At 42.9% G+C, this 144179-nt stretch overlaps 1 protein-coding gene across 1 annotated transcript; it reads right to left on the bottom strand.

Moving 5' to 3' along the window:
* Positions 1 to 12532: 12532 nt before the first annotated feature.
* LOC124709092 (probable cytochrome P450 6a14) lies at positions 12533 to 101479 on the bottom strand. Its single transcript, XM_047240739.1, has 6 exons — positions 101144 to 101479; positions 84423 to 84767; positions 74368 to 74593; positions 60424 to 60645; positions 24035 to 24286; positions 12533 to 12717 (listed from the first exon to the last, which is right to left on the bottom strand). Exons 1-6 carry the CDS (start codon positions 101477 to 101479, stop codon positions 12533 to 12535), a joined length of 1566 nt encoding a protein of 521 aa, XP_047096695.1.
* Between the last annotated feature and the right edge of the window lie 42700 nt (positions 101480 to 144179).

The following is a 144179-nucleotide window of genomic DNA, read 5'->3' on the forward strand; positions in this document are numbered from 1 at the left end:
AATTTAGAAATATAATTAATGTTCAGCGACAAGAACTGAAAAGTTTGTGGTTTGCCGATGACGTGGTAATTCAGAGACACCTGTGGACTAGGAAGAGCGTCTAGTAGACGAGGTACTAGCAGAATTGAAGCTGTGAGGACGGGTCGTGAGTCGTGCTCAGTTGGTGGAGCACTTACCCGCGCAAGGAAAAAGTCCCGAATTCGAGTTTCGGTCCAGCACGCAGTTCTAACGTGCTGAGAAGTTTCAACACATAATGGAACCAGTGTCCTGAAAAGAATTTCTAAGATGAACTTCAATAAAATTAAAATAGGGGTTATGGAATGCAGTCGAATTACATGACGCGATGTTGACGGACTCATATTATGAAATGAGACACTAAAAATAGCAGACGAATGTAGTCTTCTATGGAAGTCAAACTTAGTCGCTAGGGAAATTTATGGTACAACTGCACGAAAGGCGGGATCAGTTAATAGGACCATGCTGAGGCATCAAAGAATTGTCAGTTTGATAATGGAAGTACGTATAGTGGTTAAAAATTGTAGAGGAACATTAAGGCGGCCGGCCGGGGTGGCCGAGCGGTTGTAAGCGCTACAGTCTGGAACCGCGCGACCGCTACGGTCGCAGTTTCGAATCCTTCCTCGGACATGGACGTGTGTGATGTCCTTAAGTTCGTTAGGTTTAAGCAGTTCTAAGTTCTAGGGGACTGATGACCTCAGAAGTTAACTCCCATAGTGCTCAGAGCCATTTGAACATTAAGGCTTGAATAGAGTAAGCAGCGTTAAATGGATATCGGTTGCGGTAGTTAATGGAAGGATGAAGAGTTTCGTACAGGGTAGGGCAGCATGGAGAACTGCGTCAAACCAGTCTTCTGACTGAAGACAACAACAAAAGCAAGAAGAGTCAGGACGATTTACACCTACTTTCTACTCCTTCCGATAGCGGCAACTTTCTTTGAATGCGGGTGAGTGAAATTTAATAAGAATGGGGAATAACTGTTCTGTTACAATATTAATGAAGTGTTGCTTGCGTCAGCCCTGTTGATTAAACATCTAGTCATAACGTTCATAAACGGCCTGAAATATTAGGAATCCTTGGAGAGAAGAAGACGATACATAATAAATCTTTGTTGGTGGAAGTGTAAAGATAAGCATTGACACTGACTTGCAGAAATATTCTCTTCCCTCCAACTTTGAACCCAGCTAAAGATCGTAATGCAATATAAGGATAACTGGAGCTCTAGGCATGAAAGCAATCATTTTCCTCTCTTTCTGACAGTCGAGTAGGAAAGTGCATGATGGGTTGCAAGTGTAGAGTTCCCTCACCACCTAATCGACAGTGAACTGCATTGTATCTGTGTAGACCAGATGAAGATAGAAACAGCTCCTGTGAGATAAACAATATGTGATGTACCAAGGTTGGAACTCAAATAGTGGAACTATACATTCACAACCGATACAAAAGAGTTACATGTCTGCACGTTTTACTGTCCTTCAAAGTAGTCACCAGCGTTGTGTAGAATCCGCTGCCAGCGATGTGGAAGGCTTAGTACAACGTTACCAGAGCCTGTTCTGTTGGTGGTGCGAATGGACAAGTCTACTGCCTGTCGAACCTCTGGAACAGTTCTGAAGCGAATGCCACGAAGTAGTTCCTTCATCTTCGGAATCAAATTAAAATCACGAGAACTTAAGTCCGGGGAGTACGGTGGATGGTATAGTATTTCCCAGTCCCATCGACCGAACAGAACAGTCACAGCTTGCGCGGTATGCGGCCGTGCATTGTCGTGCAAAATGATGGATGGGTTGCGCAGAAAGTGTCGCTGTTTCTTTCGCAAAGCTGGTCGAAGGTGATGGTCCAAAAACGAACAGTAATACTGTGCATTGACGGTCAGCTGTGGAGGAACATGATGCACTAAGATAACACCATCACAGTCGTACACGAGAATCACCATAAATTTCACCATACTGGGGCTCTGACACACTTTCGACTTTCTCGGCGACCCATAATACTTTGCGAAAGAAGCGGCGACACTTTCTGCGCAACCCGCCCATCATTTTGCACGACAATGCGCTGGCGCAAACAGCGCAAGCTGTGGCTGCTTTGTACCATCCACCATACTCCCCGGACTTAAGTCCTTGTGACTTTGATTCCGAAGATGAAGGAACTACTTCGAGGCATTCGCTTCAGAACTGTTCCAGAGATTCGACAGGCAGTGGACTGCTCCATTCGGACCTTCAACAGAACAGGCTCTGCTAACGGTATACGCCGCCTACCACATCGCTGGCAACGGGTTGTACACAACACAGTTGACTACTTTGAAGGACAGTAACAGGTGCAAAAATGTAACTCTTTTGTATCGGTTGTGAATAAATAGTTGCTACTATTTAAGTTCCAGCCCTCGTACAAACTACATTTATATGCACTGTCTGACAAAAAATAAACAATAAAAAACAAAAAAAATTGCGCACATAGGTGGGGAAGAAAACTGAATGAAACTTGAAACTTCCTGGCAGATTAAAACTGTGTGCCCGACCGAGACTCGAACTCAGGACCTTTGCCTTTTGCGGGCAAGTGCTCTACCATCTGAGCTACCGAAGCACGACTCACGCCCGGTCCTCACAGCTTTACTTCTGCCAGTACCTCGTCTCCTACCTTCCAAACTTTACAGAAGCTCTCCTGCGAACCTTGCAGAACTAGCACTCCTGAAAGAAAGGATATAGCGGAGACATGGCTTAGCCACAGCCTGGGGGATGTTCCCAGAATGAGATTTTCACTCTGCAGCGGAGTGTGCGCTGATATGAAACTTCCTGGCAGATTAAAACTGTGTGCCGGGCCGATACTCGAACTCGGGACCTTTGCCTTTCGCGAGCAAGTGCTCTACCATCTGAGCTACCGAAGCAGAGTGAAAACCTCATTCTGAATGAAACTTCATTGCAGTGATTACAAAATCACCTCAAATTTAGAAAGACCTCGACAGTATGAGCCCTCTTACCAGCAAGACGTTGTATCCTCTCTAGCCTGGATGCATGGAGTGATTCGTTTCGGATGGGTATCATAAAGCGTTTCATGTTCCACTGACACAAGCTGGAACACAACTTTTGTAACTCTTTCTTGATATCCTAGATACTGGCACTAGGACGGTATTGACGTAAGAGCTGGTGCAACACGCATTCCACTGGCGACAGATCTAGGGAGCTTGCTTGCCACGGCAGTACCACAACATTACACAGACAGTTCATACACACACGTGTCAAGTGTGGACAAGCATTGTCATGTTGGAACATACCACTACAGTACTCTTGCCCGGGACGTACCACATGGGTACTCAAGTTGTTCGTGACGTCAAATTTCCCTCAGACACTACCAGCCATGTCCTGAAGCCATACACAATAGATCCCCGCACCATAACGCCGGGGGTAGCACCGCGGACCCTCTCCGAAGCAATGGGAGGGTGGGACCTCTTCGGAGGTTGCCACCATACTCGCTGACGACGGCGATCCAGCGTGGCGCAGGGTGATCCTCGTTGAGCACAGTGCGCCAACGATGACCTGCAGTCCATGTTTCCCGGTGACGACACCACTCCAAACACAGCTAGCTGTGTTAACACCGCAACAGCAACCTACAAATGGGATGGTCATTCCTTTGTCCGGTTGCTGATACTCTTCAACCAATGGTGACACGGAGTGTTGTAGGGAGTTCGTTACTTGTTCCTAGATGGCAAGTGCAGATGTCGAGCATTTGCACTGTGCTTGGTGCACAATATGGTGATCCACGTACTGGGCAGATTTCACGGCGGGTATGCCAGCTCTCACGGTCCCAGGCAGTGGAACATCTGGCCACTCTCACACTCGGATGCCCCACAAACCTGGGCACTACACGAGTCGAACAGGCAGGCAAATGGAGACCCATAATGAGGCTTCTTTTAAAGTCTGGCATGCGCCGTTAACACTGCCTGACGTGAGTACGCAGCGTCCCCGTGTCGTTCGCAGCGACCAGTCAACATCTGATGCTGTTGACGCCTCTTTTATGTCCTACCAAGCCTCGTAACAACACTAAACACACACAACAATAATGAACTTCGGTGGCCGTTCTGCTTGTCACAGGGAACTGCTGCTCTAAACATTTACAAACCTGCCAGTAGTGTGTACGCGTATGAAATTACTTAGGCATATACAAAAGTCCTATGTCAGATCAACATTCCATAAAGTCTCGTGTATTTCAAAAATTAATAACTCGTTAACCACCTGGTCGATTTTCACGTACTACGTCTCATACAATAGCCAGAATGTGCATTCCATGTTAGAAAAAAACCTGATTTTAGCGCCAAATACTCTCTAAATAAATAAAATTGGTAGCATTATGCTAAATGAGACTAACATGCCTTCCATTATATGTATCTATTTCTACGTGTTTTTAATTATTTCATAACAAATTTTCACGTCATAGGTACCACACTGATAGAAACTGTTAATATGATTTGAACTAGTTTAGCCGGAGTAATTCTGAGGACAGCATTCTGAATTTGCGAAAATTTTACCCTGGATTAATCTGTTGCGTGTATGACTGCTATATGATAAATATGGTTTTGGAAATTTGCAACGAAAGAACGTTCTTAAAAGGTGGCCATCTTGCCTCAGTGTTAACTCGATGTCTGGACGTCGTACAGGGCGGCTGGATGTTGGCATATGAAAAATTTAATCGCCTTGTAAAGGTGTCGGAATTTTCAGAGTTCAGTTCCGGGACTTAGAATAATTTCATGCGACCGCGCTGTTGACCAGAAAATTTCTGAGAATAGTAAAAATAATGGTTCAAATGGCTCTAAACACTACGGGACTTAAGGTCATCTGAGGTCATCAGTTCCCTAGACTTATAACTAACCGAAGGACATCACACCTCCATTCCCGCCGCAGGATTCGAACCTGCGACCGCAGCAGCAGCGCGGTTCCGGACTGAAGCGCCTAGAACCGCTCGACCACAGCGGCCGGCTAAGAATAGTCTGCAACATGTGACATTTCGTTAAGAAACTGTGTGAAACTTTTAAGTTTTTGCGAGTCTGAGTCGGACTCTACTTTTTGTGGGCTCCGTTTATGAACTCAGAGTATTTTCTCGTCAGTTCGCTGGAGGGCTTTCAATATTTTGTGAGAACAGATATTGAACTTAAAAAGTTTTTGTGAGTATCCTCGAGAGGGACTAGAATTTTCCATAGTAAGCACAGAACTTCCGATTTTTTTCCAGTTTACCACAGCTGAACTTCTTCCTAAGTTAATGTGCTTTAACTTCGATTTTACGAACTCTACCTTGGTCGGAACATTAACATTGAAACCCAAATTGTCGATTTGTATTCAATTTGCAATAGTTAAATTGACTTACGTGTGGAAAGCAAACATTATTTAAATTACCATAATCATGCATACATTTTATTTAAATTTGTGTAGTCTGTAAGGCGAGTAATTTGGTAATCGGACGTGCTTGTGGTTATTCCATAGACACTAGAAAGTAACCAAATAGCTTTTATAAAAATCATCCACAATGGTAGCTCCCACGACTTGCCAGGACCTCAGTATTTATTTGATAGTGAGATTACCGGCAAGTGCGTAGCACAAGTTTTGCCCTCAAGTGAAACAATCAAGATTTAGCAAATCTGAACGAACTGCACCGATATCATTTTATGTCACTACATCTTCACTGGTTTCATCCCCAGGGCTTTTGGGTTATTTTTCAGGAGTATGTGTCTTTCATTATAAGTCCTGTTCACATGAATAACCCTAAACCAAAATTTATATTTGGGGCATGTAGGCACACTGTAACCTTCGAGCAACTCACGTAAATTGATACTTGAACAAGCACAACGCCTTCATAGTTTAGTCGGAGAAATAAAATAACAATAGTTCCAATTGCCCAGTTTCGATTCCTTTTTTGCAGCATGTAACATTTGGTTATCAGGCAAATGCAAAAAACTAAAACTTGCATCCCAGTTGTCCCAAACTTGAGGCCACTTGATTAACTACAGATCCACCTCGTATTTCACTGGTGACGTCTGGGCCACTCTGGGGGAATTTAGAACAAACTTTGGGTTAGAATATTGAACTACGAACCGATGTTAGAGGAATATGTTTATCTGCAATCCATGTACGTGAGAGGTCTGATTGGGTTGGCAGTATTAATGAATAACGACAAAAGGTTATATTTAGTAATATAACTGACATAAAGAAGATATTTACTGTTTTCTACAGTCTTAATACAATTCGTGGGCTTCACTGAAGGACAAACAGTGAAATATAAATATAGGTAAAAAAGCAATATCCACAATAAGAAACGCATTTAAGTCACTCGCAACTTGGTAAGATTTTTGTTCGAAAAGAACGAATTTCAACAATGTCCCTGTCTGATCTCATAAGTAGAGAATATATGAGAAAGAAAGATATATCCATATACTTCCATAATCGTTTGAATACGCAATAAATGGTTCCTAGTCAATTCTTGGTCGCTAAACTTTGAAAAGAGAAAACTACTTGTAGTTCAGAAGTTGTATCAGATATATGAGTATGTCTAAAATATTACGACAGGCAGATGCCAAGCTCTTAAGAATGTTAAATTGTTGGGGTTACATACCGATAACAGCAGCATACTAGAAAACCGCTGAAGCACCGAAAACATCTTTATTTGTAATGCGGAGGTTGTCAGATATAGCTGATACATTTAAAAAAAAAAAAAAATAAGTTGCACATCTCGCTTGCTTTCATTCCATAATGTCATACAGTATGATTTTGCCGGATAGTTCATCAAGTCAAGCTAAATTTTTCGTAGTCCAATCATGTGTCCAATCATGTGTAGTGTGAATTATTTGTGGTGTGAACTCAAGAACGTCTAGCAGAGGCCTGTTCAAGGAAATGTAGACACCTACTGGAGCTGTCAATATTTTTATTTGTTTGTGAAATTTTCATAAATAACACAATCTTTTTTCAAACCAGTAGCTCAAGTCTTAGAAAGAGTACTAAAAAACTAGACTCCGCCCGAACAGGCCATGAAGGCTCAACGGTATCAACCAACCACCTTGTCATCCTCAGCCCACAGGAGTCACTGAATGTGGATATGGACGGGCACGTGGTCAGCGGACGGCTTTCCCGACTGTATGTCAATTTACGAGACCAGAACCGCAACTTCTCAGCCAAGTAGCTCTTCAGTTTGTCTCACAAGGAATGAGAAACAGCACTAGAAACATGAACAATCTAAATGTAAATATAAAGTCACTTACTTGATCCTGATAAGTGACCATTATTTAGGAATGCACGATTTCAATGTCTTGTCGGCAGCCTTAAGAAGTTTAGTTAGTAATTAAGTAGGATTTAATTGATGAAGCCTAAAGGATTAACTGGCGGCAACTCATACACCACTGACGAATTATTCACTAGAACCAATTGATGTCAGCACTGTTAATAACGTTAAATAATGTAAATAATACGTAAAAACTGATTTCTGTACATCTTCTGTACCATAATGTAATAATGTATGGTTGTGCTGTAAACGGCTTTCCGTTTGATGATGTGCGGCTACTACTGCCTCTCAGTTTTAAATGTTTGAGACACGTTTTGTGTTACTTCGTAAATAACAATATATTTCAGATATTTAAGTGTATTGCACATACCTACCATTTCATTCCGGGTCTATGGAAGAAACGTTAACATCTCATCTTTTTGTAAATATATTTTACGTATTATTCTTTTACGTCATGTTCTACGTCCTTGAGGATCTCTTTATTTTTTAGTGAAATTTTCTCAAATAATACTTGTTTTTTCAAACCGACAGCACAAGTCCCAGAAATATCACAGGAGATAGGAATAATCTAAATGGAAACATAAAGTCACTTACTTAGTCCCGATAAGTGGCCGTCATTCAGGAATGCACAATTTTAATGTGCCACCGAACAAGGTGGCGCAGTGGTTAGCACACTGGACTCGCATTCGGGAGGACAACGGTTCAAACCCGCATCCGGCCATCCTGATTTAGGTTTTCCGTGTTTTCCTTAAATCGCTTCGGGCAACTTCCGGGATGGTTCCTTTGAAAGTGCACGGCCGACTTCCTTCCCCATATTTCCGACATCCGGTGGGACCAATGACCACGCTGTTTGGTCCCCTCTCCAAAATCAATCAATCTCTTCAGTATCAATCTATGAAACTAATTGAATAACTATCTTATTTTGCATCCATAATTGCGTAATCAACATCAGCGTTATAATTTTTAACGATTGTCTAAATAAAGTCCTTAAATATTGTTCACATTGTCTGATTTTCAAACTTAAACAATAACTCCATGTAGTTTTCTAAGAGCATAGCTATAACCACGGTTTTTTTAATAATTGGTGTCACTGTCGACTGTAAAACGTTCACTCCCCAGCGCCAGGTCACCAAGTAGAGAAGAATCGAAAGAAATATGATAAAGAAACAAAAAGAAACTGAAACTGTTTTATCTATCAAATATGAAAGGAACATACACAGCCTGTTTAAATTTATGATGGTGTAATTCACAATATCGTACCAGAAAGAAACGAAAAGTTATTCCAGACGCCATTTTCCCAAGGAAAACAGTTGCAAGAGGTTTCTGTTGGTAATCAGATGAATCCTGGAATTGAAAAATCCCTCCCAAATGTTCCCAGGTGCGAGTCACTTTCGACTCTCCAAGATTTTTTGCGATTTCATTGAGGTAAATAAAAGTTCTGCTTCCACCTGCCCTGCTCATACGGATGGGGATGAAATAATCACAGAAACGGACTAATAAAATAACTAAGCCTATAGTATGATTAAATAAATGAAGGGCTCCAGCAGTTTTTCAGAAGTCAAATGAATGAAATTACACGACACTCACAATCAGATATTTCTTTCTTCCTCTTTTTTGTTTCTTTGGTTCTTTCTGTCCTTGGTATGAGTTCTGTTTAGGCGATAAAAGTTTCCAACAGTCGTTAAGTACCGAAAGAAGTGAATTTTGAAAGCAGTGTTTCTTCTGAAAGTTTTTGCACTGACGCTATTATTGACAACAAAAGAAGAGAGATTGATGGTCACATAGCAGGAACAAAAAAAAAAAAAAGGTTCGCTTCTGGTACTGTAATTCTGTGAGAGAAGACAAAGTATCTGGAAGACGAACGACACTTATAAAGTCTGGATAAAAGAATGGTAACGTGAACATTATTAAAAATGGCTCTGAGCACTATGGGACTCAACTGCTGATGTCATTAGTCCCCTATAACTTAGAACTAGTTAAACCTAACTAACCTAAGGACATCACAAACATCCATGCCCGAGGCAGGATTCGAACCTGCGACCGTAGCGGTCTTGCGGTTCCAGACTGCAGCGCCTTTAACCGCACGGCCACTTCGGCCGGCCATTATTAAAAGAAAAAGGTAATGGAAAGTAGTTGAATTATGTAAGGCGATACTGAGGGTATCATTAGGGAATCAGACTCAAAAATCCATTGGCGAGATTTGCTCGTTGACCAGTGAAATATAAAATATAAGCTAGCAATAATTTTAAAAATTCTGAAAAAAGAGACCCATCGATTATGATGACTCTCATGAAGTTAAAAGTATATTAACAACGAATATAACTTTTTGTTACAGAATACGTTTTCTGAACGTGTTTGCTTGGTGTTAGACCAGACCTTGAATATGCCTTATATAAGTGGTGTCAAGAGGATGTTGGATGTCGTAGTGATGTACGGGCTAGCCTGAAGTAGAGAACTGCATCGAACCAATCGTCAATGTGAAGACTACAACAATATTTGTATGAGATTCAACACGTTGGCGTCATAACTGACAGACATGTAATACTGCATATCGCGGTTGCACTCACATTTAAATAACATTTGGTGGCCTCTACACATGAAAATACTCTTATCAGCCAAGAAAGGAACTGTCGTTTTGTCGGAACTGGTAGGAAAACGGCCGTCTACACATATTTTAATGGCACAGTATTTCAAAACGTACCCTACTAAACGTTAGGGACTGATAGCCACGCATTAGGTTCCAGTGTTTTAATCGATAGCATACCTGGAACTTACATTTTTCCATATCTGTATTTATTTTTCAGATCTTAATAAGGAGGTAAATCATCACCACGTCATTATCATCTCATCATCATCATCATCCAATGTTGAGTATCAGGATTCCTGCGACTACACGTACTGTTCAAATCGTCGACGATGTGGTGTTCCTAAATCTCTCCGGAGCTCTTTATGAGGCGACTTTCTCTCTGGAATCCTAAAACAACTGGTTCTTTCAGATCGACACGTTTGTACATCGTTTACAATCTAGCAAAAGAAGCACCCAATGTCGTACTTGGATCAATACCTAATTTTAATGTTTAGGACTAGCATACTATTTCTCTACTACTAACCGTAAACAATTTTGTTGTGACTGGCGGTTAACAGCTCGAAGAAACCATTCCGATGTATTCGCCGCCAGTCACAATCGGTGATGGCGCTAACAAATCTCTCCTCTGTCACATCATCTTTTTACTTTCTTCTTAAAACAACTAAATATTATTTATATTTCTGTCTCAAATTATTTGTCGTTTTAAAAAAGTTTTTATTCTATATCAAATGTTACAGATAAAAACAAAACAAATAAGTACAAAAGAGATGACGAACGCAAACTGTAGTATGTGCAATCTGTTTTAAAGTATCAGGTAACAGGTCTATAAACTTACAGTATATAAATAAATGTACCATTTCTTATATATAAATATCAACTTTTTTACATATTCATGTCTTGTTCTATCGCTTGAAGTAACCAAAGTTTTTATGTATTTGCGTCTTGTTCTGTCTCATAAAGTTACGCCGTTTTAGTAACGTAAGATCTCATCTCTGCTATTTTTGTTCTGGAATTATCACTTTGGCCATGAATTCAGAACTCACCAGTGTATATAAGAGCTGGTTCTGGTAAGACATTGTGAAATTGGAAATGTAGTTATTTCCTCATTTTTATGCAGATGTTCCTGTTCGACATTCCATTTCATTTGTTAAACGACGTTAACTTCTTGTGCGTGTATGTTTGGTTCAAAAATTACGAAAAATATCTTCTGAAATACATGTTGTAATGTTTTATTACTGGCTAAAACGATGTAGTCTTGAAGTATTTTTTTTTCTCAGCTACTGCTTGTTTTTCATTCCGAAACTCTCATATTGTACTCTGGAATAATAGTTTTAAGTTCCAATACGTGTTTTTGCAAATCATCTCCGCTTACAGTCTTTCGTGTCCGATCATATATAAGTAACAATGTTTGTAGCAGTGTGTTTTTACAATTTTAACATCAAGTTGTTTTCTTTCTTTATTTGTATGGATTACGAAGATCCATATAAATAATAAATAATGCTCCATTCTTCTCCAAGACTTCAATATTTTTATGTGTTTTGATTTGTATACGAAAGCGTCTCCGGCCGTTGTGGCCGAGCGGTTCTAGGCACTTCAGTCCGGAACCGCGCTGCTGCTACGGTCGCAGGTTCGAATCCTGCCTTGGGCATGGATGTGTGTTATGTCCTTAGGTTAGTTTGGTTCAAGTAGTCCTATGTCTAGAGGACTGATGACCTCAGATGTTAAGTCCCATAGTGCTCAGAGCCATTTGAACCATTTTTTGAACGAAAGCGTCGTTTACAATGTCAAAGTATGTAAAGACTGCTTTAGAGTTCCACAGTACGAGTAAAAGGCTCAAGTCTGAATGAAGCCACTGTAAGCAAATTTTTATTGGAGGAATTTAAAAACATGAATAATGAGAAATAAGGAATTTCCAAATGCTAATTTTCGTTGTGTTTCGTGAATTAAGTAAAAAAGTTTATCTTTCTGTAGAAGCTAATTGTAATTAGTATGCGTCTGAAACACTTAATAATTTACGTAGTTCGTAGACAGGAAGTAATCGCCTGTAACATACACTTCCTTCTTATTTTGCGTCTACGTTCACTACCATTTCCATAATGAATTATGACTGTGAAAAATGAGTTTCATGTAATGTTGGTCATAAATGACGAAAGCATGTATAGGTTATTTTTCTTGGTCGACAGAGTGGCTATTCTTGGAGTAACTGTAACATCAAAAGGAAGGGAAAATTAAATATTTACTTTGTTGGCCGTCTTCACAACTACGTATTTTGTTCATCGATGATTTCGAAACAATGCTATCATCTTCAACATTCAAGTTGCCTATCGAGGGAAGCAGATTCTAATGTCAACGAGACGGAATTTTGCTGCCTTAAGTCGCACGTAGCGCTGCAGTGAAGTGTGTTCCTCATGTTATTGACTCAGTTTTCAAAGACTGAACGAGGGAGGCACTTGCAACACAGTCAGATGAAGCAATGAGGTTGAAACTGCGAACTGCACCATCGACAAATCGGTGGGCAGACTGTGTTCTTATGTCTTCCGTTTCACACGTTAGTTACCAAAGACGTTAAGGTTCAAGGCTCGTAGGTGTTAATAAACAAGATTTTAGGCGTCATTGCTATGGGAAGTACAGATGAAGTTTGAGTCAGATCATACACTTCAAGTCCCCAAGTGTTCACCACTCGCCGTCATTTCGAGTCCTCGCGGAGATACGCACGTTGATGCCTCCGATGGATGACGTCACAGCTGACTTGGGATCCATCCGTAGCTTGACAGGAGTTTTGCTGGTGGCACTGAAGACGAACTTGGAGACCAGAGAAGCGATGCCCAGCTTAGCCTGCAGTAGGCCGAAACGCATACCTGTAGAGGGAAAACACGAGTTGTTGTATTCATCACGTGATTGCTGTGTAAGACAGGTTTTCCTACAACATATTAGAGTATATATGCCAGGTCATCTTTCTTGTTTGTATTAGTAGGGTAGCCTCCCAAGGACAATAAAGCTCTATGAGGCGATTCGATAAACTGTACACTTCACGAACCACCGGAGAGTGTTTGGCAGGGGGGTTCTTCTATAGTAAGGTTTCTACTCGTAGCACTGAGAAATGGAGAGCTGAGTGAATGGCTGCCTGAAAGCCTCTGCGCTGGCTGTCATTTTCCGAATTCTTTCGTGTGCTCGCGCTGAGGTATAGATATGTCCTTTGGGAACGGCTCCTCATGTTGTGCTGGACTTCCCTGAGATGTATTTGCTCTGCAAATTCATAATAGCAATTACGCACCCCACCCTGCGGTGTTTCGTGAGACTGGAGCAGTCTCACCTACTACGCCAGCAGACGCCAGCGATATAATAATCTTCTGATAGCTTGTGATACCCAGTTGTGCAACGAACTGGCGTGTTTTGTCAGCAGAGATAGCCGTCCACATTTCTGTTATCTCTCGGCTACCTACATTGGAATTTTAGGCGTTATCACAGTAAACATTGTGCGGAATAGTAAAAAATGGTTCAAATGGCTCTGAGCACTATGGGACTCAACCGCTGAGGTCATTAGTCCCCTAGAACTTAGAACTAGTTAAACCTAACTAACCTAAGGACATCACAAACATCCATGCCCGAGGCAGGATTCGAACCTGCGACCGTAGCGGACTTGCGGTTCCAGACTGCAGCGCCTTTAACCGCACGGCCACTTCGGCCGGCAGCGGAATAGTACCTCAACCTATAGACCTTTGAAGAGTTAATAAGAATAATGTAAAATTTATGATGTCTCCTGTTTTTGCTAATAGGAACCCGGAGAATACTAATCCAGAAACTTGAAATGGCTTGTGAAGTTTCACTCTGTCAGCTTGGAACTAGCGCTTCTACACTCCTGGAAATGGAAAAAAGAACACATTGACACCGCTGTGTCAGACCCACCATACTTGCTCCGGACACTGCGAGAGGGCTGTACAAGCAATGATCACACGCACGGCACAGCGGACACACCAGGAACCGCGGTGTTGGCCGTCGAATGGCGCTAGCTGCGCAGCATTTGTGCACCGCCGCCGTCAGTGTCAGCCAGTTTGCCGTGGCATACGGAGCTCCATAACAGTCTTTAACACTGGTAGCATGCCACGACAGCGTGGACGTGAACCGTATGTGCAGTTGACGGACTTTGAGCGAGGGCGTATAGTGGGCATGCGGGAGGCCGGGTGGACGTACCGCCGAATTGCTCAACACGTGGGGCGTGAGGTCTCCACAGTACATCGATGTTGTCGCCAATGGTCGGCGGAAGGTGCACGTGCCCGTCGACCTGGGACCGGACCGCAGCGACGCACGGATGCACGCCAAGACCGTAGGATCCTACGCAGTGCCGTAGGGGACCGCACCGCCACTTCCCAGCAAATTAGGGACACTGTTGCTCCTGGGGTATCGGCGAGGACCATTCGCAACCGTCTCCATGAAGCTGGGCTACGGTCCCGCACACCGTTAGGCCGTCTTCCGCTCACGCTCCAACATCGTGCAGCCCCCCTCCAGTGGTGTCGCGACAGGCGTAAATGGAGGGACGAATGGAGACGTGTCGTTTTCAGCGATGAGAGTCGCTTCTGCCTTGGTGCCAATGATGGTCGTATGCGTGTTTGGCTCCGTGCAGGTGAGCGCCACAATCAGGACTGCATACGACCGAGGCACACAGGGCCAACACCCGGCATCATGGTGTGGGGAGCGATCTCCTACACTGGCCGTACACCACTGGTGATCGTCGAGGGGACACTGAATAGTGCACGGTACATCCAAACCGTCATCGAACCCATCGTTCTACCATTCCTAGACCGGCAAGGGAACTTGCTGTTCCAACAGGACAATGCACGTCCGCATGTATCCCGTGCCACCCAACGTACTCTAGAAGGTGTAAGTCAACTACCCTGGCCAGCAAGATCTCCGGATCTGTCCCCCATTGAGCATGTTTGGGACTGGATGAAGCGTCGTCTCACGCGGTCTGCACGTCCAGCACGAACGCTGGTCCAACTGAGGCGCCAGGTGGAAATGGCATGGCAAGCCGTTCCACAGGACTACATCCAGCATCTCTACGATCGTCTCCATGGGAGAATAGCAGCCTGCATTGCTGCGAAAGGTGGATATACACTGTACTAGTGCCGACATTGTGCATGATCTGTTGCCTGTGTGTATGTGCCTGTGGTTCTGTCAGTGTGATCATGTGATGTATCTGACCCCAGGAATGTGTCAATAAAGTTTCCCCTTCCTGGGACAATGAATTGACGGTGTTCTTATTTCAATTTCCAGGAGTGTATGTATTGGCCAGCAGGGTGTGCGCAGTTTCGCAGAGCAGAAAACTACGTAGGGCTGTTCGGATCACTCGATGGGCGTGTAGTGCACAAAAGGAATCTCTTAGCAGCAAAATAACCTCTCTGCACTGATTCCGTCGTAAACCTTAGATTGATAAAAGGTGATACCGCCACTTGGGAAACGTTTGTCTGCAACAGAGCTACAAAAATATATAAAACCCACCACACACTGATGGAAACAACATAGTAGCAGAACTGATTTTATTATTTTACTTATTCATGACGCACGTGTCGCCTAATATAAGGAATCCTCAGACTGACCAGCATTGATTATAACTGTATTACAAAACGTCGATCGTAACTTTCATCTGGAAAGTTTACAAGTTTAGTATTTTTTTTAACTTGCCAGTAGGTAAAACACATTGTGCCAGTAGCAAGTATCTATTCTTCACGGTAAGTGGCGCTCCTACAAAGTTACGCAAGTGACATAGTTGTATGGTGGTTTTACTTTAATGGTTCAAATGGCTCTAAGCACTATGGGACTTAACAGTTGAGGTCATCATTCCCCTAGAACTTAGAACTACTTAAACCTAACTAACCTAAGGACATCACACACATCCATGCCCGAGGCAGGATTCGAACCTGCGACCGTAGCGGTCGCGCGGTTCCCGACTGAAGCGCCTAGAACCGCTCGGCCACACTGTTTTACTTTAATAGCTGTGTACCAAGGCCACTTATCGTGAGAAACGGACACTTGATGTAGGCACGATGTACCGCGGCGCTCAGTATAGTGTACCAGACCGAAGAACAGACACGTCCCCAGGTGGGAATCTCATTGACTGCAGTAGAACTGTCTTCAGTGGTGTTTGGAGCATCATGGACACGGTCCTCCAACCATATCAGGCTTTTGAAGATCTGACGCACCAATTGGACAGAATCTGCCATGTTATCACTCAGGTGGACATTCAACAACACTATTGCTCAATCCCGTGCCGAATAATTGAATAAGGGCCAGAGGTGGAATAGCGCGTTATTGAAGGTCAAGTTGTGAAGGTCTTTCCCTTGAATAAATCAGTTTTTTTTTTTTTAAATTGTAGTCTATTGTTTGTCTGTACACGTACGTCACATCTTCCGATTCCGTCCCATTCAGATAATTCCCTCAGGGGTAAATCGTTTTCCTTTCTAAAAAAATTTTTTATGTATTTATTTTTCGTTAGACTGTATTTTATGTATCTGTACGGCTAGTGTCATAAAAGTTAGTGTACGGCGGAAGTACTGCGCAAATGAATGCGTCTGTAGCTTGTTTCACACCACAGCCTATGACAGCATGTAAGCCCTTACTTACTTGTTTTCTGCCACGGCAATTGTAATGTTTGTAAGTTGTTATTGGATGCAACATACAGAACACCTGTTACGATTAACATATGTACTTATCGACGTTGATGACACACAGCTTGTTAATCGTAAGATACCAGTCAATGTCGATGTATGAAGACCTCTATGACCATCTCTAATTTACCAGTAAATAGTTGTCGGCCGTGCAGTCGGTTTTACGTCGTGTGAATCTATTCACAGCGTTAACACCCATTGTAGTTATAACATGAATGAGTGGACTACGTAGCAAAGTTTTAATAGATTGTCGGATAATTTGTGTTACTATACACAAATGCGAAGTATTCACATGTTTGTGATGTGTTGTTCGCTATGAATCACATCACTGTGTTGTGGCATACTTTTGTTCTCCATGTCCTATTCATGGGTTTGTCGTATGACGTTAATGATTTCATCTCTGGCATAACACGATGCTGTCAATCGTTTTATGCGAGTACGTCGTATTTCATTACGTGTGTGTCGTCGTTATCATTTACATCCGCTAAGAGATTCGTGCCGCGCGGGATTAGTCGATTAGTCGGCTCTCAGCCGTGGCAGCGTGCGCACGGCCCCACGCGCCGGCCAATGCTCCGCTGCCGGGGTTTGTTTACTTCCGCGTCGTAGCTTTAAGACCCATGTCCGTCCACCGTGAACAACATATTGAGCGCTTAAAACCGTGCGACTCTTAAAGGTTCCTTCCCAGCTGAACAAGCGCGACCACGTGCACATGAAGTTGAAACGTTCCTACGTGAAGAAGTTCGTTTAGATCCTAACCGCGTTTTCGGAATCCATTTTTCGATCAGGGGTAGTGTCGTTTATATTAAAATGACAAACACCGAGGTGTGTGAAGATGTTATTCGCCGACATGCCAATCGACTTAAGTTCAAATACTCTGATGGTCACGTCGGAGCTGTAACACTTGAACTCGCAGAGTACGGTCAACGCACGATTAGGGTGTTTGAACTACCTTTTGTCTCTGCTTTACAACCATAAGGTAACGTCTTCGGTTACGTAGAGGAAAAATGGCAAAACATCACGACCTACCATGTCCTTAATGGTGTGTGTCAGGTCAAAATTGAACTAAAAAACGTATACCATCATACCTGACAATTGGCGGGGTGCGAGCCATTGTCATATACGACGACCAACCCCGAACATGCGGGGGTTGTGGACAAGAAGGCCACCTCAGATCCGCCTGCATGCGACGCCGCCTGATTCAGTCGCCGGTCGGCGAGGAAGCGTCCCCAGCGGTGACCACTCAGATCCCTGTCACATATGCCAAGGTTGCCAAGGAAGGTAGCACCTCTACACAGGGTCTTCCTGCTCCGCTGACGTCGTCTGATCAGGTAGATGCAACCGCTACTGAGATTCCTTCTGAGGTGCCACAGACGCCAGATCCTGACCTGCCGCATCATCGCAGTACTGTGACTGAAAATGCTACTGAGATGGACATTGATCCGGGAGTGGTACCCACTTCTGCTTTCCTGCAGACTGTGGAACGTCCCCTTAGAAAAACTATACATGACTGTGCTTAAACTGACACACAATATTTTTAGCGCAACGCAATCTGACTTTCAATAATCCCTACAAAAGAATGGCCCTGACTAACATTATCCTATACGTTTCACAAATCACTTACCTCACAAAAATCTTCGTTACTCAAACTACTGCAATACAGCCAGCGCCACTACTGCCAGCTAAATAAAATATTAAAACTACTGAAGGCACTAACTACTGATAGGTACAGTTAGCAAAACAAAGATTTTGATAGAGAACAAACAATGTATTTACCTTAATATAGTTCATGACATCCAGTCTTACAAATGTACTGTCTCTGATGGACACACGTCCAGATCATCAGCTCTCAAAACGGCGCCATTTCTCTCCCCACACCCACCACTGCTGGCGGCTCACCTCCAACTGCGCAACGCTACGCGCTGTTAACATCCAGCTGCCCGACACTACAATGGCAGGCTCAAATGGCTCTGAGCACTATGGGACTCAACTGCTGAGGTCATTAGTCCCCTAGAACTTAGAACTAGTTAAACCGAACTAACCTAAGGACATCACAAACATCCATGCCCGAGGCAGGATTCGAACCTGCGACCGTAGCGGTCTTGCGGTTCCAGACTGCAGCGCCTTTAACCGCACGGCCACTTCGGCCGGCTACAATGGCAGACAACAATGCAAACTAGCCACAGACTGCACACAGCACAGCCAGTGATTTTCATACAGAGCGCTACGTGGCGGCGGCGTTACCAATATAAGATCCTTAACAGCCTACTTTCAACTGGTCCGGAGTCAGACGAAAGCCACCCGCAATCGGACTCTGAACGACATGTTCGAAAACAAGGAACCACACGAAAGAGAAAGAAACGTAGCCGTACACCCTCTGATGAATCCAATCTACGGATAGACACCAGAGATGCATACCCGAAGATGGACGACAAACCGCTCTTTGATGACCAAAAGTCGGATGCGAACGACCCGCCACAGGCGACCACTGGCAACGAACACCCCTCCTTACTGGCGCCGTCGCCCCCACAGGTCGACGTTGAAGAGAGCCTATCCGCTGAGCCGAAAACTACGTCTCCTCTCCACGTGGATGACGTCCACAGCCGATGGCCTACCGCAGTATCAATCTCCTGGGCAGACGACGTGGAGATCGAAGGGACTGGGGTGGACGGTGCTGATGATGGGGCGTCCCCATCGGTTGCGCCCGCACCCGCAAAATCCCCACAATAGCAGCCTCTTCAGCGGACCGGAAAGATCGACGACCCCTCGCTCCTGCAGAAGGAGCCCCACCTGTGCCGGTGGGACCTTCAACACCAGCATTATCGTGTCGCAACGATTAACCTCGCGACCATTCGTGCGCCCTACAAACTGGCGCTGCTCCGCGACATGATTTATGATGCAGACAAAGATATTACACTTTTTCAGCAAGTGCGTGCCGCCAATTTTTCACCACCACATGGCTTCACGGCGCATCTTTCTCCCGCTTCGGACACCGGTAGTGGTGTTGCCATCATCTTACGAGAAGGTCTTCCTGCCGAAGATGTTCTATACCTCCCCAACGGCAGAGGTATGGCCCTTACTCTCTTTGGTGTACGCATCGTCAACATTTATGCGCCGTCGGGCTCCAGCTACCGTCGTGAACGCAATGCCTTCTTCGCGAATGAAGTTATACCCCTTTTTATGGGACCACACGATGACTGGGCCATGGGTGGAAACTTCAACTGCACCCAGCGTCCTCAGGATCAATTGCCGCGTCACTCGCCATGTGCAGCTCTGGCAACAGTCGTCACGCGGCTACAATTTGTCGACACGTGGAGACATGTTCTCGGTGATCTTACGGGCTTTACGTACCACACTGCGCACTCCTCTAGCCGACTGGATCGCATCTACATCTCGCGATCCCTAATTCAACACACTCGACAGGCTGAAATCTGGCCTGTTGCTTTCTCAGATCATGCGGCTTACTTCTGTGATCTTGTCCTTACAAGACAGGCAGAGTGGCACGGACGTGGTTTATGGAAACTGAACACGGCACTTCTTAATTCACCTGACAGTCGACTTCTAATAGAAGACACTTGGATCACATGTAATAGACGCCGTCCCACGTATCCGTCTACCATATCCTGGTGGATCCAGTGTGCAAAACCCGCTCTTCGAAAAACTTTGATCCGGTATGGCAAAGATGTTGTCGCCTAGAGGAAGACCACTATGGACTTCTACTACAGGATCCTACGAGAATGCTCCACGATGCCACCCTCCCCAGAGCGCCATACAAGGATAAACCATGCTAAGGCCCAAATCTCCAATCTCATGCGAAGACATTTGGAAGGAGCGATAGTACGATCTCATACTGCTGATCGCATGCCTCATGAACATTCGTCGATGTACCATATCATCCAAGAACGCCAAAATCGACGCCGAAAATTGATTCACGTCCTAACAAACCAAGAAGGGCGTCGCTACGTCACCCAATCTGCAATAGGGAATGTGCTTCACGCCCGCTACCAACAGCTCTATGCCGCAATTCCACATTCCCCAGAGTTGATCGAGGACGTCTCACAGCTCAACTTCAGTGGTATCCCAGGAGATGCGGCGATTGACTTGATGTCAGAGGTGACTGATGATGAAGTCCGCGATACGATCCGGGCAGGAACCATCAATCGCTCCCCAGGACCCGACGGTCTTCTCCTCGAATTTTATCGCACCTTCCGTGATTTGTTAGAGTCCACATTCACCTCTATCTGTCGGGAACATATGTCTCCGGAAGTACCTGTGCCGGACGCTTTCATAAACCGCTTGGTGGCAGCAATATCAGTGATTATCGGCCCATCACCCTCCTTAACAGTGATATGAAAATCTTCACTCACCTTTTGGCAGCACGACTTGAAAAGGTTGCCCGATATGTTGTGTCGCCAGACCAAGCATCTTTGGGAGGGGATAATAATATTCGCACGGCTTTATGCCGCTACAGGGATATGATCGCCGTTACCCAGCCACAACGCCTCTCTGGGGCACTTGCGTCTTTGGACTTTAGTCAAGCTTTTGATAGGGTTGACCATTCGTTCGTTACGGCCGTTCTCCACCATATGGGTTTCCCAGTCGCCGTTATCACGGTAGTGATGCGCCTTCTGCGGGGTGCCTCATCCAGTGTTATGTACAACGGCAGACATACTCCTCCGATAAAAATAGGTCGATCCGTACGTCAAGGTTGCCCTCTATCAGCGATTTTGTACGCCTTTTGCTTGGAATCCTTGCTATGTGGACTAAGACAACGTTTGGTAGGGTTGTCCATAGATCGCTACCGATTCTGTTGCACGGCCTATGCTGACGATTTAGTCATCTGTTTACGTAATGCCGACGGTGTTCGAGTTGTTTTGATGTGGGTAGCGACTCATGGTGAGGCGTCGGGTAGCTCTTTAAACGTGCATAAGTCACAAGTCACGTTCATTGGCACGGGACTTCCCGTGGAGTGCGTTACACCTTTCACCACCGTTGATACCATTCGCTGTTTGGGAATAGATTTTTCATCTGATCTCCGGCGTTCAGCCACCATCAACTTCCGACGCCTCCTCTTAATGATCAGAGCAGGCCTTATGGACCATCGCCTTCGATCCCTAGATATTCTCCAACGAGCTCGATATGTCAATATATATATATATATATATATATATATATATATATATATATATATATATATATATATATATATCGCATCCAGAGTTCCCCATGTAGCACAAGTTCTAGCTTTCCCGCTTACTGTAGCACGTCGCGAGGTGGCAGCGATGGCATCTTTCGTCAGCTCTGGGCTGTTGTTCAAAGTTAACTATGTAACCCTTACTCTTGCCCGTGAACGAGGTGGGATAGGTCTGTTTCACGTGCCGGATAGAGCTCGCGCCCTATTTGTCAGCTCCCAGATGACGGTATGGACTCGTTGCCCAACGAGGCTCACTAGTCTCCTCCTGTCGGCATATACGCCGGTCTCACTGTCAGCCCCAGTGATGATCTCGGATGTTCCGGACCAGTTCCATTATGTAAGATACTTCTTTCTTGAACTCAATTATCTACGCCTCACCTTACCAAGACAGATTTTACTCAAGACAAAGGCAGTACACAATGTCCTCAAATTAGGTCGTCCACCTAACCCGATTGAACAAAAGTTCCCCCTGGTTGACTGGTGTCATGTACGGCGCGCGGTGTTCTCCTGTTACCTTGACACGAATGTTCAATCTGTCTGGTACCTAACTGTCAACGGTAAGCAAATCAATCAATCTCGACTTCATCGTCTCCACGTCGCCCAATCACCTCTATGTTCCATGTGTGGAGTGCCTGACAATGACGAACATAGGTTTGTTTGCGGACCGGCGACGGAGGTTTGGCAATTGATTCGTCGTATTATGGCTTTTCTAACGCGGGACATTCCGTATCGGGTAACTCCCCTTTCATTATTATTTCCGGAACGTGACTATTTTCCTCGGACAAAGACCAATGCTGTGAATTGGATTCGCGGACATGCCATTCAGTACCTATTTGGACAAACTATAGACTCTGTACTCGATTTTTGGACATACCTCAATGACCGTCATTGTGTCGTTGTCCGTCACCAAAAATACAGACACTTTTTCTCGAACTTCCTTGGGAGTGCTTTCCACGACCCGCCTCGCAGCTGGAAGTTGTTAAGCCAAGAGAGAAGAAGGTTTCGTGTTTGAACCAATGAACATTTCTGAACAACTGAACGGAACACATCAATTTCGAGAAGACGTGACTCAACATATTACCAGCGGGGCGCAGAAGGCCTCTGATCAATTACACAACAAAAATAAACAAAAAAATTTAAAATAAAATTCAGAAAAAGGAAGATTTTGTTTTGTTTGTAAGGATAGCCCTAACCTTGATTTCCCGTATTTCCCCTGGTATATAGGCAGCTCTCTGTGGTAGGCTTAGTCAGGAGCCAACGCCTGAAGTGGACCAGATTTTTTTGTTATAGAATGAAAAGTGGCGGTGGCAGTTAGGTTTTTTTTTTAGTTCCATTTTCCTAAGGGGCTTTAAAATAAGAGAGGTAAAAAAGGGGGAAAATTAAAAAAAAGAAAGGCAAAGGTAAAAAAAAGAAAAAAAAAACAATTACAAAAATAAAAATAAAACATAAAAGTGGTAATCGTTGTGCATTCTAAACGTATGGTCGCCGGTTCGCGTCCAACTGTATTTTTTTTTTACCACACTTTTAAAAAAAAGAAAAAAAAGCGATCTAAGGCGCTGCAGTCACGGACTGTGCGGCTGGTCCCGGCGGAGGTTCGAGTCCTCCCTCGGGCATGGGTGTGTGTGTTTGTCCTTAGGATAGTTTAGGTTAAGTAGTGTGTAAGCTTAGGGACTGATGACCTTAGCAGTTAAGTCCCATAAGATTTCACACACATTTCTTAAGAGATTCGTGACAGTTTAAGAATTTAATTTTACTGACGTATTATTTTAATTGATATACATGAACCTGATGGTGGTCAGGCGATCGAAACTGCTTTTTAAATAAAGAATTTTATCGGCAGCTCAGAACGGAAACATGAAATTTTTCGGAACAGAATACGTATAAAAATATACAGAGCTTGGTCTCAGCTGTGAGATCGGCAAATGTAACAGCTTTAATAAAACAATTGTCATTAAAATTCTCATACAGATGTGCTTGTGTTTTCAGTTATTTAAACTTATAGGCGTTGTCTAAACTGAGAAATATCGGTCGGGAATGGTACATTAGTTTAACTGCTTGCTATGTTTTGTCGTAATTTGTCCTGCCTTGCAGTTTCACTCTAGTACAATCCTTTAAGCTTCCAACACGTATAATATGATGATTAAAAATCTCCCTTGCCTTCATTTCTTTCCATAGCGTAACTGTTCACGTGGTAGTAGGATTTTTCAGGGGCTTTTGATGCGATGTTGGTGTCAAGTTTGTAAACTGTCCTCTTGGCAGTCAGTTACTGGAGAATTAAAACATTTTTACATCTGAAACCACGTGTGTCATGGATTCACTTACCTATGCAGATACGCGGTCCCTCTCCGAACGGCAGGTAAACAAAGTGGTGTCGTGACGCCTTGCCCTCTTCCGTAAAGCGCTCAGGGTCGAACTTTTCCGGGTCCGGGTAGTATTTGGGATCGTGGTGGATCGCGTAGACCGGTATTATGACCTTCACGGGGTTTTCTATCCTGACACTGGTGCCCGGTAGGTTGTAGGGCTCGGTGCAGGCTCTGCTGAAGTTAGCTACAGGCGGATACTTCCGAAGTGTCTCTGCAAACGAAAATGAGGAAGCATACAGCACTTGTAAATCTTCTTACAACCTACTCTACAAGTCACAGAAACAGTGGAAAAAGCTATACTGAAATGCGTTTACTGTCGTTTAAAGTATTTCTACCATGGCAATGTACAGTTCAAAGACACAGATTCATCATTAGGTCATAGGTTCTTATGCAAGTAGCTTCACTACTCAGTAAATACCCCAGAAAAGCATTTCTGCACATTTCGTCGATTTCTTATGTACCTGCATCAACATATATCAACCCCTAGATATTTAACATACACAGTTTTCAAGGCCTAAAGGATCAAAGAACATAAAAAATTGGAGCTGTCAAAAACAGCAGACGGATTTTCTTATAAAGTTGTCTCTTAAGTTGTTACGCAAGGACATTAATTACGATGTAAATGTCGTAGAAAACCTTATGTGCAAATGTTAATTTCTTTTTTACCTGACATTATCATTAAGTAACTCTTAGATATGCAACATTCACAGTGTCTAAAGTTTAAACCATTACGTTAAAAGATCGTAACAAATAACCGCTATTAAAAACAGTTAACAGCTTTTATTATTAAGTTTTCCTCCATGGGAAGAGAAGTGTGTCCAAAAATAGTAATTTTTTGTTGGTCTGAGCTTTTCAGAGCGAGCGTCAAGGGTACAATTGCCAGTTTCCACTTTTAATTTGTTAAAACGATCAAGTAATGGTCTAGTCTGGAAGTCATTTATATAACTCATACATTCATTTATTCAAGTTTTGTTAAGACAGCGAGCCCTTAGAGGTCTAAGCCGAGTCAAATAACATACTAAATGGCAGAAAAAGGTACTGAAACCCTTGTCTATGGTGTAGTAAAGAGATACGACCAGTGCTTATCTACATACATTGCCTTTCGCGGGAAAGTGTTTTGCTACTGAGCTACCCAAGCACGAATCACGCTGTGTCCTCACAGCTTTACTTCTGCCAGTGTCTCGTCTCCTACCTTCCAAACTTCACAGAACCTTTCTTTCAGGAGTGTTAGTTCTGTGTGGTTCGCGGGAGAGCTTCTGTAAAGTTTGGAAGGTAGGAGACGAGATACTGCAGAAGTAAAGCTGTGAGGACGGAGAGTTAGTCGTGCTTGGGTAGCTCAGTGGCAGAGCACTTGCACGCGAAAGGCAAAGGTCCCGAGTACGAGTCTCGGGGCGGCCCACAGTTTTAATCTGCCAGCAAGTTTCATATCAGCGCACACTCCGCTGTAGAGTGAAAATCTCATTCTAGAAAATCAACTACCTCGAGAAGAACCACTCTTCTACCTCTTACACTTTATCTTCTGCAGTTATTTAAAACGTACTAATGCATCTTGCACTAGTCTATTCCTCCTTCTGCTTCTATCTCCCCATCTTCTCCTCTTTCCTTTTTCTCTGTATCTCAGTCTCTCCTCACTCTGAGCTTTGTCCACCCCTCCCTCTCTCTGTCCATCTCCTTCCCCCTCTATCTATGTCCATCTCCTCTTTCTCAGTCTCTGTCTGTCCATCTCCTCCTCCCTCCCTCCTTCTCTCTCCACATAGACACTCTCACACACACCAATAGGAGGCTGGTGGCTCTTGCCCCTAGAGTATTTCTTTCCAGATTATACTCAACACGTGTATCAAATATGGTTGAAATCGTTCTAGGGGCTTTAGTTGAGGCTCTTACCCTTCACTTTATCCCGGTACACATAGGTCAAATACAAGTACATTTCACATATATTTAACAATTTCACAGTGTTTTTGCACGTATTTCACCCGCATTTCTAGCGAATTTCTCGACGTAGTTTCATCTTTACGCGGTTCAGTGTTCATGACGTAGTATATCCTGAACTGTTTGCTGTACAATGATATAATTTTGGGTGTACATCCATTGGTATACGTGGCTACTGTATGAGAAATGTGTTGTGAGTAGAAACAGTAGTAAATAAGTAATAAATTAAAACGTCATACATGATACGGCAATTTCTCACGCATCTCAGTGTTTATGGCAACATAATTCAAAAACTATGTCTTGTATAATCTTATATTACTGTAGGTACATGCAGCGGTATATGTGTATACCGTCTGAAAAAGTTGTTCCGAATAGAGTTAGTAGCAAAGAAGTAATAAATCTATAAGATTTGAAGGTTGCTGCAGTTTTTCAACGATCACGGTGTACTATGAGCCGAACAATGGTATAATTTTTCTGGTTCATTCACTGGTATATGTGATCACTGTCTGAGAAATATGCCGCCAATACACTTAGTAGTAAAGAAGTAATAATTCATAACGTCATGCTTCATACGGCAGCTTTCATGCAAGAATAGCGAAAATGTAGTAAACGATAACCTTTTTCCATGCATCATTTTGTGTGGTTTGTCAGCGATAAAAAGTTTCGCAAGTGTTTGAAATTATGTGTGAAGTTTGTTCCAAGTCATGAAGTATTCTCATTTTCAATACTGGATGAGAAATGTGTAGCTATTCGAGCGTCGTGGGGTACATTGCTTTTCCACCCCTACCCCAACCTCTCTGATATGTAGGTGGTTCTTACCTCACAGCCACAATTTCCAGACACTAAGTGATATTTATATCAATTTTGGTTGAAATCGATCCCGTAGTTTAGGAGGAGTGAGGAACGTACATACATACTGAGTACATATGTGCATACTTATAAAGGGTGTTCCGAAATTTACGCTACAAACTTCTAGTACCTGTATAGGGGAGTGAGTACATAGTATTTTCAACAGAAACTCATCTCCGGAAACGTACCGTTTCCGTTCTGCGACGGTTTCAATGCAGATGTGTAACGCGTCCACGTCTGTTGAGGGAAAGAGGAAAGCCTGAGTTGCTGGCCCTGGTATGCAGTAGGGCAGACAAGATGGCGTGTACCACGTCAGACAGTCACCCGATGTCACTTAACGTCTGTCCTGCTGCTGCAGAGATAGAGGAAGCTCTGCTGCCACGAGTTCTGGCCGCTGCGCTAGAAACTGAAGAGACGCCAGGTGGAATGGAGAGTGCGTGGCAGAACATGCTTCGTAGTAACAGTGTCTGTATCAACGTTGGCGCTCCCTACATTGAGCCCATGTTGCAATGCGTCTGTACTGTTCTGTACGTGTAGTATGCTGGGTTCTTTTTTTGTTTTGGAATATTGTAAACAGGTACTGTTTAAGTGTTAATACAAACAAATTTGCTCAAGTAATAAACCGATGTTTCGTTATGTTTCCGTTCGAATTGTTACCTAATATTTGCACTGCGTAAGGTCTAGATCAGTTCCTCAAACCAAAGTTGATGAGCTTAACATTTGAATTAAGAAAGTCAGAGAACGGAAAGTTTCAAGAAATTGAGTCCTGTTCAAAATATTATTTATTCACTCCCATATAGAAACTTCAACACCTAGTGCTTCAAGTCCTGGAAATTTGTATCGGGAATTTCCGAACATCTTTTGTACGTATATCCATATTGTGGATTTACAATCCCCTGTGCAGGTAAGCTATTACGAACAGCGCGGTGAATGCATTAACGTACCTAAGATAGACACAGAGCCCATACATACCACATTAGTACAAGTTTATATACCAACTAGCTCCGCAGAAGATGAAGAGATTTAAGAAATATGTGATGAAATAGAGGAAATTATTCAGCTAGTTGAAGGAGACGAAAATTTAATAGCGATGGGTACTGGAATTCGAAAGCAGGAAAAGAAAGAGAAGGAAAAAGAGTAGGTGAATATGACCTGGGCTAAAGGAATGAAATACGAAGCTTTCTGGTAGTATTTTCCACAGAGACTTAGGGAAACAGGGAGGTTCCAGACTGATTATACAGGGTGTTACAAAAAGTGAAACGTCCCCTTTTTAACAATTATACATGACTGTGCTTAAACTGACACACAATATTTTGTTAGCGCAACGCAATCTGACTTTCAAAATTCCCTACAAAAGAATGGCCCTGACTAACATTAAACTATATCTTTCACAAATCACTTACCTCACAAAAATCTTCGCTGCTCAAGCTACTGCAATACAGCGAGCGCCACTACTGCCAGCTAAATAGAAGATTCAAACTATGGAAAGCACTAACTACTGATAGAGATAGTTAGCAAATGAAAGATATTAATAGAGAACAAACAATGTATTTACCTTGATATCATCATATATAAATATAGCAGTTCATGACAAATTTCAAAACTCCGCCATCTCTTTCCCCACATCCACCACTGCTGGCGGCTCACCTCCAACTGCGCAACGCTACGCGCTGTTCACATCCAGCTGCCGCTGCCCAACACTACAATGGCAGACAACAATGCAAACTAGCCACAGACTGCACACAGCACAGCCAGTGATTTTCATACAGAGGTGGCGTTACCAATAAAAAAACCTAAACAGCCTACTTACATAGCCCCCATGCTCCCCACAAAAATTTTTACAAATTGGATTGGGCAGTGGCCAATACAGATTTGAAAAAAATTTTTCATAATTACAATAACAAAGAAATCAAATGCACACACTTATTGATACAATGTTGGTCAAAAGCTAAAATTTTCTCACAGTCCATAAAGACAGTCCTCATTATTCGTCACAGTAGAATTGCAGTGTTTTTCTCAAAGTCTGAGCAGTAAAAGAAAATGCACAAAGAAGTAGTGGATTTCCATGCAGTCTTGAAGAAGTAGTGTTGTCCTTCCAATGGAAAGACAGTGCTGACTCTTGACGTGCAGACAGGTAATGGGCCACAACAGAGCAAACCCACAGCAGAGTCATTCGACGTTTGGAATAATATTGGTAGGCAGGTCATCACAGAGTAGACCCACTGTAGTCTTGGTAGAGATTGTGGTATTGGTGGGCCACCAGAGGTGCAGACCTACTGTAGTCCTTGTAGAAATAATGGTATTGGTGGGCTGTCAAAGATGCAGACCTACTGTAGTCCTTGTAGAAATGGCCAGCAGCCATCTGTTGCGACTGTGCAGGTGCACAATCACCATCGAAGAGTCTTGCAGAGAATATAGCAAGTCCATAAACCTCCACTTGTGCACTCACAAAGTGTTTGGAATTGTCCTTAGAACCAGCAATGCTGTTATCCAGTCCCTTGCTGAATTATTAACACACGTGCAAACACTAACAGTCCCTACTTCTCACATATTGTCCATATACTATGACCAACAGAAACGTGTGCAGTGAAATGTAACTTAATTTGAAGAACTGGTGTCTGTACAATTATAAATTTACAACATGAAAATACAATTACAAAGGTACAAAATACATCATTAAAGAACATAACAATACAGATAACATTTGTAGTAACACAGGCTTTACATAAGAATAGAAATAGACATATACATCAGTGTTACAGGAATTATGACATGAGTACATACATAGAAGATCAGAATAACTTGCGAAACATCAACTTCACACATGAGCATTTAAACAGAATGAATAATGTCTAACATCTGTACAAAGTAAATAACATATTATTAATGCCAATTATATTTGAGGATAACAGTATTCCTCATCATAGTGAATGTAGCTTAATATTAAAAGAGGAAAAAATTCTATGAAACTACACAGAGACAGGAAGAAAACAAATACACAAGGGTACACAAACACATAGTGGGATAACACCAATAGGAAAGGACAGGGTTCGTTTTCAGTGTAACATTTGGTACTGCAGTCCAACCCAAAACTTCATATATCTTTCCTCTTATTTCATCCTTTGTTTCCACCAAAAAAATTCTATCTAAGCATGCTTTCTGTATTTATATGTTCACACATTTCTTACCTCAACATTTATTTCCAAGAAAATCCTACCTAAACCTGTTTTCTCAATGCATTTCTTCCAATTCATCGCAACTCATTCTCTTAGAGGCTACCCCCTCTTAAGCTAACTTAAATCTACTGAGCTCAGATGCTAAACTAAGGGACGAGGCAATGCAGCAGCACAAAATAAGTAACACAAACAGCAATGACCAAAAAATTGGAAAATTGCAAAGCAAGCTACAGTAAATCTAAATTACCAAGCAATGCAACATTACAACTAATATGAGCCAATGTGCAGCAACAAAAAAATAAATCTGGCTTAGCAGAGTAACACAAATTAAAGTTCAGTAACACTATGCCTGGCAAACAGCAGCTTATATCTAAACATGACATAGCTCAAGCAGAAAAAATATTACAGTAAAAACAACAATGCAGATAAGGGAAATGTATAATCATATCTTAATGTCTATGTAATTAAAGTGGTGCAACACAACAACTTATTGTAAAAGAAATATTACCATGTACTTGAAAAGAATATTATGTGTCCAGTTACTGTTACTAGTCTCTTCTTATTGTTCTTTCCTTTCCAAGTGCTCCTTTTTTGAAGAATGTGGATCACAAAATTATTATTTAATAGATCTGTTGACAGAAAGTGTTCACATTAGCAAATGCATTTAATTTTATTTTATGAAACCAATGCTGCAACACAGCTGGAAAACAGATGTCAAATGAAATAAGCAATTACGCAAACCAAAGCATAAAAACATCATTCAATAGCTATGTGGAATTTCGTAAGTCAGTAGCTCTCAACTCTCGTAGAAAGACACTTGTCATTATCAGGTTTGCAGATGTAAGAATATTTCCCATCAATTCATAAGCATTTCAGTAATTAGCACAAAGTACGAGTAATCATCATATGAAACGTCCCCTTTTTAACAATTATACATGACTGTGCTTAAACTGACACACAATATTTTGTTAGCGCAACGCAATCTGACTTTCAAAATTCCCTACAAAAGAATGGCCCTGACTAACATTAAACTATATCTTTCACAAATCACTTACCTCACAAAAATCTTCGCTGCTCAAGCTACTGCAATACAGCGAGCGCCCCTACTGCCAGCTAAATATGAGATTCAAACTATGGAAAGCACTAACTACTGATAGAGATAGTTAGCAAATGAAAGATATTAATAGAGAACAACAATGTATTTACCTTGATATCATCATATATAAATATAGCAGTTCATGACAAATTTCAAAACTCCGCCATCTCTCTCCCCACATCCACCACTGCTGGCGGCTCACCTCCAACTGCGCAACGCTACGTGCTGTTCACATCCAGCTGCCGCTGCCCAACACTACAATGGCAGACATCAATGCAAACTAGCCACAGACTGCACACAGCACAGCCAGTGATTTTCATACAGAGGTGGCGTTACCAATAAAAAAACCTAAACAGCCTACTTACAAAAGGTACGGCCAAACTCTCAGGAAACATTCCTCGCGCACAAATAAAGAAAAGATGTTATGTGGACATGTGTCCGGAAACGCTTAATTTCCATGTTAGAGCTCATTTTAGTTTCGTCAGTATGTACTGTACTTCCTCGATTCACCGCCAATTGGCCCAGTTGAAGGAAGGTAATGTTGACTTCATCAACACAGGTTTTCTGTGAACGTTTGGGCAGGCATTGTTGGTGATGTCTTGATTGGGCCCCATGTTCATCCACCTACGCTCAATGGAGCACGTTATCATGATTTCATACGGGATACTCTACCTGTGCTGCTAGAACATGTGCCTTTACAAGTACGACACAACATGTGGTTCATGCACGATGGAGCTCCTGCACATTTCAAAAAAATGGCTCTGAGCACTATGGGACTTAACATCTGTGGTCATCAGTCCCCTAGAACTTAGAACTACTGAAACCTAACTAACCTAAGGACATCACACACATCCATGCCCGAGGCAGGATTCGAACCTGCGACCGTAGCAGTCGCGCGGTTCCGGACTGAGCGCCTGAACCGCTAGACCACCGCGGCCGGCTCCACATTTCAGTCGAAGTGTTCGTACGCTTCTCAACAACAGATTCGGTGACCGATGGGTTGGTAGAGGCGGACCAATTCCATGGCCTCCACGCTCTCCTGACCTCAACCCTCTTGACTTTCATTTATTGGGGCATTTGAAAGCTCTCGTCTACGCAACCCCGGTACCAAATGTAGAGACTCTTCGTGATCGTATTGTGGACGGCTGTGATACAATACGCCATTCTCCAGGGCTGCATCAGCGCATCAGGGATTCCATGCGACGGAGGGTGGATCCAGGGCTGCATCAGCGCATCAGGGATTCCATGCGACGGAGGGTGGATGCATGTATCCTCGCTAACGGAGGACATTTTGAACATTTCCTGTAACAAAGTGTTTGAAGTCATGCTGGTACGTTTTGTTGCTGTGTGTTTCCACTCCATGATTAATGTGATTTGAAGAGAAGTAATAAAATGAGCTCTAACATGGAAAGTAAGCGTTTCCGGACACGTGTCCACATAACAAATTTTCTTTCTTTGTGTGCGAGGAGTGTTTCCTGAAAGTTTGGCCGTACCTTTTTGTAACACCCTGTATAATGGTAAGACAGATATTTTGGAACAGCTTTTAAACTGTGAAACATTTCAAGCCTCAGATGAGGACACTGACCACAATTTATTGGCATTGGACTGTAGATTAAACTAAACAAACTGCAGACACGTAAGAAATTTAGGTTATGGGGCCTGGATAGTGTGAAAGAAACGGAGGTTATTGTGAGTTTCAGAGGAAGGTGGGTAGCTTTGGGAGATGAAATAAAGAAAGCAAAAGAGAATTAAACAGGTACAAAGGCAAGGCTAAGTAGAAATCTGTGGATAACACAGAAGATACTGAATTTCATTCATGAAACGAGAGAATACAAAAGTTCAGCAAATGAAGCAGATGTAAGGGAATACAAACGTCTGAAAAATGAGACTGACAGGAAGTGCAAAACTGCTAACCAGGAATGGCTAAAGGACAAATCTAAGTGTTTAGAGGCATTTATCACTAGGGGAAAGACAGGTGCCACGCACAGGAAAATTAAAGTGCCTTTGAAGAGAAGAGAAGCAGATGTATGAATATCAAGCGTTTAGATGAAAAACCAATTCTGAGCAAAGAGGAAAGCTGAAAGTTGAAAGGGGAATGTATACAGAGAGTCTGTAAAATGAAGATGAACTTGAGGACAATATTATAGAAATGAAAGGGGACGCAGATGAAAATGAGGTGGGAAATACGATACTGCCAGAAGAATGTGGTAGACCACTGAGAGACCTAAGTCGAAACAAGGCCCTGGGGTAGACGATATCCTATCGGAATTACTAACAGCCTTGGGAGAGCCAGCCATGACAAAACTCTTCCATCTGGTGTGCAAGATAAATGAATCAGGCGAATTCCCGCACACTCCAAATAGAATGTAATAATTCCAGTTCCAAAGGAAGTAGGTGCTGACAGCTGTCAACATTACCGAACTATTAGCTTAATAAGTCATGGTTGCTAAATACTAACACAAATACTTTACCGAAGAACGGAAAACTGGTAGACGCCGACCTCGGATGAAATTAGTTTTGATTCGCGAGAAATATATGAAGACCCGAGCCCCTGGTAGCTGAGTGGTCAGCGCGACGGAATGTCATATCTAACGGTCCTGGTTCGATTCCCGGCTGGGTCGGAGATTTTCTCCGCTCAGGGATTGGGTGTTGTGTTGCCTTATTATCATCATTTCATCCTCATCGACACGCAACTCGCCGAAGTGGCGTCAACTCGAAAGACCTGCACCAGGCGAGCGGTCTACCCGACGGGAGGCCCTAGTCACACGGTATTAATTAAGAAATTAATTGATCTTAGAAGATAGGTTAAGGAAAGACAAATCTACGTTTATAGCATTTGTTGACCTAGAAAACGCTTTTGAAGCTCCTGACTGGAATACTCTCATTGAAATTGTGAATGTAATTGGGGGTATAATTGGTGAGAAAAGAAATTTGTGGCAGAACTTAACTACAAGAACGGATCGACTGACAATACAAATTCTGAGACATTAAAGCATCACCTATTTAGTACTCATCAAACCAGTCTTCGGACTGTTGACCTCAACAACAACAACAAACTATTGTCTACCAGAAAAATATAATAAATTTCCACATCAGACTTTAGGGCTCGATTCGGAATGTTAGTTAGCGAATCATAGACTACATTGAAATCTTTTTTTACTGTAACTCCACGATCGCTTGCAGCTGTCAAATTTGTGTGTTATTGGTACTATTGTGTAATTTCGGCCACTAAATGTTTGGAGGTACATTAGTAATAATTTATAATGCAGAATAATCTTATCTCCATCCGAATTTAAATATGCTAGGCTCTTGAACTGTCTGGTATATAACAAAACTCTTGCTTTGAGTACTCCGAGGGTGATATAATTTATGTTGTTAAAACTGCCAGCTAGCAAATGTTATTGTTACTACACTTCAGTTGGTCAAATTCACACAGTAAAATGTATTCAGAGTTATTGTACAATCATAGGTTGTGTAAGAGAAGGGCGGAGTTGATCAGCATTGTTTTTCAGCTTCTAAGTGCCGAATCAATGAAGGGTGTTAAAGTCATCTTAAGAAGAGGATTGAAAGTATTCAGGGGGTAAATAATAGCAGCGAGGTTTACAGAGGAAATTGCACCTCCGTAGGTTGTAAAGAAGACTCAGAAGTCCTGTTGAATGGAATGGGCAGCTTACTTAACACAGAATATTTACGAATAATTAACGAAACGAAGAATGTGATGAAGAATAGTAGTGTAAAGCACGCTACAGACATGCTTAACACCGCATACTTTGGAACGTCACAATACTGTAAAAGGTGGTGCAATAGACGTATTGCACATTCGCAATCCTCGGCATACGGTATGGACGCCCTAGGAGCAGAACACCTGCAGTTCGCTGACCCTTCCTTACCCCACAGCATCGCCGCCGCCTGCCGGTCAACGCGCTGACCGCTTACCGCAACCAGGACCACTTCGGCACGCGCAGTACGTGACTTCAGCACCAGACGCACCACCGCAGTGTGGACAAATACTGGCCGTTTGGCCAAGCAGATCATCAGAATCAGCAAGTCAGCAAGTATTGACCTCGGCTGTGAGGTCGCTACCGCTCCGCCGTCGTACTGAAAGGACCGCCGGCCAGAGGTTCCCGCCGCCTGATGGAACCAGGGTCGATACCGGGTTGATGTGTGGCTATTGTGATCAAACTGCCTAACGGGCGTGTGCTATGTATGCTGTTCAGTATCCTGGACGAAATAATCCAAGCGTCCGGACCGTTCGCCGGATAGTTACGTTATTTAAGGAAACAAGAAGTGTTCAGTCACACGTGAAACGCCAACCACGACCTGAAACAAATGATGATGCCCAAGCAGGTTTTTTAGCAGCTGTCGCGGCTAATCCGCACATCAGTAGCAGACAAATTGCGTGAGGATCGGGATTCTCAAAAACGTTGGTGATGTTAATACTACATCAACATCGATTCCACCCATACCATATTTCTATGCACCAGGAATTTCATGGCGACAACTTTGAAGGTCGTGTATAGTTCTGGGCACGGGAGAAATTACGGGACGATGACAGATTTTTTGCTCGCGTTCTATTTAGCGACGAAGCGTCATCCACTAACAGCGGTAACGTAAACCGGCATAATATGCACTATTGGGCAACGGAAAATCTACGATGGCTGCGACAAGTGGAACATTAGCGACCTAGGAGGGTTAATGTATAGTGCGTCATTATGGGAGGAAGGATAATTGGCCCCCATTTGATCGATGGCAATATAAATGGTGCAATGTATGCTGATTTACTACGTAATGTTCTACCGATGTTACTACAAGGTGTTTCACTGTATGACAGAATGGTGATGTACTTGCAACATGATGGATGTCCGTCGCATAGGCCGCGTGTGGTTGAAGCGGTACTGACAAGCATATTTCATGACAGGTGGATTGGTCGTCGAAGCACCATACCAAGGCCCGCACGTTCGCCGGATCTGACGTGCCCTGATTTCTTTCTGTGGGGAAAGTTGAAGGATATTTGCTATCGTGATCCACCGACAACGTCTGACAACATGCGTCAGCGCATTGTCAATGCATGTGCGAACCTTACGAAAGGCGAACTACTCGCTGTTGAGAGGAATGTCGTTACACGTATTGCCACATGCATTGAGGTTGACGGACATCATTTTGAGCATTTATTACATTATTGTGGTATTTACAGGTACACACGCTGTTACAGCACGCGTTCTCAGAAATGATAAGTTCATAAAGGTACATGTATGAAATTGGAACAACCAAAATAAAATGTTGAAACGTACCTACGTTCTTATTTTAATTTAAGAAACCTACCTGTTACCAACACTTCGTCTAAAATTGTGAGCCACAAGTTTGTGAATATTACAGCGCCATCTATCACAAAGCGATAAAAGTGGTCGAACTAAAATATTCATATTTCTTTACCTACTACATGAATATGTAATAAAAGATGGGGGTTCCTATTTAAAAAGACGCAGTTGATATCCGTTTGACCAATGGCAGCTCCATCTAGCGGACCAACCATAGCGCCATCTGGTTTCCCCCTTCAAGTTAGACAAGTTTCGTTCTTTGTAGTTTTTTCGTTTGACGCTAATTTCGTGAGATATTTGGTCCGGTCACGATCAATGGACCACCCTGTATATATAATTACGTGGGAGTTTTCCGCAGCGGTAGGACCTTCTCATGAAATTTCAGTCACTAACTTCCTCCTCAGAGTGTAAAAGTAGATTTTTGGCACCTTGCTACAAACGGAGAAATGATTATCATAATAAGATAAGAGAAATCAGAGCTCGCAAGGAAAGATTTAAGTGTTCGTTCAGGTGCCGGGGGGGGGGGGGGGGGGGGTGGTCCGAGGCCTCCCTTGGGCATGGGTGTGTGTGTGTGTTTGTCCTTAGGATAATTTAGGTGAAGTAGTGCGTAAGCTTAGGGACTGATGACCTTAACTGTTGAGTCCCATAAGATTTCAAACACATTTGAACACTTAGAAGTGTTCTTTTCTTCCGCGCAGTGTTCAAGAGTGCAACGGTAGAGAAATAGCTTAAAGATGGTTCACTGAACTCCATGCCAGGCACATTCTTGTGAACTGCAGAGTAATCATGTAGATGTAGATGAGGTGTAGATGTAGATGGTGGACTCCAAATTGCATTTGGTATACGGGCAATTTGTATGTGTGTAACAAACACCCCAATACTCATGGGATGCTTGTCGATTATCTGACACGTTTCCTGAAATTATCTTGCAGTTAATGTTTTTGTGCTGAAAAATGTGTTTAAATTTGTCACGAAAATTCCAGTCCACGCTATAGGTCTGTCTATTAGCAAAATGTTTATTTCGCACTGACATTCGTTATCTTCAGAAATTCGCTACCGATAATACAGTTTTTCCTCACGGAAAGTTACCGTTTGGTTCACTTCTTTGAACATAAACAGGTTATACATTCGTAGTCTGATAGACAAAGCTTTCAGAAATAGGTACGAACTTCGGCCAACGGATGGGACACGGCGTTGAATGTTATCCGCTCCTTTAGTTGCTACTTTCGACTTTAGTTGCCACTTGTGACTGAAATCACAGCCAGGGTCCATAGCAAAAACAAGGTTTACAGAAATAAGTACGACATTCAGCCAATAGATAGACAGGGAAATGAATGTTAAATGCTACTTGTGACTTCTAGTTGTGACTGAAGTCGGAGCCAGATACTGTGAAGCTGCTATTGTCATATCTGCGACTTCTGAGTCACTGCGATTTGTGACAGATACGCGATACCGCGTCCGCTCCTACGTGGGAATCGGCCACATGCCACTGGGGACTGTGTACAATCAATACCGACTCAAATGAAGGCATCGGCGCTTGTTCGTAACGTCACGTCAGCTAGGCACGGCAAAAGCCAGGTCTGTTGCAGGCATACTCATAATGGTGGTGTCTCCCTCTCTGACACAGGAAAATGTGAAACTATTGGCAGTAGTTGACCAACACACATTATTCTGAGAGATTTCTGCAATCAATTAATTGTGCAATTCATTACACTTCTTAACAAATAGTGTACTCTTGAACTTACATTTTCCACATGTTTTAAGGATTGACATACAAAAACAACTTCATGGTCCAGCAGCAACAGAATTCGTGATTCTTTACCTTATTTGTAAATCTGAGGAAGTTACTTTTGTACTGGGTTGCTTTTACAAGAAACTGTGAACATATTGGTGCTCTTCTTTAGGTATCTCGGTATTGGTGCTCTTATTTAGGTATCTTGGTTGACTATGGGGTGAGGAGCACTGAATGTTAATGAAATATCTTGCGATTGTACACGTTGGGGGAGGGGGTGGGGGACAGAAGAAGAGGCAAAGGAGAGATACTTGTTTTATCAAATAATTTTTTTTATCTTATACAGTTTATCCTTTCAGTTCGAAGAGGGGAATATTTATCTTTTCTAATGTGCGGCCTTGCTGTGCTGGTACTGCGAAGGGCTGAAAGCAAGGGGAAACTACAGCCGTAATTTTTCCCGAGGGCATGCAGCTTTACTGTATGATTACATGATGATGGCGTTCTCTTGGGTAAAATATTCCGGAGGTAAAATAGTCCCCCATTCGGATCTCCGGGCGGGGACTACTCAAGAGGATGTCGTTATCAGGAGAACGAAAACTGGCTTTCTACGGATCGGAGCGTGGAATGTCAGATCCCTTAATCGGGCAGGTAGGTTAGAAAATTTAAAAAGGGAAATGGATAGGTTGAAGTTAGATATAGTGGGAATTAGTGAAGTTCGGTGGCAGGAGGAACAAGACTTCTGGTCAGGTGACTACAGGGTTATAAACACAAAATCAAATAGGGGTAATGCAGGAGTAGGTTTAATAATGAATAGGAAAATAGGAATGCGGGTAAGCTACTACAAACAGCATAGTGAACGCATTATTGTGGCCAAGATAGATACGAAGCCCACACCTACTACAGTAGTACAAGTTTATATGCCAACTAGCTCTGCAGATGACGAAGATATTGAAAAAATGTATGATGAAATAAAAGAAATTATTCAGATTGTGAAGGGAGACGAAAATTTAATAGTCATGGGTGACTGGAATTCGAGTGTAGGAAAAGGGAGAGAAGGAAACATAGTAGGTGAATATGGATTGGGGGACAGAAATGAAAGAGGAAGCCGCCTGGTAGAATTTTGCACAGAGCACAACATAATCATAACTAACACTTGGTTTAAGAATCATAAAAGAAGGCTGTATACATGGAAGAACCCTGGAGATACTGAAAGGTATCAGATAGATTATATAATGGTAAGACAGAGATTTAGGAACCAGGTTTTAAATTGTAAGACATTTCCAGGGGCAGATGTGGACTCTGACCACAATCTATTGGTTATGACCTGTAGATTAAAACTGAAGAAACTGCAAAAAGGTGGGAATTTAAGGAGATGGGACCTGGATAAACTGAAAGAACCGGAGGTTGTACAGAGATTCAGGGAGAGCATAAGGGAGCAATTGACAGGAATGGGGGAAATAAATACAGTAGAAGAAGAATGGGTAGCTTTGAGGGATGAAGTAGTGAAGGCAGCAGAGGATCAAGTAGGTAAAAAGACGAGGGCTAGTAGAAATCCTTGGGTAACAGAAGAAATATTGAATTTAATTGATGAAAGGAGAAAATCTAAAAATGCAGTAAGTGAAACAGGCAAAAAGGAATACAAACGTCTCAAAAATGAGATCGACAGGAAGTGCAAAATGGCTAAGCAGGGATGGCTAGAGGACAAATGTAAGGATGTAGTGGCCTATCTCACTAGGGGTAAGATAGATACCGCCTACAGGAAAATTAAAGAGACCTTTGGAGATAAGAGAACGACTTGTATGAATATCAAGAGCTCAGATGGAAAACCAGTTCTAAGCAAAGAAGGGAAAGCAGAAAGGTGGAAGGAGTATATAGAGGGTCTATACAAGGGCGATGTACTTGAGGACAATATTATGGAAATGGAAGAGGATGTAGATGAAGATGAAATGGGAAATACGATACTGCGTGAAGAGTTTGACAGAGCACTGAAAGACCTGAGTCGAAACAAGGCCCCCGGAGTAGACAATATTCCATTGGAACTACTGACGGCCGTGGGAGAGCCAGTCCTGACAAAACTCTACCATCTGGTGAGCAAGATGTATGAAACAGGCGAAATACCCTCAGACTTCAAGAAGAATATAATAATTCCAATCCCAAAGAAAGCAGGTGTTGACAGATGTGAAAATTACCGAACTATCAGCTTAATAAGTCACAGCTGCAAAATACTAACACGAATTCTTTACAGACGAATGGAAAAACTAGTAGAAGCCAACCTCGGGGAAGATCAGTTTGGATTCCGTAGAAACACTGGAACACGTGAGGCAATACTTACCTTACGACTTATCTTAGAAGAAAGATTAAGGAAAGGCAAACCTACGTTTCTAGCATTTGTAAACTTAGAGAAAGCTTTTGACAATGTTGACTGGAATACTCTCTTTCAAATTCTAAAGGTGGCAGGGGTAAAATACAGGGAGCGAAAGGCTATTTACAATTTGTACAGAAACCAGATGGCAGTTATAAGAGTCGAGGGACATGAAAGGGAAGCAGTGGTTGGGAAGGGAGTAAGACAGGGTTGTAGCCTCTCCCCGATGTTGTTCAATCTGTATATTGAGCAAGCAGTAAAGGAAACAAAAGAAAAATCTGGAGTAGGTATTAAAATTCATGGAGAAGATATAAAAACTTTGAGGTTCGCCTATGACATTGTAATTCTGTCAGAGACAGCAAAGGACTTGGAAGAGCAGCTGAACGGAATGGACAGTGTCTTGAAAGGAGGATATAAGATGAACGTCAACAAAAGCAAAACAAGGATAATGGAATGTAGTCTAATTAAGTCGGGTGATGCTGCGGGAATTAGATTAGGAAATGAGGGACTTAAAGTAATGAAGGAGTTTTGCTATTTGGGGAGCAAAATAACTGATGATGGTCGAAGTAGAGAGGATATAAAAAGTAGACTGGCAATGGCAAGGAAAGCGTTTCTGAAGAAGAGAAATTTGTTAACATCCAGTATTGATTTAAGTGTCAGGAAGTCATTTCTGAAAGTATTCGTATGGAGTGTAGCCATGTATGGAAGTGAAACATGGACGATAAATAGTTTTGACAAGAAGAGAATAGAAGCTTTCGAAATGTGGCGCTACAGAGGAATGCTGAAGATTAGATGGGTAGATCACATAACTAATGAGGAAGTATTGAATAGGATTGGGGAGAAGAGACGTTTGTGGCACAACTTGACCAGAAGAAGGGATCGGTTGGTAGGACATGTTCTGAGGCATCAAGGGATCACCAATTTAGTATTGGAGGGCAGCGTGGAGGGTAAAAATCGTAGGGGGAGACCAAGAGATGAATACACTAAGCAGATTCAGAAGGATGTAGGTTGCAGTAGGTACTGGGAGATGAAAAAGCTTGCACAGGATAGAGTAGTATGGAGAGCTGCATCAAACCAGTCTCAGGACTGAAAACGACAACAACAACAACAACAATGTTCGTGTTTAAAAAAGTTTAAGCTCAACAGTATTTTCGATGTATGAAGCTATTTTGTTTCATGTTTAGAAATTCCTTTCGCTGCAAACGACTGCAATCTAATGACTGTCAATAGTTGGACATTCTCACAAGTAAATTAGTTCACATTTCCAGGGACGATGTCAAACGAAAATAAATAAATAAATAAATAAAAGAAACGAGCTACTTGTAAGGGGGTTGGGATACGTTTCGATAACAAAATGGATCAAGTAATTATAATTACTTGCATGTAAATTTTCCGAAGCTTGCAATGGGGCAAAGCATCTTTTCATATTGATCTACGTTTGTTTCGACAGGATTCAGTAATACAGAACTATGATCTTCATTTGTAGCCTTACGAGAGTAAGAAAATCTTTCATCTAAATAAAACTGCAGAATCCAAAACAATACCAAGCATTTTGTCCAAAAATAATAGATCTATAGTGATAAGCACGCCCAGGCGTTTCTGCCTGCAACAGACCTGGCGTTCGCCGTGCCTAGCTGACGTGACGTCACCAACAAGCGCCGAGGCCTTCCTTTGAGTCGGTGTTGGTACAACGCAACGTCGCACCGCGCTCGGGCCGCCCTGAGTGTAACAACCACTGCCGTGTCCACGGCAACGCGTCTCCAATGTCGCTCACCACGAAATCGACGCCCTACCACACACCACGTAACACGTGGAACGTAGCCACGGTTTCTCCTCCTGGCCCGGGCGTGCACCTGTAGCCGTTCTAAACTTGTTGTAACGGTAAAGAGTTCACACGCACAACGTCTGCCGATGTACAGCCACGTAGCACCTCAGAGTGTCTACTGTATCCCTGGCCAACCTATCGAATCCACAGCGCCCAGGTCACAGAGCCGAATACCATTCCGACAGCTGGAAGAATGGGACTCCCCCCCCCCCCCCCCCACTCCGTAGCGGTCATTGCAACACAACCCTCTACAGTACGCAGTGAACAAGATTACACATGACGATACCAGAACTACATTTTTTTTTTCAATAAGGCAGCTCTACCGATGTCAGTTATTGATACGGGAATCAGGAAGAAAAAAATGGTTCAAATGGCTCTGAGCACTATGGGACTTAACATCTGAGGTCATCAGTCCCCTAGAACTTAGAACTACTTCAACCTAACTAACCTAAGGACATCACACACATCCATGCCCGAGACAGGATTCGAATTAGGAAGAAGTTTCAGAAAGCATTCGTGTCCTCTGTAAGTGAGACGAGCATCATTGAGAATCTGGGAAAGAAGATGCTGGAAGCAGGTGAAATAAGGTGCTTCGAAAGAACTTTAAAAAACGTAATGTACACATAAAATAGAAAAATAAACGAGGGAAACTGTAATATCTCTTTATATTCCACTAATTATCCCTGCACAATTCTATGAGTGAATTACGTTTCTTACTTGACCATCTATATAGGCCCCTACTTGCAGAATCGATGCGAAAAGTAGTACAGTACTATTACTATTCGATGAGCGCATAATTACTCTTTGTAATAATCTCTCTGGTGTGTTGAGAGGACTTCTAGGATCTTCTCCGTGACGAATAGCCGCATTGAATAATTGTAATTTTGCTATCGAGATTACTGGAAGAAAGAGATTGAAAATATATTGTATGGTACTCAAGAAAATATGTACTGAGCATTTACATCAAAGGTGTGTAAGGAATTTAATTATATATGTATTCTCTAATTGGAAATTTGCACGGAGGTGTCGTTTCGTTGGTAATCAGAAGGGAACTTCCGATGAATTGGAAACGAACCTGCAATTATTAGATCCAAGAGCTCCATTATTTCATGGCATAATTAAACTCTATCAGAGCAAACTTTCCGCTTGATCTGAGGTTTCCCGACTGACTACGCAACGCAAGAAAACCAAGACGTTTTATTTACACAGGATTGCAGATCGCTTCGAATCATCGAGACTGCGGCACACGAAGAGTCATCGTCCGATTCTTATTAAACAAGTAAAGCTTAATTATAACCTTCTTTAGCGACTGTGACGACTGTGATAAGGCTGCTTATGAATGAGATCATTAATAAAATACTAATAACTAACTTTCCTCCTCACCAGCAACCAGTATAAACACAATATTAATTAAAATTATAGAAACAGAACAGATGATGACAGAAGTCTATGGAAGACACTTAAGATGGGACAGGTTACTGTGACTTGTACCCTAGCACCCTGGAAAAACTGTGGAAGGACGAGCGTATTCGTGGACATAACAGCTTATAGAGAATGTTACTTCTAGTAGTCAGACAGAGATAGTAAAGTCATCAGATTATCAAAACAAATTACAAAATGATTCAGACAAATGATCTGTATGTAAAGTGTGGTTCATCCTCATCCATAGTACAAGGACTTATCTAGATTTCGGTAACACAATAAATACGATATTGCAGTGACGGTGTTGTTTAAGAAGGACTATGCAACGATGTTTCGGACATACGTCTGTGCTTTTCTGAAGGAACATTGCGTCGTACTTCTCAACAACACAGTCACTGGAATATCGTATTTATCCGCCAATACCAGGCAGCGACCTTCAATTAAAATGTGTTCGCACTGTGTGGGAATTACATAATGTGTGTACGAGAGCAGATGGTGACGCATGAGCGACGACATATGGAAGCGTTGCTCTGGTCATGAGTCGTGCACCGATAGCCAAAGCGGTTAAGGCGACCTCTTGCGTAAAGCAGGAAATCTTAGTTCGAGTCCCGAATTTTCACCGTTGTCATTTCATAATACAGCTGATGGTTGTCCGTATTCGCAACTGCGAATACGTTTCGTGTATAACACGATAAAGCACCCAACTCTAATGATTATCCATGCAACTATATCTACATCTACATACATACTCCGCAATCCACCATACGGTGCGTGGCGGAGGGTACCTCGTACCACAACTAGCATCTTCTCTCCCTGTTCCACACCCAAACAGAGCGAGGGAAAAATGACTGCCTGTATGCCTCTGTACGAGCCCTAATCTCTCTTGTCTTATCTTTGTGGTCTTCCCGCGAAATGTAAGTTGGTGGCAGTAAAATTGTACTACAGTCAGCCTCAAATGCTACTTCTCTAAATTTCCTCAGTAGCGATTCACGAAAAGAACGCCTCCTTTCCTCTAGAGACTCCCACCAGAGTTCCTGAAGGATTTCCGTAACACTCGCGTGATGATCAAACCTACTAGTAACAAATCTAGCAGCCCGCCTCTCAATTCCTTCTATGTCCTCCCTCAATCCGACCTAATAGGGATCCCAAACGCTCGAGCACTACTCAAGAATAGGTCGTATTAATGTTTTATAAGCGGTCTCCTTTACAGATGAAGCACATGTTTCCAAAATTCTACCAATGAACCGAAGACGACTATCCGCCTTCCCCACAACTCCCATTACATGCTTGTCCCACTTCTTATCGCTCTGCAATGTTACGCCTAAATATTTAATCGACGTGACTGTGTCAAGTGCTACACTACTAATGGAGTATTCAAACATTACGGGATTCTTTTTCCTATTCATCTGCATTAATTTACATTTATCTATATTTAGAGTTAGCTACCATTCCTTACACCAATCACAAGTCCTGTCCAAGTCATCTTGTATCCTCCTACAGTCACTCAACGACGACACCTTCCCGTACACCACAGCATCGTCAGCAAACAGCCGCACATTGCTATCCACCCTATCCATCCACCCTATCCAAAAGATCATTTATGTAGATAGAAAACAACAGCGGACCTACCACACTTCCCTGGGGCACTGGAGACGATACCGTCACCTCCGATGAACACTCACCATCGAGGAAAACGTACTGGGTTCTGTTACTTAAGAAGTCTTCGAGCCACTCACATACTTGGGAACCAATCCCATACGCTCGTTCCTTACTTAGGAGTCTGCAGTGGGGCACCGAGTCAAACGCTTTCCCTAAGTCAAGGAATGTGGCATCCGTCTGATACCCTTCACCCATGGGTTCGCAAGATGTGTGGACCAAGAGCTAACAATTACTAACTACTTAAATTGGAACGACCACATAAATAATGTTGTAGTGACAGAGGACCAAAGACTGCGTGCTATTGGCACAACACTTAAAAAAAGCAACAGGTCTACTAAAGAGACTGCCTACACTTCCCTTGTCCGACTTCTGTAGTACTGCTGTGCGGTACGGGTATCCCTATCAGATAGTGTTGACGGGAGACATCGAAAAATTTCAAACAAGGCTCGTTTTTTGCTATCGCGAAATAGAAGGCACACTGTAAAGGATATCATACAGAGTCGGGGTGGCAACTATTATAACAAAGGGGTTTTTCGTTGTAGCAGGATCTCTTCACGACATTTCAGTCTCCTACCTTTCTAAGGCGAGTGCAAAAATATTTGTTTGGCGCTAATTTCAATACAGAGGAATGATCATCGTTATAAAGGAAGTGGAATTACAACTGACGCGGAATTGCCTAGCTGGTCGTTTTCTCCCCGAGCTGTTAGACCTTGAAACTATCGAGAAATAGTGAGAAAGTGGTTCAACGAAGTTTCTGCCAGCCATTTAAGTCGGAGTTACGGAGAAACATACAAATGTAAATGGAGAACAGCATCAAACTTGTGAAAGGACTAATTTAAAAGAAAGTGATCTCCTATCCGTCCACAGCATGTTCTTTTCAATCGTTTCCTCAACCGTCGAGCAATCACGCCGTTCATTTTTTTCGTAGCCCTGCGCCTGCTGTACGGACGTCTGAGTCACAGCTCTCGTACAAGATAAGTAATTTAAGTAGTAATAAACTGTTTTCAACACTTTAAACTAATTTATTACGTTAAGTATAGTGCTCTTCAAGCGTACCATTAAAGGTTTTTGTCTTACAAGGGGAGGCCGCCAATTGCGAAATTCAGATTCGATTCATACTGCGCATAATAAAAGCTCATGGCCAGAGATGTAATGTGGCAAAGCACCAAGATGTACTTCTCAGCCGTTGTCGAGAAAATCGACAGTTAAAATAAACCGTTGCGGTGAAATGCTCTCTACGATTAACGATTTTCTACAGTGTCGTGGCGCAGAGGTAAGCGCTCGGGTTCGTAATCCGAAGGTCGCCCGATCGAATCTCGCGCCATGCAACATTTTTTTATTATATATATATATATATATCCGACTTCTGTAGTACCGCTGCGCGGTACGGGTGTCCCTACCAGATAGTGTTGACGGCAGACATCGAAAAATTTCAAAATTTCAAACTATATATATTCAACATATATATATTCAACATCTGTCCTTCAAGTGTAACGAACGAGTAACGGAGTTTATATTTCATACCTGCCACAGCACATTTGTGTTCGTGGGGTTTCTATTCCAATATATATATATATATATATATATATATATATATATATATATATATATATATATATATATATATATATATACTATTAATGAATTGCTTATGCATGTTGGTGAAGGCTGATCGCTCTCCAATTGTACCTCCATTTTTCCGTTTGTTTAACTGGGTGTACCAAAGCTCTCACGCCCGCACTGATTTTCGACGATGTTATAACTTGCGCTAGGGACCGCATCTACCTTCTTTCGAAGTTAGCAGGCAACTACGCTGTTATGCGGCGGCTCGTTTCGGCCCATTCAGCATCTGTCCTTCAACTGTAACGAGCGAGTAACGGAGTTTATATTTCATACCTGCCACAGCACATTTGTGTTCGTGGGGTTTCTATTCTAATTCGAACGTTTGACTAATGCTATACGTATTCGGAATATCGTTTCTACGTCTTCCGTTAACTATTCGTGGTTAACATTATGAAGACAATTAATAACATTTGTGAAATACAACTTTGTTTGCGGAAAACATAATGATGTTCGAAGTTGCCAGTTTTTCCACGACAAACGACTCTCAACAACTTATTATATGCATAATTGTTGCAACTGATTGCCGGGAATTATATATATATGCAGCTTTACTGTATGATTAAATGATGATGGCGTCCTCTTGGGTAAAATATTCCGGAGGTAAAATAGTCCCCCATTCGGATCTCCGGGCGGGGACTACTCAAGAGGACGTCGTTATCAGGAGAAAGAAAACTGGCATTCTACGGATCGGAGCGTGGAATGTCAAATCACTTAATCGGGCAGGTAGGTTTGAAAATTTAAAAAGGGAAATGGATAGGTTAAAGTTAGATATAGTGGGAATTAGTGAAGTTCGGTGGCAGGAGGAACAAGACTTTTGGTCAGGTGATTGCAGGGTTATAAATACAAATTCAAATAGGGGTAATGCAGGAGTAGGTTTAATAATGAATAAAAAATAGGAATGCGGGTTAGCTACTACAAACAGCATAGTGAACGCATTATTGTGGCCAAGATAGACACAAAGCCCATGCCTACTACAGTAGTACAAGTTTATATGCCAACTAGCTCTGCAGATGATGAAGAAATTGATGAAATGTATGACGAGATAAAAGAAATTATTCAGGTAGTGAAGGGAGACGAAAATTTAATAGTCATGGGTGACTGGAATTCGTCAGTAGGAAAAGGGAGAGAAGGAAACATAGTAGGTAAATATGGATTGGGGGGGGGGGGGGAGAAATGAAAGAGGAAGCCGCCTTGTAGATTTTTGCACAGATCATAACTTAATCATAGCCAACACTTGGTTCAAGAATCATGAAAGAAGGTTGTATACCTGGAAGAATCCTGGAGATACTAAAAGGTATCAGATAGATTATATAATGGTAAGACAGAGATTTAGTAACCAGGTTTTAAATTGTAAGACATTTCCAGGGGCAGATGTGGATTCTGACCACAATCTATTGGTTATGAACTGCAGATTGAAACTGAAGAAACTGCAAAAAGGTGGGAATTTAAGGAGTCGGGACCTGGATAAACTGAAAGAACCAGAGGTTGTAAAGAGTGTCAGGGAGAGCATAGGGGAACAATTGACAGGAATGGGGGAAAGAAATACAGTAGAAGAAGAATGGGTAGCTCTGAGGGATGAAGTAGTGTAGGCAGCAGACGATCAAGTAGGTAAAAAGACGAGGGCTAATAGAAATCCTTGGGTAACAGAAGAAATATTGAATATAATTGATGAAAGGAGAAAATCTAAAAATGCAGTAAATGAAGCAGGCAAAAAGGAATACAAACGTCTCAAAAATGAGATCGACAGGAAGTGCAAAATGGCTAAGCAGGGATGGCTAGAGGACAAATGTAAGGATGTAGAGGCTTGTCTCACTAGGGTAAGATTGATACTGCCTACAGGAAAATTAAAGAGACCTTTGGAGAGAAGAGAACCACTTGTATGAATATCAAGAACTCAGATGGAATCCCAGTTCTAAGCAAAGAAGGGAAGGCAGAAAGGTGGAAGGAGTATATAGAGGGTTTACACAAGGCCGATGTGCTTGAGGACAATTTTATGGAAATGGAAGAGGATATAGATGAAGACGAAATGGGAGATAAGATACTGCGTGAAGAGTTTGACAGAGCACTGAAAGACCTGAGTCGAAACAAGGCCCCGGGAGTAGACAACATTCCATTAGAACTACTGATGGCCTTGGGAGAGCCAGTCATGACAAAACTCTACCATCTGGTGAGCAAGATGTATGAGACAGGCGTAATACCCTCAGACTTCAAGTAGAATATAATAACTCCAATCCCAAAGAAAGCAGGTGTTGACAGATGTGAAAATTACCGAACTATCAGTTGAATAAGTCACAGCTGCAAAATACTAACGCGAATTCTTTACAGACGAATGGAAAAACTGGTAGAAGCGGACCTCGGGGAAGATCAGTTTGGATTCCGCAGAAATGTTGGAACACGTGAGGCAGTACTAACCTTACGACTTACCTTAGAAGAAAGGTTAAGGAAAGGCAAACCTACGTTTCTAGCATTTGTAGACTTAGAGAAAGCTTTTGACAATGTTGACTGGAATACTCTCTTTCAAATTCTGAAGGTGGTAGGGGTAAAATACAGGGAGCGAAAGGCTATTTACAATTTGTACAGAAACCAGATGGCAGTTATAAGAGTCGAGGGGCATGAAAGGGAAGCAGTGGTTGGGAAAGGAGTGAGACAGCGTTGTAGCCTCTCCCCGATGTTATTCAATCTGTATATTGAGCAAGCAGTAAAGGAAGCAACAGAAAAATTCGGAGTAGGTATTAAAATTCATGGAGAAGCAGTAAAAACTTTGAGGTTCGCCGATGAGATTATAATTCTGTCAGAGACAGCAAAGGACTTGGAAGAGCAGTTGAACGGAATGGACAGTGTCTTGAAAGGAGGATATAAGATGAACATCAACAAAAGCAAAACGAGGATAATGGAATGTAGTCAAATTAAATCGGGTGATGATGAGGGGATTAGATTAGGAAATGAGACACTTAATGTAGTAAAGGAGTTTTGCTATTTAGGGAGTAAAATAACTGATGATGGTCGAAGTAGAGAGGATATAAAATGTTGACTGGCAATGGCAAGGAAATCGTTTCTGAAGAAGAGAAATTTGTTAACGTCGAGTATAGATTTAAGTGTCAGGAAGTCGTTTCTGAAAGTATTTGTATGGAGTGTAGCCATGTATGGAAGTGAAACATGGACGATAACTAGTTTGGACAAGAAGAGAATAGAAGCTTTTGAAATGTGGTGCTACAGAGGAATGCTGAAGATTAGATGGGTAGATCACATAACTAATGAGGAGGTGTTGAGTAGGATTAAGGAGAAGAGAAGTTTGTGGCACAACTTGACTAGAAGAAGGGATTGGTTGGTAGGACATGTTTTGAGGCATCAAGGGATCACAAATTTAGCATTGGAGGGCAGCGTGGAGGGTAAAAATCGTAGAGGGAGACCAAGAGATGAATACACTAAGCAGATTCAGAAGGATGTAGGTTGCAGTAGGTATTGGGAGATGAAGAAGCTTGCACAGGATAGAGTAGCATGGAGAGCTGCATCAAACTAGTCTCAGGACTGAAGACCACAACAACAACATATATATATATATATATATATATATATATATATATATATTTATTTATTTGTGTGTGTGTGTGTGTGTGTGTGTGTGTGTGTGTGTGAATATACACACATTTGAATTACAAAAAACAAATACAAAAAGAAGTAGCATGGCGCGAGATTCAATCCGGTGACCTTCGGATTTCGAACCGGAGCGCTTACCGCTGCGCCACGACGCTGTAGAAAAATATTAATCGTAGAGAGTATTTCACCGCAACGGTTTATTTTAACTGTCGATTTTCTTGACAACGGCTGAGAAGTGCATCTTGGTGCTTTGCCACATTACACCTCTGGCCATGAGCTTTTATTATGGGCAGTATGAATCGAATCTGAATTTCACAATTGGCGGCCTCCCCTTGTTAGTCGCTATTTTCACAGTAATCACGTAAAGTTCGTTTTGTTTACATATCGCGGCCAGGCCTTACTTTTGAGCTTTCAGATTAAACTTCATACCGCAATTTTAAGTGCATTTACTGATAGTTTAGAGTGCTAAATACGTTTGCTGCCCCTTTATATCTGTAGAGTATCGTCATCTCTTAAGTAATTTCCAGTAGAAAACATCTGAACCACTGTTTACATAGTCGCGAGTAGGCCTAATTTTTCGTACACGTATTTTCATTGTTTTCCGGTAACTTAATTGTCTTTCTGTCACTAAAATCGATTTGTACCATGTGTGTAAAGTGCCTGACGTGCCGTAGAATCGTTAGCTCCGGGGTCTAGTGTGATGGATGTAGTAACTTCTTTTATTGGGGCGATTGTAGTGGCGTTGGAATTGGGAAAATGAGTGAGACTCATCAGTGGTTGTGTAGGCTATGCAGTAGAGATAGAAAGATTGTGGAACAGGAGGGGAAAATTGCTGCCCTTCAGGCTGAGTTAGATGAGGCTAGGCGAGAACTGGGCAGGTTAAGGGGGGAGAAGGGTATACAGGGGTGGGAAGTGGCAACAGGCATAAGGAACAGACCAAGAAATTCTTCTGAAAGCTTTGTTATTAATGTACAAAATAGGTTTGACCTGTTGTTTCAGTCAGAAACTGATGAGCCTCTCACAGAAGAAGTGTAGACAAGCTTTCAGCAGCAAATTGAATAAGAATGTAGGGAAGTATGCAAAGACAAAGAAAGTCTCGTTGCTAGGTAGTTCGCATGCTATGGGTGTGGGCCAACTTCTGCAGGATGAATTAGGGTCAGAATACCAGGTCACATGGTTTTTCAAACCTAGTGCTGGACTGGGGCAGGTGACAGAGGATTTAGGTTCACTATGTAGAGGCTTTACTAAGGAAGATACCGTGGTTATTGTGGTTGGGCCGGGCAACAGTATTGACAGAGATCCGGGGTACAGCACAGAGTGTGACCTGGCAAAGATTGCGTCAACATCGAGTCATACCAGTGTTGGGTTTGTGTCGGTTCTGGAGCGCCACGACAGACCTCATTTGAGCTCTTCTGTCAGGAGAGTTAATTTGGAGTTGGAACGGCTACTTGGATCTGGTGCAGGGTCACACATTGGTGTGGTTCCTGTTGATTCACTCTGTAGGTGGGACTATACTAGACATGGCCTACACCTCAACAAGAAAGAGAAGGCTAAACTGGCTGGACTGATAGCAGGAAATTTAAGGGGGGAGGAACTACATCTCATGGTGGAAACTCTTTTTTAGTGTAAGATCAGTGTCCAGTGGGAAACTCAGCCAGCCAAATACTAAAGATGTTAAAAAAAGTTCAAGATACTCACAAAAGTAAAGTGAAAAATAATGTTAGTATATTTCATCAAAATATTGGGGGATTGAAGTATAAAATTGATGAGCTTCTGCTTAAAGATATAGAAACTGAGAATGTAATAAATGTACTATGCCTGTCTGAGCATCACATTGTCACTGATATGCAAAAGGTTAGCACCAATGGGTACAAATTAGCTGCACATGTAAGTAGAGATAATATAATGAGAGGAGGAGTTGCCATATATGTCAAAAGCTTCCACAGTGTAAGCAATTTATAAACTAAAAAATTTTGTGTAGAGCAACATATGGAAGCATGTACCACTGAACTTAAAGTAAATGATGGCACTTTCAAAATTGTAACTGTGTATAGGTCCCCATCAGGGAATTTCCAGCTATTTCTAGAAAACTTGGATGCTTTGTTGTGCTATCTGTCAGACAAGGGGGAGCAAATTATCATTTGTGGGGATTTCAATGTTGATTCCCTGAAAGAGTGTAATAGGAAGAATGACATTGTAGTATTACTCAGTTTCAGCTCTGTCACTGATTTTCCTACTCAGATAACAAAGAACAGCAGTACATTGATAGATAACTTTTTTATAGACCATGATAAGTTCAAGGACATAAATGCTTATCCTGTTGAGAGTGGTCTTTCAGATCATGGTGCACAGCTAGTTACAGTACATGACATAGCTCCATGCAGTATATCAAATCATACTTTCAAAGCAGTGTGTTCAATTAACAATATAAATATTGCAAACTTTAGGGAAAGCCTACAGCAGCTAGACTGGGATGAAGTGTATAAGGAACCCGATACAAACTTGAAATATAACTTATTTCACGATACATTTTTAAGGGTATTTGAAAACTGTTTTCCCAACATATAAAAAACCTTGGCTAACTAAAGGAATAAGAATGTTTTGCAACCGTAAAAAGTCCAGAAGCATGTGTATCATGTCTGAGATCAGTAACTCTACTAATAAAGCAATTTGGAATATTATTGAAAGGGAAACAGGGCAACCAAGAGCACAGGAAGACTTTAGTGCCATAACACTGAATGACAAGTGTACTAACAAACAATCATAAATTGAAAATATTTTCAATAATCATTTTTTAAATGTTGTGGAGAAAATAGGATCTAGGTCTTCACTAGAAGAGGCAAGGCTACTAATAGAAGAGGCCATACCTGTGCAGTTTGAAACAACTGTAATTCCACCAACCTCTCCCTCTGAAATCAGTAAAATAATAAACTCACTGAAAAGTAAAAGCTCTTACGGAATTGATGGCATCTCCAGCAAGGTACTTAAAGTTTGTTCGCCACAGATGAGTAGGATATTCAGCCACGTATGTAATAGTTCTTTGGAGCAGGGTGTTTTCCCCGGTAGACTGAAATATGCCATTGCATAAAAAGGGGGATACATTTTTGAGAATGTAATGTATTCAAGAGTAGCCTCCCATATTTGTAAAAATAAAGTACTAACAAAATGTCAGTTTGGTTTTCAGAAAGGCTTTTCATATTAAATGCTCTGAATAACCGGACATCACCCATTGGTATTTTTTGTGTTCTCTCAAAGGCCTTTGATTGTGTAAATCACGGAATTCTTTTGGATAATCTGCATCATTAAGATTTGAGGGGGGCAGTGCACAAATGGTTTAATTCATACTTAACTGGAAGAAAGCAGAAAGTTGAAATAAGTGGTTCATGTAATGTTAAAACAACAGCTGATTCCTCAAACTGGGGGGGGGGGGGGGGTATCAAGTACGGGGTCTCACAGTGTTCGGTCTAAGGTCCTTTACTGTTCTTGATATACATTAATGACTTACCATTCCACGTTGGTGAAGATGCAAAGTTAGTTCTTTTTGCTGATGATACAAGAATAGTAATAACATCCATAAACCAAGAACTAAGTGATGTACTTGTAAATGATGTTTTTCACAAAATTATTAAGTGGTTCTCAGCAATCGGACTCTCTTTAAATTTTGACAAAACACAGTATATACGGTTCTGTACAGTAAATGGCACAACTCCAGTAATAAATATAGACTTTGAACAGAAGTCTGTAGCTAAGGTAGAATTTTCAAAATTTTTAGGTGTGTCCATTGATGAGAGGTTAAACTGGAAGCAACACATTGATGGTCTGCTGAAACGTCTGAGTTCAGCTACATATGCTATTAGGGTTATTGCAAATTTTGGTGATAAGAATCTCAGTAAATTAGCTTACTATGCCTACCTTAATTCACTGCTTTTGTATGGCATCTTATTCTGGGGTAATTCATCGTTGAGTAGAAAAGTATTCATTGCTCAAAAACGTGTAATCAGAATAATTGCTGGAGCCCACCCACAGTCATCCTGCAGACATCTGTTTAAGGATCTAGGGATCCTCACAGTAACCTCACAGTATATATATTCACTTATGAAATTTGTTGTTAATAATCCAACCCAGTTCAAAAGTAATAGCAGTGTGCATAGCTATAACACCAGGAGAAAGGATGATCTTCACTATTCAGGGTTAAATATGACTTTGCCACAAAAGTCTTTGGTCACCTACCAAACAGCATCAAATGCCTGACAGATAGCCAACTAACATTTAAAAATAAATTAAAAGAATTTCTATATGACAACTCCTTCTACTCATTGGCTGAAGTTTTAGATCTAAATTAAGGGAAAAAAACCAACTTAAACATTAGTGTCATGCAATATTTTGTGTAATGTAATATCTTGTACAGACATCTTTTATTAACCTGACACGTTCCACATCATTACGAAGTGTCGTATTCATGATCTATGGAACAAGTATTAATCTAATCTAATCTAACGAGTGGACACGCGACGTAGTTTGCACACGTGTACATAATTGCTGTTTTCATATTACCAAGGTAAACATGTATGAACTAAATCACAGTTTACTTTTAGTTTAATCAAACAACGATAAAATAAACTAGCTTTGTATGAGATAAATCACTGTTTAACACTCGAGCGTGTGCGACTACGTATAAAGTGCGCCAATCACCTGGACCGATCCAGTGTTGTTTTACAATTGCGAGCGCGTACCCATTCATTCAGTATTGATTCCACTGACACAATGATAAGTTGTGCTTTCATACGGCCAAGTGCGCTGCAGTGAGCCATACAAATTATAAATACGGATGTACGTACGTACCCTGTGTGTATGTATGTATGTATGTATGTTCCACATTTCCTTCTAAACCACTAAAACGATCTGCGCGCATCTCGTGGTCGTGCGGTAGCCTTCTCGCTTCCCACGCCCGGGTTCCCGGGTTCGATTCCCGGCGGGGTCAGGGATTTTCTCTGCCTCGTGATGGCTGGGTGTTGTGTGATGTTCTTAGGTTAGTTAGGTCTAAGTAGTTCTAGGGGACTGATGACCATAGATGTTACGTCCCATAGTGCTCAGAGCCATTTGAACCATTTTTGAACTGAAACGATCTCAAGCAAATTTTGGACACATATCAGTTCAAGGCTGGAAGAAATCAATGCGAGGGTTAAGAGCCACCCAACTATCAAAGGAATGAAGGTGAAAAAGCAATGTAGCCCACGAAGCGAAAATACCTGTAACTTAGGCATCTACTATTTGAGAATGGGTGGAAAAAAATGTTCTAATGTGTGTGAAATCCTATGGGAATTAACTGCTAAGGTCATCAGTCTCTAAGCTTACACACTACTTAACCTAAATTATCCTAAGGACAAACATACACACACCCATGCGCGAGGGAGGTCTCGAACTTCCGCCGGGACCAGCGACACAGTCCATGACTACAGCGCCTTAAACCGCTCGGCTAATCCCGCGTGGCAGCATGGATGCACTTAGAGATTTACATCCAACTAAATTTACACTTAATTTCAAAATTTGCGAAACTTTTCTTGCTGATGACTCGCACAAAATGATGAAAGGAGGTCAGTTCATCGGTTTCTACATTTTAACTGTTCATGCAGTGAAACTTTCACATGAAGTATTACTTTTTATTTATTACTTCTTTACGATTAACTGTATTCGCGACACATTTTGGAGACAGTATTCACATATACCACTGAATCTATCAGAAAAATTATATCGTTGTACGACACTTGTTTCAGGAGATACAACTTTATAAACGCTTAATGCGTGAAAGACTACCGCATTATGCAAGACGTTTAAATTTATTACCTCGCTGCTACTAACTCTATTCTCAACACTTTTTGCCGACAGTGTCCACACTACTTGCTAATGTACCTACAAAAACATATCACACTGTACGACTCACATTTCAGGAGATATGACATCAAATCGTGAGATGCGAGAGAAAACTGCCACCTTGTGCATGACGTTTTAATTTATAACTTCTTTGCTGCTAAATCTATTCGCGAGACATTTCGCAGACAGCAGGCACGTATACCATTGGATGCGCCTGGAAAATTATACCTTTTTACAGCACATAGTTCGGGAGATACGATGTCAAGAACATTGAGCAGCGTGAAAATGAAACTGCAGGTCAAAATTCGCTAGGTATACGAGTGAAATATGTGCAGAAATACCCGTGTAATATGTTGAATATGTGTGAAATATAGTTGACATGTGCGTGTGCGAGCAACGCAATAGGTAAGAAGCTCATCCTAAGCCCCTGGAACGATTTAAATCAAATATGTTTCACATATTGGCTACGATCTGGAAGGAAATACTGCCGCAGTAAGAACCACCAGACTACTATTGGGGTGAGTGTGATAACGTGCAGAGAGAAGGGAGATCGAGGATGTGGACAGACACCAAGGGTGAAGGAGATGACAAGCACAGACAGGAGAAGGAGGAGGAGGAGGAGGAAGAGATGGGTGGAGATAGAGGAGGGAGAAATGTACAGAGAGAGGAGAGAGGGTGACACGGACAGAGGAAGGAAAAGGTTGGAGATGAACAGGGAGAGTTGGAGGAGGAGATAGAGAGAGAGGAAAAGAGTAGATGGGCTAATAGAAAATTGGAATAAAGAAATACCCGGACAACGTCGGCTCTCTCAGCTAGTATAGAATAACGAGATAGTGTGCAACCTTCGTATACAACGTACGCCACGTGCCCTGTCGTATTCCTTCACTTTTAAATCGTTACTTTTTAAGAGCAGCAAAATATAACATGTAACGAGCGGGTTCTTGTCACTGTATGCAGGACGAGATGAAAACTAACCGGTAACGGGTTCGGACATGTCCGAAAGAACAGACACTATTGATGACCTGCAGCCGTCTAGAACTAAATTAGAATTACATATTAATACCTTCAGCTGCTGACGGGCGTTGATATATATCAACGGGGACAGGTGAAAAAGTGTGCCCCGACCGGGACTCGTAAGCGGGATCTCCTGATTACATGGCAGACGCACTATTCAGCTGAGCCACCGAGGGCATAGAGGATAGTGCCATTGCTCGGACTATCTCGTGCACGCTTCCCGCGAGACCGACATTCTCATCTTACATGTGCACACACTACATTCGTAGTGTCCCTACCGAACTCACTCATTACTCGTGGACGACATTCTTACCAAGTCCCATAAGAGTTCGGGTAATATGTGCGCATCCGAACAAAACAGAGAGAGAAAACATTGAGAGCGTTGTGTAGTGACACTACGAATGTAGTGTGTGTGGACATATAAGGTTAGAATGTTGGTCTTGCGGGAAGCAGTGACTCTTTCCTCTGTGCTCTCGGTGGCTCAGATGGATAGTGCGTCTGCCATGAAAGCAGGAGATCCCGGGTTCGGATCCCGGTCGGGGCAGACATTTTCACCTGTCTCCGTTGATATATATCAACGCCCGTCAGCAGGTGAAGGTATTAATACAAAACTCTAATTTTGTTATAGACGGCTGCAGGTCATCAATAATGTCTGTTCTTTCGGCCATGTCCGAAAGAACAGACACCATATTGATACTGGTAACGAGTTTGGCTGGCTATTCAACGAGCATCTAGGGTGTAACGCGATACCAGACATCGAAAATGATGACGACCCTGTGAGAGAAGTGGAACTTATCAAACAAACTGACCATGATTCAGTTCCTGAACAAGAACACGATGATGGCCGTGAACAGTCATTCTCTATCGGTGATGTGTGATGAGCAGTAGAAGATTTCTGTTCCTTTTACGTTGTATCCGTTTTTACGACAAGAGCACAGGACTAGAAAGAACAGCAAGTGATAAATTCACCGTATTAAGGCAGAACTAGATTAAGTTATGGTCAACTGTAACGACACTTACGGTGTATGCAAATTTGTAATAGAGGAACGGTGGTACGCTTTCCGGGGTTGCTGCTCTTTTGCTTAGTATATCCCGAACAAACCGGCGAATGATGGCTTAAAGAGCTTGGATTTAGTTGGGGCTAAAACGTTCTTCACAAGTAACATTCAAGTGTATTGCGGGAATCGTGGGACACAAACTACAGGACCATACGATGCTTCTCGTTCTCATTGTGATGTTGTAGGACGGCTTGCTACTGACATAGACTGGTCTGGGAGAAACTTCTCCACAGATAACTGGTACAACAGCAATTCCTCAGTTACCTCCTAGTTAAAAAGAAAAGAAAGAAAGAACGGCTAGCATGCATCGGTAGAGCGAGAGAAAACAAACGCGAGGTTCCACAAGAAGTTTTGCCTGAGAGCGTGGGGCTGTCCATTTTTTCGTTTGTACGGAAAATATGCATTTTTACTACTTTCAACTATGCACGGCTTAGAAACCGTTGACGACGCTACAATTCAACCAGAGATAGTTTTGTGTTAGAAGGTAAGAAAAGAAGGGGTCGACGCACTCGAGCAGCTGGGATGGGCGAATTCCGTCACAGGGGTGACAAGAAGATGGTTATTGGCCGTATTCTGTGTTCTACTGGATATAGCAGGAATCAATACCCAAACCATGCAAATGAGGTGAAATAAATTAGGAGTTGAAGGATTTTCTTCAAAGACTTGGCGTTTTCCCTTCTGAAGCCTCAGCTAGTGGAAAGACATAAGGTTCCTTCATTTCCTGCCGACGCAGCGTCTTTCTTCAAGAAATACAAACAAAAGTGACTTGAATGAATTAGGAGCTCGTTACCGAGGAAAGAGGACAGCTTGCGGCGTGTTAATGAACAAAAACACCTCTACTACCATTAGGTGTGACTCATGCCATAGCTTCGTTTGAAAGGACATGTGAAAAAAATGCATACATCTCAGAAGTGTCAAGTAGCTCTCGAAAATGCGCAAAGCAATTAACTGAACAGTTCCAATGACATTTGTGGTAGCTGATACTGCGTATGACCACCTGATAATTGGAACTGTCCTTCTATCTTTCTTTCACTGGTGCCATGTCCTGCACTGACGCAGGGTCGGCATTGTTAGCAACGGATTTGGCAGGGTTAGGATGAAGGGGTGGCCAGATGCCCTTCCTGCCGCCACCCAGTACCTCCTGGAATGGAACTTGTGTACCCCAACTGTCTGCGTCTAGTGTAATTCATGGAATAGTGCGAACGTGTTCAGATGTCGGCGAGTCGTGTAACTGAGGCGGAACGTGGGGACCAGCCCGGTATTCACCTAGCGGTACGTGGAAAACCGCCTAAAAACCATATCCAGGCTGGCCCGAACACCATCCCTCGTCGTTAATCCGCCGGGCGGATTCGATCCGGGACCGGCCCGCCTACCCGAGTCCAGGAAGCAGCGCGTTATAGCTGGAACTGTCTATGTCATTTTATATTGTGATGAAACCGTGTTGAGTGGTAAGTACTTAAGAAAAGTGTTGGGTTAGACTAATATAAGTCAGCCGCGGCAACAAACTGACATAAAGGGAGCTAGTTCTGTTACTGAACACCCTCATTCCCGATGAAAATTTTGTGTTCACGTGTGTGAATGTGAACCTCTCGGGTCTTCAGCAGCCTACTGGTGCTGAGATAACGCACTGCTTCGACGAGTTTCATACCCATCATCTTCTGACAAATCCCAGCACCTCAACTCCGCCGACCGGATGGAAAATCGAGAACTTTTCATCGAGGTGTCCATACGCCTCGCGTTCGGAGGGGCAAATTTTCATTTTCCACGGGTGCCGGTGGTTCAAGTATTCGTTGTGAGACGAGGAGGAGCAACCTCACCTGCGACCACCATGTCCAGATAGGTCATCTCCTGTACGGCATCGTACGTCACCTCCCCGCCGTGTCTACTGAGCACACTGTCGACTTCAGACCTGAGGCGGTCCTGCACGTCGGGGTTGACTGCCAACTCGTGGATGCAGAAGCTCATTGTCGTGGAAGACGTCTCGAAACCGGCCACGAAGAAGACGAAACACTGTGCAGCGAACAGGTCGTCTGTGAAGGCTGCAACAACGTAGACCAACGTTAGTCTGGTAGAGATCCACACTGCGCTCAGTCATTTGCTCTCAGAAAATAAACTGAACCAGTGGGAACCATAAGGGCCCAAACCACAGAAATGAAGTTTTGAGAAAAATCAATGTTTGTGAAAAATAAATTTACAGACAAACCATTAGTCTCTCAGGTCTGAATTATCTTCTAATAAAGTCTCAACATTCTATACTTCCTGTGCAAAATTAATTTACCCATTTTACGTTCAGATATATTAAGTACACTACTGGCAATTAAAATTGCTACACCACGAAGATGACGTGCTACAGACGCAAAATTTAACCGACAGGAAGAAGATGCTGTGATATGTAAATGATTAGCTTTTAAGAGCATTCACACTAGGTTGACGACGGTGGCGACACCTTGAAAGGTGGCTACACTGAGCCACTGCGCCAGAGATTGCGCCAAAGAGTATTATTAAACCGCCTCCACAGTGCTTGTCGAGAGCTCGTACTAGAGTGCCTGTTAAGAACTCGTAGAACTCTGTGCTTGTCGAGAGCTCGTAGAAGTCAGTGTTTGTTGAGAGCTCGTAGTAGTCAGTGCTTGGAGAGAGCTCGTAGTAGTCAGTGCCTGTCGAGGTCTCGTGGTAGTCTGTGCTGAGATGTTGTAGCAGAGAGTGTTTGTTAAGATGTGCTATTAGGCAGTGCTTGCTGAGATGTGATATTGGAGAGTTCTGGTTGAGATATAATGTAAAGATTAGAATGATTTTCATCAATATAAACGAGGTAATTAACTCCGTTTGTTTTTATTTCAGTGTCCTAAATAATGCATTACAGGTTCAGTCAACAAAGCATCTGGCGTGTGTTCTTGTATTAGAGTGTAATTCTGCTTTCCTTACGCAATTATCGTATTTCTAATTTTCTTTTATCACGTCAGTATAATTGGTATTTAAAAATTCTTGTCTTGTTGAAGAAGAACCGTGCCAGATGTGCGTTGAGTCATACTTCCACATACAGAACAGTTATACTTGTGCTTTGGTTTAGTAGGTTTTATAGTTGCTGGGGACTTAATTAATTAACTGTGTTTACGAAAATTTTCTTTCATTGTTTGTTGTTATTCCATGCAGTCAGATTGCATAATAATACCAGTCATGGCCAACCGTTTACGAGACACAGCGTAATCGGACATACCAAAAAAACTAAAAATATTTCAATCTTATGTAATTAAGCTCCCATGCACATGGCGACCCTGCCAGGATCGTCCCTTGGAATTCTTCTGATTGTAAAAAGTAGTAGACAGTAGTATTGTTGTAGTAATTTGTAGTTTAGTAATTGTAGTCTATTTTGCATGTGTAGATTTGGTAATTGTCATTCTTCTAATGATATTTTCCAAAATTTAAATTTGTTGTCTTGTCTATGGGTTTGACAATTTAGTGCAATTATTTCAATTGTTCGTTAATCGTGTTTGAGGGAAACATCTTGTGTGTATGGTATTGTTGGAGATAAAGAGTCATTGTGCGTAATTTTCGTACAGTGACGAATTTTTTGTATGTTTTGTAAATGATTACATGATCTATGAAAAAGGCGAAAATGATGAATAGTGAGAGTGATGAAATTGTTGACATGGCGAACTCGCCAACACAGGACAACAGTATGATGAATAATGGAGTTGAAAATAATTTAATAAGTCGGGAAGACAGTCCGGAACCATTTCAAAATTTTTCTCAATCAGAAATTTCACAGAATCTGAGATTAACGACAGAAGATTCTGGAATAGTATCGAACACAGATAGCCTTATGGCTATGCAGAAGGAAGTTAGTTTTGCGGGAAATGTTAGGGGCGAAAAGAATTTCGAACCGGCTAACATGGAGCAGTTGATGGATGCTATATTACATTTGGGATCACAGATGGGAACTTTGCAATCTGAATTAAAAACAGAGATAGGGACAATTAAAACAGAAATGGGAACAATGGAAACACGGATGGGAACAATGGAAACTCGGTTAGGATCTGAATTTAAAACAGAGATGGGAACTTTACGATGAACTTTGGAAACACGGTTAGACTCACAAATAGGGACATGTTTCAAAAATATGAAAGATGAATTAAAGAAAGAAATCAGAGAAGACGTCCAACCCATTTTGAATGCTCACAATAATAGATTAGTTGCAGTAGAGATTAGACAAAGGGAACAGGATAGAGAACAGGAAGAAAGAGATCGCGTGATAGTACAGAAATTTTCAGAGTTAAATTTACAACGTGCAAAAGATAAGGAAGAAATATTTGAGAGAATCGAGGAATCCGTACCAAATGACAGATTAAATAATCTAACACAACAATATGAACAGTTAACTACCAAATGTGTCAATATTGAAACCCGAGTCACGACACTTACGGAAAACGTAAATAACCAGAAAGAACAATTAGGTGACTTATCGGAAAGAGTTGAGGAAATTTCAGATGAACTGACAAATCTTAGTTTACATGGGGACAGAGATTTGGATGATACAGCACCATTGTCATTTGCAGAAACCGAAGAGTATCAGAACATAAATAAACATGTTGAAAATCAGGGAAAATTTAATGAACGCTTTAAAAGGGAAGTTGAGGCATTACGAAAGCAAGTCAAACAGATCGAAGGCGAAATTGTAGGAAAAGATAGCAGAAGAAATTTAGAATCACAGGTAGCAGAGGGGTTTGAAGAAAATAATTTGTTTCATTTACGGGATGCAACAAGAGAGCGCCAGGCGCGTGAATTTAACAATAGCCATCATTGGGACAGGGACAGGCGCGGCAGGTCTTTGTCGCCACGAGGCGAAAACTTTGACTATAAACACTTTTTGACTGTTCGGAAATTTAAGATCTTCCGCAATTCTAAGAATGACATACATCCATGTTCATGGTTAGATCAATTTATGTACGCACTTCCGCCAAATTTGCCACTAAGTCACAAACTGGAAATTATGTGCAGTTATTAATGTCCTCAGGGGATTCACTACTCTAAGTGAATATGTGCCGTAGCGAGCATAAGGCCCTGAGCTGTAGTGGTGCTATTTCTCTTTTAGTTTTCTGTACCGCTGCCTACTCTTTTACTATTCTTTGCATCTGTCAAACCAACTCTTCGACTATCAATCAATCTAGAGAGTAAGTAAACAATAACCGGATTTGACTAATTTACCCAAAAGTGACTTTGTAATTTACCGTTTGGACTTACTATATTTTCAGCAGCATTCATTTGTAGTTTAAATGAAATTTTACTTGTTTATCTTCGTGATAATATTACTTCATATGTGGACGATACTCTTATTGCTAAACATTCTTGGAGTGAGCACAACAAAATTTTGGATTCATTATTACGTATCTTTGCAAGAGTTGGTATTACAGAGAACTTGCAAAAATCTGAATTTGGTCGTTCTCAGGTGAAATTTCTCGGTCACATTATTGCTACAGAAGGTATTCTTCCTGATCCAGAGAAACTAGATGCTATTCAGTTCGCAATGACATTCCCTTTTAAACGAAAATCGGTCGACAACTCTGTTTGGTTAGTTTGTATTCCTGATGAGTGGGTCAATAAATTGATTTGGTACACGCATTTCAGTTATGCACACTTTGGTCCCAGAATATGCTTTCATAAATTACGAGAAAATTGCTACTTCAGTAATATGGAAAAACGTATTCGATCTGTTCTGGCCAAATGCAAATTATGTCAAAAGGCTAAGCCGCCAACAGTTTCTCACAGAGCACCGTTGTTTCCTATCATTCCAGCGAAATTAAAGGAGATGGCTGCAGTCGATTTGTTCGGTCCAGTGGTTCGATCTACTAATGGTTTTGCGTACATTTTCGTAGCAGTGGAGTTGACGTCAAAATATGTGTGTTTTACACCGTTACGCAACGCAACAGCTCGTTCAGTATCTAATGCTTTCATCAAACATTTTCTTAAAGAAGTTGGTCATGTTGATAAGGTTATATCAGATAATGGATCACAGTTTCGTTCTAAATCTGGCTTCGTACTCTACAGCGTCGTAAAATTAAACCAATCTTCATTTCACTTTTTCACCCTCAATCTAACACTTCAGGGAGATGGATGAAGGAAATCAATAAATTGTGTCGTCTTTATTGTCATCAGAATCACAGAACTTGGGATCAGTATCTTCATATTTTTCAAAACATTCTGAATGAACTCCCTAATGATTCAACTTCTTTACCGCCTATATTGATATTAAAAAACAAAGCACTGACAAATCGCATTTCTGAAATCGTTCCTTTTCCGCCTTCACGGAGACTGCGGCATTCTGAAGTTGTCAACCTGGCTCTACGAAATATTGCATCTGCGGCTGCTAGAAGAGAGAGATCAGCTAAACGTCCTGGTCGTTCAAAAATCTTGTCAGTTGGTCAGAAGGTGTTAATTAAGTCCCACCGTTTGTCTCACAAAGGAAAGGGCTTGTGTCGCAAATTTTTTCTGTTTTATAACGGTCCATATAGAATTCGCAAAATTATTCATGATAACGCTGTCGAAGTAGAAACTCTTAAATCACGACGCTCTAAGGGAATACATCACATATCAAACGTTAAAATTTTTGTGGAATGACATACTTTTGAGAAACCAACAGCTAGATGTAAACATGCGGAGAGTACAAGGATACCGCGCTGTGTTTTGGCGGCGGCACATAATCAAAGCAACAGTCAAGTCTGCGCGCCGCACAAGGCAGTCGTTGACCGCGAACAATTGCTTCCTACGTCACGCGCCTACAGCTGATCGAGCGCTCAGTGCGAATGCACTGACAGCCGTAAACAAATACACAGTTTAATTTCTCCGATTAAATTCAGTATAAAGCTATAGTGACTTGATGAATTATGTTATTAACATTCAGTATTTTTCAGGATACGGTTCTATAAAATACACTCCTGGAAATGGAAAAAAGAACACATTGACACCGGTGTGTCAGACACACCATACTTCCTCCGGACACTGCGAGAGGGCTGTACAAGCAATGATCACACGCACGGCACAGCGGACACACCAGGAACCGCGGTGTTGGCCGTCGAATGGCGCTAGCTGCGCAGCATTTGTGCACCGCCGCCGTCAGTGTCAGCCAGTTTCCCGTGGCATACGGAGCGCCATCGCAGTCTTTAACACTGGTAGCATGCCGCGACAGCGTGGACGTGAACCGTATGTGCAGTTGACGGACTTTGAGCAAGGGCGTATAGTGGGCATGCGGGAGGCCGGGTGGACGTACCGCCGAATTGCTCAACACGTGGGGCGTGAGGTCTCCACAGTACATCGATGTTGTCGCCAGTGGTCGGCGGAAGGTGCACGTGCCCGTCGACCTGGGACCGGACCGCAGCGACGCACGGATGCACGCCAAGACCGTAGGATCCTACGCAGTGCCGTAGGGGACCGCACCGCCACTTCCCAGCAAATTAGGGACACTGTTGCTCCTGGGGTATCGGCGAGGACCATTCGCAACCGTCTCCATGAAGCTGGGCTACGGTCCCGCACACCGTTAGGCCGTCTTCCGCTCACGCCCCAACATCGTGCAGCCCTCCTCCAGTGGTGTCGCGACAGGCGTGAATGGAGGGACGAATGGAGACGTGTCGTCTTCAGCGATGAGAGTCGCTTCTGCCTTGGTGCCAATGATGGTCGTATGAGTGTTTGGCGCCGTGCAGGTGAGCGCCACAATCAGGACTGCATACGACCGAGGCACACAGGGCCAACACCCGGCATCATGGTGTGGGGAGCGATCTCCTACACTGGCCGTACACCACTGGTGATCGTCGAGGGGACACTGAATAGTGCACGGTACATCCAAACCGTCATCGAACCCATCGTTCTACCATTCCTAGACCGGCAAGGGAACTTGCTGTTCCAACAGGACAATGCACGTCCGCATGTATCCCGTGCCACCCAACGTGCTCTAGAAGGTGTAAGTCAACTACCCTGGCCAGCAAGATCTCCGGATCTGTCCCCCATTGAGCATGTTTGGGACTGAATGAAGCGTCGTCTCACGCGGTCTGCACATCCAGCACGAACGCTGGTCCAACTGAGGCGCCAGGTGGAAATGGCATGGCAAGCCGTTCCACAGGACTACATCCAGCATCTCTACGATCGTCTCCATGGGAGAATAGCAGCCTGCATTGCTGCGAAAGGTGGATATACACTGTACTAGTGCCGACATTGTGCATGCTCTGTTGCTTGTGTCTATGTGCCTGTGGTTCTGTCAGTGTGATCATGTGATGTATCTGACCCCAGGAATGTGTCAATAAAGTTTCCCCTTCCTGGGACAATGAATTCACGGTGTTCTTATTTCAATTTCCAGGAGTGTATTTAAGAACTTCAGGTAAATTGTGTGTGTCTCTGACGTTAAGAGGACGTGCTATCGAGAAATTTTCAGGAAGAATGTAATTTCGAAGAAGAAACTAATAAACTAAAAAGGGTAACTATTAATTGAGTTTATTTTTCAGGTAACATATTTCCACTTAGGTACGTACTTTAGACGTGATTTGCTGCTCGCGATTACGTGATTCATACTTTGTGCTAAATTTCATGTTCTATGAAATTACTTGTGAAGCGACGTGCTTGCGTACGTTAACTGATTTTGACAATGATTATTAATGAACTGGGTTGTAACTTGTGTATAGTATGCATCGCTTGGCTGCACTGCTTTTTCACTGATGCCATATTTTTTAATTATGTGCCTGCTGTGCTTATTTATTTAAATTATAATTGTCACCTGATTAGTTGTGCTGATATGTATGTAAGTTACACTTTGTGATTTATCTGCTTGCGCCTTCATGTTTACTTATTAAGATGACATATGAACATTTATTTGCTTATGCTGATATGATGCTAATGACCTGTTTGCTGCTATGCGTATGGTTTGCGTATTTATACATTTCTGTTTGTTGTCACAACTACTCTTTAATTTGGTATATAGCAATGCTGTTGTACAGTGTACGAACATAGAGTTTAGGTCACACTATTGTATTAATTATAGATTGTTCGCTTGGCAGAGCCTCGTTGTAAGGATTGTGCTGCATCCACTTTTTGACATTCTGTTCTCTACTGGTATATTTACTCGCTATTGCTTGTTTTGCTTACGCTAAGTGCCTTATATTTTTAAGATAAGAAAATGAACTGCTATAATTCTACGAACGACATTAGTACAAGAAACTTCATAGAAGTCACATGAGCTGGAGGTTTTATGGAAACTGTATAACTTTGTGCTAATAGGAAGGAAGCTAACGGCATGACATACCATTACTAGGTTTAGACCATTAACAATTATTACACTGCATTCTTCGTGAGCAATTGAAATAGGAAGTGACACTTGACACAAGAAATACTCTACATGTTTGCTTCTGCCATAATTCTTGAAGTGGTGTACACACTGTGAAATATTATGATCATTCACACTCCGTAATCGTACTTAATTACTGAAAGTTATTCGAACTAAGTCTGTTAGAGGACATGTATGCATTTCTGTTGTTTATAATTCATAATGAGTAGAAGATTTGGGTCAGACGGATTACACAGAGGTTGTGTGTTAACAATGTGTCTTCAGATTGTATGGGATGATGAACTGAAGTTTGCATTAGGATTTTATCTGTACTTGTTCGAGGAGACTGACTAGAGGAAAGAGTTGTTATGGAAGTGAAATGATATTGGTAATAAGGTTTATATGTATCGACGCATTGAAGAGGTATTACTGAGATTGTGTGAAGTTGATGATTATTGGAGTTTTGGTGGATAAGAGGTAAAGTAAGTGAGGAGCATATATTGGCAATAAGGTTTATATGTATCGACGTATTGAAGAGGTATTATTGAGGTATTATTGAGATTGTGTGAAGTTGATGATTATTGGAATTTTGGTGGATAAGAGGTAAAGTAAGTGAGATGCATATTTTTTTTTGTTGGTCTTATGGAACGAGGAGGATGAAGATAGCAGACTAGAACACTAAAGTAGAAGGAAGATAGTCTATACACACACTTTGTTAAATCACTAAGCAGTATATATTTTTTTTAAGAGAGGAAGTATTTGCATATCTTGGCTCACTGACAGTTGTTCAACAACAGTACATTTGATCTGGCTTGGCAAACATTGGTCTTGACATGATGACTATGACGTTGACCTAACTATTATTGACTGTTATACATTGCTGCCACTACTACTTGATACACATGATGAACATCAGATTTTGACAGAATTGCATTTACACAGTTAACACTATTCAATTACACAGTAGTACTTAATGTGGATGAAAGATGAATGAGTGTGTTTTGTGTGTTTTCCTTTCCTAATCCTACCCACCTATCTTGTAAATATTACTTTATTTGTTTGTAGTGGCTTGCACTGACACCCATAAATATTATAGGTTTACTGATATTTGAGTATTTGTAATAGTTAATATGAAAATTATCTGACATCATTTGTGTGTTTGTTATGATTTGTATGTTTAGTGTAAAAGCATTTGTATGTGCATTTAAACTATTGTTCATGCCTGAACTGTCTGATTAGTGAGGGTAAATATTATGAACTGTTACCTGCACTTTTCTACATGATTGGTGCCACTAGGACATGTTTAATTTCTGCTGATGAACTGTGTGATCAGTGATAGTGAATATTATGGACTGTTACTTGTACTTTTTCTACATGATTGGTGCCACTAGGACATGTTTAATTTCTGCTGATGAACTGTGTGATCAGTGATAGTGAATATTATGGACTGTTACTTGTACTTTTTCTACATGATTGGTGCCACTAGGACATGTTTAATTTGTGCTTATATAGTCTGATGAACAGTGTGATCAATGATAGTGAATATCATGGACTGCTCTCTGGACCTGCTCATCATTGCTAGGTGCAACTGATGGACTACTTGTATGGAAATGAAGTCACTTGTTGCTGTCTGCACCTACTCAACATTGCTGGGTGCCACTACATTACTGGGTGCACAGATGAAGCTACTTCTATGGAAATGATGTCACTTGCTGGTGTCTGCACCTGCTCAACATTGCTGGGTGCAACTAATGGAACTGCTTCTACTGAAATGAAGTCACTTGTTGCTGTCTGCACCTAGTCAGCATTGCTGGTTGCCACTAATGGAACTGCTTCTACTGAAATGAAGTTACTTGTTGGTGTCTGCACCTACTCAACATTACTGGGTGCACAGATGGAACTGCTTCTACTGAAATGAAGTCACTTCTTGCTGTCTGCACCTGCTCAACATTGCTGGGTGCAACTGATGGACTGCTTCTGCTGAAATGATGTCACTTGTTGGTGTCTGCACCTGCTCAACATTGCTGGGTGGAACTGATGGACTGCTTCTACTGAAATGATGTCACTTGTTGGTGTCTGCACCTGCTCAACATTGCTGGGTGCAACTGATGGACTGCTTCTGCTGAAACGATGTCACTTGTTGGTGTTTGCACCTGTTGACCATTGCTGGGCTGGAATTATCAACTATTTGTTTTTTTTTTTTTTTTTTTTTTTTGAACAATTAAAAGTATTTTATGTGAACATTTGTATAAACTGATTTTTTGTGTATTGTGCAAACTATTATGTAAAGCCACATGTATGAAAAGAATTTGTATTGCCTACTGTATTTTATATATTAGGTTATTGAAAGGTCAGTGCAAAGCCAAAATTTTAACTAATTATGTGATATTTAGGTATTAATATTATCTTTTATTTTTGTCTGTATTTTTCTGGACGAATTTGGTGGTATTTTCACCACCAATGCTGGCAAAAATACCATCAAATTCTGGCCTGTGGAGGAGGGGCATATGAAAGGTCGCTACACTGAGCCACTGCGCCAGAGATTGCGCCAAAGAGTATTATTAAGCCGCCTCCACAGTGCTTGTCGAGAGCTCTTACTAGAGTGCCTATTAAGAACTCGTAGAACTCTGTGCTTGTCGAGAGCTCGTAGAAGTCAGTGCTTGTTGAGAGCTCGTAGTAGTCAGTGCTTGGAGAGAGCTCGTAGTAGTCAGTGCCTGTCGAGGTCTCGTGGTAGTCTGTGCTGAGATGTTGTAGCAGAGAGTGTTTGTTGAGATGTGCTATTAGGCAGTGCTTGCTGAGATGTGATATTGGAGAGTTCTGGTTGAGATATAATGTAATGATTAGAATGATTTTCATCAATATAAATGAGGTAATTAACTCCGTTTGTTTTTATTTCAGTGTCCTAAATAATGCGTCATTACAGGTTCAGTCAACAAAGCATCTGGCGTGTGTTCTTGTATTAGAGTGTAATTCTGCTTTCCTTACGCAATTATCGTATTTCTAATTTTCTTTTATCACGTCAGTATAATTGGTATTTAAAAATTCTTGTCTTGTTGAAGAAGAACCGTGCCAGATGTGCGTTGAGTCATACTTCCACATACAGAACAGTTATACTTGTGCTTTGGTTTAGTAGGTTTTATAGTTGCTGGGGACTTAATTAATTAACTGTGTTTACAAAAATTTTCTTTCATTGTTTGTTGTTATTCTATGCAGTCAGATTGCGTAATAATACTAGTCAGGGCCAACCGTTTACGAGACACAGCGTAATCGGACATACCAAAAAAACTAAAAATAATTCAATCTTATTTAATTAAGCCCCCATGCAATCTACAACGTGTTGACATGAGGAAAATTTCCAACCGACTTCTCATACACAAACAGCAGTTGACTGGCGGTGCCTGGTGAAACGTTGTTGCGATGCCTCGTGTAAGGAGAAGAAATCCGTACCATCACGTTTCCGACTCTGTTAAAGGTCTGATTGTAGCCTATCGCGCTCTCCATTTATCGTATTGCGAAATTGCTACTCGCGTTGGTCGAGATCCAATGACTGTTAGCAGAATATGGATTCGGTGGGTTCAGGAGGGTAATATGGAACGCCGTGCTGGATCCCAACGGCCTCGTATCACTAGCAGGCGAGATGACAGGCATCTTATCGGCATGGCTGTAACGGATCGTGCAGCCACGTCTCGATCCCTGAGTCAACAGATGGGGACGTTTGCAACACAACAACCATCTGCACGAACATTTCGACGACGTTTGCTGCAGCGTGGGCTATCAGCTCGGAGACCATGGCTGCGGTTACCCTTGACGCTGCATCACAGACTGGAGCGCCTGCAACGGTGTACTCAACGACGAAGCTGGGTGCACGAATGGCAAAACGTCATTTTTTCGGATGAATCCAGGTTCGGTTTTTCAGCATCATGATGGTCGCATCCGTGTTTGGCGACATCGCGGTGAACGCACATTGGAAGCGTGTATTCGTCATCGCCATACTGGCGTATCATCCGGCGTGATGCCACTGGTTACAGGTCTCGGTCACCTCTTGTTCGCATTGACGGCACTTTGAACAGTGGACGTTACATTTCAGATGTGTTACGACAGGTGGCTCTACCCTTCATTCGATCCCTGCGAAACCCTATATTTCAGCAGGAAATGCACGATCGCATGTTGCAGGTCCTGTACGGTCCTTTCTGGATACAGAAAATGTTCGACTGCTGCCTGGCCAGCACATTCTCCAGATCTCTTACCAATTGAAAACGTCTGGTCAATGGTGGCCGAGCAACCGGCTCGCCACAATACGCCAGTCACTACTGTTAATGAACTGTGGTATCGTATTGAAGCTGCATGGGCAGCTGTACCTGTACACGCTATCCAAGCTCTGTTTGACTCAATGCCCAGGCGTATCAAGGCCGTTATTACGACCAGAGGTGGTTGTTCTGGGTACTTTATTTCTCAGGATCTAGGCACCCAAATTTCCTGAAAATGTAATCATATATCATTTCTAGTATAATATATTTGTCCAATGAATACCCGTTTATCATCTGCATTTCTTCTTGGTGTAGCAATTTTAATGGCCAGTAGCGTAGTATTCAATATTACATTTATTTTTAATGTTAATTCACAAAATTTCCCTATAATGGCTACTGGCAATAGTGCTTTTGATAGTTGTTAATTTCGCAGTTAGTATGGAACTAGAATCAGGACATAAGGGACGGATACTAAATGCACCACACACACACACTCACACACAGTTATGACGTATTACGGTTCCATGACGAAGACGTGTCTGGAAGCGCCCCAGATAGCACTGGGACACCATACGGCCGGGGAGAGATGGTCTGGAGTTCCATTTCTTCTGACAGCAGCATCCCTTTGGTTGTCATTCGCCTCACCCTTCCGGTACAGCTGTACGTCTACGATATTCTGCGTCCCGTTCTGTCGCCCTTCGTGGTAAACTATCCTGGGCTTACATTTCAGCAAGATAATGCCCGCCCGTACACGGCGATAATTTCTACCCCTAGTCTTCGTGCTTGCAGGCCCTACGTTGGCCAGCAAGGTCACCGGATCTCTCATCAGTTCGCAGAGTTTGGAGTATTATGCACAGAACCCTTCAACCAGGTCTGGATTCTGACGATCTAACGCGCCAATTGGACAGAAATTAACTCGGTGCCCCTCAGGGCATCCGACAACTCTGCCAGTCAATGCTAAGTCAAATATTTGCTTCCAATAGGGGCAAATGTAGACCAACGCTTTGAAGCTCTTTCTCTTGCGTATATGTCTTACAATGCCATCGTTATGCAGAAACATGACAATAATGACTTTATGTCAACACTTATGTTGTACTAGAAATTACAGCCATGTGATTTTTGTATTTAAATGTGTCTTGCGTACGGTGTCCACTATTTAGGTTGCACCTGACCCAAGCGCAACTTGTTTTCCTGTACATTTGGCTCACACTGTCTTAAGGAAAAGTCACAGAATATTGTAACGCATGTATTTAGCATATAATACGAGTAATGAGCACGCGATTCGATAGTTATTGCCTCATGTAATGACAAAGGTTATGGGCAGATTGTTCACCCATCCATATTTCAGTTCCAAATAAGCTCCACACAAATACTTCAAGAAAAGACTTCATAAGTTTTAAATTTATATTCGGCTTACCGTATTTCTCTTTTGCAGGAAATCTTTCCTTGCTATTCTCAGACTGAATTGGTGTATCTTCTGTCGGCCTCAGTTGTTTTGCTCGGCCGTCAAAACTCGTCTGATACTTTCAGGATCTGATTTTGTAATCTAATACCCCAGCATTATCTGAATTAATTAGATTACAATGTTTCACTTTTGTTGATGAGCATCTTATAACCTATGTTCAGGACACTACGTATTCCGTTAAACTGATCTACGACATCCTTTGCAGTCTCTGACAGAAATACAACGTAATCGGGAAACTTAAAAATTTTGGTTTCTTCCCCTTTATCCTTAAATCTATTTCCCAACAGGTGTTTTGCTTCCCCTGCTGTTTGATTTACCGCAAGATTCAATAACAGACTGTCTCATTGCATTCTCAACTACTAGTTCCCTTGCTTCTTTCAACTTTTACTAGTTCTGTATAACCTGTAGGTAACCATAGCCTCCCTGAATTTTCTGCCTAATATCGTCAGAATATCAAAGAGACTATTCCCGTTAACAGTTTTCATGGAAAGATGTTCAAATGTGTGTGAAATCTTATGGGACTTAACTGCTAAGATCATCAGTACCTAAGCTTACACACTACTTGGTCTAAATTACCCTAAGGACAAACACACACACCCATGCCCGAGGGAGGACTCGAACCTCCGCCGCACAGTCTATGATTACAACGCCTTAGACCGCTCGGATAAACCCGCGCGGCTTTCATGGAAAGAAAAATCAGTTTCCTGTACGCCGTGCGACATGTTGTTGATGACTTGCGTATACTTACTGAAGTCGATGTCCGGCGAGTGAGCGACCTTTTTCCCAGTGTCTGCACTTTCGTGGTCGGGTTGCACCTGTCCCTTCTCCTGCAGCTCCAGCAACAGGTTGACGAAGTCGTTCCTCTTCACGTCGTTCTTCTTCCGGTAGTCCACTGTGTCACGCACGACACCCATGAAGAAGCGCTCACACCCCGGACTTACAGAATTTATGTGCAGGAGGTAACCACAACGCACCTGAAACACGGCGTTCAGTTATTACGTCAGAGGCGTAAGGTACATTCACTGTTTTTTCAATATCGACGGCTTGAGGCATAAAGAAAGATGCGTCGAGTGACAACGAGGCGCCATTTTATTATTTTATTCACGATGGCTTGACAAAACCACAGCTGTTTTCGTAATTATCAGTGACATAGAAATCTGTAACGGGCCGTATTGTAAACAGATGGCTTCGAGACGTTGTTCGCAGTCTGGTCATCGTTCACCTTGGATAACGTAGATGAAGGTGGGTTTTTTAGTATGTAAAGTACTTATCTTCCTAAGATAAAAATACACTCATGCTTATAAATTAAGGATAATTGCAGAATGTGGTGACACACAACGTGGCACTACACTAATCTGGCGCTAATAGCATAGCCACATAGGGAACACACACGACACGGATTTGTAAATACTCGGTACTGAAGTTGAGAAAAGCATCCCGAAACACACGTCGTACAAAACTGCAGTTTCCTGCGCATGTACCCCTACATCAATATGTGATATGATCACCGTGCACACGTACGCAGGCCGCACTACGGGTTGGCATACTCTGGATCAGGTGGTCGAGCAGCTGCTAGGGTACAGCGTCCCATTCTTGCACCAGTACCTGTCGGAGTTCCTGAAGTGTTGTAGGGGTTTGAAGACGTGCAGCGATACGTCGACCGAGAGTATCCCAGACGTACTTGATGGGGTTTAGGTCTGGAGAACAGGCAGGCCACTCCATTCGCCTGATATCTTCTGTTTCAAGATATTCCTAGACGATGGCAGCTCGGTGGGGCCGTGCGTTATCATCCATCAGGAGGAAGATGGGACCCACTGTACCCCTCAAAAGGCGGACATACTGGTGCAAAATGACGTCCCGATACACCTGACCTGTTGCAGTTCCTCTGTCAAAGCTATGCAGGGGTGTGCGTGCACCAATGATAATCCCACCCCACACCATCAAACCACAACCTCCATACAGGTCCCTTTCAAGGACGTTAAGGGGTTGATATCTGGTTCCTGGTTCACGCCATATGAAAACCCGGCGAGAATCACTGTTCAGACTATACCTGGAGTCGTCCGTGAACATAACCTGGGACTACTGTTCCAACGAGCATGTTATGTGTTCTTGACACCAGGCTTTAAGGGGTCTCCTGTGACCAGGGGTCAGTGGAATGCACCTTGCAGGTCTCCGACCGAATAAACCGTGTCTTTTCAGTCGTCTGTAGACTGTGTGTCTGGAGACAACTGTACCAGTGGCTGCGGTAAGGTGCCGAGCAAGGCTACCTGCAGTACTCCGTGGTCGTCTGCGGGCACTGATGCTGAGATATCGGTCTTCTTGTGGTGTTGTACACTGTGGACGTCCCTTACTGTAGCGACTGGACACGTTTCCTGTCTGCTGGACTCGTTGCCATAATCTTGAGATCGGAGGGGCCGTGCTACGCCCTGCTGTGTTTGACCAGCCTCCAGTCGCCCTAGTATTCTACCCCTCATAACGTCATCAGTATGTGTTCTTTGAGCCATTTTCAACACACGGTCATCATTAGCACACCTGGAAACGTCTGCACACTTACTCGCTGCACCGTACTCTGACATTCACCAACACACCTCTGCGTATGTGGACTGCTGCCTGCGCCACCGTGCGATGACCACAGGTCAAATGCACCGCATGGTCATACCCCGAGGTGATTTAAACCCGCAAACTGCCGACCAGAGCGTTGTTTCACCATGTATCAGCATTATCCCTAATTTATGAGCATGAAATAAATGTGTACAAAATTCTCGGGGCTACGCCTCGAATAATTTTTGTTCCTCCAAATATATTGTGCCTGTCTGAGGGTCTTTTCCTCATTAATGTTGGTTTTCTCCTAGAAAATTTCAGGACGGAAACAAAATATTTGTGCTAAATCCAAACTTCATTAGGATAACTGTAACTGAAAACAGTCAAAACAGGCACGACGTATATCATGAAATACTAACAACAAATAATAGAAACTACTGTCATTTGAGATACATATCTTATATAGGGTGTGTAATTTCCATTAACCACATTTACTTTTCTCATTTGTGACTAGTATTAACACCACAAGGAAAGAAACTCACAAGAGAAAAAGCAGAAACAGTCAAGCACAAGAATCTGCGCACCACTGATTTCAGTCAAGTTTCCCATCCTAATCGGGGACCACACGGAAGTAATTCATATTAAAGCACTTCTGTTTTCGGATAGCATCGAAGTGAAATGTTTTGATGCGTGATCCGTTTAGGCCCACGTCAAATCCTTGGAATATTCGATAGTAAAGGTACATTATTTACAGATATACACAGATATTTTTGTCTATTGTTATCCCATATCCTCGAAATTCGACCAATTGTGTCAACGTCATACAAAAATAGCTGCGCATAACATGATGAACGACCATACGTAGAAATGAACCGACCTGATCCATGATAAAAAATTTCGTGTAGCTGAAAGTGACACATTCCACGTAAAAGTGTCTGACATTTCAGCCTCAAGACTGGCCATGGAAAATTCTGTGCTGTGGATGCCCGATCATTTGAAGTGAGTCCTTGATAAAGTGCGTTGAAAATAAATTTTGAACTGACGGCTGCAAATTAACATTTCACTTACGGCAACTTAATGTGAATGCTTTTCTGTGACATAAAATAACCTCAGGTGCGAAATGTTTTGGATTACAAAATCTGCTCTGCAAGTTCATCAGATTGTATTTATAAGTTTCAAAATTGTTTGAAACTAGGGTAAATGCACGTTTAAATGTATCTTTTATAATGGAAACAGAATTTGCACTATCGATGTCTACATTATTCTCTACGCAAAAATTGTGTCTGTCCTCTTTGTCTTGCAGCCCGACTGTCAGTGTTCTTCTCCGATGCATAGCCAAAAACGAATATAGTTTCCGTATAATAAGGGGAGTCTAGCTATCCAAAAAGGAGAAATGACAAATTATGAACTCACTTCAAATTTTGTGGCAAAAGCGGGAAATAAAATCAGAGTCACTTTCTTTTGCTCTTAAACAAAAGTAAAGCAAACAGAAATAACGTCAATAAACAACGCTGTGTAAAGTGTGCGTTCGCCCAAAGGCGTCGTTACTAAGATGTTTTGCTGCAGCATTGTAACTGCCCGGTGTGGATGTGTCACTGCAAATGAATCATCTACAACATTTAAGGGCGAACGTACCTCGACAGCGTTCTCACGGAACGTTAATTTCGTGTTTTATTTCTACCATAGCACTCGGCGCGTGCGGTAGAAGTTGGTAGCGGTGTGAGAGACAGAAAAGAACTTTTCTCATCCGTGTATCTCTGCGTCCTTTTACCTCTCTTAGCGCCATTTTACCTCTCTTACCTTTTCTTTCGTACACATCTACGGCAAAGTACCTTTCGAATGACATAAGCCTCATTTGACTCCTTGTACAATTAATATTACAAATTGGTACTTCAATTTTCTACGCTCACGTATTAGTATTAGGATGAAGCCCGAAACTATATGCGATACGATATTTCAGTGCCTGTGTTATTCGGATTGCGATGCAATGTTCCTTCGGACATACATTCATGTCGGAAGGAACAGCCGTTGTGAAACACATGAAACGTATTCGCATATGGACCGTCAGTTGTGTAATGGAATGATGAAATGAAAATTTGTGTCAGGCCTGGATTCGAACCCGGATTTCCCTCTTGTCACGAATGGGCGCCTTACCATCAGACTCTCCGAGCACCATTCAGTACGAGACCCATGGTTGACGACATATGGAAGGTTGGGTCTTGCCGAGAGTCATGTCTACCAACTCTCAGTTTCTTGATTCGATTCAGTTGAACATTCCTCTCTCTCTCTAGGGACTGAAACTACTCTCGTTTAGGTTTCAGTGTGTTCGATGAATTCCTTATCCGACAGCAAGGTGCCATGTCGCCGAGGTATCCATAACTGTGGATGCTATCTATAAAAGTCTGCTACAGGCTATATCGCATTTCTGTGTTTGCTTGTATAAACAGCATGTTTCACGAGCACGGAAAGAGTTGGGACCAGTGTTGCGCAAGAACCATTTCCTGGGTTGTAGGCTGCCATCTGCGATAACGCCTTGGCAGAAACGGCAGACTGAATCAATAGCACACACACACAGAGGTGTACACAAACTGCAACCGAAACCTTACATAGTACCGGTAGTGCATAAAGTGACCCATCCAGTCACTCTTGTTCGATGTCGGTACTGCAACCGCCTGTTGCCGACTGTCCAAGGAGCAGTTTTGTTCCAGAGACTCCGTTTTTCTTTTTCCGGATCAAGTATGACTACGTGATGTCGCAAAACTATATGCGATGATGTACTGGAAGGTGACCTGTTACAGCAAGAGCGTGAAACAGGGGTGTGTCATGGTCACGTGTGGTGTGCAATTACTGTAAAACCTCTTGCTAGAGTAGACTGATCGTTGTACACCTAAGCATAACTTCTGATAAGTTTGTGAACAATGAACTCCAACCATATTGTTAGAGAACGAGCAATCAACAAAACGACCTGCTATTATTCTTGGCGGATGGCTCTAAGCACTATGGGACTTAACATCTGTGGTCATCAGTCCCCTAGAAATTAGAACTACTTAAACCTAACTAATCTAAGGACATCACACACATCCATGCCCGAGGCAGGATTCGAACCTGCGACCGTAGCGGTCACACGGTTCTAGACTGAAGCGCCTAGAACCGTACGGCCACACCGGCCGGCTATTCTTGGAGGACAATGCAGGAGGAGACACATCACGAATGTATGATTCTATTCATATTTCGCGGGTATTACCCTTCAACGGAAACACCTCGTAATACTGATGGTGTGTGCTCGTACTTTGTAGTGCATGGAACAACCATAGGTCTTTTTGTTTATTGCTCTTTCTGTCAGAAAGTAGCTGCGGTGTATTGTAAACAAACATCAGAAATTTTGGTTTGGTGTAAGAATATCGGTCCAGTAACTGGTGTTACACTAACTACACACCTCATGTCACCATCACGCACTCCTGTTTCACGTTCTTGATATACAGGGTGTTACAAAAAGGTACGGCAAAACTTGGAAACACTCCTCACACACAAATAAAGAAAATATGTTACGTGCATACGTGTCCGGAAACGCTTCATTTCCATGTTAGAGCTCATTTTAGTTTCGTCAGTATGTACTGTACTTCCTCGATTCACCACCAGTTGGCCCAATTGAAGGAAGGTAATGTTGACTTCGGTGCTTGTGTTGACATGCGACTCATTGCTCTACAGTAATAGCATCAAGCACATCAGTACGTAGCAGCAACAGGTTAGTGTTCATCACGAACGTGGTTTTGCGGTTAGTGCAATGTTTACAAATGCGGAGTTGGCAGATGCCCATTTGATGTATGGATTAGCACGGGGCAATAGCCGTGGCGCGGTACGTTTGTATCGAGACAGATTTCCAGAAAGAAGGAGTCCCGTCAGGAAGACGTTCGAAGCAATTGATCGACGTCTTAGGGAGCGCGGAACATTCCAGCCTATGACTCGCAACTGCGGAAGACCTAGAACGACGAGGACACCTGCAATGGACGAGGCAATTCTTCGTGCAGTTGACGATAACCCTAATGTCAGCGTCAGGGAGGTTGCTGCTGTACAAGGTAACGTTGACCACGTCACTGTATGGAGAGCGGTACGGGAGAACCAGTTGTTTCCGTACCATGTACAGCGTGTGCAGGCACTGTCAGCAGCTGACTGGCCTCCACGGGTACACTTCTGCGAATGGTTCATCCAACAATGTGTCAATCCTCATTTCAGTGTAAATCTTCTCTTTACGAATGAGGCTTCATTCCAACGTGATCAAATTGTAAATTTCACAATCAACATGTGTGGGCTGACGAGAATCCGCACGCAATTGTGCAATCACGTCATCGACACAGATTTTCTGTGAACTTTTGGGCAGGCATCGTTGGTGATGTTTGATTTGGCCCCATGTTCTTCCACCTACGCTCAGTGGAGCACGTTTTCATGATTTCATACAGGATACTCTACCTGTGATGCTAGAACATGTGCCTTTACAAGTACGACACAACAAGTGGTTCATGCACGATGGAGCTCCTGCACATTTCAGTCGAAGTGTTCGCACGCTTCTCAACAACAGATTCGGTGACCGATAGATTGGTAGAGGCGGACCAATTCCATAGCCTCAGCGCTGTCCTGACCTCAACCCTCTTGACTTTCATTTATGGGGCCATTTGAAAGCTCTTGTCTACGCAACCCCGGTACCAAATGTAGAGACTCTTCGTGCTCGTATTGTGGACGGCTGTGATACAATACGCCATCTCCAGGGCTGCATCAGCGCATCAGGCATTCCATGCGACGGAGGGTGGATGCATGTATCCTCGCTAACGGAGGACATTTTGAACATTTCCTGTAACAAAGTGTTTGAAGTCACGCTGGTACGATCTGTTGCTGTGTGTTTCCATTCCATGATTAATGTGATTTGAAGAGAAGTAATAAAATGAGCTCTAACATGGAAAGTAAGCGTTTCCGGACACATTTCCACATAACATATTGTCTTTCTTTGCGTGTGAGGAATGTTTCCTGAAAGTTTGGCCGTACATTTTTGTAACACCCTGTATAGTTAATGAGGTTTTTCAGAACACCAGCATCCAGTGTTCTACGACAGCAAGCAGTCGTACTTGATCCAGAAAAAAGGGCCAGCTGCAATACCGACGTCGAGCAACAGTATCTAAATTGGCCAGTCTGTGCACTCCCGGTACTTTGTAAGGTTTCAGTTGGAGTTTTTGTAGATCTCCCTGAACAGGTGCTACTGACGTCCCGACTATTTCCCCTAAAAACGACACGCCTCCTGCTAATGTCCGAGGAACGTGCCAAAGCGTTACCGGCAATCGGGGCACACCTCCGCGGTACTGGTTCTCGCGCAATGCCAGACACAAATGTAATCGCTTTTACTGGCTTTCATTGTTCTGTAGCATTGCCTACGCACATTTATCTTTAAATTATTCAGTTAGGTGATGAAACACGTGTCAAGTGAAGAAGTCACGCCCGTCGAGGGATAGCATATTAGCAGGTTGACTGATACTATCTGTCTGATAGGTAAAGGTGATAGGCAGCGATTTCCCAAGGTGTACTTATATCATTCAGCATCTAACGAAGAGCTGCTACAACATCGCATCATCACAAGAAGTGCAACTAGGTTAACTTATAAGAATATCTATAGTTTTGATCAAGGCTCTGAACATTCTGCTTGGTGTCTGTTTGTTCTAAGTCGTGTCTCCCTACCACTTTCGCTCTGAGCGAGTTTTTTAGCGAATTGACTAGTTTGAACTTGGGACCTGTTGTTGGTAAGGAGACGCCAGACCGCACATGACATGTAGAATTCATAAGAGTTCAGTGAGACTAGCGATGATATAATCAAATACTTAATGATTTCAGCGTCAGCTCCACTGCACTCCCTGTAAAGGAATCTTAATACTAACTAAATTTAGTGGAAGGGGTTCAAGGCTTTCCTATCATTAGTTAGCTGGTAAAATAACGTCGAAAAAGCAGTTAGGTTTACCATTGGAAATGTTATTCTACTCACAAAACATCGTCTATAAATTGCACTATTTATAAAAGGAAATGTTTTAATACAGGATGGTAAAAACCAACTGCGTTCAACAAAAATGTGAACGAATATTCCCTGAATGGGTTTCCAAGTTCTACAATGGATCGAAGGATGACCTATGCCATATCACATCTATAATCTAGGTTTAAATTAAGTTTCACAAAAGAGAAAACTATCAAAATGGTCTACAATCACCCTCAATTATCTTTAATTACCTATCTGACTTGTCGCAAATTACAGTGGATGATGTGGCTTCTCAATAACTATATAACAGAAAAATCATCGCGTTTCAGATTTTTACTTCAAGTGGCAAATGTGAACACCATGAGCTATAATTGACGATCGACACTAGTATTACGTAAAGGGGATGTAACAGATGAGACTTCTGCAGTTCTGAGTGAAGCCTTATGCGCTCAAAAATGCGGCATCGCGTGCGTTCATTACCTTGTCGGTGTTCGCCAGGGGGCGGCGGCCGGCGCAGCTCCGCTCACCTCGCCATCTCCGAAGCAACTCTCTCCTAACTTCTCCTTACTACAATTTACCGAAGTTGGTTTAAAAAAAAAACTATCTGGCTGTGTTTTCATCTGACTAACCAGGGTCTCAATGTTAACCTTAAGCTCCACCTACAAAAATTTTGTCTATCCAATGAGAAACGTTATACTTTTCGTGGTGGGGCAATGTTTTTAAAGTTTGCAACGTAACAGAGATGCGAAAAAGTCTCACGCTAAAACATGCAGCTGGTGTGGTCCTTTTAGCGTTATCGTAAGATCTATACTGTTCTTCTGGAGGGCTCTAGCTTTTAACATGGGCTGGGGGGTGGTCCTAACGTAACAGAAACGCGCAAAAGTCTCACGCTAAAAACGTGTGGGTGGTGTGGTCGTAGCGGTTAGCTGGCGACGTGGGTGTCCGTCCCTTATCGTAGGGCCTTCTCGCTTAACACGGTTCTGCTCTCGGCTTCTGTTCTCGTTTCTCCCCTCGGAATTACGACTGTCTCACGGTGGGAAGGTATGACATGCATTTAGGCATTCTTGTGTTGGTCTGTGGTATTCCATTTGCTCACTTGTTGCTCGCATTACTTTGGTTAATTTAATGTCACGATTTATTCGAAGCTATGTGACATACTACTGGATTTGCTTATCATGCCAGGGTTTTCATGGAAGGTGTTGGATTTACCTGACACCTTACAAGGCGTTATCTGAAGTACGGACAAAAATTTCGTTCCGTCTCTCAGTGAAATGGTAGAGTAGTATGCTTCGTTGCTTCTCTCAGTGAAAGTGTCCAGGCCATTGGTTTGGGTATTTGCAGGCCCGGCTTCTGCTTCTAATCGGTAATGTAGGGGTCTAGTCCACAATGAAGAATTTTATTCGGAAATACTGAAATATGCAGAATACTATTTTGCAATCCAGGCCATACGCCAGCGTCGAAAGAGTGTTTTTTTTATAAACGCCCGATGGGCAAATGAGCTAGTGAAAGCAATTTTAATGCTTAGAAAGAGTAAGGGGCGTTCAAAAGGAAACGAGCCATAGGCGTAATTACAGAAACCAGTACCTTTATGTTAGAAGTACTTACCCTGGGTCCCACTCTGACACAACACGGTGAATGGCTGCGACGTTAACCAGTTCCGCATGTACAGCTGGATGTCGTAGCCCGAGGTGAATCGTTTGCCTCTCAGAGCCATTCCAAGGGAACCAAAGATGGCAGCCTTCTGATTCAATCCTGAAGTACTGGACAACAGTAAATGCCTAGCGTTACTGGCATAACTTGACCACCCTTCGCCAAGCGATCAAATAAAATCGACCAGGCAATCTCACCTGTGGGATCATTCAGCTCCACGACAGTACAAAGCCCCATACGGCCAACACAGTCGCGACACTCCTGCAGAAATGGGAGGTTCTCGTCCAACCTCCATACAGTCCAGACCTCTCTCCCTGTAATTACGCCATTTTTGGTCCCCTTAAAAAGCCTCTGAGGGGCACACTATTCACCTCGGACAACGACGTCCAGCTGTACGTGCGGAACTGGTTAACATCGCAGACCCGGGAATTTTATGAGACAGCCATTCACCACCTTGTGTCACAGTGGGTCAAGTGTCTCAACAGCCAGTACTAGTTTCTGTAATCATGACTCCAGCTCGTTTCTTTTTGAATGCCCCTTATACTTTAGAACATAAAAAATATGTTGTTCTGAAATAATGGACTTCTGTACGTCACCAGTACGAAGTTGAAGAGTGTTCGTAAGGGCGAGTTGAAGATGCTGCGCCCCATCTTCCGGAACTCGGACTCGGGGTCGCGCAGCGAGTTGCACTGGATGCCGAAGGCGCAGGTGCCGATGACGTCGGTGGTGAACCTGGCGTTCCACTCCTTGATCTCGACCTCCTGGCGGCCCTCGGCGAGCGGCTGCAGCACGGCGACCATTTCGCGCGCGCACGCCTCCATCAGTGGGAACATGAGCCGCATCTTGCCCGACGTGAACGTCGGCGTCAGTTTGGTGCGCAACGCTCGCCACCGCGGCCCGCCCAGGTTGAACAGGTGGGCGCTCAGCGGGTCGTGCTTCTCGTCCACCTGTTCACAACAAGCAAGCCAGCCACCAATCAGCGCCCGAGTTCCTTCCACACTACGTGCCGAGTCCCACAACTTGCTGGACTCGCCACACTCCTCATACATCTACATCTACATGGATACTCTGCAAATCACATTTAAGTGCGTGGCAGAGGGTTCATCGAACCACCTTCACAACTCTCTATAGCGCGCGGAAAGAATGAACTCCTATATCTTTCCGTAAGAGTGCTGATTTCCCTTACTTTATCGTTTTGATCGTGTAGGTCGGTGCCAAGAAAATATTCTCTCATTTTCATTAAACGCTTCACATGGTTCAAATGGCTCTGAGCACTGTGGGACTCAACATCTGAGGTCATTAGTCCCCTAGAACTTACATCTACTTAAACCTAACTGACCTAAGGACATCACACACATCCATGCCCGAGGCAGGATTCGAACCTGTGACCGTAGCGGTCGCGCGGTTCCAGACTGAAGCGCGTAGAACCGCTCGGCCACTCCGTCCGACCATTAAACACTGCTTGCAGCGTTTGTATTATATGGTTCAAATGGCTCTGAGCACTATGCGACTTAACTTCTGAGGTTATCAGTCGCATAGAACTTAGAACTAATTAAACCTAACTAACCTAAGGACATCACACACATCCATGCCCGAGGCAGGATTCGAACCTGCGACCGTAGCGGTCGCTCGCTTCCAGACTGTAGCCACGTTCGCCGGATCTGACGTGCCCTGATTTCTTTCTGTGGGGAAACTTGAAGGATATTTGCTATCGTGATCCACCAACAACGCCTAACAACATGCGTCAGCGCATTGTCAATGCACGTGCGAACTTTACGGAAGGCGAACTACTCGTTGTTGAGAGGAATGTCGTTACACGTATTTCCACATGCATTGACGGACATCATTTTGAGCATTTATTGCATTAATTTGGTATTTACAGGTAATCACGCATTAAGAGCAGGCGTTCTCAGAAATGATAAGTTCACAAGGTTGCATGTATCACATTGGAACAACCGAAAAAAAATTGTTCAAACGTACTTGCGTTCTGTATTGTAATTTAAAAAACCTTCCTGTTACCAACAGTTCGTTTAAAATTGTGAGCCATATTTTTGTGACTATTACAGCGTCATCTATCACAAAGCGAAAAAAGTGGTCCAACTAAAACATTCATATTTCTTTACGTACTACACGAATATGTAATAAAAGATGGGGGTTCCTATTTAATAAGAGGCAGTTGATACCCATTTGACATATGGCAGCGCCATCTAGCGGGCCAACCATAGCGTTATCTGGTTTCCCCCTTCAAGCTAGACAAGTTTCGTTCTTTGTAGTTTTTTCGTTTGACGCTTATTTCGTGAGATATTTGGCCCGGCACTATGAATGGACCACCCTGTATATGTGATGTATATGAGTGCTTTTCTAATGTATGTTTGTAACTTATGTAAAGAAAAATGTGAAATATATAATTTGCTAAATAATATTCTGCCGTGGATTAATTAAATGAAAATGTTCGTGTATGTAGTTTTATATATTTGTGCAAGCCTTCATTTGTATGAAACGGTACACGCTTTGGGACAACGCGTGGGATACCTGTTATCTAAAATATCGAGTGTTTTTGTACTGTACGGTAGTCACTGTGGGAGGCGTAAAGATGGCTCTGAGCACTATGGGACTTATCTTCTAAGGTCATCAGTCCCCTAGAACTTAGAACTACTTAAGCCTAACTAACCTAAGGACATCACACACATCCATGCCCTAGGCAGGATTCGAACCTGCGATCGTAGCGGTCACGCGGTTACAGACTGAAGCGCCTAGAACCGCTCGGCCACAGCGGCCGGCAGCAGCGGATGCCTCGCCTGGAAATTGTCACACAGTGGCCTCGAATGACGACTGCTGAATTATTACTGCTTTGGTAGAAACTGTTTGGCTCTGTAATTTACGGACGTTAAAACGACGCCAAGAAGAGTTGATTAGTCGATACTTCAAGAAACTCGTGCGCCGTACCAGGGGTACTGTAGCCGCCATTACTGCGTGCCACATCCAACACCTACAGCCAACGGGTTACGAACTGTACAATTAGAACTGTAGCAGCGTGAACTATGAATTCAAAACTATCTTTTTTCAATAATTATTGTGTTAAACATGAAACCTGGTTCACCCTGTTACGTTCGTAATTATTAATTTTATACAGCACCAGCTTGTAAGTTTCATTTGTTATAGTCACCCGTCCATTCCGTTTCCTTTGTTCTGTTTCTCCTGGGTGGTCTTCAGATTTAAAAAAATGTAAACTGAATATTATGATAAATTTTATAAAGAACTTACAAGTTACGCCAAGGATGAAGAGATAGAACTACAATGGAGATGTTATTCCATGGACTCTTCTCTTCTATGAACGAACGCTCTTTCCTTTGTCATTCGCTTATCTTATCTGCTTGGGTTCGGACGTAAGAGGACGTTCTTGTGTGAAGCTCATCTTCCTGTAACAGCTAACAATGTAAGTTGTACTTATAACCAGAAAAATATAATGGTTATTTTGTGAAAAGAATTTGTGTATGCGGACAGTCAATTTGTAATCTGATACCTGGATTGTCCTAAGTAGATATGGGCCTTAGCAAAGAATTTTCATTCTTAGGCGCCATCTTCGAAAATCTTCAACATTTTTCTTTTAGATCGTCTACGAGACGTGCCGTCGGTTACGACTATTAACTTTCTTTCCTATCCAACGAGCCCGGCGGCCGCTGATAATAATTTAACTATTTTTACTTACAGCTTTTATTTATATAACGAGATGACATCCCACGCAGAAAAGGTCTGGTCACAGGATTCCAGTTCCAGTATAGGATTTCATTTATAGATGCTACTCTTGTTATCTTATATTGGGGAATCGAGTCTAAACCACGATATTAAGTTACGTATTGCAGTAGTTTACATCGAACAGACCTGTAAAATATTCTCTGTTGCAATAAGCACACGACTTCCCACGAGCCTGGGATAATATCTGTGGTGCTGGGTAAAGAAGGAAAGGACAATAAACTATAGGCGATTACATAACTACCCTGAGAACTGAGGTAGTTTATTAATTACTGATCTGTGTTGGGCTAACTTAAAAGATATTGCACTATTAAGAACACTCTTGTGAGTCTTTTCAGAGAAGTGTTTTCAACGGCTACTATTGAGTCAATAAGAATTCGATTACATTGGCAGACTGCCGTATACCGAGCGAGGTGGCGCAGTGGTTAGCACACTGGACTCGCATTCGGGAGGACGACGGTTCAATCCCGCGTCCGGCCATCCTGATTTAGGTTTTCCGTGATTTCCCTAAATCGCTCCAGGCAAATGCCGGGATGGTTCCTTTGAAAGGGCGCGGCCGACTTCCTTCCCCGTCCTTCCTTAAACCAATGAGACCGATGACCTCGCAGTTTGGTCTCTTCCCCAAAAACAACAACAACAGCAGACTGCCGTATAATTTTTACATATAAGAGTTTTTTATATTTTTTACATTACACCTTCCGCACAGCGCGTTTCCTAAAATCTGAATCATTGTGGAGCTATCCGCATACCGAGAGGTGATACTCTGTGCAGACCACCAGCTTGATCCTCAAAGGTGTGTCTTGAACCTCCAAAAGGGTTCGAATAGTAAAATACTGCTTTATAAATGCACTTTGCTACAGCTAACTTAAATTGAATCAAAGTACGTGGAATGTGAAAGGAGTCTACTGGGGTACACTTAATATGTGGCACTCCAATATTGTAACGATACTAATGTAAACTAAAGTGTAACTATTATATTGTAAAAGATGTAGTATGTCTCTGATGGGCAATATAAAGAGGATGACTAACTTTGGGCCAGTGCAGAGCCAAAGATACCGCTTCTGGTCTGGGCTTGTAGTATGGGAACAAGAGACCGGTTGTCGCACAGCAGTGATTGTGTATCAGTCTGTGAGCGAAAGAGGATGCAGTAGGCAGTTTTTGTGGTGTGCTCTGTAAAGCCACCAAGTGTTGGATTATAATGTACGAATTTTTCTCATATCAATATTTTGTGCTACACCGCACATAAATTACGTAGTAAAAATGATGAGTGACTTTATAATGGAATGTAAAGTAAAATGAAGAAATGTAAATTTAAATGTGATAAGAAAGGAATACTGAACTGATACTACAAAGAAGCTTTAAGAGTACATGTATTATTGGAAACATAAATATGGAAGCAGAAGCCTTCTCGCAGTTAAGGTAAAGAAGTTAATTTTTTATTACTTGTCTTTTGCCAGTGCGTTAGTCTAAATGGGATGTCTGATAACTGGTAACACGAGAATATACGTAAAGAGATTTTATGTATACGCTGGTTATATATTTCCCTTTTGTAGTGTTTCTAAGATTTGTTAACACATGTATACGTAATTTGATGATTTGTCTTTATGCTTTTTAGTGATTTTTAGATAATACTTGCTATACAAATCTCATTGTTTGTGAGTGCGTCAGGGAAGAAAGGGTTTCATTTAGTGGAAGGAATATTATTCTTCTGATTAATGTAATTTCAATTGTCAGATGCCGGCCGAAGTGGCCGTGCGGTTAAAGGCGCTGCAGTCTGGAACCGCAAGACCGCTACGGTCGCAGGTTCGAATCCTGCCTCGGGCATGGATGTTTGTGATGTCCTTAGGTTAGTTAGGTTTAACTAGTTCTAAGTTCTAGGGGACTAATGACCTCAGCAGTTGAGTCCCATAGTGCTCAGAGCCAATTGTCAGATGTTTTGAAAAGCCAAAATTAACTTCGAATACAGCTTCACTATAGAAAACGTCTGTGCTAGTAATTCACCCAAATCACTACCTCCTCCCTGTCCAGGTCATATGTTTTTCAAAGACATTCAATTTTTCTTCAATGTTTCCGTTTATTAGCCAAAAGAATTTCATGTATATTTCAAAGTATTACTGCCAGCGTTGAAATAATTTACGGGTTTGCTGCCGGGTGACGTCGTCGACCACCGCCGATATTTCGGCAGGAGCACACCCTGCCATTCTCAAGGCATAACTGCAAGGAGGAAGCACTGTGTAGACGAATTTAAGACCTCCGTTCACGGAGGAGAAACAAGGAAGATACTACACACAGAACAAGTAACCGCAAAGTCAACACACAACCACAGATAACCAACATCAGAAATATCGATACTGACTATTAATCAACAGGTTAGGTAGCCCCAAGTCTTTCCCTCTACTTTTGCAGAGAGACAGAGCCGGATTCCAAGCAGCATTTTGACAAAATCCACCATTTCTGTTTATAATCTTGCTTGATAGCTTGATTTCAACAGCTTCCTTAATGACACTATCCCAATAGTTGGACGTGGAAGCCAGAATCTCCGTGTTGTTTTATTCCATAGGATGACGGGTGTCAAGGCAATGTTCTGCAATAGTGGATTCGCACGGCTGTCGTAAGCGTGTGTGACGCTTACGTTCAATACACCGGTCTTCCACAGTCCTGATTGTCTGACCAATATATGACATGCCACAAATGCAATAAATAGACATCAGCCTTACGCAAACCAAGATTAGGCCCCACAGGGACCATGTAATATCAGACCCTGAAAGTTTGACAGCTGAGCTATCACATCTCGAAGTCACCTTTCGTCAGAATGGCTATAGTGAGAGGCAGATCAAACGTGCGTTGTGCTATCAGCCTTCTGTGCAACGGGTGAGTGATGATAGCAACGAAGTTGCACCTAAGTCTACGGCATTTTTGCCTTACGCAGGAAACATTTCTAACAGAATTGGCCGTATTTTGCGGAAATATGATTTGAAATGTGTTTTTCGACCACCTTCTAAGATTTCTGATGTTGTTTATCTGTGGTTGTGTGTTGACTTTGCGGTTACTTGTTCTGTGTGTTGTGTCTTTCTCGTTTCTTCTCTGTGAACCGAGGTATTAAATTCCCTTGCACATTGCTTCCTCCTTGCGGTTGTGCCTTGAGAATGGGAAGGTGTGCTCCTGCCGAAATATCGGCGGTGTTCGACGATGTCACCCGGCAGAAAACCCGTAAATTATTTGAACATTCAATTCGCCGGGAAAAGTTAGGGTCTGATATTACTGCCAGCATTGCACACTGCTGAGGCTGTAGCTAGTAATTTTATTCATCTTCATGAGAAAGCAGAATATAACGATATCTACTTTTACTGCTGTAGAGGAAAGGCAATTTTATTTATTTGTTATGTGCACAGTGACCAAAGTTATTAGTTTTGAACACGGCCAGAGGATTCAGCACCTAAGGGACTGAATGTATTTTGCAATGACTGTGTTTCTTTATTGGTATTGGGAGTTTCGTTGCGCAATCACTTCGTATAAAGTTTTGCTAACAATAACACAGAGTAAGGACGTCACTTGCAGCTACAACACGCTACACGTTAACTCCAGTTTTTTATGCATTCCCAGTTCAGCCATTCATTTATTTATTTCAAAGTTTTATAAGGAACGTTACAAATGGAAGAAGGAACTTACACAGCTGTACCCTGTCCTCCAGCTATTCGGTCTGCTTCTACATACAAGGGGAGGACTAAAGGATGGAAACAACAAACACACAACATTTAGGGATATATAATACGGCTTAGGAAGCCCTTTGTCACTAAAAATGGGTTTTTGTCAGAGGCCTGAAGGCTGATTTCATCTTGTGTCTTTTCAGCTTTCTTTCCTTACTCTCATTCTGTGTCGGGAAAGACAAACCACCTGCTGCGAAACACAAGATCAGATCGTTCGCCGGCCGTGGTGGTCTAGTGGTTCTAGGCGCTCAGTCCGGAACCGCGCGACCGCTACGGTCGCAGGTTCGAATCCTGCCTCGGGCATGGATGTGTGTGATGTCCTTAGGTTAGTTAGGTTTAAGTAGTTCTAAGTTCTAGGGGACTGATGACCACAGATGTTAAGTCCCATAGTGCTCAGAGCCATTTGAACCATTTTTTTCAGATCGTTCTTCAGACTCCCGACACAAATCCGTTAATTACTTACACCTGTTAAAAATGCAGTAGGTAATATTGAAATCGGATAACTTAGCGGAAGTCGAAAACAGTGTGAAACAAGATTTATCGGATCAAATAACATTCTTTCACTGCTCCACAGTTGTGACATAGCTGATGATATTTTTCCAATTTTCCTGTATGTGGCACAAATCTTCGATACGTTGCCTCTTGAAACACCGAACATTTCGGCGCCCTTGGTTTCACAGGTACCAATCATACGGCCACCAGCAGTTTACCGAAGTCCAAACGCACAGAGCTCCGGCATAACGTAGTCACAACTACACAGAACATTGTTCTGACCATGGGTGACACTTTTCATGGACTGAGGACACTGCACGGTACCGTTCATGGTCAAATACAATATACCAACTTGCAAACTTGACTCATATCTGTTGTGGCTTGATTTCAAACAAGAAGTATCGGCAGAAATTGAGAAATTTATGCGAAATAAATTAACAAACGACGGCACTGATCTTCCTTGGTACACAAAACGGGTCATAACACTGTTGCAGAAACAAGGAAACAAACATGCCAATCTGAAACAGACGCACAATCTCCAAGATTTTCGACCGTTTACAGACGCTCGAAATTTAGAGCGGAATTTAACGCGACATGCTTGTAATGGTTTCCACAACGAAACTTTGTCTCGAATCCTGGCAGAAAATCCAAACAGATTCTGGTCGTACGTGGAATATGCTAGCGGAAAGACACAATCAATGCCTTCTCTGCACGATAGCTATGGAGATACTATCGAAGACACTGCTGCCAAAGCAGAGTTGCTATAAACAGCCTTCCCAAAACTCCTTCACCGAAGAAGAAGAAGAAGAAGAAGAAGAAGAAGTAAATATTCCAGAATTATAATCGAGAACAGCTCCCAACATGAGTAAAGTAGAAGTAAATATCCTCGGAGTAGTGAAGCAACTTAAATCACTTATTAAAAGCAAGTCATCTGGTCCAGACTGTACACCAATTAGGTTCCTTTCAAAGTCTGGCGATGCAATAGCTCCATACTTAACAATCATATACAACCGTTCTCTCAAAGAAAGATCCGTACCCAAAGACAGGTCACACCATATTCAAGAAAGGTAGTAATCCACTAAATTAAAGACTCATATCATTAACGTCGATATGCTGCAGTATTTTGGAACATATATTGTCTTCTAACATTACAAATTACTTGGTAGTGAACGGTCTGTTGACACATAGTCAACACTGATTTAGCTCTTTACACGCATGGAGTGCTAAATGCTGTTGACAAGGGATTTCAAATTGATTCCGTATCTCTTGATTTCCGGAAGGCTTTTGACACTTTACCACACAAGCTGCTTCTAGTGAAATTGCGTACTTATGGAATATCTCTGTTATGTGACTGGATTCGTGATTTCGTATCAAGGAAGTCACAGCTCGTAGTAACTGATGGGAAGTCATCGAGTAAAACAGAAGTGATTTCCGACGTTCCCCAAGGTAGTGTTATAGGCCCTTTGCTGTTCCTTATCCATATAAACGATTTGGGAGACAATCTGAGCAGCCGTCTTCGATTGTTTGCAGATGACTCTGCCGTTTATCGACTGACGAAGTCATCTAAACAAATTGCAAAAAGATTTAAAAAAGATATATATATGGTGCGGAAATTGGCAATTGACCCTAAATAACGAAAAGTGTGAGATCATCCCCATGAGAGCTAAAAGGCATCCGTTAAACATCAGTTACACGATAAATTAGTCAAATCGAAAGGTCGTAAATTCAACTAAATACCTAGGAATTACAATTACGGAAAACGTAAATTGGAAGTAACACATAGAAAATGTTGTGGGGAATGCTAACCAAAGACTGCGTTTAATTGGCAGGACGCTTAGAAAATGTAACAGATCTATTAAGGAGATTGCCTGCAGTACGCTTGTCCGTCCTCTATTATTGTCGGAGTACATCGAAAAAGTTCAAAGAAGGGCAGCACATTTCGTATTATCGCGAAATAGGGGAGAGCGTATCACTGAAATTATACAGGATTCGAATGGACATCATTAGAACAAAGGCGTTTTTCCTTGCTGAAGAATCTTCTCAGGAAATTCCAATCACCAACTTTCTCCTCCGAATGCGAAAATATTATGTTGACGCCGACCTACATAGGGAGAAACGCCCACCATGATAAGGGAAATCAGAGCTCGTACGGAAAGACATCGGCGTTCGTGCTTTCCGCGCGATGTACGAGATTGGAATAATAGAGAATTGCGAAGGTAATTTGAAGAGTAGCCATGTAGATCTAGATTCATATTGCTGCATGCATTTATACGTTAGTTACAAATTTTCGTAAAAGCTCTGTATGTATTCCGCAAGCTACTGCATAGTGCACGGAGGAGGGTACATGCTACCAGTCTTATCGATTTCCGTTCCAGTACCATTCAAGTACTGCGCGATAGGATAATGGCTGTCTCTGTGCTCTGTATGTGCTGGTTTCTCCCTTCTGTTATCCTCAAGTTCCCTTTGTGATATATTTTGTTGTAGATTTCATCTAACTTTTTGCGTACGTGACGAAGAGATTTGGTGTTACAGGTTAAGTGGGAACGTAATGTTTTTATTTATTTGTCAGTTACATGAAATAACCTCAGCTGTCAGAGCCAATAAATCTTTATTTATTGGTGTTCATTTGTAGGATATTGGCGGAGACAAAATGGAAACGTTTCTATGATGTACCGCTATAAGTTTTCGATGTTTTACCGGTTCAGTTTAAGAAACTTATACGTATAGTCTGTTTAAAAAAAGCGTTCACCATTATTAGTGTTACATAACGTTTCATAATGACGTTCGGATTTACATATTACGATCTTTATCATAAGTGATTAAAAACATAATTGTTTTATATCATGCTGTTACAACAGAAAGTCATTGTGAAATGTGGAGCACGGATGAACTGCGTGTAGCTGTAACAGAATGTCTAACTGCGGATAACGGTTTAAGAGTATGTGCACGGACATGTAATATCCCTAAGCCAATAACTAAGAGGCAAGCTGAAAATAAAAACAAATAAACAAATGGGGATATCAAAGATTTTGGTGGCAGTAAACTGTCTTCTAAACCATTGGCGGAATGGCAACAAAACTATTCACGTTGGTGTGTAGAATGTATGGGTCTGACAACTTACCATCTGACTTTTGGAAAAATATTATCCACTCAATTCCGAAGACTGTAAGAGCTGACAAGTGTGAGAATTATAGCACAGTAAACTTAGCAGCTAATGCATCCAAGTTGCTGAAAAAGAATAATATACGAAAGAATGGAAATATGACTGAGGATTTGTTATATGACGATCAGTTTCGATTTAAAAAAGGTAAAGCCAATAGAGGGGCAGTTCTGACGTTGTGGTTGGTAATGGAAGCAAGACTAAATAAAAATCAATACACGTTCATAGTATTTGTCGACCTGTAAAAAGCGTTCCACAGTGTAAAACGGTGCAAGAAGTTGGAAATTCTGAGAAAAACAGGGGTAAGCTATAGGGAAAGACGGGTAATATACAATACATACAAGAGCTAAAAGGCAGTAATAAAAGTGGACGACCAAGAATGAAGCGCTCGGATTGAAAAGGGTGTAAGACAGGGATGTAGTTTTTCCCCCACACTGTACAGTCAGTACATCGAAGAAGTAATGACGGAAATAAAAGAAAGGTTCTGAAGTGGAATTAAAGATATCAGTGATACGATTCTCTGATGACATTGTTATCCTGAGTGAAAGTGAAGAAGTGGTGAGTACAGACTAGGGATTGAGAGTAAACCGAAGAAAGACGAAAGAAATGAGAAGTAGGTGAAATGAGAACATCGAGAAACTTAACATCAGGATTGATGGTAAGGAAGTAGATGAAGTAAAGGAATTCTGTTACCTAGGTAACAAAATAACCAATGACGGACGGAGCAAGGAGGACATCAAAAGCAGACTAGCACTGGTTAAAAGAGCAGTTCTGGTCAAGAGAAGTCTACTGGTGTCAAACATAGGCCTTAATTAAAGGAAGAAATTTCTGATAATATAGGGTCTGCGGCGCAGCATTGTATAATAGTGAAATATGGGCTGTAGGAAAACCGGAGCAGACGAGAATCGAAGCATTTGAAATGTGGTGCTACAGGCGAATGCTGAAAATTAGGTGGTCTGATAAGGTAAGGAATGAGGAGATTCTGTGCAGAATCGGAAAGGAAGGGAATATGTGGGAAACACTGACAGTGAGAAGAGACTTGATGATACGGCATTTGTTAAGACACCAGGGAATAACTTCCATTGCACTAGAGAGAGATCTGCAGAGTGCAAAATCTTTAGAGGAGAACAGAGATTGGTATACATCACGCAATTAATTGAGGACGTAGGTTGCAAGTTCTGCTCTGAGATGAAAAGTTTTGCACAGGGGAGAAATTCGTGGTGGGCCACATGAAAACAGTCAGAAGAGTGGAAGGAAACATTTGTAGAGGTGTAAGCATGTCGGACGTAAGAGAACTTCCTTTCTGCATTGCCGAACGAAACGAATTGCACCGTAATTTCAATGCAGAAGAAAGTAGGTAGGTAAAAAGTGGGCTGAAGTATACTTGGAAGAAATATCGCCGAATCCGACAGAAATGATAAGAGCTCCAAGCAGAGCTTCAAAGCCTACCTAAAGATCTCGTGACCTTACGAGCAGTCCAAACCAAAATGATAACCGAAGTAAAGGAGTGGAGATCTAGAACTACAGCTCCGACTGTGAAAGAGAAGTGTTTTGGACACTCTTCGGGAAATCGGCCACAGAAACTCATTCGTAAAACAGAGGTGTGTTACTGAGAGTTGTGCGAGGAAGATCGATCTGAGGAAAAGATCAGCTGCATGACATTCAAGCGTCAACTGATCCAAAGTCTGCAGGGTTGGGGAAAGAGCGAATTCTGTTGCAATGACTGCAGAGGGGTGGTACAGTTTGTGCAACCACTTATGCAAATTAGGAAACCAGACTGTTAGGCAGATAAGTATAATATGCGTACTTTCCAGAATTTCCATAATTCCAGTAACATAAATAGAAAAAAATCCTACTGTTGCGGATGGAATTCTTTAAAGTTTACTGTTTAGGCAATAACAAATAAAATTTCAAATGTACTACAATTTAGGCATCTCTCCCCTATAACAATTTTGGATTGTTACTGTACACGTAGATAAAATTCAGAAGATATGACGTGTTAAACAATGAGATGCGTGAGATACTGCCGCATCATGCATGACGTTTAAATGTATTACTTCTGTGCTGTTAACAGTATTCGCAATAAATTTCGCACGGAGTATCCTCCACATATGTCGCTAAATGCACTTACAAAAGCGTATCATGGCACCTCACTTAGTTCAGGAGGCATGAGGTAGTAAACACTGAGGTTCGTGAAAAACTGGCGTAGTGTACATGATGTTTAGATGTATTACTTCTGATGATGCTAACTGCGTTTGCAATCAATTTCGCTAGCAGTATCCACATATGTCGTTAAACGCACCTACAAACGTATATCATGGTGCCACACACAGTTTAGTGGGGACGACGGGTTGCACTGAGATGCGTGAAAAGCTCCCACATCAAGCATAAGGTTTAAATTTATTAGTTCTTTGCTACTAACTTCATTCGAAACATGTTTCGCTGCCGCTGAATGTACCTTCATAAATACACTACTGGCCATTAAAATTGGTACGCCACGAAGATGACGTGCTACAGACGCGAAATTTAACCGACAGGAAGAAGATGCTGTGATAGTCAAATGATTGGCTTTTCAGAGCATTCGCACAAGGTTGGCGTCGGTAGTGACACATACAGCGTGCTGACGTGAGAAAAGTTTCCAACCGATGTCTCACACACAAACAGCAGTTGACCGGCGTTTCCTGGTGAAACGTTGTTGTGATGTCTCGTGTAAGGAGGAGAAATGCGTACCATTACGTATCCGTCTTTTATAAACGTCGGACTGTAGCCTATCGCGATTACTGCTCGCCCTGGTCGAGATCCAATGACTGTTAGCAGAATAAGGAATCGGTGAGTTCAGGTGGGTAGTACAGAACGCCGTGCTGGATCCCAACGGCATCGTATCACTAGCAGTCGAGATGACAGGCATCTTATCCGCATGGCTGTAACGGATCGTGCAGCCACGTCTCGATCCCTGAGTCAACGGATGGGGACGTTTGCAAGACAACAACCATCTGCACGAACAAAAATGGTTCAAATGGCTCTGAGCACTATGCGACTCAACTGCTGAGGTCATTAGTCGCCTAGAACTTAGAACTAATTAAACCTAACTAACCTAAGGACAGCACACAACACCCAGCCATCACGAGGCAGAGAAAATCCCTGACCCCGCCGGGAATCGAACCCGGGAACCCGGGCGTGGGAAGCGAGAACGCTACCGCACGACCACGAGATGCGGGCCTGCACGAACAGTTCGACGACGTTTGCAGCAGCATGGACTATCAGTTCGGAGACCATGGCAGCGGTTACCCTTGACGCTGCATCACAGACAGGAGCGCCTCAACGACAAACCTGGGGGCACGAATGGTAAAAATTTTTTTCGGATTAATCCAGGTTCTGTTTACATTATCATGGTGGTCGCATCCATGCTTGGCGATATCGCTGTGAACGCACATTGGGAGCGTGTATTCGTCATCCCCATACTGGCCTATCACCCAGCGTGATGGTATGGGGTGCCAATGGTTACACGTCTCGGTCACCTCTTGTTTGCATTGACGGCTCTTTGAACAGTGGACGTTACATTCCAGATGTGTTACGACCCGTGGCTCTACCCTTAATTCGATCCCTGCGAAACCCTACATTTCAGCAGGATAATGCACGAGCTTTGGAGAAAAGAGAACCACTTGTATGAATATCAAGAGCTCAGATGGAAACGCATTTCTAAGCAAAAAAGGAAAGCAGAAAGGTGGAAGGAGTATCTAGAGGTTCTATACAAGGGTGATGTACTTGCGGACAATATTATGGAAATGGGAGAGGATGTAGATGAAGATGAAATGGGAGATATGATACTGCGTGAAGAGTTTGACAGAGTACTGAAACATCTGAGTCGAAACAAGGCCCCGGGAGCAGACAACATTCCATTAGAACAACTGACAGCCTTGGGAGAGCCAGTCCTGACAAAACTCTTCCATCTGGTGAGTAAGATGTATGAGACAGGCGAAATACCCTCAGACTTCAAGAAGAATATAATAATTCCAATCCCAAAGAAAGCAGGTGTTGACACATGTAAAGATTACCGAACTATCAGTTTAATAAGTCACAGCTGCAAAATACTAATGCGAATTCTTTACAGACGAATGGAAAAACTGGTAGAAGCCGACCTCGGGGAAGATCAGTTTGGATTCCGAAGAAATGTTGGAACACGTGAGGCAATTCTGACCCTACGACTTATCTTAGAAGAAAGATTAAAGAAGGGCAAACCTAAGTTTCTAGGATTTGTAGACTTAGAGAAAGCTTTTGACAATATTCACTGGAATACTCTTTTTTCAAATTCTGGAGGTGGCAGGGGTAAAATACAGGGAGCGAAAGGTTATTTACAATTTGTACAGAAACCAGATGGCAATTATAAGAGTTGAGGGACATGAAAAGGAAGAAGTAGTTGAGAAGGGAGTGAGACAGGGTTGTAGCCTCTCCCCGATGCTATTCAATCTGTATATTGAGCAAGCAGTAAAGGACACAAAAGAAAAGTTCGGAGTAGGTATTAAAATCCACGGAGAAGAAATAAAAGCTTTGAAGTTCGCTGATGACATTGTAATTCTGTCAGAGACAGGAAAGGACTTGGAAGAGCAGTTGAACGGAGTGGACAGTATCTTGAAAGCAGAGTATAAGATGAACATCAACATAAGCAAAACGATGATAATGGAATGTAGTCGAATTAAGTCGGGTGAGGGTGAGGGAATTAGATTAGGAAATGAGACACTTAAAGTAGGAAAGCGTTTCTGAAGAAGAAAAATTTGTTAACATCAAGTATAGATTTAAGTGTCAGGAAGTCGTTTCTGAAAGTATTTGTATGGAGTGTAGCCATGTATGGAAGGGAAACATGGACGATAAATAGTTTGGACAAGAAGAGAATAGCAGCTTTCGAAATGTGGTGCTACAGAAGAATGCTGAAGATTAGATGGGTAGATCACAAAAGTAATGAGGAGGTATTGAATAGAATTGGGGAGAAGAGCAGTTTGTGGCACAATTTGACTAAAAGAAGTGATGGGTTGGTAGGACATGTTCTGAGGCATCACGGGATCACCAATTTAGTATTGGAGGGCAGCGTGGAGGGTAAAAATCATAGAATGAGACCAAGGGATGAATACACTAAGAAAATTCAGAAGGATGTAAGCTGCAGTGGGTACTGGGAGATGAAGAAGCTTGCAGAGGATAGAGTAGCATGGAGAGCTGCATCAAACCAGTCTCAGGACTGAAGACCACAACAACAACAACAATGGATTACCGCATGTTGCAGGTCCTGTACTTGCCTTTCTGGATACAGAAAATGTTCGACTGCTTCCCTGGCCAGCACATTCTTCAGATCTCTCACCAATTGAAAACGTCTGGTGAATGGGGCCGAGGAACTGGTTCGTTACAATACGCCAGACACTACTGTTGAAATGTGGTATCGTGTTGAAGCTGCATGGGTAGCTGTACCGGTACACGCCATCGAAGCTCTGTTTGACTAAACGGCCAGGCGTATCATGGCCGTTATTACGGCCAGAGGTGGTTGTTGTGGGTACTGATTTCTCAGTATCTATGCACCCAAATTGCGTGAAAATGTAGTCACATGACAGTTCTAGTATAATATATTTGTCCAATGAACACCCGTTTATCATCTGCATTTCTTCTTGGTGCAGCAATTTTAATGGCCAGTAGTGTAGGTTGTATCATTGGACGACACATGCCGCATCGTGGATTAAGATATGATACATTTATTCTGTACTTCTAAGACACTCCTGTAGTCGAGACAATATAACGAAATCCATGACTCCTGGTAGCACTTTTGACAGTGCACTGCGAACCAGAAACGGCCGTAGGCGACAAAGATAGTCGTCTATACAACTGTGAAGAGGCATTGCCGTAGAGACGCTTATAAAACTATGTTGTAGACACGCTAAACAGCTGCGCCTAGCGTATAGAAACTGTTCGCGATCACTTTGCTTAATTCGGGTACGGTACTTACACATCTGCACATTTCTTTGTGAGACTGCTTCATAATTTCGAAGGAGTTTCAACGAATACACGGAAATGAATTTTTTGCGATACTTCACAAACAAACACCGTGCAATTTTTTGTTTTCGTTTCTAATACAAAATTGGAATAACTGAATAACCGCACGATGTCGGGGTTTGTCGGCTAGTGAAATTTGGATATCAATTGCCGTATGCATATATTATTCGCTGCTTACCTTGAATCCCCTGTGTTGAAAGTGGTTGAAGTCTTTGACGAGGCAGCTCTTGATGAGATCGGGGTCTCTGACGAGAAGCGCCGGTCTCAGAGATACGAAGATCCCGCCGTAAGGGTGAGGCTGCAGGCGCCAGTAAAGCTCTTGCAAGCCTTCACCGAAGTATTTCCGGCTCAGAAGGATCTCCTTAAAATTACCGAACACGGATTCCGGTTCTAGAAACGGGACGCCGCGCCGCTTCCAGTATCCGTAGATCCATCTGCACACGAGGACCAGCATGGCTGCCACGAACGTCACTGCAGCCGCCGCGTCGCCCAGGTAAGAACCGGTGAGGGGCATGGCGTGGAACTGAACTCTGCGAAAAAAAAAAAAAAATTAATCGTAAGCTTTATATAGATACAGTCGTTATTCGTGAGAAAATTGTTTTATTGTTTCTATCACGAACGACACAGCGGCAGACACTATATATACAGTAGAGCGTCGATTATCCGAAGTAATTGGGGGACATGGGAGTTCGGAAAACTGGTTTGTTCGGATAATCGAGCTGTACATGTTTATTTGCCAAAAAGAAGTACTGTACAGTAAATTAATTCACAAAGTCAGGCATCTCTTTTAGTATTACAAAGTAACATACAAACATCTCGTACTTGTCCCTCATAGAAAGGACAACACGTTTACGTTTAAGCATTTTGTATCGTCAAGTTCACTTCTTCACCAGCAGCACACTAGTGGTCGTAACAGAGAACAGAAGGTGACTGTTTGCACCGTGAGAAGCTCTTCTTCCGGGTGCGCAGTCCTTCAAACTGCGCGGAGCGGCACGCCTCAACTCTAAGCTGGCGCAGCTGTTGCTGTGAACAGCTTTGATACTGCCGCTACTTCTACTGCCAGCGCCAAGCCGACAGAAGTGTGCTGATTGTTGAAACACAGCGACTGGCGGCTTGGCAGGTCAGCAGCGCCTTGTGAAGGCCCCATTAGAAGCAATGTTCCGCCAGCGGTGGCCCAGTGCGGCGACTGCTGTGGGAAACTTGGTTCGGGAGTGAGGGGGATGATGGACGGTAGGGTGGGAGAGTAACAGGTGCGAGCGAGTACACAGTTCGGTTAAGCGGTCGTTCGGTTTACCGACGTTCGGATAATCGACGCTCTGCTATATATACACTCCTGGAAATTGAAATAAGAACACCGTGAATTCATTGTCCCAGGAAGGGGAAACTTGATTGGCACATTCCTGGGGTCAGATACATCACATGATCACACTGACATAACCACAGGCACATAGACACAGGCAACAGAGCATGCACAATGTCGGCACTAGTACAGTGTATATCCACCTTTCGCAGCAATGCAGCCTGCTATTCTCCCATGGAGACGATCGTAGAGATGCTGGATGTAGTCCTGTGGAACGGCTTGCCATGCCATTTCCACCTGGCGCCTCAGTTGGACCAGCGTTCGTGCTGGACGTGCAGACCGCGTGAGACGACGCTTCATCCAGTCCCAAACATGCTCAATCGGGGACAGATCCGGAGATCTTGCTGGCCAGGGTAGTTGACTTACACCTTCTAGAGCGCGTTGGGTGGCACGGGATACATGCGGACGTGCATTGTCCTGTTGGAACAGCAAGTTCCCTTGCCGGTCTAGGAATGGTAGAACGATGGGTTCGATGACGGTTTGGATGTACCGTGCACTATTCAGTGTCCCCTCGACGATCACCAGTGGTGTACGGCCAGTGTAGGAGATCGCTCCCCACACCATGATGCCGGGTGTTGGCCCTGTGTGCCTCGGTCGTATGCAGTCCTGATTGTGGCGGTCACCTGCACGCCGCCAAACACGCATACGACCATCATTGGCACCAAGGCAGAAGCGACTCTCATCGCTGAAGACGACACGTCTCCATTCGTCCCTCCATTCACGCCTGTCGCGACACCACTGGAGGCGGGCTGCACGATGTTGGGGCGTGAGCGGAAGACGGCCTAATGGTGTGCGGGACCGTAGCCCAGCTTCATGGAGACGGTTGCGAATGGTCCTCGCCGATACCCCAGGAGCAACAGTGTCCCTAATTTGCTGGGAAGTGGCGGTGCGGTCCCCTACGGCACTGCGTAGGATCCTACGGTCTTGGCGTGCATCCGTGCGTCGCTGCGGTCCGGTCCCAGGTCGACGGGCACGTGCACCTTCCGCCGACCACTGGCGACAACGTCGATGTACTGTGGAGACCTCACGCCCCACGTGTTGAGCAATTCGGCGGTACGTCCACCCGGCCTCCCGCATGCCCACTATACGCCCTCGCTCAAAGTCCGTCAACTGCACATACGGTTCACGTCCACGCTGTCGCGGCATGCTACCAGTGTTAAAGACTGCGATGGAGCTCCGTATGCCACGGCAAACTGGCTGACACTGACGGCGGCGGTGCACAAATGCTGCGCAGCTAGCGCCATTCGACGGCCAACACCGCGATTCCTGGTGTGTCCGCTGTGCCGTGCGTGTGATCATTGCTTGTACAGCCCTCTCGCAGTGTCCGGAGCAAGTATGGTGGGTCTGACACACCGGCGTCAATGTGTTCTTTTTTCCATTTCCAGGAGTGTATAAAGTCTGCCGCTGTGTCGTTCGTGATAGAAACAATAAAACACTGAAACAGTTATAATTTTCTCACGAATAACACAAGGCGATTCGACAATTTCTTCTCTTTATCAAGCGCAGATATTTACATAGATACTTTTCTCTGCTCGTGATGACTGGGTGTTGTGTGATGTCCTTAGGTTAGTTAGGTTTAAGTAGTTCTAAGTTCTAGGGGACTGCTGACCATAGATGTTAAGTCCCATAGTGCTCAGAGCCATTTTCTCTGCTTCCGTATGTTTTGTTCTACCTCTCTTGCACTGCAGTCGTCTTTCTGTTGTTTGGTGAAATCGGAAAACAGGACAAAATAAATATTGAGATTTTTAAACAATTATGTTAGAAAACAGCATTTTTCTCTCTTTCTACTTACAGATACTATGCAACCTTTAATTGTGCATAAATCCATACGAAAGAAAACAATCAAACACACTACTCGTTTATGTGCAATCAAAAGATGGTACAAATATATTACGATGATGTGGCTTACAAAAAAGTTTGAATACTGGCCAGACGAGTTAGATTTTTTGTTGATTATTTTATTTAGACGAATGTGCCACTTACAACTTCTATCCTACATTTATTGGTAATTTAATTTGTTGATTATCATATATATTCTATTTTATACTACACTGAATAGACAAAGAAACTGGTAAGGCACCGGCGAGCACGCAGAAGTGCCGCAACTCAACTAATGTCTAAAGTAGTGCTGGAGGGAATCAACGTCATGAATAATGTAGGGCTGTCCATATATCCGTAAGAGTACGTGGGGTGGAGACCTCTCCTTAACAGCACGTTGCTAGGCATCCCAGACATGCTCAGTAACGTTCATTTCTGGGGAGTTTGGTGGCCATCGGAAGTGTGGGGTGTCACACAGTCCTGATGAAACTGCTCAATTGCGTCGGAATGTACAATGGAAGTGAACAGATGCGGGTGATCAGTCAGGATGCTTACGTACGTATCACGTGCCAGAGTCGTATGTAGATGTATCAGGCGTCCACTATCACTCCAAGTGCACACGCCCCACACCATTACAGAGGCTCCACCAGCTTGAACAGTCCCCTGCTGAAATGCAGGGTCCGTGGATTCCTGAGGTTCTCTCCATACCCGTACACGTCCATCTGCTTGATACAATTTGAAACGAAACTGGTCCGACCAGGTATCATGCTTCCAATCATCAACAGCCCAATGTCGGAGTTGAAGGGCCCAGGCTGGGCGTAAAGCTTAGTGTCGTGCAGCCATCAAGGGTATACGTGTGGGCCTTCGGCTTTGAAAGTCCTTGTCGATGATGTTTCGTTGAATGGTTCTCACGCTGACACTTGTTAATGGCCCAGCATTGACATCTGCAGCAATTTGCGGAAGGGTTGCACTTATGTCACGTTGACAAAATTCTCTTCAGTCGTCGTTGGTCCCGTTCTTGAAGGATCTTTTTCTGGTCGCAGCGATGTCGGGAATTTGATTTTTTACCGTATTCCTGATATTCACGGTACACTCGTGAAATAGTCGGACGGGAAAATCCCCACTTCATTCCTACCTCGGAGATGCTGTGTGCCATCGCTGGTGAGCCGACTATAACACCAGTTCACGCTCTCTTAAATCTTGATGACCTGCCGTTATAGCAACAGTAACCGACGTAACAACTACGCCAGACACTGATTGTCTTACATAGGCGTTGCCGACAGCAGCGCCGTATTATGTCTGTTAACATATTTTAGATATCTGTGTATCTGAGTATGCTTGCCTAAACTAGATTCCTTGGCGCTTCAATGCATTTTGTTGCAAATACTGAGTGGAATGTAACAAGAAATTAACATATTCCGGGATTTACTATGGTAAATCAGCGGAAAATACAATATTCCAAAGGGTTTAAGATTTTTCTTAACAAATGAGGTTCCACTAGTTTTAATTTCAATTATTATTTCATAAATGAATCCCGAAATAAACATAGTAAACAGTACAAGCTTGTGTACTTAATAATAGAAATTTTAAGTGTGCTAATAATTCGTAATTTCAAACGATTCTAAAAATATAATTTTAACTGAGCATTCAGAATTAGTACTTATCGGTTATAGCATTGAACCTAAATTATTTTATAAAGTAATTTCTTTTCATAAATTTTAGCTTGAAACATAACAGACTATGTATATAATTATATGACGGTTTTCAGGAAAGCAACTGTGATAATATTGACATGTCCAAAATTCGATACATAATACTGGTATCAACAACTACAGTTGAGGAAAGGTAATTCTAGAGGTGGAAGTCCCGTTACGCGAGGCTACACGCAACAGAACCTGTTTCTGTGGGTAGGAACTGGGAAGGTTAAGTACACCACCACATAATCCTTATCAGATGGGCGGATGGTACTGTAAAGGCAGTTGTATGAAACCAACAGCACTCAGCCAGAGCCAGGGAGACTATTTGAAGAGTAGGACTACTGAGATCTGAGAAAGATTACAGTTTAAAATCGCCTATGCATCTAAACAACCAGAAAAAAAACTTGAAATACTCAGGAGGGGCGGAAGAAACAAAATGGAACTTTATGGACTGTGAGGGTATGGGGTGATGTCTCAGTGATTACAAAATGGTGTCAAATTTATAAAGAGCTTGACAGGAGGAACCCACTGATAGATGCACTGATACAGTTGGGAAGGGTTTCATGATGGCGTTGCGTCCTCTGCAGAGGCAACTGACCCATAGCTGTTGTGAAGTGGTACTTGATATTATAGATACTGGGATGACATTGATTTGAGAGCAGGTCCCACACATGTGCTATGGGCCACGGATCTGGGGAGCTTACTGGCCACTGAAGCACCCCTGAGGCAATTGGTCCACTGCTGTTGTAACTGGTTCCTGACAACATGGATATTGGCTCAGGGACGAATTTGACGTCAGAGATGGTCCCACAAATGTTCTGTGATGTACGAATCTCGGGAACGTAGAGACCACGAGCGCAAAAAATGACTCTGAGCACTATGCGACTTCTGAGGTCATCAGTCGCCTAGAACTTAGAACTAATTAAACCTAACTAACCTAAGGACATCACACACATCCATGCCCGAGGCAGGATTCGAACCTGCGACCGTAGCAGTCACGCGGTTCCAGACTGAAGCGCCTAGAACCGCACGTCCACACCGGCCGGCGACCACGAGAGCGTCTCAACATCACGCTGGCAGGTCATGAATACACTTGCGAGATATGTTCTTTTGAGAAATGACACCACAATGTTGTCGCATGCGACGTATACATGAGAATTCGAGACGTTCATGACGTACTGTTTTACCACCAGCATTCCCTCAGCCACTAACAACCGTAGTCTGAAATCAGCTCATCATGAAATCAGGAGCAACACCACCGTGCCACTAGAAAACGCTGGAAGAACGGGACCTCTCCGGAGGTCATCTCTATTGTAGCCGACGATAGTCGTCGGGGTAATGCAAGGGTTTGACGCGTCGCTGAACGGAGTGCAAGGCCGTTCATAAGCACAGCGGTCACGGCATCACTTCAACTTCAACCGTTTGTGTTGTGGTGTTAACGGTATCTAATTCCAAAGCTCTTTCACAGAGGAAGACAGCACTGCAGTTACTTCTCTAGATTGTCGCACAGATGGCAAAATGGTAGATATCGAAATAGATGACAGATGGATAGAAAAACAATTAAAACAGCTCAAAAGAGGAAAGGCCGCTGGACCTCATGGGATACCAGTTCGATTTTCCACAGAGTACGCGAAGGAACCTGCCCCCCTTCTTGCAGCGGTGTACCGTAGGTCTCTAGAAGAGCGTAGCGTTCCAAAATCTTGGATAAGGGCACCGGTCATACCTGTTTTCAAGAAGGGACGTCGAACAGATGTGCAGAACTATAGACCTATATCTCTAACGTCGATCAGTTGTAGAATTTTGGAACACGTATTATGTTCGAGTATAATGACTCTTGTGGAGACTAGGAATCTACTCTGTAGGATTCAGCATGGATTTAGAAAAAGACGATCGTGTGAAACCCAGCTCGCACTATTCGTCCACGAGACTCAGAGGGCCATAGACAGGGGTTCCCAGGCAGATGCCGTGTTTCCTGACTTCCGCAAGGCGTTTGATACAGTTCCTCACAATCGTTTAATGAACAAAGTAAGAGCATATGGATTATCAGACCAATTGTGTGATTGGATTGAAGAGTTCCTAGATAACAGAATGCAGCATGTCATTCTCAATGGAGAGAAGTCTTCCGAAGTAAGAGTGACTTCAGGTGGGCCCCATATCTCGCGAAGAGACCGTAAGGATAAAATCAGAGAGATTACAGCCCACACAGAGGCATACCGACAATCTTTCTTTCCACGAACAATACGAAACTGGAACAGAAGGGAGAACCGATAGAGGTACTCAAGGTACCTTCCACCGCACCCCGTTAGGTGGGTTGCGGAGTATGGATGTAGATGTAGATCCTACGCATGGACGCTACATCCTTAGTGCGACTGCTACTAATCTCCTCACAATGGTGAGGGACGACACAGAATGTTGCTGGTAGGCAGTTGCTTGTTCCCGGACACAGGGCGCAGATGTAGTGAAGGCATTACAATGTGGTTGTTAACAGTACAGTGATCCCTCCTAATGGACATCATACGTCGTCGACCGGAATCTTGACGACGAGCACTGCAGCCCTCAAGTTTCCATGTAGGTCAACTGGTCGAATGGAGACCCACAATGAGGCTCGCCTCAAAATCTGTTGGGTACTGATAACGCTGTCTCACACGAGTATGAGGCATCTCCGTGTCCTTCATGGTGGTTAGCCAACATCTGATGTTCAATAATTCTAGAACAGTCTCAACCGCATTTATTATTATTATGATTATTATACCGCCAACCGGTTTCAACCCGACGTAGGGGTCATCTTCTGGGCGTTTACTCCATTGGTCGACTGCTCGTGGTGTCACTCCTGCCTACATAATGCCAGGAAACGATATGTTATGTAGACAGGAGTGACACCACCAGCAACAGACCAATGGAGTAAACGCCCAGAAGATGACCCCTACGTCGGGTTGAAACCAGTTGGCGGTATAATAATAATAATAATAAATGCGATTAAGGCAGTTCTTGAATTATTGATTAATCGTACTAATCGCTGCTTCTCTCCACAACCATGTTGTCCAAACATCTGATGTTGCTCGATTCGTTTATACGACGTCTGTTCTAAAGTTCCGAAAATTTGACCTCAAATTTTTTCTACTCTTACCTTTCACTTATTGTGCATGGACTCCTTAGAAATACTCCACAACTGATACACCGCTCCCAATGCCGTTTCCACTTCCAAATACAGTCTTGGTGCGTTTCTTGCTGCAATACGCGAAGTGCGTCTGCGGATTTCTTTTATCTCGCCTATCGTTGCAAGTCTTGGTCCTTTCAAGGGGATTTTCATCCTTGTAATTAAAAATAAAGTCATCACGGACAGTTCTGGAGAGTACGGAGTATGAGACAGCACAGTGGTTTCGTTTTTTGTGCAATAGCCACGCACGAAGAGGGATGAACGAATGCGTTATCGTGATGCAGGAACCGCGAACTGCCTCGCCACATTTAAGGCTATTTCCTTCTCACATTTCTCGGAACACGTCCTGATTGTACCATCGATTATCAGTTTGTCTCTGTGGCACGAATTCATGACGAGGTAATCCTTCTAAGTCAAAGAAAACTATCAGTTTGGGTTCAACATTTGACCTGACTTGACGAGCTTTGTTTCGTCTTATAGAATCTTTTTCGACCATTCGTGGAGACTGAACCGTGGCCTCAACATCATAACCGTAGACCCACGTCTCATGACCAGTTTTGATTCTCTTAAGGGAGATCTCGTTCTCATTTGCGCGATCCAAAAGCTCTTGCGAGACGAACGTCTTTCTAAACATCACTCATGAGCCGTGGGACGAACTTTGACGCCAACGCGGCGCATTTCAAGATGCTGTGTTAGGATTTCATGACATGATCCAACTGAAATGTTACAGCCTTCTGAAATCTCTCGGACAGTCAAGCTTCGATTGACACACGCAATTTCCTTGACGTTGCTGACAAGAGAGTCGCCGGTAGACGTCAAAGGGCGTGCTGAACGAGAGTCGTCTTCAACTTCCGCCGGCCCTTTTTCAACCGTGTGAACCGTTCGTAACACCGAGTGCGGCTTAAGCACTCATCGGCGAATATTTCCTGGATCCATTGGTGCGTCTCTGTGACGGTTTTCTTGAGTTTTATGCAAAATTTAATGCAGACGCGTTGGTCCTCTAACTCTGCCATCTCGAAAATCGCAGACTCGTACTATACTCAACATTCTACCCAATACAGCACTGAACAATAATAATTCATCATCATCATCAACATTTAAGACTGATTATGCCTTTCAGAGTTCAGTCTGGAGCATAGTCCCCCTTATAAAATTCCTCCATGATCCCCTATTCAGTGCTAACATTGGTGCCTCTTCTGATGTTAAGCCTATTACTTCAAAATCGTTCTTAACCGAATCCAGGTACCTTCTTCTTGGTCTACCCCGACTCCTCCTACCCCCTACTGCTGAACCCATGAGTCTCTTGGGTAACCTTGTTTCTCCCATGCGTGTAACATGACCCCACCATCTAAGCCTGTTCGCCCTGACTGCTACATCTATAGAGTTCACTCCCAGTTTTTCTTTGATTTCCTCATTGTGCACACCCTCCTGCCATTGTTCCCATCTACTAGTACCTGCAATCATCCTAGCTACTTTCATATCCGTAACCTCAACCTTGTTGATAAGGCAACCTGAATCCACCCAGCTTTCACTCCCATACAACGAAGTTGGTCGAAAGATTGAACGGTGCACAGATAACTTAGTCTTGGTACTGACTTCCTTCTTGCAGAAGAGAGTAGATCGTAGCTGAGCGCTCACTGCATTAGCTTTGCTACACCTCGCTTCCACTTCTTTCACTATGTTGCCATCCTGTGAGAATATGTATCCTAAGCACTTGAAACCGTCCACCTGTTCTAACTTTGTTCCTCCTATTTGGCACTCAATCCGTTTATATCTCTTTCCCACTGACATTACTTTTGTTTTGGAGATGCTAATCTTCATACCATACTCCTTGTATTTCTGATCTAGCTCTGAAATATAACTTTGCAAACTTTCAATAGAATCTGCCATCACAACTAAGTCATCTGCATATGCGAGACTGCTTATTTTGTGTTCACCAATCCTAATCTCACCCAGCCAGTCTATTGTTTTCAACATATGATCCATAAATAATATGAACAACAGTGGAGACAGGTTGCAGCCTTGTCTTACCCCTGAAACTACTCTGAACCATGAACTACATTTACCGTCAACTCTAACTGCTGCCTGACTATCTATGTACAGACCTTTAACTGCTTGCAAAGGTTTGCCTCCTATTCCATAATCACGTAGAACAGACAATAACTTTCTCCTAGGAACCCGGTCATATGCTTTTTCTAGGTCTATAAAACATAGATACGATTCCCTGTTCCACTCGTAACACTTCTCCATTATTGGCCGTAAGCTAAAGATCTGGTCCTGACAACCTCTAAGAGGCCTAAACCCACACTGATTTTCATCCAATTTGTCCTCAACTAATACTCGCATTTTCCTTTCAACAATGCCTGAGAAGATTTTACCCACAATAATAATTAACAGACATAGAACAATGAAACTCCCGGTAGTCGTGCATTAAACACAGGCGTGTTCAAGGGTGCACACCGCTTTTCATCGTCATGAAATTGTGAAAGGTGTGGAATTTTTCTAACTGACCTCGTATCCCTTAATATGCTTAGTTACACATTAAACACGAACAGTACAAATACATTCCGGTGCCCGTTCAGCCAATCAAAGAGAATTGCAACTCTAATAATGTACATACCCGCCGATATTATGCACGAACTTAAATTGACATCCGGCCATGTTTTTTGAGTGCTTCTACACGTCCTCTACTCTGCAGTGCCTGCCGATGGTTACTTCGTACCAATATTAACGATTCTCTGTCCTACTCCATTCCCTTATTGGGTTCTCTAAACTCTGACCAAGTTGATGTTGTTCAGAAACAGTTATAGAGAATTTTTTAAAGGTAACACATCGAAATTCGATTGTTTTTAGCGTTTATTTAAATACAACTCAGGTTTCGGCCTTTTATGCTATTTTCAAGTATTTTCTGTTTCCTGAAAACATCACTCGTGTATGATGTAAATGCAGTTGTAGGTCACAGGGAAGACAAAATTAATAATAATCCCTCATCACCTAGTGTTTTCCAGCTGACGTTGCTAATTATGACAACATTCCCTTTTTTATTGTGCATTTGGTCACCACCTTCGACTGTTCTGTGAGCTGGAAAACACGTCGTAAAGATGATGCGCAATTATGATTAATTTTTTTCTTGCCAGTAACCTAGTACCACATTTACACCGTCCACGAGTGATGTTTTTAGGAAACACCAAATAACTTGAAAACGGCATAAAAGGCCTAAAACTGGATTGTACTTAAATAATAACAGTAAGTCAAATAGCAGTGTTTTCCTGTAAAAAGAAAAAAAAATTCCCTTTGTCGCCTCAAAGACACAGGATACGAAGAATTGGGACATGAGAATGAGAGAAGGATGATTGCACTATTTACAGACTCAAACTTGTATACGTTAGTTCATCCCATTTTCGAGCATATCACGATTTGGCGACACGAAAGTGTTTGTTGTTTTCCATTTTATATTTTTAGGGTTCCAAACCATAGATCCTCAACCACACTACATCAAACATTTGGTATGACTAACACATCATAAAGACATTGGCAACAGATTTACAAAGTAGTCGGCAGTAAATCACACTACATGACAAAACACAGAATGTATAAACAAAGATTCAGTAATCGTGTTACAAAGTGACAAGTCGCAGTTACGTTTTAAACAATGGTAAGATACTAGCCGAACTTATAATTTGCTGCAGGACAACATGCTTCATGCCAAAGTTTTAAGTTCCATCAAGAAATCGTTGACGCAGGAGAATTTCACAAACGTACAGTCGCTTGACCATCGTACAGAGTCCTTTACGGAAGACACAGTAATAAGCATCCCTGGCTTAGACAAACAACTTGAAGAGTTGAAAACAAAGAAGTCGACAAGTCCGAACGGAATTGCAATAAGGTTTTACACAGCGCACGTCTGTGGCCCCAAACTTAGTTTGCATTTATAGCGAAACTCTCGACCAGCGCAAAGTCCCAGGATTTGCTATTTGTATAGATGTCCTGGACAAAATAATTTTAATTTTCCATTAAAAACTGTCTTACCAGTTAATTAATTATATTACGAAACATATAAAGAGCTCAGTCGATGAGCACTGATGATTTCTAGAAACTGCCAGCTTGATCTCTTATGTGTGGTAAAAACTGTACAAGTTATCATTTATTGTATTTCACTTAACACAAGTACTCGGAGCTGTATCTTCCCATACACATTATATCCAGAGCACATCTGCAAATCGGGAGAATCGTCTTAATCTCCACTATAGTAACATGGTGAAGTCGTGCTTCTCTGTATCTAAAGGGTGGTCCATTGAGAGTGACCGGGCCAAATATCTCACGAAATAAGCATCAAACGAAAAATCTACAAAGAATGAAACTCGTCTAGCTTGAGGGGGGAAACCAGATGGCACTATGGTTGGCCCGCTAGATGGCGCTGCCATAGGTCAAACGGATATCAACCGCGTTTTTTTAAAAACAGGTACCCCCATTTTTTATTACATATTCGTGTAGTACGTAGAGAAATATGAATGTTTTAGCTGGACCAGTTTTTTCGCTTTGTGACAGATGGCGCTGTAATAGTCACAAACGTATAAGTACGTGGTATCACGTAACATTCCGCCAGTGCGGACGGTATTTGTTTCTTATACATTACCCGTGTTAAAATGGACCGTTTACCAATTGCGGAAAAGGTCGATATCGTGTTGATGTGTGGCTATTGTGATCAAAATGCCCAACCGGCGTGTGCTATGTATGCTGCTCGGTATCCTGGATGACATCATCCAAGTGTCTGGACCGTTCGCCGGATAGTTACGTTTTTTAAGGCAACAGGAAGTGTTCAGCCGCATGTGAAACGTCAGCCAGGACCTGCAACAAATGGTGATGCCCAAGTAGGTGTTTTAGCTGCTGTAGCGGCCAATCTGCACATCAGTAGCAGACAAATTGCACGAGAATCGGGAATCTCAAAAACGTCGGCGTTGAGAATGCTACATCAACATAGATTGCACCCATACCATATTTCTATGCACCAGGAATTGCATGTCGACGACTTTGAATCCCGTGTACACTTCTGCCACGGGGCACAAGAGAAATTACGGGACGATGACAGATTTTTTGCACGCGTTCTATTTAGCGACGAAGCGTCGTTCACCAACAGCGGTAGCGTGAACCGGCATAATATGCATTATCGGTCAACGGAAAATCCACAATGGCTGCGACAAGTGCAACATCAGCGATCTTGGCGGGTTAATGTATGGTGCGGCATTATGGGAGGAAGGATAATTGGCCCCCATTTTATCGATGGCAATGTAAATGGTACAATGTACTCTGATTTGCTACGTAACGTTCTACCGATGTTACTACAAGATGTTTCACAGTGTGATAGATTGGCGATGTACTTCGAACATGATTGATGTCCAGCATATTGCTAAAGTGCGGTTAAAGCAGTAATGAATAACATATCATGAATCATAAAAGAAGGTTGTATACATGGAAAAATCCTCGAGATACTAGAAAGTATCAGATAGATTATATAATGGTAAACAGAAATTTAGGAACCAGGTTTTAAATTGTAAGACATTTCCAGGGGCAGATGTGGACTCTGACCACAATCTATTGGTTATGAACTGTAGATTAAAACTGAAGAAACTGCAAAAAGATGGGAATTTAAGGAGACTGGACCTGGATAAATGGACTAAACCAGAGGTTGGTTCAAATGGCTCTGAGCACTATGGGACTTAACATCTGAGGTCATCAGTCCCCTAGAAATTAGAACTACTTAAACCTAACTAACCTAAGGACATCACACACATCCATGCCCGAGGCAGGATTCGAAACTGCGACCGTAGCAGTCGCGCGGTTCCGGACTGCGCGCCTAGAACCGCTAGACCACCGCAAACCAGAGGTTGTACAGAGTTTCAGGGAGAGCATAAGGAAACAATTGACAGGAGTGTGAGAAAGAAATACGGTAGAAGAAGAATGGGTAGCTCAGAGGGATGAAGTAGTGACGGCAACAGAGGATCAAGTAGGTAAAAAGACGAGGGCTAGTAGAAATCCTTGGATAACAGAAGAAATGTTGAATTTAATTGATGAAAGGAGAAAATATAAAAACGCAGTAAATGAAGCAGGCAAAAAAGGAATACAAACGTCTTAAAAATGAGATCGACAGGAAGGGAAAAATGGCTAAGCAGGAAGGGCTAGAGGACAAATGTAAGGCTGTAGAGTCTTCTCTCACTAGGGGTAAGATAGATACTACCTAGAGGAAAATTAAAGAGACCTTTGGAGAAAAGAGAACCACTTGTATGAATATCAAGAGCTCAGATGGAAACCCAGTTCTAAGCAAAGAAGGAAAGCAGAAAGGTGGAAGGAGTATATAGAATGTCTATACAAGGGCGATGTACTTGAGGACAATATTATTGGAATGGAAGAGGATGTAGATGAAGATACTGCGTGAAGAGTTTGACAGAGCATTGAAAGACCTGAGTGGAAACAAGGCCCCGGGAGTAGACAACATTCCATTGGAACTACTGACGGCCTTGGGAGAACCAGTCCTGACAAAACTCTACCATCTGGTGAGTGAGATGTATCAGACAGGCGAAATACCCTCAGACGTCAAGAAGAATATAATAAGTCCAATTCCAGAGAAAGCAGGTGATAACAGATGTGAAAATTACCGAACTATCGGTTTAATAAGTCACATCTGTAAAATACTAACGCGAATTATTTACAGACGAATGGAAAAAAGCCTGCCGGGGTGGCCGAGCGGTTCTAGGCCTACAGTCTGGAACCGCGCGACCGCTACGGTCGCAGGTTCGAATCCTGCCTCGGGCATGGATGTGCGTCTTGTCCTTAGGTTAGTTAGGTTTAAGTAGTTCTAAGTTCTAGGCGACTGATGACCTCACATGTTAAATCCCATAGTGCTCAGAGCCATTTGAACCATTTTTTTAATGGTAAAACTGGTAGAAGCCGACCTCGGGGAAGATGTTTGGATTCCGTAGAATTGTTGGAACACGTGAGGCAATACTGACCCTACGACTTATCTTAGAAAACAGATTAAGGAAAGGCAAACCTACGTTTCTAGCATTTGTAGACTTGGAGAAGGCTTTTGACAATGTTGACTGGAATACTCTCTTTGAAATACTGAAGGTGGCAGGGGTAAAATAGAGAGAGTTGAAGGCTATTTACAATTTTTACAGAAACCAGATGGCAGTTATAAGAGTCGAGGGGCATGAAAGGGAAGCTCTGGTTGGGAAGGGAGTGAGACAGAGTTGTATCCTCTCCCCGATGTTATTCGATCTGTATATTGAGCAAGCAGTAAAGGAAACAAAAGACAGCCGGCCGAAGTGGCCCTCCGGTTAAAGGCGCTGCAGTCTGGGACCGCAAGACCGCTACGGTCGCAGGTTCGAATCCTGCCTCGGGCTTGGATGTTTGTGATGTCCTTAGGTTAGTTAGGTTTAACTAGTTCTAAGTTCTAGGGGACTAATGACCTCAGCAGTTGAGTCCCATGGTGCTCAGAGCCATTTAAACCATTTTGAAACAAAAGAAAAATTCGGAGTAGGGATTAAAATCCATGGAGAAGAAAAAAAAACTTTGAGGTTCGCCGATGACATTGTAATTCTGTCAGAGACAGCAATGGACTTGGAAGAGCTGTTGAACGGAATGTCTTGAAAAGAGGATATAAGATGAACATCAACAAAAGCAAAACGAGGATAATGGAATGTAGTCGCATTATGTCGGGTGAGGGTGGGGGAATTAGATTAGGAAATGAGACACTTAAAGTAGTAAAGGAGTTTTGCTATTTGGGAAGCAAAATAACAGATGATGGTCGAAGTAGAGAGGATATAAAATGTAGACTGGCAATGGCAAGGAAAGCGTTTCTGAAGAAGAGATATTTGTTAACATAGAGTATAGATTTAAGTGTCAGGAAGTCGTTTCTGAAAGTATTTGTATGGAGTGTAGCCATGTATGGAAGTGAAACATGGACGATAAATAATTTAAACAAGAAGTGAATAAAAGATTCCAAATGTAGTTTTACAGAAGAATGCTGAAGATTAGTTGGGTAGAGCACATAACTAATGAGGAGGTATTGAATAGAATTGGGGAGAAGAGGGGATTGTGGCACAACTTGACTAGAAGACACGGTTCTGAGGCATCAAGGGATCACCAGTTTAATATTGGAGGGCAGCGTGGAGGATAAAAATCGTAGAGGGAGACCAAGAGATGAATACACTAAGCAGATTGAGAAGGATGTAGGTTTCAGCATGTACTGGGAGATGAAGAAGCTTGCACAGGATAGAGTAGAATGGAGAGCTGCATCAAACCAGTCTCAGGACTGAAGACCACGACAACAACCCCTGAGTAATCCTCAAAGGACATCTATTGTTCTCAGTATACATGGCGAAGCAGAGTTCGATCGACATATTTTCAGAGATTGTTCAAGGACACCTTCTGAGTATATTGGTATAAGCGACTTACTGTCACCGGCGGCTAGTTACAGAGTGCCTTTTTTAAAGTGGTTTTCGGTACCCCAGTCGCTTTTGCTGCAGCAGTAACTCCCATTTACTTATTCTCAACCGCTCTGAGTACATTTATCAAACAGGCTTCAGATCATTTTCCTCTCCAAGACGCGCCCTCTGTTTTTTTGGAAAATGTAGGCACTTTTGTGTAACAGGAAGAACCACCACTTATGATGATATGCTCTTAAATTTAAAATAATTTTTAGTGTCGTTTCATTTACATAAAATGTAAAGCCTCAATAGGAGATATGTCCGACTATCCTTGGTTTTTTAAGCGGACCAGCTATCACAAATTTCACTGGTGCATCTATATGCCTACCACTACTATTGTAATTTAGAGTACTTTTACCTAAATAACAGAAAACCTTGTCTCTATGTCGCCAAGTACAACACTCATCTTATATCCTCCTTTCAAGACACCGTCCATTCCGTTCAACTGCTCTTCCAAGACCTTTGCTGTCTCTGACGGAATTACAATGCCGTCGGCGAACCTCAAAGTTTTTATTTCTTCTCCATGGATTTTAATACCTACTCCGAATTTTTCTTTTGTTTCCTTTACTGCTTGCTCAGTATACAGATTGAAAAACATCGGAGAGAGGCTACAACCCTGTCTCACTCCCTTTGCTACCACTGCTTCCCTTTCATGCCCCTCGACTCTTATAACTGCCATCTGGTTCCTGTACAAATTGTAAATAGCCTTTCGCTCCCTCAGGGGTAGACAGACGTTATTTTCGTTCCTGTTGAACAAAAAAAAAATTGTTCAAATGGTTCTGAGCACTATGGGACTTAACATCTGTGGTCATCAGTCCCCTAGAACTTAGAACTACTTAAACCTAACTAACCTAAGGACATCACACACATCCATGCCCGAGGCAGGATTCGAACCTGCGACCGTAGCAGTCACGCGGTTCCGGACTGAGCGCCTGAGCTACTAGACCACCGCGGCCGTCTCCTGTTGAACATCCGTCACCCAGTGTCAGTACCGGGTTAAAGAAACCATCATCATCAATTAAGACGCACTTCATATGAAAGTATCCTGGGTATTAGTTTACCCTATGGTTCAGTGTCGATCGCCTTTCGTACACCTACAAGACGCAAGGACACTACCTGTTTGCGAGGTGCAGTATTTGAATTATTCACATGATATCTGTCACGTCACACGTCACAGACCTGGAGGCACAAAGGCTGGAGGCTACTCACCGTCTTTCCCAGTGCTGGAGCATCAGAGCACTGCCCGGGGTTCCCTTTGTAGGCGGCTATTTGACTGGCGCTCTCCTGCTGTAATGATGACTTGCGGATTTTCTGCGGAGGAGTGGCCCAGAACTGCAGGAGGTCGTGGTGGGGGTGACCACTGGAAGGAGGAACCGGTTACCCCGCGTCTGAGACGCGGAAGACCGCAAGAGCGCCCGGTCTGGCTGCATCTGGCTCGACGCTCGGAGTCACCGCACGGAAGTGCTGCGTAATGATGAAACTAACACAAGAGCAGGGAAAGCTGAACGAGTCCAACCACCTGGGATTACTCACCTTGGCTCGAAGTCTAAATTTATTCCACATCTCTACCCAGTGGTGAATCGAAGAAGATTGATCACTATTCCAGGCGATGTCAGAAGTTCCTTTTATATTTCTAAACATTCTGTGTGGTTTCTGTTTGTTCTGTATCGTTTCTCCCTACCACTTTCGCGCAACGACGCTCTGAGCGTGTTTTGTTAGGGAATTGAATAGTTTGAACCTGGGATCTGTTGCTGGTAAGGAGACGTCAGACCACAAATGACATGTAGAGTTCAGAAGAGTTCAGCGAGACTAGCGATGATATAACTAAATACTTAATGATTTCAGCGTCAGCTCCACTGCACTCTCTGTAAAAGAATCTTAATACTAACTAGGGGGTTAAATGCTTTCCTATTTTTAGTTACCTAGTGAAATAACGTCGAGAAAGCAGTTAAGTTTACCATTGGAAATTTTATTCTACTCACAAAACATCGTTTATAAATTGCACTATTGATAAAAGTAAATGTTTTAATACAGGATGGTAAAACCAACTGCGTTCAACAAAAATGTGAGTGAATAATCCCTGAATGGGTTTCCAAGTTCTACAATGGATTGAAGGATGACCTATGCCATATCACATCTATAATCTAGGTTCAAATTAAGTTTCACAAAAGAGAAAACTATCAAAATGGTCTAAAGTCACCCTCAATTACTTTAATTACTTATCTAACTTGTCATAAATTACAGTGGCTGATGTGGCTTCTCAATAACTATATAACAGAAAAATCATCGCATTTCAGATTTTTACTTCAAGTGGCAAATGTGAACACCATGAGCTTTAATTGACGATCGACACTAGCATTACGCAAAAAGGGGGTGTAACAGATGAGACTTCTGCAGTTGTGAGTGAAACTTTATGCGCTGTATTGCAGCATCACGTGCGTTCATTACAGTGTCGGTGTTCGTCAGGGGGCGGCGGACAGCACAGCTCGGCTCACCTCGCCGTCTCGGAAGCAACTCTCCCCTAACTTCTCCTTACTACAATTTACCGAAGTTGGTTCAAAAAAACTATCTCGCTGTGTTTTCATCTGACCAATCAGGGTCTCAATTTTAACCTTAATCTCCGCCTACAAAAATTCTGTCTATGCAATGAGAAACGTTATACTTTTCGTGGTGTGGCAATGTTTTTAAAGTTTGCAACGTAACAGAGACGCGAAAAAGTCCTACGCTAAAACTTGTGGGTGGTGCGGTCCTAGCGGTTAGCTGGCGACGTGGGTGTCCGTCCGTCCCTTATCGTAGGGCCTTCCAGCTTAACACGGTTCTGCTCTCGGCTTCTGTTCTCGTTTCTCCCCTCGGAACTGCGTCTGTCTCACGGTGGGAAGGTATGACATGCATTTAGGCATTCTTGTGTTAGTCTGTGGTATTCCATTTGCTCACTCGTTACTCGTATTGCTTTGGTCAATTTAATGTCACGATTTATTCGGAGCTATGTGACATACTACTGGATTTGCTTATCATATCAGGGTTTTCATGGAAGGTGTTGGATTTGCCTGACACCTTACATATTGAATAAAAAAAACTACCGCTATTTACCGTTACTTCCTTATCTGCATTCGTCAAGAAGGCATAAACGAGTTAATGGTAAACTGCAAAATTTCATGGCACCAACTGTTACCCTTATTAAAGAATTCCCGGATATTACGCGGAGGTCGGATGAGTTCCTCGTTTCATAATATCCTTGGATATATACATACAGAAAGCAATGGACGAGGTCAGAGAAAAGTTAGGACAAGCTAATGGAATCAGGATCCAGGGAAAAATAGTTGATATGCTGCGTTTTGCGGATGACATTGCTGTCCTAGCGGAAAATGAGGAAGAATTACAAGTAGTGTTGGAGGAAATGGAAAACACTCTTGCTACACGGTACAACATGAAAATTAATAAGTCAAAAACAAAAATCTTAGTTGCAAGCAAACAAAACAATCAAGCAATTACGAATATAAGGCTGAATGGAGAGAAGCTGAAAGAAATACAAGACTTTGTCTACTTGGGAAGCAGAATAACATCAGATGGTCGTAGTAGGAAAGATGTAATAAGTAGAATAAATCAGGCAAAGATTGCATTCTATAAAAGGAAAGGACTCCTCACATCAAATATGATAAGTCTGTCGTTAAGGAAGCGGTTAATAAAGACCTTTGTTGGGAGTGTGCTTCTCTACGGCAGCGAAACCTGGACACTTGGAGAGGACGAAAGAAGAAGGATTGAAGGATTCGAAATGTGGTGTCTGCGAAGGATGTTAAAAATTCCATGGACGGCCAAGATGACAAATGAAGAAGTCCTGCAGAGAGCGGAGGAAGTTCCAGTTCTTTGGAAGACGGTCAAGAAGAGGAGAGATATATGGATGGGACACATTCTGAGACATGAAAGTCTTCTCCACACTATAACGGAAGGCCTTGTGGAGTGCAAAAGGGCAACAGGCAGACCTAGAAGAAAGTACATAAGCCAGATAATGCAGGCCCTAGGATGCGGAAGTTTCACGGAATTGAAGAGGCTGGCCGACAATCGCACTGAATGGAGAGCTGCTGCAAATCAATCTTAGGATTGGCAACTTAAGAAGAAGATTACACACATCAAAAAGAGTTTTACATCACCTCCTCTCTGAGAGTTCCGGAACCTGTACTTAAAATTGGAATAGAGATCAACATAAATATCATTTCCGCCCTTTCTATTGCTCATGGAAACCATGCATTGCATGTTGTACCACCATACAGCGAGTGGTCCAGATTGCTGTACACACCAGTACCTTTAATACCCAGTAGCACGTCCCTATGCATTGACGCGTGCCCTATTCGTCGTGGCTTACTATCAACAAGTTCATCAAGGCACTCTTGGTCCAGATTGTCCCACTCCTCAACGGTGATTCGGAATAGATACCTCAGAGTGGTTGGTGGGTCACGTCGTTCATAAACAATTTTCAATCTATCGCAGGCATGATCGATAGTGTTCATGTCTGAAGAACATGCTGGCCACTCTAGTCGAGTGATGTCGTTATCCTGAAGGAAGTCATTCACAAGAAGTACCCGATGGGGGCGCTAATTGTCGTCCTTGGAGACGAATGTCTCGCCAAAATTCTGCCAATATGGCTGCACTATCGGTCGGAGGATGGCGTTCACGTATCGTACAGCGTTTATGGCGCCTTCCATGACCACCAACGGCGTACGTCGGCCCCACATAGTACCACTTAAAAACATCAGGGAACCTCCAGCTTTCTGCACTCGCTGGACAGAGTGTCTAAGCCGTTCAATCTGGTCGAGTGGGCTCCAAACACGTCTCCGACGATTGTCTGGTTGAAGGCATATGGACGCTCATCGGTGCAGAGAACGTGACGCCAATCCTGAGCCGTCCATTCGGCATGTTGCTGGTCCCCTCTGTACCGCCCTGCATTGTACCGTGGTTGCAAAGATGGACCTCGCCATGGACGTCGGGAGTGAAGTTGCGCATCGTGCAGCCTCTTGCGCACAGTTTGAGTCGTAACACGACGTCCTGTAGCTGCACGAAAAGTATTATTCGACTTGGTGGTTTTGCTGTCAGGGATCCTCTGACCCATAATGTGTAGGTAGCGGTCGTCCACTGCAGTAGTAACCCTTGGGCGGCCTGAGCGAGGCATGTCGTCATCAACAGTTCCTGTCTCTCTGTATCTCTTCCGTGTCCGAACAACATCGCTTTGGTTCACTCCCAGACGCCTGGTCACTTCCCTTGTTGAGAGTCCTTGCTGGCACAAAGTATCAATGCGGACGCGATCGAACCGCGGTATTGACCGTCTAGGTATGGTTGAACTACAAACAACAGGAGCCGTGTGCCACTTCCTGATGGAATTACTGGAACTGATCGTCCGTCGGTCCCCCTCCGTGTAATAGGCGCAGCTCGTGCATGGTTGTTTACACCTTTGGGCGGGTTTAGTGACGTTTCTGGACAGTGAAAGGGACTGCGTCTGTCATACAATATCCACGGTCAACGCCTATCTTCAGGAGTTCTGGGAACCGGGGTAATGCAAAACTTTTTTTGATGTGTGTATAATAAATGTCATAAATGAGTTAAATCTTTCCAGAAAAATGGCTTAAAATCGTAGGTGTACAATTGTATGAAAAATAATAGCGCATGTACTAACCACAGAGATACCTCACTGATAGGTGGATCCAGGGTAGAATGTAACAATATCACGAAAAGGATAGTTGCTACTCAGTGTACAGCTTTCCTTCTTAGTCACAGATGGGCACATCAAGAACACTGTCAGAAAGTGAGCTTTCGGCTATCAAGACCTTCGTTGAAAATGCACAACATGCAAACATACCCTCACGCAAACGCAACTCATACACACATAACCTCTGTCTCTGATACGTGTGTGAGTTGTGTTTGAGTGAGTGTATGTGTGTATGGTGTCAATTTCCGTCAACCTTTTTGTTGTGCCTATCTGCAACTCAGCGTGTAGCTATTATCGATTTCATAATATTTTCACTGATAAGTATTGCATACAAAAGATTAACTACAATTTAATTTTTTTATCTGTACGTCGTTGTTGACGATGGTGTCTTTGCGGTACACAGCAGAAGTTATGTGAAAGATTTTAAATTACTACTGGGAGCACTTTATCGATGTATATTAATCGTACAACACACTTGATCGACTTTGGAGTACAGATTCATTCATGAGCTCTATGAGCATCACACGTAACCTCCAGAGGCACTCATGTTAGCCTTGGCTACTACACTATCTGATGGGAAGTACCTCACACCTCTGTGTAAAGTGTTTTCCAACTCTAATTGTCAGGAGAGGCGGATCCGTGTCTATGAATGGAGGCGGAGAGTATTGTGTTGGCACGAGAGAAAATGAAACAGCAAAAGAGGTCTGTCAGGAGAGCTCAGTGACTTTGAACGTAGACCAGTCATTTTCTGACAACTGAGTAACTAATACGTCAGAGACATTTCAACACTTCCATAGTTGTCGAAGTTGACTGTTGGTGATGTAACTGTGGAGGGAGAATGTGAAGGAACAACAATGCCAGAACTGAGGGACAGAGGACAGCGAACACTGCGGACGGTGGCTGCAGAAATTCGGATGAAATCAGCGGAAGAAATCACTCGCCAGCTCCGTAATGCTACCGGTCATCCAGGCAGCACAGTGACTACGCGTAGGCAGTTCAAATAAGGGCTAGCATCTCCTCGCAAGCCTCACATTTCTGTTGTCACTGGCAAACGATGCTTAGGGTGGGACAAAGAGCGAGGCCACTGGATAGGTACTGACAGTACACGAGCGATTTGGAGTGATACATCACGAAATGCTCTGTAGCAATCTGATGGAAGAGTTTGGATTTAGCGACTGCTTGGAAATTTTGCCTCCAATGCGAAGCACTCAGAATTGGTGTTCATTTTGGTTAGGGTGTGGTGCCACTATTGGGCTTAAAAATGCTAAATGAGGAAGGGTATGAACATATTTTACAGCGTTATGTACTGCGTACATTAGAGGAAATGTTCGGGGATTGTGACTGAATAAGCATGAAAATGCGGCTCATCATAAAACAACATCAGTAAGGCAATGGTTTGTGGACATAACAGTCCTGAAATGGACGTGCGAGTCCAGAGTCCCTACACGAATGCATTGGAGTACCTGTTTGATTGGTCAGAACGTCGTACAACACACATGATCGACTTTGGAGTACAGATCGATTCAAGAGCTCTATGAGCATCGCACGTAACCTCCAGAAGCACTCATGTTAGCCTTGGCTACTACACTATCTGATGGGAAGTACCTCACACATCTGTGTAAAGCTTTCTCCAACTCTAAATGTCAGGAGAGGCGGATCCCAGAGTCAAAAATCGCTCCCTTCTCTGGTTTCTGCTCTTGAGGAAGAATGGGCTGTCATTCCTCCATAGACATTCGGACACCTCACTGAAAGCGTCCGCAGCAGAGGCCAAGCCAAGAACGCCGTCTTCCCTCAAGGGATTCCATCTTGAGTTCACGAATCATCTCCGTAATACTTGCGTGTTTATCGAACCTACCGGTACCAAATCTAGCAGCATGTCTCTGACATGCTCTGATGTCTCCCTTTCATCTGGCCCCCATGGAGACCCCTAACACTCGAGCACTATCCCAGAATGGGTGGCACTAATGTTTTCTTTTTTTTTTTTGGTCATCAGTCTACTGACTGGTTTGATGCTGCCCGCCACGAATTCCTTTCCTGTGCTAACCTCTTCATCTCAGAGTAGCACTTGCAACCTATGTCCTCAATTATTTGCTTGACGTATTCCAATCTCTATCTTCCTCTACAGTTTTTGCCCTCTACAGCTCCCTCTAGTACTATGGAAGTCATTCCCTCATGTCTTAGCAGATGTCCTATCATCCTGTCCCTTCTCCTTATCAGTGTTTTCCACATATTCCTTTCCTCTCCGATTCTGCATAGACCCTCCTCATTCCTTACCTTATCAGTCCACCTAATTTTCAACATTCGTCCATAGCACCACATCTCAAATGCTTCGATTCTCTTCTGTTCTGGTTTTCCCACAGTCCATGTTTCACTACCATACAATGCTGTACTCCGGACATATATCCTCAGAAATTTCTTCCTCAAATTAAGGCCGGTATTTGATATTAGTAGACTTCTCTTGGCCAGAAATGCTATTTTTGCCATAGCGAGTCTGCTTTTGTGTCCTCCTTGCTCCGTCCGTCATTGGTTATTTTACTGCCTAGGTAGCAGAATTCCTTAACTTCACTGACTTCGTGACCATCAATCCTGATGTTAAGTTTCTCGCTGTTCTCATATCTACTACTTCTCATTACCTTCGTCTTTCTCCGATTTACTCTCAAACCATACTGTGTACTCATTAGACTGTTCATTCCGTTCAGCAGATCATTTAATTCTTCTTCACTTTCACTCAGGATAGCAATGTCATAAGCGAATCGTATCATTGATATCCTTTCACCTTGTATTTTAATTCCACTCCTGAACCTTTCTTTTATTTCCATCATTGCTTCCTCGATGTACAGATTGAAGAGTAGGGGCGAAAGGCTACAGCCTTGTCTTACACCCTTCTTAATACGAGCACTTCGCTCTTGATCGTCCACTCTTATTATTCCCTCTTGGTTGTTGTACATATTGTATATGACCCGTCTCTCCCTATAGCTTACCCCTACTTTTTTCAGAATCTCGAACGGCTTGCACCATTTTATATTGTCGAACGCTTTTTCCAGGTCGACAAATCCTATGAAAGTGTCTTGATTTTTCTTTAGCTTTGCTTCCATTATTAGCCGTAACGTCAGAATTGCCTCTCTCGTCCCTTTACTTTTCCTAAATCCAAACTGATCGTCACCTAGCGCATTCTCAATTTTCTTTTACAGTCTTCTGTATATTATTCTTGTAAGCAGCTTCGATGGATGAGCTGTTAAGCTGATTGTGCGATAATTCTCGCACTTGTCAGCTCTTGCCGTCTTCGGAATTGTGTGGATGATGCTTTTCCGAAAGTCAGATGGTATATCGCCAGACTCATATATTCTACACACCAACGTGAATAGTCGTTTCGTTGCCACTTCCCCCAATGATTTTAGAAATTCTGATGGAATGTTATCTATCCCTTCTGCCTTATTTGACCGTAAGTCCTCCAAAGCTCTTTTAAATTCCGATTCTAATACTGGATCCCCTATCTCTACTAAATCGACTCCTGTTTCTTGTTCTATCACATCAGACAAATCTGCACCCTCATAGAGGCTTTCAATGTATTCTTTCGACCTATCTGCTCTCTCCTCTGCATTTAACAGTGGAATTCCCGTTGCACTCTTAATGTTACCACCGTTGCTTTTAATGTCTCCAAAGGTTGTTTTGACTTTCCTGTATGCTGAGTCTGTCCTTCAGACAACCATATCTTTTTCGATGTCTTCACATTTTTCCTGCAGCCATTTCGTCTTAGCTTCCCTGCACTTCCTATTTATTTCATTCCTCAGCGACTTGTATTTCTGTATTCCTGATTTTCCCGGAACATGTTTGTACTTCCTCCTTTCATCAATCTACTGAAGTATTTCTTACCCATGGTTTCTTCGCAGCTACCTTCTTTGTACCTATGTTTTATATGCGGTCTCATATACAGACATATCACACTTTCTTATAATTATCCGAATACACCACCTGAGGCCTGGCGGCTGGCGCTAGGGTGTTCCACTTGCATCGCTGATATTGATATTCGGCTGTCTTGCTATCTCTGACTGCTCCCCCCAGCGGTTTTCCGGGTGAACGTGTGACGGGAGAGTCTTCGGTCGGCGTTCAACGAGCCAACTTGTGTAGAAAACAAGCCTGTGTCCCTAACCGTGGTGCATGGTCCTCGCCGAGCTCGCCGCCCTTGTCTTTTGTCGCTCCGGATGTACGGTGCCGAACATTGGGCGCCTTGACGTGCAAAATTGTGGTGGGTTCGTCGTCTCACGTTGAACATCTTCCGAGCTCGTAATTTGCTAGCTCCAAGTTACTTATGACTTTTATTCTGTGTTTAACTAGGAAGATTGTTGAAACTTATTGTGGCATGGGTAGCTGCATGAAATGGTTCTGAACTTGGTTCCACAGTGGCTATTTCTCATCATCTGTGGAATGTGTGTCTGAAGTGGTTTTCATGCAAGTTTTAACTTGTTTTAGGACTTATTGACCGCTTGAGGACTGGTTGCCGTTGTGTACGCGCCCGGCAGCCGTAGAGTTAATGGTTTAATCATTTGTCACGGCAGTATTTGGTATATTTATTTAATGTTGACAGTGCCTTATGGCAACTGGAAGTGACATCTAAGTTTCTTGCTAATTTACTGGGAGACGGGTAATGTTAGAGTATTGCTCAGTAAGAATTTGGGAGCATGCTTATTATATATTCCAGTGTGGCTGTGATTTGACCCTGTTTTCCTTGCAATCTATTTGTGCTGCAGGCCATTTGTTAAGTCTGCTCGTTTCCTGGCGTCGGTGCGGTTATGGATTCTTGTCAGGACCGCTCATTGTGGGGCCGGTCGGACTATATACAAATATAGAGGGTGAGTCGCCTAACGTTACCGCTGGATATATTTCGTAAACTACATCAAATACTGACGAATCGATTCCACAGACCGAACGTGAGGAGAGGGACTAGTGTAATTGGTTAATACAAACCATAAAAAAATGCACGGAAGTATGTTTTTTAACACAAACCTAGGTTTTTTTAAATCTAACCCCGTTCGTTTTGTTAGCACATCTGAACATATAAACAAATACGTAATCAGTGCCGTTTGTTGCATTGCAAAATGTTAATTACATCCGGAGATATTGTGCGTATCGGAGAGCACCGAATTACGTAGGGATCCAAAGGGAACGGTGATGGACCTTAGGTACAGAAGAGACTGGAACAGCACATTACGTCCACATGCTAACACCCTCTTATTGGTCTTTTTCACTGACGCATATGTACATTACCATGAGGGGTGAGGTACACGTACACAAGTGGTTTCCGTTTTCAATTACAGAGTGGAATAGAGTATGTCCCGACGTGTCCGGCCAATAGATGTTCAATGTGGTGGCCATCATTTGCTGCACACAATTGCAATCTCTGGCGTAATGAATGTCGTACACGCCGCAGTACATCTGGTGTAATGTCGCCGCAGGCTGCCACAATACATTGTTTCATATCCTCTAGGGTTGTAGGCACATCACGGAACACATTCTCCTTTAACGTACCCCACAGAAAGAAGTCCAGAGGTGTAAGATCAGGAGAACGAGCTGGCCAATTTATGCGTCCTCCAAGTCCTATGAAACGCCCGTCGAACGTGTACCTCACCCCTCATGGCAATGTACATGTGCGTCAGTGAAAAAGACCAATAAAAGGGTGTTAGCATGTGGACGTAATGTGCTGTTCCAGTCTCTTCTGTACCTAAGGTCCATCACCGTTCCCTTTGGATCCCTACGTAATTCGGTGCTCTCCGGTACACACGATCGAACAGCGGAGGAGTGGTACTCAAGCGTCAACTTTAGGTTACAATATCTCCGGATGTAATTAACATTTTACAATGCAACAAACGGCACTGATTACGTATTTGTTTATATCTTCAGATGTGCTAACAAAACTAACGGGGTTCGATTTAAAAAAACGTAGGTTTGTGTTAAACAACATACTTCCGTGCATTTTTTTATGGTTTGTATTAACCAATTACACTAGCCCCTCTCCTCACGTTCGGTCTGTGGAATCGATTCGTCAGTATTTGATGTCGTTCACGAAATACACTCCTGGAAATGGAAAAAAGAACACATTGACACCGGTGTGTCAGACCCACCATACTTGCTCCGGACACTGCGAGAGGGCTGTACAAGCAATGATCACACGCACGGCACAGCGGACACACCAGGAACCGCGGTGTTGGCCGTCGAATGGCGCTAGCTGCGCAGCATTTGTGCACCGCCGCCGTCAGTGTCAGCCAGTTTGCCGTGGCATACGGAGCTCCATCGCAGTCTTTAACACTGGTAGCATGCCGCGACAGCGTGGACGTGAACCGTATGTGCAGTTGACGGACTTTGAGCGAGGGCGTATAGTGGGTATGCAGGAGGCCGGGTGGACGTACCGCCGAATTGCTCAACACGTGGGGCGTGAGGTCTCCACAGTACATCGATGTTGTCGCCAGTGGTGGGCGGAAGGTGCACCTGCCCGTCGACCTGGGACCGGACCGCAGCGACGCACGGATGCACGCCAAGACCGTAGGATCCTACGCAGTGCCGTAGGGGACCGCACCGCCACTTCCCAGCAAATTAGGAACACTGTTGCTCCTGGGGTAGCGGCGAGGACCATTCGCAACCGTCTCCATGAAGCTGGTCTACGGTCCCGCACACCGTTAGGCCGTCTTCCGCTCACGCCCCAACATCGTGCAGCCCGCCTCCAGTGGTTTCGCGACAGGCGTGAATGGAGGGACGAATGGAGACGTGTCGTCTTCAGCGATGAGAGTCGCTTCTGCCTTGGTGCCAATGATGGTCGTATGCGTGTTTGGCGCCGTGCAGGTGAGCGCCACAATCAGGACTGCATACGACCGAGGCACACAGGGCCAACACCCGGCATCATGGTGTGGGGAGCGATCTCCTACACTGGCCGTACACCACTGGTGATCGTCGAGGGGACACTGAATAGTGCACGGTACATCCAAACCGTCATCGAACCCATCGTTCTACCATTCCTAGACCGGCAAGGGAACTTGCTGTTCCAACAGGACAATGCACGTCCGCATGTATCCCGTGCCACCCAACGTGCTCTAGAAGGTGTAAGTCAACTACCCTGGCCAGCAAGATCTCCGGATCTGTCCCCCATTGAGCATGTTTGGGACTGGATGAAGCGTCGTCTCACGCGGTCTGCACGTCCAGCACGAACGCTGGTCCAACTGAGGCGCCAGGTGGAAATGGCATGGCAAGCCGTTCCACAGGACTACATGCAGCATCTCTACGATCGTCTCCATGGGAGAATAGCAGCCTGCATTGCTGCGAAAGGTGGATATACACTGTACTAGTGCCGACATTGTGCACGCTCTGTTGCCTGTGTCTATGTGCCTGTGGTTCTGTCAGTGTGATCATGTGATGTATCTGACCCCAGGAATGTGTCAATAAAGTTTCCCCTTCCTGGGACAATGAATTCACGGTGTTCTTACTTCAATTTCCAGGAGTGTATATCCAGCGGTAACGTTAGGCGACTCACCCTGTATACTGCCTGCTAGTGAGCCTGTGCACAAACCGTGGGGAGTGAACGCTCGTATTGGCTGCCGGCCGTAGCGTCACTGCTTCCAAATACTGCTGTGGGCCTTACCGCTGTTCTCTAAAGTTAAGTGGGGCCACTAGCCATTCTTATTTAACTCTTATGTTAATCATCTGCGTATCTTTAATGAATGTGCCACTTGTTATTTTTCCTGAGTGCCAGTTTTGCGACCTTCGTTGGCCCACTTTGCATTTTTAGTGTAAGCATGTTTCACTGTGGACCTTTATGTGGGCAGTTCAGTTTTATTAAGCTTAAGATTTTGGTTTTTTTTTAATGATGTTGTGGGTTTATGTGACTGTGTAACTTTGGGTTGGGAGCGTACAGTGTTACTAGTCTTTGAGATATGGTTGAACAAGGACGGTTATTTATGACTGATTATTCACCGTGCCTACTATCTGTGATTTTGGTTGCAGACGCAAAATATGATTCTTATTCGTGTTTGTGTGGTTCAGTTAAAGTGTAGATTTGTGTATAGCATCAGTAAGAGGACAAATGTCCGAACTGAAGTTTTTAATAAAGTCTGTTTTGAATCAAAATTGTAAAACAATCACAAGCTTGTCCATCACCATTGATTCCGGGCTTCCTATTTTCTTTAAATAACAGTGGTGAGATTGTAATCTTTGATTTTCTAAAGAATTGAGTAGTACCACGGTTCACCACCCTTCCTGCCATCATCCTTACAAGACCTTTCCATATTGCTCATGAACGTTACCCCTATACGTTTAATCGATGTAACTGCGTCGAGCAGGACACAACTAATGTTTTATCCGAACATTACAGTGTTGTTTTCCTACTCATCTGCATTAACTTGCATATTCCTAGGTTTGAAACAAGCTGCCGTTCATCACACGAGTCAGCTATTTCAACCTACTTATCTTGTACCCTATTACAGCCACAAGCTAACAAGGAACTCATTGAGCGCGAGGTCGACAGTTCAGTCTTTATTAACGCACATTTGGAAGTGTTGTGTTAACACTTATGACATAAAAATATTAGCTTCTAATGACCCATCATGTGCATCTGGAGGACGGCCGAAGATGGGTGTGCGGGAGACGCAGAGATCAGTCTTCCATGGGATGTATGTATTACAGTTCACAAAATGGACACATTGATATTCGATAAGGGCTCAAAGCAAACCGTTAACTTACACCACGGACACAGAATGAAAAATGGCGAGCCACAATGGTCACAAACGTTCGCACCATGAAGATCGAAGACGAATTTCTTGGGAGTTACAAACCATGCAGGACTTTTAGGTATCGACTCTTAAGGAATGCATATAGAATGATATTAGTGTAACGGGTTAATGAGAGCTAATAGAATGTAATGGCTCCCATCGGAATACGAAACAGTCTATCGTGAAGCTTATCGTCGAACTGGCTATCCTTTAAGACGCAGCTGCAGACAGAGCTACAATATGTTTTATAGGCGAGGGGAAAAGAAATATCCAGAGGCTGAATTTGTCCAGTGGTTCCAGGTGCAATGAACTGTGATATCACACATTTTGCGGGAGGGATAGTTTGCTCTAAAGGACTTTGGTTTTTATACGCAGACCAGGAATCAAGCAATAGCAAGTTATTGTGGCCAGCTATTGCCCAAAAGCAGTGTTTATACCATAGCTGTAGTTCTCTTACGCCCATTTTCCCACTCTTCCTTCCTGTGACGTAAATATTCCATACTGCCTTTGCGCTATCACGCACACGAGGAAGAATCGTAGGGGACAGAGCACCTCCAAGTGCGAGAAGCCCAATAATTAATTTTCCAGCAAGTTTACCATCAAGATTAACAGTCGCCATATTTGTATACGAATGCGTTAAGGCATTGCTGTTAACTGATCTCGATATAACATTCCTGGTACCTCTAATTCCCAGGGTTCCTGTCATATACATTTGCGCTTCAAATACCGACTGGTCGGAGTGGAAAACAATTCTTCACTGGACAATAAGATAAGTTTCTTTATCTCATCTACAAATTATCGCACCGATTCCACATTTTGCTGTGCATTGTCAAGTTGATGCTTTGTTTGAAATGTCATCTTACGTTTTCCCATTCTGTAGCTCTTTTTGATGTTATACAGCTATACTACTTCCCTTGAACTCGCTTAATCTATGTCGCACGCAGTTCGGTGAACGTCACTATCAAGCACATTTTATAAACTGTACAGAGCATCCTTCAAAAGCGCAAACACCAATGTTTGTAACAAGTACATCTTCTCCTGTCTTGAACAGCCGTTGCTTTTCTTACGCACTACACTGTAATATTTCCGCAGACCTATTCTAAACCTGTCCATTATTGTTTTTACTACGCTGAGGATGATCTTCCCATATGTAATTATATTTATTTAATACGCGTCACTTCGCTCCTTGGACACGGAGACTGGATGTGTGGCTCCCTGACCGATAAGGGTGATGAACAACATGGCTTAACAGATGTTGCATACGTCACCACACATTCTACTGACTCATCTTACAGAAACGGTAGCATTTCGTCTATCAGTTCTTTCTCATTATGCAAAATTCCTAGGATTCCTTTCTGACGAAATGTGAAACTGTTTTTGTGGACATATTGCAAAGTTTGCTTTTTTATTGTTAGCATTATTCGGCTTTGTATCAACACCACTAGCACCGTCGCACTGTTGTGAGTTACTCGTCGACTACGGAGTTCAACCACGCTCCGTAACCTAATGCTGCACTTACCACTGCATACCTCCAGTGCCACCCTTTGTTGCCAAAAGCAGACAATATTGTGCCTGCATGGTAGACAACATGTGGGGCGTCGAGTGCCATGAACATGACTGGCCTTCTGTGATCTGGCACTCATGTGGTTCCTTGAAAGTCATTCCTCCGCAGGATCTTTTCTTCCAAGAGTGCCAGTCCCGCAAGTTGTACGAGAGAACATAGGCGTTGTGTGAAAGTTAGGAATGGGGTACTGGCAGGAATTGAGTTATGAGGGCAGGTCATGGGTCCTGTTTGGGTAACTCGCATGGTACAGCCATTGCCCACCAAGCCAAGGGTGCCGAAGTTGTAGTCAACTTTTAAAATATCCACTCAACACATTTCACTACTTTTTTACTACAACCTGTAATAAATGCAGCTTCAGCTCATAAGTAGAACGACACTTGCCATAGCTGCCCATCTGTCGACAATTTGAAACAACTATTTATTCAAGTTAATTTCAAAAAGCAAACACACCAGACGTCGTTTAATTTTAATCTGTAGATAAACCAGATTCCCTCAAAAACTAGTATCGTATTACACTACTGCCCATTAAAATTGCTACACCAAGAAGAAATTCAGACGATAAACTGGTATTCATTGGACAAATGTATTATACTAGAACTGACATATGATTACATTTTCACGCAATTTGGGTGCATAGATCCTGAGAAATCAGAACCCAGAACAACCACCTCTGGCCGTAATAACGGCCTTGATACCCCTGGGGATTGAGTCAAACAGAGCTTGGATGGCGAGTACAGGTACAGCTGCCCATGCAGGTTCAACATGATACCACAGTTAATCGAGAGTAGTGACTGGCGTATTGTGACGAGCCAGTTGCTCGGCCACCATTGACCAGACGTTTGAAATTGGTGAGAGATCTGGAGAATGGGCTGGTCAGGGCAGCAGTCGAACATTTACTGTATCCAGAAAGGTCCGTACAGGACCTGCAACATCCGGTCGTGTATTATCCAGCTAAAAATGTAGGGATTCGCCGGGATCAAATGAAGGGTAGAGCCACGGGTCGTAACACATATGAAATGTAACGTACACTGTTCTACGTGCCGTCAATGCGAACAAGAGGGGACCGAGATACGTTACCAATGACATCCCATACCGTCACGCCGGGTGATACGCCAGCATGGCGATGACGAATACACGCTTCCAATGGGCGTTCACTGTGAAGTCGCCAAATACGGATGCGATCATCATCATGCTGTAAACAGAACATGGATTAATCCGAAAAAATGACGTTTTGCCATTCGTGCACCGACGTTCGTCGTTGAGTACACCATCGCAGGCGCTCCTGTCTGTGTTGCAGCGCCAAGGGTAACCACAGCCACGGTCTCCGAGCCGATAGTCCATGCTGCTGCAAACGTTGTCGAACTGTTCCTGTAGATGGTTGTTGTCTTGCAAACGTCCCCATCTGTTGACTCAGGGATCGAGACGTAGCTGCACGATCCGTTACAGCCATGTGGATAAGATGCCTGTCATCTCGACTGCTAGTGATTCGAGACCGGTGGGATCCAGCACGGCGTTCCGTACTCTGCTATCAGTCATTAGATCTCGACCAACGCGAGTACTAATGTCGCGATACGATAAAGCGCAGTCGCGATAGGCTACAATCCGACCTTTATCAAAGTCGGAAAGGTGATGGTACGCATTTCTCCTCCTTACACGAGGCATCACAACAACGTTTCACCAGGCAACGCCGGTCAGCTGCTGTTTGTTTACGAGAAATCGGTTGGAAACTTTCCTCATGTCAGCACGTTGTAGGTGTCGCCACCGCCGCCAACCTTGTGTGAATGTTCTGAAAAGCTAATCATTTGCATATCACAGCATCTTCTTGCTATCGGTTAAATTTTCGCGTCTGTAGCACTTCACCTTCGTGGTGTAGCAATTTTAATGGCCAGTAGTGTAGATGAACTGAAATACACTGTGACCTGCCATATTTGCATTGCGTACAACTGACAAGTAATGTATTATTCAGTTGTATTTTTGTTGCCTAACAAACAAACAATAATTACTCCTTACTTGATGAAATATTGCCTAGGTGCATCTTGTATATCGGTATCTATGCGTTAACTTAGACAACAGATCAGACAGACGGTGTTTGGCGGAGGGTACTTCTCGTATCACTAACTAATTCCCCCTCCCTGTTTCATTCGTGAATGGCGCATGAAAGGGAAGAGTGTCGGTCAGCTTCTGTATTAGCTATAATTTCTTGAATTTTGTCGATTTGGTCATTTCGCGTGACGTATGTGGGAGAAAGTAATGTATTGTCCGACTCTTTCCGAAAAGTGCTCGCTAGAAATTTCAATATTTAATCCCCCGTGATACAATACGCCTCTCCTATAGCATCTGCACCGGGGTCTCGCGAGGACTAAACGATCTCTTTAAGAAACGCCCCGCCCTTCGTTGAACCTTTCCTGCCTCTTCCATCAGTGCTACCTGACAAGCGTTTCACACCGATGAACAGTACTCAAGTATCGCTCGAACAAGTGTTCTGTAAGCCACATCTTTCGAGGATAAAGTGACTTTCCTGATGGTTATTCTTCCTATGAATCTCATCCTTGCATCCGCTTTTCCTACTTTTTGTTTTTTTGTTGTCATTTCACTTTAGGTATTTTCGGATGGTTACTCTTTGCAGTTGTACGGTAGTGATTTATCACCAGTGGTGTAACTGTACAATGGTAGATTTCTTCCCATATGTATGTGCAACAAGCTACATTTATTATTGCTCATGGTCACTGCTTGCCAAGACATCTCAATCTCAGCCATACACAGTCCGACCACACAACAGAAAATTTGTAAATCAACAATTTTCATTATAGAGCCAGAGTTGATAAATGAAACCATAAATTAATAAACTCAGAATAATCAATCACTTAACTTCAATTTATCCATTACAACGAGTTTAGATGACTTCGATTAATCTTCAGGTGACACCAGGTTTTTTAGCTAGCATAGTTGCTCCTAGCAAAGCAGCAATGTCGATATTGGCAAAAAATGTTTTAAATTTATCACACTGATTGTCAGGACATTTGGTGGGTTGCTACGATGAGCCACCTTTGTAACTCTAACGGCTTACCTGCAGTTCTGTGCACCTGCGCATTATCCTCGAGGATTCTGTATTTGAGCTGTACAAATTAACTATTGTACCAAAAACGTAACAAGTAATTAGCTGTTTTTGACCTATAAAGATGTTACGGATTTTGTTCCGTCTTTCGCTGTGCAGAGACTACTACAGTAGACATTACAGTGAGGTGACAAAAGTCCTGGGATACCCCTAACGCTGTCTCGGACCTCCTTTTTCCCGACGTTGTGCAGCAGCTCCACGTGGCGTGGAGTCAACAAGTTGTTGGAAGTCCCCTGCAAAAGTACTGGACCACGCTGCCTCTACAGCCGTTCTTGATAGCGAAAATGTTGTCGGTGCAGGATATTGTGCGCGAACTGACATCTCGAGTATGTCCCATGAATGTTCCATAGGACTCTTGTCGGGTGTTCCGGGTGGCTAAATGTCTCATCCAGAATGTTCTTCAAACCAATCACTAACAGTTGTTGCCCGGTGACGTAGCACATTGTGTAACGTTCCCTGGCAGCACACACACTATTAATAAAATGAAATGACATTTTATTGTACTATGTACGCCGCTGTGAAGCAATTCGTAAGTACTGTAATTGTTTAACAAAAAAATATTATTTAATTTTGTATAAAGGACATTCGTTATTATTGTAATATTTTCTGTAATAATATTCTCGATGTATTTATGATTGTAATATTTCTATACTCATAATGTAATGACGAAATATGTTAATATCTGCGATGAAAAAAAAAAAAGTAAAATATAGCCACAGAGGAGAATAATGTTGTAGGATTACAAAGAGATGTTAATGGTCAGCAGTAGTGTAAACAGCACCACGTAGTGTGCATTCTTTGTCGTGTTCCTCGAGAGCTGAGAGAGAGAGGAACCTGTGACGTAGCATTTTATGAATGAGTAGACTTCTTTTGTCTATATCTATCTTTAGCCACCATTAGAGGAGAAATTACAAAGTAATGTAAGTTTAATTATTGTTGTGTTCTAAGTACATTGTAATTTATCAAAAGTGTGTATTACTAATGTAAATTAGCTTGCCCATGTCATCTATAATACTCCTTTGGAGAATTTTCAGCATTTTTAGCGATTATCGTTTGTGTTGCTGGGCTGTGCCGCGACCGAACGATTTGCAGCGGCGGCACATTTAAAAAATTGTTCCGCTAAAAAAATTAAGCAAACCCGTAAATCGGGAGCAGATAAAATTAGCAGTGCATTATGAAACATTTTTCTTTTACAGCGATCCTGAGGATGACGGAAGTTATTACTGGTTTTACATTTGTGCATTCATAGGCGGATAATTACGTTGAAGTTGTTAATCTGTTGGTTCTTTCAATTTCTAAAGCAAATAAGTTAAACGTATAGTGAAGTGTGTTTTGTCAATGATAATTAAACATTTAGGTCGGCTTGGCAATATTTAACCATTTTATTCTAACAGAGACAGTCTTGTGCTCCATAGCTAACGCCGGGAAAGAATTCAGTAAATATTTAAAAAAAAAACACTGCATTTAGAAAATGTGTGCCAAGGCCGAAATGCGTAAAAAAATTTAAGTTATACAATTTTCAACTAAATGTTCTTAATCAGTTAGTATGAATTTATCAGCATGAGAGGGTTGCTAAGGTTCACGTAATTTTAAATGTGCTTCATTCTGTGTGAATGAATTTTTATTACCACACGTAAATAAGCGGTTCTACAACAAAGTTCGTACTCGTACTGAAAGAGTAAATAACAAAAATATTTAAAGGCATCTCTTCCCCATTTCCATTTTTTTTATTTACATAATAAATATAAAAATATATTTTCCTTTATTTCATTAAATTGGCGCCCAATAACGCGGGGCCCGAATAAGCAGTGGCCACAAAATACCCATGAGATAACTAGGGAATTATTGTAGTCGAACTTTGTTGGAGAACAATTAATAATTTTTTCATGTATTGTATGTATTGCCTAACCAATATTGTGTGGTAATACCTGTATATGATTTTTTGCATGAGAACACTATATACCCAGAGGCAAGCTGAAGAAGAGAGCTCATTATATTAAAAAATTAATTACCTACCACAATACCAGGGGGCAGCTGCACCCAAGATAGATCACCAAAAGGTAAAGCTACAGTGTAGTTGTCCTGTGGGTAGTAAAGCAGCCTCAGTGCGGTGTTCTCGGATCATTAGTGGTGTGCTTGTTGTTAGTGTTCTTTTTCTTAAAATAACAGGACATTTGAGTAGTTAGTCATCGTAGTATACGAGGGCCGTTCAGAAAGTAACCTCCGGTTGATTTAAAAAAATACACCAAGTTAAATAAAAATATTTTAATATATACATCTTACAACTACATCTTTGCACTTTTTTTCTACATAGTCTCCACAGCGATTGAGGCACTTATCGTATCTGTTCACAAGCTTTGAAATTCCTTCTGCATAAAAATCACCCGCTTGTGCCTGGAGCCAGCCTGTGACTGCATCTTTGAGCTCTTCCTCGTCATCAAACCGCTGCGTCCCGAGCCATTTCTTCAAATGCATGAAGAGGTGATAATCACTTGGCGCCAGGTCTGGGCTGTAAGGTGGATGGTTGATAACGTCCCACTTGAAGGACTCAAGAAAGGCCGTTGTTCTGCGAGCAGAGTGAGGACGGGCGTTATCGTGCAAAAAAAACGATACCGGAAGTCAGCATACCACGGCGTTTGTTCTGTATACCCCGTCGTAACTTTTTTATTGTTTCACAGTACACGTCTTGATTAATGGTCGTACCACGTTCCATGAATTCAACCAACAGCACCCCTTTGCCATCCCAAAACACCGTTGCCATCAGTTTTCTGGCAGAAAAATCTTGCGAGGCTTTTCTTGATTTGGTAGGCGAATTTGAATGTGCCCACATCTTTGATTGTTCTTTTGTCTCAGGGTTCACGTACTTAATCCAGGTTTCGTCAACGGTCACGATTCTGTTTAACAATGGTTCTCCTTCGTCCTCATAACGTGACAGAAAGTCTAATGCAGAGGCCATTCTTTGAGTTTTGTGGTGGTCGGTAAGAATTTTGGGCACCCATCGTGCACAGAACTTACGGTAACCCAATCTTGCTGTCACTATCTCGTTCAAGAGAGTCTTAGAAATCTGTGGAAAACCAGTAGACAACTCCGACATTGAGAAACGTCGATTTTCACGAACTTTTGCATCAACTGTCTGAACGAGTTCGTCAGTCACCAATGATGGTCTACCACTCCTCTCTTCATCATGAACGTTTTCTCGTCCACTTTTAAATAAACGTACCCATTCACGGACAACTCCTTCACTCATAACTCTTGGTCCGTACACGGCACAAAGCTCACGATGAATAGCTGCTGCAGAATATCCTTTGGCTGTAAAAAACCTTATGACAGCACGCACTTCACATTTGGCGGGGTTTTCTATTGCAGCACACATTTCAAACTGCCACAAAAACTAAACTAGCGCAGTTACGACGTTCACTCGACCATAGCTTGATGCCGACTGACCTGTTGAGTGCGTGAACGCACAGATGGCGGCGCTACTCCCCCCACAACCCGCACTGTGACCAATCGGAGGTTACTTTCTGAACCGCCCTCGTATAATAAGTGTGTTTCAACAAATGACCTTTTCTTGTGCGATTATGTCAGTGAAACCTGAGTGTTAGGATATTTAGTTCAGATTTTGTTTCTTTTGTTGACTATGGTTAGATAGCGTAGTCAGAAAAATATAAACATGGATAATGAACAACAGTTAGCAAGCACTGATACCGAGTTAGAAAGTGGGGCACAAAGTAATGTTAGTGTCGTAGTTCAAGAAGTACAATGTGAGAATCTGGGGGCAGAAGGGCAAGAAATGTTGCCACTGCCAGCCAGTGATTCAGTTGAAAGTAGAAATACTGTGCCACCCACAAGCACTAGACACGGACCAGAGAGTGGTGAGGTGTAATGTTCGAGCGCATGCTCAATTTCCAAGCTACGTTTGTACATGAACAAGCAAAGCGTGACCAGAGAATGGTAGCTGAATTTGCACGTATGCAAGCAGAATGCGATAGAGAACGTGATGCTAAACAAGCAGAACGTGATCGATGCCAGCATGAGAGAGACTTACAGTTAATGCAATCTTTGGAAGCTATGCAAAGTGAGATTGTTAGTTTGAGACAAAACTATGAAACCATACCCAAAGCGGTGCAAGAACTGAGCGAAAGAGTAGATTATATCCAGGTGGCTAACGCCAGTATCGTAGATGAAATCAGTGTACTGGCTAACAGGATGAAAAAATTAGAAATTGACACAAGTCAAGCAATGGAACAGAAAATGTCCGAACAGGCGAACGAAATTGAAAACGAATGTACAAAAAAAATAGACGAGAAGGTGCATGCCGCGATTGAGGCCAAGGACTTGAGCTCGAGTGCGGAAGTGCAGGACCTAAAACGGGCGGTGCACACTGACATTCCTCTGTTGCAGCGGAATGTCAACCGTCATCTTAAGGAGCTGGAAAACAGCTTGTTGAACGGCGACGCACAGGCGTGTCTCGGCAGTCAGGTCCAACAATGATAGGCATATAAATACAGTAGTGAAAAATTGCGACTGCGAGACAGAACAGGCAACCAATGTTAGCGAAACAAACAAATCTCACTCCAAAATAATGATTGAAGAAAGCCTGATTAAAAACCGACAGTTTCAGATCTTTACAACGGAGAAGAAATCTGTTCACCCTGTAGTATTTATCAAGGGATTTAGAAACATTTTGTCTGGCGTTTGGAGTCATACACAGAAAATACAGTTCGTTATGTCTTACATACAATGAGATGCTGCATTATGGGCAACCGAAGCAGCTGACAGCTGCGACACATATGAGCAATTTGAAAAGGCATTCTTGGCCAAATATTGGTCAACATGTATTCAGGAGAGATTACGGAAAGAGGTATATAATCCAGAGCCGTATTCTCCACGATTAGGCAATTTGCGAAAATATTTTGAGAAATACATTAATAAGACCCGTTACTGGGACGAGCAGATTTTATCCCGGGATTTGATCAGACTTTTGAAAGCACACTTGCCGATGCACGTAAAGGAAAAACTTATACACGTACCGGAGAACGACATGGAACATTTCTTGTCTGTTCTGGACTCAATTGACCTGATTCAGGAGGATGTTAAGGCAGCCTCTGAACAGGCTAGAAGTAACGGAAACGGTTACAGAAATGGTCGAAATAACACGCCTCCACCAAATAATGGAAACGGCGAAGGTAACAATAGGAGACAAGATTATGTACAAAATGGGGAATAGAGGTAGAGACCGGAAAGGCAATAGTCCGCCGGTGAACAATGACCGGAAAAGGAGGTTCGATGACCGATATGAAACAGGCCCACCAAGCAATAGTAGATGGAAAAATGCCAGGGGGCCGTGGAACACCAATACCTATAACGATGCAAACCGAGTTCGATTCCCGTCGGGGTCAGGGAGTTTCTCTGCCTCGTGATGACTGGGTGTTGTGTGATGTCCTTCGGTTAGTTAGGTTTAATTAGTTCTAAGTTCTAGGGGACTGATGACCATAGATGTTAAGTCCCGTAGTGCTCAGAGCCATTTGAACTGGGTTTTTTTTTCTTTTTTTTTTTTATGCAAACCGAACTTGGCCACAGAACCAGAGGCCCAGTCCGGACCGGCAAAACAGTGAAAGATATGACAATAACCGACCGCCACCACAAAATGCGCCAATTGCGCAACCGTGGCGGCTGACGCAACACAACTTACACACAGTGGAGGTCAGTGACACAGAGCAGCCACACCCATCCACCAGTAATAATACAACAAACTAGATTCAGCCGAGATACGCTCTCCATCGTCGGCTGAGGTTTGGAGTGAGGGCAGCCCGACACAGAATAAAACATCGGAAATCTGTATCCTCAGGTATAATGACGGGGTACAGATGGGACATGAATTAATAACTGAACCACCCACGTACATAAAGGAGCACAAAGACAAAGTACAAGCGATAATAGAGATCAAAATTAACAATATTGATGTGCAAGCAATCGTCGATACAGGTGCTACTGTCAGTGTCATGAGTATGGACTTATTCAGAGTACTGGGGAAAGAAAAGCGTATGCTGACTTTTCCTGTGAACAATTGCAAAGTCACTGGAGCCATCAGTGCACAGCGACAAATAATTAAACTCCAGGTGCGGGTAGAGATGTATATAGGGGGAGAAGCCATAGCGTGCTCGTTCCTGGTAGTAAAGGGTTTAAAGGTAGCCTGCATTTTGGGGGTACATTTTGTGAGAGAAAGGGACGCAGTAATCGACCTTTCTCGGGGAAAATTAAGTTTGATGAACACGGGTAGGAGGATAGAATTGTCCATGCTCAGATCTGAAGAGGTACCTGTGCCTAATTGTAATGCTATTAACATAAAATGTAGGAATCAGTGGATACTACATTTAGACAATCATTCTCTAGGACAAAATCTCTATTATCCAGACGTGCAAAGTGATCAATTAAAAGCAAATGTGGACGCACTTGTGAACAAAGTATCACAGTCCGAAAATTTGAACTCAATGCAACAGCAGGATTTGGTACAGTTATTATCTAACTATGCAGATGTATTTTCAGAACGACCAGGAATTGTTAAGGGATATCAATACAATATCGAGGTGAAGCCTCACAAAACCTACTGTCGAGCCTCATACTCCATTCCTTGGTCCAAGAAGGAAATAGTAGCTATCTCTCAGGGAGAGTACGGGGACTGTATCCGCGTAAGGATGTGAAAATATTCCTACAGTAAATGACTAATAGTCCTATGTGTTATGTGTAAAAAGGTACACCATTCTTTTGGAAATGAATGAACATTAATGATGTGTGATCTGTAGGGATAATGTACTAGTGTAGAAGTATTTGGTTATAAGAATATGATTGACTTTCTCTTTTGTTTATGATTATTTATGTTATGTCTTCTTTTTAATTAGTGTTAGCTTAAACATGCTCTAAATGTCTGCACAGATAACCTGATTAGTGCAATTATTTGTAGTGCTAAATTGTGTCAGAGATAAGTCAGGAGGAACATTTTAGTAGTGATTAGTTTGTGTACTGCATGATATTCTATATGAGTGTCACACTTGAAATATTTCTTGGTACAGTCTTTTTTATTATATATATATATATATATATATATATATATATATATATATATATATATATATACTCCTGGAAATGGAAAAAAGAACACATTGACACCGGTGTGTCAGACCCACCATACTTGCTCCGGACACTGCGAGAGGGCTGTACAAGCAATGATCACACGCACGGCACAGCGGACACACCAGGAACCGCGGTGTTGGCCGTCGAATGGCGCTAGCTGCGCAGCATTTGTGCACCGCCGCCGTCAGTGTCAGCCAGTTTGCCGTGGCATACGGAGCTCCATCGCAGTCTTTAACACTGGTAGCATGCCGCGACGGCGTGGACGTGAACCGTATGTGCAGTTGACGGACTTTGAGCGAGGGCGTATAGTGGGCATGCGGGAGGCCGGGTGGACGTACCGCCGAATTGCTCAACACGTGGGGCGTGAGGTCTCCACAGTACATCGATGTTGTCGCCAGTGGTCGGTGGAAGGTGCACGTGCCCGTCGACCTGGGA

The sequence above is a fragment of the Schistocerca piceifrons genome, chromosome 7, assembly GCF_021461385.2.
Source record: "Schistocerca piceifrons isolate TAMUIC-IGC-003096 chromosome 7, iqSchPice1.1, whole genome shotgun sequence".
Classification (NCBI taxonomy): Eukaryota; Metazoa; Arthropoda; class Insecta; order Orthoptera; family Acrididae; genus Schistocerca; species Schistocerca piceifrons.

What these genes read in the sequence shown, in the direction of transcription:
- LOC124709092 (XM_047240739.1), bottom strand. Translation starts at nt 101,479, where the DNA reads ATGCCCCTCACCGGTTCTTACCTGGGCGACGCGGCGGCTGCAGTGACG. An exon ending in TTCAACACAGGGGATTCAAG is followed by an intron (nt 84,768 to 101,143) that starts GTAAGCAGCGAA and finishes TGTTGTGAACAG; the next exon opens with GTGGACGAGAAGCACGACCC. An exon ending in GGGACCGCGTATCTGCATAG is followed by an intron (nt 12,718 to 24,034) that starts GTAAGTGAATCC and finishes TTCCCTCTACAG; the next exon opens with GTATGCGTTTCGGCCTACTG.